Source organism: Oncorhynchus mykiss, chromosome 6 (assembly GCF_013265735.2).
Source record: "Oncorhynchus mykiss isolate Arlee chromosome 6, USDA_OmykA_1.1, whole genome shotgun sequence".
Classification (NCBI taxonomy): domain Eukaryota; kingdom Metazoa; phylum Chordata; class Actinopteri; order Salmoniformes; family Salmonidae; genus Oncorhynchus; species Oncorhynchus mykiss.
Genome location: NC_048570.1, coordinates 70,576,087 through 70,720,265, shown reverse-complemented (window position 1 = coordinate 70,720,265; position 144,179 = coordinate 70,576,087). Strand labels below are relative to the sequence as shown.

At 42.8% G+C, this 144,179-nt stretch overlaps 5 protein-coding genes across 10 annotated transcripts; 3 read left to right on the top strand and 2 right to left on the bottom strand.

Annotated features, from left to right (window-relative positions):
* The first annotated feature begins 54,052 nt into the window (after nucleotides 1–54,052).
* Nucleotides 54,053–96,438, top strand: LOC110526488 (chromodomain Y-like protein 2). Its single transcript, XM_021607497.2, has 7 exons — nucleotides 54,053–54,495; nucleotides 69,136–69,805; nucleotides 73,588–73,805; nucleotides 90,250–90,422; nucleotides 92,174–92,384; nucleotides 92,508–92,651; nucleotides 93,112–96,438. Exons 1-7 carry the CDS (start codon nucleotides 54,472–54,474, stop codon nucleotides 93,268–93,270), a joined length of 1,599 nt encoding a protein of 532 aa, XP_021463172.1. The 5' UTR covers nucleotides 54,053–54,471; the 3' UTR covers nucleotides 93,271–96,438.
* A 2,317-nt stretch (nucleotides 96,439–98,755) lies between these two features.
* On the bottom strand, nucleotides 98,756–104,790 carry cmc2 (C-x(9)-C motif containing 2). Of its 6 annotated transcripts, none has more exons than XM_021604952.2 (5): nucleotides 104,426–104,790; nucleotides 103,865–103,931; nucleotides 103,649–103,719; nucleotides 99,345–99,416; nucleotides 98,756–99,213 (listed from the first exon to the last, which is right to left on the bottom strand). In XM_021604952.2, the coding sequence occupies exons 2-5, from the start codon at nucleotides 103,899–103,901 to the stop codon at nucleotides 99,130–99,132; spliced, it is 264 nt and encodes an 87-aa protein (XP_021460627.1). In that variant the 5' UTR covers nucleotides 103,902–103,931; nucleotides 104,426–104,790; the 3' UTR covers nucleotides 98,756–99,129.
* A 2,087-nt stretch (nucleotides 104,791–106,877) lies between these two features.
* Nucleotides 106,878–120,265, top strand: LOC110526960 (ATM interactor). Its single transcript, XM_036980870.1, has 6 exons — nucleotides 106,878–106,916; nucleotides 107,060–107,388; nucleotides 108,411–109,186; nucleotides 113,751–113,876; nucleotides 115,844–116,043; nucleotides 117,309–120,265. The coding sequence occupies exons 3-6, from the start codon at nucleotides 108,956–108,958 to the stop codon at nucleotides 119,092–119,094; spliced, it is 2,343 nt and encodes a 780-aa protein (XP_036836765.1). The 5' UTR covers nucleotides 106,878–106,916; nucleotides 107,060–107,388; nucleotides 108,411–108,955; the 3' UTR covers nucleotides 119,095–120,265.
* An 812-nt stretch (nucleotides 120,266–121,077) lies between these two features.
* On the bottom strand, nucleotides 121,078–125,519 carry si:ch73-103b9.2 (uncharacterized protein LOC100150067 homolog). Its single transcript, XM_021607495.2, has 3 exons — nucleotides 125,176–125,519; nucleotides 124,564–124,794; nucleotides 121,078–124,287 (listed from the first exon to the last, which is right to left on the bottom strand). The coding sequence occupies exons 2-3, from the start codon at nucleotides 124,765–124,767 to the stop codon at nucleotides 123,400–123,402; spliced, it is 1,092 nt and encodes a 363-aa protein (XP_021463170.2). The 5' UTR covers nucleotides 124,768–124,794; nucleotides 125,176–125,519; the 3' UTR covers nucleotides 121,078–123,399.
* Nucleotides 125,520–126,784: 1,265 nt separating this feature from the next.
* On the top strand, nucleotides 126,785–127,708 carry LOC110526959 (protein phosphatase 1 regulatory subunit 3E-like). Its single transcript, XM_021608132.2, has one exon. It carries the CDS (start codon nucleotides 126,785–126,787, stop codon nucleotides 127,706–127,708), a length of 924 nt encoding a protein of 307 aa, XP_021463807.2.
* The last annotated feature ends 16,471 nt before the right edge of the window (nucleotides 127,709–144,179 follow it).

Genomic DNA, 144,179 nt, shown 5'->3' with positions numbered 1-144,179 from the left:
TTACAATACATTTGCAAAAATGTCTAAAAAAATTTTTTCACTTTGTTATTATTTAGTATTGTGTGTAGATGGTCAGTAAAACAATGGTCAGGAAAACATATATTTAATCAATTTTGAATTCTGGCTTTAACATAACAAAATGTGGAATAAGTCAAGGGGTATGAATACTTTCTGAACCTTATGTGTATATTATGACAAATAAACCGTCTTGAAATTGTTTCACTGGCCCATGAGGGCAATCAGTATACAATAGCACCTTTTCTATGGAATATAAGTCCAAAAAGCTGCAAGGTCTAATAACCACATTGTTCCTGATGAATAGCGAGCCAAAATGATTATGGACTAGACAAAAACTCTTAATTAGCAAAGCCCCCCCTTTTCAATCAATTATCTAAATTACATTTATACAGTTCAATGATTACTGACCAAAAGGAGGATTCTTGAGCTGGGAAGAATACGTTCTGCCATAAACGGAGCCATTTAATCGGTGACCAGTCGATGAGGGAATCATGTCGTGATAATTAAATTGTATGGCATATCGGGAGTGTTAACTTCACTGGGTGCACATTGGACTGCCCTGCATTTTCAATAGGCTTTTAAGGCAATTATGTGATGGGCTTGGACAATCATTCCTCTTTTCCCGGTCATTGATCTTTCTTCTTTTTGGCTCCCTCAGACCCATTCCTCTCCTCGGCTGGAGACTTGTGTTCGATGCTTCCTTCCCGATTACTATAAATCCATATTCAAGCCACAGAGTGGAGGGAGAGGTTTGGAGCTGTCAAAAGAGTTGCACTGATATTTCATCAACAGTGGACAACTTTTACCTCCCTCACTTCCCCTTCACTTCAAAGTCTTCAAAGTTATTACATTAATGGTGATTCATTAATGAGTTAAATTGAACAATTTTCGTTATTTAGTGCATAATCTACTGCAGTGGCAGCATTAAAATAATAATTTGTTTTAAGATTAGCTTGTTGCACTCATGGTCCACTTATTGTTATCGATAACGAGAATGATTATTCCATATGAGAGGTTATTTGCCATTATCAAGCCATGCCATGTTAAAATCAGAGACTGGCTAAATGAAGCCCCCATGTGTGGTAGGAGGGAGAACACTACCCTCTAGAGCACAAGCCTGAGCATTCCTCATCCAGACAAGGTGAGTGGCAATTCAGGGATAAGTACTATTTAACCAGGGCCCGATACACTCAAAACCAATGTCTGGGTTTCCAGGATAAGTCAAAAACTGCCTTTGTTTTAGGCTATGCTGCAAAAATGAATGTTTTCAATTATATATTCAACTCAACATACAAGACAACAATCATTTTTCACAGATCCCAGGTGTTACTGGTTTGGATTATCAGTGATAGGATAGGACCTTCAGACTGTTCCCTGTCTATGTTACTTTCCCTGTCATATACTGGGATGTGCTATGCAACAAATACAGATACAAATACAGATCATGTTTGGTCATTCCACATGTATCCAAATTGGTGGCATTCTGTTGTTTTCTGGAGTTGTACAGTATAATTGAACGATGAGGTTGGAATACAGCCACATCACATATTTTTTGCATGGATGGAGTCACTTTACCCCTTCAAAAGCTCCATGATGTGTTTGCTGTGTTTGTGAAAAAGCTTTAATTTGGGGCTGGTTAGTGTATCAATAGACATGGCAAGCATGGCATCCATTTTCTCTGTCCCCAGCTATTGCAGGCTTGTGTATTTTGCTTTAGAGTGATGGATTGTAAGTGGCTGTTACCTACCCCACTTTAAAGATCTTAAATGACTATAATTGCAGCAGAAATATACGAAAGTCTGGCTTATGCCTCCTTTCCAGAGGCAGGAAGCAGAAACAAGCAGCTGTCATGGGATCTGAAATCTCATTATTTCAAACAGCCCACTCCAGTCCTTGTAAAGCTCCTCGCAGTCACCAGAACATTTGTTAAACACACCAATATTGTCGCGAGGGCAAATTAGTCACGTCATGTAGGTTTTTTTCTTTGAATGCTTGTTTTTTCTCTCTTTGTTTGACTTTAGAGAGCTAACAATTTGCTGTAATCTATTAGCATCCGTCAATTAATCAAATGGTTCTCGTGGCGGCCAAGGGGAGTGTTGTGATTTAAGGGCCATAACAGCATCCTCTCTCTCCGCTCAAGCACCTGCATTCCATTTGTTTCTGTTTCCTCAAGCCGTAAATCTGGGCGACCTGTCAGCGTGCCATAATATTAGGCCAATAATCAAAGTCAATTATCGTCCTCACTCTCCCACCTCCCCCTCCTCCCTCCCTCCTTCCCTCCACCCCTCAAAACCACTCTCACTGCTATTGAAAACAACAGCTATTAAGGACCTCGCTCTGTCTTTTTCTTTTTCTTATTCCCTTTCTCTCTCGGTCGCTCTCCCTCTCTCACGCTCTGCCTCTCTCTCTCTCTCTCTCTCTCTCTCTCTCTCTCTCTCTCTCTCTGGGTCTCACAAACACCAGCTTTTATCCTTATTACCTTATTACTGATACAGTATTATTACTCTATAGTCAGAGTACCCCTCCCTCATATCCTCTCTCTCCGTCTTGTGCACGTCATCAAAAAAGTGCTTCCTGGTGTCAAACGGGTGTATGATAGACGAGCGTTTCTCCAGCACGAGGCCAGGTTGGGTATTGTGCCGTGAAGCCGGTTTTATAAGGTCCATGATAGATGTTGTTTAGAGTGATTTAAGCGCCCCTTATGTTGGTGTCAGCATCTGACCCACAGCAGTGATCAAGCTATCAGATATAGAGAACGGAAACAGACGTGAAATATGAAGGGAGGGATCGAAAGAGGGAGGGATAAATTCCTGCAGGCCTGGCACCCTGCCACGTTTAAGTGTGGGGAAGCCTATAGCCGTATCTGCCTGAGGGGCTCACTGAGGGTCCCCTGGGTACAAGGGCCTCTCTGCCAAGTCATGCATACTGTAGATATGTGGTTGGAATGCAGCACAGTACATCAGAGCTACTATACAGATGCATTGGTCATACCTAAATGACCCTGTTGATAAACTGATTTTAATCAGTCTCTAATATGAGCAGATTATTCTACTCTGAACTAGTTTGACCCAGACACACACTAGGGCTGTGAATGTTTCAACTTTAAAACGTTTAAAAGAGATTGGGATCCTTAACTTAAAGAAAAACCCCTAACCAAAAACACAAAATGAAAATCACAGTGCAGTTATCACAAAACATATTATTTTCCATTTTTTGGCCTAACTAAGCTATACAGGCCTGGGGAAAGTTGTGTAATTGAAATAAAATCAGAGAGGAAGAGGTGAACTTTGGGCTACTTTGGTGAATTTGCGAGGCACGCAAGACACTGCGAGATTCAGATTACCTAAACATATGCACATCACGGTTCTTTCTGTATGCTTCCTCCTCTCTCTCCCTCACGCTGGCTCAGCCTGGGGCATATTCATTATGCCGATTCTGTAGCAAAACGTTTCGGAACCGAAGCAAACGGAATGAAATGGGGAGGGACCTACCTGAGTTTGTCAAATAGAAACAGGTGCAAACTGTTTGGACTAATGATTACACCCCTGCTCTTTCTCTTCTCTAATGGTGAGACTTCCGTCTGTTGAGTGTACAATACAAGACTCCCCACCACTACATCATCATCAGAGAAAGGCAAGCGACATCAGTGAAGTCCTGTATGGCAATACTTTACGAAGATAAAGGAGAAGGAAATGCTAACATTGTGAGGTGGAATTGAGGTACAGTATTGGTAGTGCATGTGCAATGTTTAACCATATGAAAGGGGTGCTCTGTGAGACCCAAACCGTTGCTGACAGCAGCACAGCTTCATTGTGAATTCACATGGAATTTTATGAAGTATTTTTATCGTTTCAACGGAAAACCGATTCAAATCAATTCTGTTTAAACATTGAGAAAAATGATCCATTTGCCACATCCCCAACACACATACACCTGAGCACCGTGGCCTGGCTCTTGACGTGCTGTCCAAGTGTCCAAAGCTCCAGAGTGCAGCTGTGTAAACAGAGGTCTGACTCCCTCTCCTCTACTCGCCATGCCCTGGGCCTGTACTGAACTATACAGTACCTGTGGGCTACGGCCATGCCAGAAACACAGCCAGACCTGCCAAAACCTGTCAGTCTGCAGCCCAACCTCTCCTGTACCTCTCACTATACTGGCCAAGTAATCCAGAGCACTGGAGATGTAGGTGTGTGTGTGTGTGTGTGTGTGTGTGTGTGTGTGTGTGTGTGTGTGTGTGTGTGTGTGTGTGTGTGTGTGTGTGTGTGTGTGTGTGTGTGTGTGTGTGTGTGTGTGTGTGTGTGTGTATTCTTGGGAGGTTTTTGTGGTTCATGCAGTACTTCCTGATGCCCTGGGTACTCTCCCCTGAGCCCAGTGGTCGTTTCCTGAGGTATTCCAGCTGACAAACACCTGACCCTAAGCAACAGTCAAACACAGAGGTCCAGGTGGGGTATATCAAAGACTCTGCTGTCTTAACTAACCTCTAAAAGTTCTCTACATGTCCTCTCATCAGAGAGATGCTTTATTGAATGTGAACGTGATGAACACACTTCAGTGTATGTTTGTATTGTGTATTAATCTTAAACTACAGTGATACTACTGATGTATGATTTGGTATTTAAACTGATTCATATTTGTTTTAATATTTACTGAAATGTAAACACATTCTCTGAATGTTATTATGCAGCCATGCACCATTTTGCATTCTGTTTTACAGCTAACAAAGGATGAATGCACTTTTGACGTGCAAAATAGAGGATTGTACAGTACCACTTTCACAGCAAAATAGAGGATTGTACAGTACCACTTTCACAGCAAAATAGAGGATTGTACAGTACCACTTTCACAGCAAAATAGAGGATTGTACAGTACCACTTTCACAGCAAAATAGAGGATTGTACAGTACCACTTTCACAGCAAAATAGAGGATTGTACAGTACCACTTTCACAGCAAAATAGAGGATTGTACAGTACCACTTTCACAGCAAAATAGAGGATTGTACAGTACCACTTTCACAGCAAAATAGAGGATTGTACAGTACCACTTTCACAGCAAAATAGAGGATTGTACAGTACCACTTTCACAGCAAAATAGAGGATTGTACAGTTCCACTTTCACAGCAAAATAGAGGATTGTACAGTACCACTTTCACAGCAAAATAGCATACACATTTGAAACAGTTTTTGGAGTATGTTTGTTTTGTTGATTCAATTAACTTCTTGGCAATGTTCCCCCACCATGAATTCATCATCAAATAAATCTGATTTCCCATTTAGTTTTTCAAAGACCTTGTGGAAGAAAATAAAAAGGTCTTGCCAAGCAAAATTGAAAGTCAGCCATTTCATGAGACTGAAACATATATGATTAACTCATATTTGTTTTAGAAAAACTCAAGTCATATCCAAATAAAAACAGGCACAGTTAAATGATTTTGTTTGTCAAGGACTTAAGACAAGTTTCTCTACCAAAGCCGACAGTACCCCTCCCTATGCTATAGACCAGTGGTTCCCAAACTTTTTATAGTCCCGTACCCCTTCAAACATTCAGAGTCCAGCTGCGTACGCCCTCTAGCACCAGGGTCAGCACACTCTCAAATGTTGGTTTTTGCCATCATTGTAAGCCTGCCACACACACACTATTCGATACATTTATTAAACATAAGAATGAGTGTGAGTCTTTGTCACAACCCGGCTCATGGGAAACAGTTCTAATAGGACCAGGGCACAAATAATAATATAATAGTAATCAATAATTTTGCTCTTTCTTTAACCATCTTACATATAAAACCTTATTTATTCATCGAAAATTGTGAATAACTCACCACAGATTAATGAGAAGGGTGTGCTTGAAAGGATGCACATAACTCTGCAATGTTGGGTTGTATTGGAGTCTCAGTCTTAAATAACTTTACACACACAGTCTGTGTTGTCATGCGAGTGAGAGCCGAGAATCCACTCTCACATAGGTATGTGGTTGCAAAGGGCATCAGTGTCTTAACAGTGTGATTTGCCACGGAAGGATACTCCGAGCGCAGCCCAATCCAGAAATCTGGCAGTAGATTCTGATTCAATTACATTTTCACAGAACCGCTTGCTGCAATTTTGATGAGGCTCTCTTGTTCAGATATCGGTAAGTGGACTGGAGACAGGGCATGAAAGGGATAATGAATCCAGTTGTTTGTGTCATCCGTTTCAGGAAAATATCTGCGTAATTGCGCACCCAACTCACTCAGGTGCTTCACTATATCACATTTAACATTGTCCGTAAGCTTGGGTTCATTTGCACACAAATCATAAAAATCATACAATGATGGAAAGACCTGTGTGTTGTCCTTGTTAATGCAGACAGAGAAGAGCTCCAACTTCTTAATCATAGCCGGAATTTTGTCCCGCACATTGAATATAGCTGAGGAGAGTCCCTGTAATCCTAGATTCAGATCATTCAGGCGAGAAAAAACATCACCCAGATAGGCCAGTCGTGTGAGAAACCCGTCATCATGCAAGCGGTCAGACAAGTGAAAATTATGGTCAGTAAAGAAAACTTTAAGCTCGTCTCTCAATTCAAAAACAACTTGGCAACACTTTGCCCCTTGATAACCAGAGCACTTCTGTATGTTGTAAAAGCGTTATATTGTCACTGCCCATATCATTGCATAATGCAGAAAATACACGAGAGTTCAGGGTGCCTTGCTTTAACAAAGTTAACAATTTTCACTGTAGTGTCCAAAACGTCTTTCAAGCAGTCAGGCATTCCCTTGGCAGCAAGCTCCTCTCGGTGGATGCTGCAGTGTACCCAAGTGGCATCGGGAGCAACTGCTTGCACAAGCATTACCACTCCACTATGTCTCCCTGTCATGGCTTTTGCGCCATCAGTACAGATACCAACACATCTTGACCACCAAAGTCAATTTGATGTCACAAAGCTGTCCAGTACTTAAAAAATATCCTCTCCTGTTGTCCCGGTTTCCAGTGGTTTGCAGAAGAGGATGTCTTCCTTAATTGACCCCCCATGAACGTAACAGACATATACCAGGAGCTGTGCCAGGCCCGCCACATCTGTTGACTCCTCCAGCTGTAATGCATAGAATTCACTAGCTTGTATGCGAAGCAGTAATTGTTTCAAAACGGCTCCTGCCATGTCACTGGTAGGTCATGAAACAGTGTTGTTGTCTGTATAGTTGTTTTGGTCTTTTCCCCAAGCATTGTCCCAGCCATATCCGCGGCAGCAGGAAGAATTAAGTCCTCCACAATATTATGGGGCTTGCCTGTCCTAGCTACTCAGTAGCTCACCATATAAGACGCTTCTAGTCCCTTCTTATTAAAGGTATCTGTTGCTTTAATACATGTCTTACTACTCGAAAGTCATCTAAATTGTCGCTCAAAAAACTCCCATGGATTATTTTTCAAATTGGCATGTTTTGTTTCTAAATGTCAGTGCAAGAGTGTAGGTTTCTTTTGCACATATAACACACTGTGCCCGAGGAGAGGCACTACTCCCAATATAAGTGAACCACAAATCAATGTAGTTCTCATCATATTTACGCTTCTTCGATAGTCCAATGCTGCAGTGTCTGTTGTTCAGTATTTTCCTGGGTAAGGGGGCAGTAGATCTTCGGCTGCATCAGATTGCCACTGTCCATGCTAGCTGGGCTAACAACAAATGTAGAATTACTGATGCTAGAATTAGATGTGCTCGTAGAAGCAGAACAACTTGTGTTGTCGACAGGTGCAGGTGTAGTACTGCTGGTAGTAGCAGTACTACCAATAGAGCTGGTATATGTCCCTATGGACGCGGGCCTTATGTTTTTAACCATTTATCAATTTTCGAGCAAACGGAATGAGCAGCAGCTGCGTTTGGCTAAATACGGACCATTAGTGGAAATCCCGCAAGAGAGTAATGGTTAATGTGATTGGATGTTAATTATTTGACTAGGCTACCTGTATTTGACATTGTGTTGTGATTTCGCTGAACACTAGATGGTTTAGTTTTATTTTTGGCAGTGAAATGAGGCTACTCAGGCGAGAAAAAAACCTCATGCAAACGTATAGCCCGTTGGAAAATATAAATGGATTGTTTGAAAATGTGAGAAAAAAAAATATCTATTTTTTGTGAATCACATTTTTATTTGGTGTACCCAGTTTGGGAATACCTGCTATAAATTAATATTTGTAAATGTGTTGGGAACATTCTAGAATAACGACATTACTGTATACACACACAACCGGTCAAATGTTTTAGAACACCTACTCATTCAAGGGTTTTTATTTATTTTTAGAAAGAAAAACCCTACATATAGAAAATAATCTGACTGCATAAGGTCAAAGCCCTCCCTCCCTCCCTCCCTCCCTCCCTCCCTCCCTCCCTCCCTCCCTCCCCTCCCTCCCCTCCCTACCTACCTCCCTCCCTCCCTCCCTCCCTCCCTCTCTCCCTCCCTCCCTCCGACACCTTACAATTGTTTTAGGAAGCAGTGTATTTACTGTTACTCATGGCATCTATGGTTCACTGTAACACTAAGAGGGATCTTCTCTCCATGGGTTTTAAGACAGAAACGGCACCCCACAATGAGATAGAGAGATGATATCTTCTTCCTGTTCCTGTCTAAGACAGTCACACAACACACTGCACCAGCAGGTGACAAGGCTCAGGGATCTCACTGTCTCTTTCTGGAACACATTACATTAGATAACATCACACTCTCACCCTATACAGGTAGATAATGTCACAGACTAACTGTAACCAATCACATCATAGGCAGATATTGTCATAGTATCATTCTGTGATCAAGTCCATTTTGAAGGTTGATAATGGCACTGCCGTACTCCTATAACAAGGTAACTTGAGTAAACTACATTGTACAGGACAATTGTTCTAGTCAAGACTTTGCCTGAGAACTGCGGCACAAAATATTGCACAGCTGGGTAAACAAGGACCTGTGTCACAAACACACTGTATACCTACCTATGTTACAAACATCTCAACTCTCGACATGCTCTCGTACAAGCAATCGAAGCAACACGCTTCACAGTCCCACAGAACAGAAACTCCCGTTCAACATCTTCCTCCCCTCATTCATCCATTGAAATGACTGTTACAGCGGCCAATTTCATGGATGTCAAAGTATTCCTGAATCCCTCCACTTCCCTGGAGTGAGGAGAGACTTCCAGGCCTTCATAACTCATATTCTCTAGCCAACAGGCAACATTTCAACACCATCATTCACATTTGCTATTACAGGGATAGCGTGAGCTGTTCTCTATGTCTCCCTGTTGGGTGAAATATGAGCAAATATCTATTCGTCATGCTGGTTATGGATGGGTGTGTGCTCAAATGTACGCTAAGAACCGGTCATTTATAACCACACTGCTACAAACAATCATGCGTATATAAAACATGTATGACTAATGTACAGTGTATGCCTTTATTTCCCTGGTGGGTTATTGACAACAATCTCCTTTTCAAATAAGACCTGTAAGAGGTGTAGCCGACAGAGACAATGATTATTTCACTAATAAATAGTCCTCTTCTTCTCTAGACTCAACCTTTGACCCTTGAACTGGTTCTCTGTTTCTTTGAAACATTTCCCAATCTGGTGCAGAGATTGTGGCTAAGGGATCTGGGCATGTTTTGATTCCAGAGGAAACTGATTCAGTGTTGCTTTACCAGTGACCCTCTCTCTTTTCTCAGTCCTGACTGGCTGTGGTTGAAGGGGTCAAAGGTCAGCTGTTAAGCTGCTCATGACACATCCCTTGAGAATGATCCATCTGCGTGTATGCTCACAGGCATTGGCCAGAGTAGCCTGCAGTCATAAAACTTATTTGTATTAATAAAATAAACCTTACCTCAAAGAGATATATTGTGGTCACTTTAGTTATATTAGATACAGAATTATGGAATTGATTCCCATTTATAATCTTTTTATTTCTAATAGCTGTTAGGAAATATTGCACTTTGACATGTTATGGTAAGTCTGTCAGTGGCAATACTAACATAAAGTGAATTGGATCAGTATTTCAACAGAGGTCAAGAAAGGTCAAGATAATCTTACTCTGTTGTATAGAGTGCAAGGCCTATATTTACTTGTTGAACATCCTGAAAGGGAAAAACAGCTAGTTCTAGGTTTTTACTGACAATGTGAGTTGACCGTAAATAACTCTGGGCCTTAGTCATATGACCAGGACCAACTCCTGTCCCTACACACAGTACACTAACCCAGGCCTGAGTGCCATGGCTGCTGTTAACCTGCCTGTCTTTGTGTCTCCGTGTTAGTCATTCTATTTGAGCCACATTAACACTGCATGATGAGGTGTTAATGTTTGCGTGATCTCAGAGGGGGAGATATTAGGGCCTTCAGCTATGGCTGACATCTGGTTCCCATTAACTCTCCAGTCACACTGGCTGCCCCTCTCATCCACTGGATGATCCCCTCATTTACCTACTTGGAATGATGGATGGAATGGTCCTGGATAAAGGGCTACCACAGTCTGAGACTTCTGTGAGTAGTTGACAAGAGTGAGGCCTGTAATCTTCAACGATGAAATGACAAACAGCCATGCTCACTTTGCGGACTCAACATGTGACTATAAGCAAGATGAATTGACAGTCATGCCTAAGCATCAAATTGTATCCTGACTTTAACTGACACAACAGTGGTTTTCCACCATGCACATCTGCTTACTGTTAATGCCCACAGTGCCCACAATACACCCATGTGCTACTCTGTGGCGGTTCCCTTACATAAGCAAGACATGCCGAAGTCATGACGGGACGACCCTGGGCTGTCCCTCTTCTCCCATGTTCATCAGTACGGTCATTGAACCACACAGGATTTCCCCACCACTGGCATAGAAATCTGGCGCCTGGCGATTAGGGCTTACGCCTTGTGAAATGTGATTATATCATGCTCTGGATGTATCTCTGACTCTGACCATTAGGTATTAACACCAGACTGAAATGTTGTCCTCAGTACAGTTTAAAGAAAAGGTGTGGTCCTCAGAGCATCATGCTAACACACAGATGGGAAAGACATTAACCTTGTAGTGTTCTGTAAGACCATCCAGATAGCCGTAATGCCTGCAGTCTGCAGGTGATGACATCTAATCTCCTGCATGTTCTAATGATGAACATGGAACATGAAACAAACTAACACGGACACTTTCTGAGATGTAGAATGCCAATGCACATACATGAACTATACGACAATAATGCATTGAACACACACACACACACAAATAAAAGTCCTACCAGCTCATGGAACATGTAAGTATAGGGGAGCACAAGAGATTTCAGAATTACCACTGTAACCCAGCAAGAGGTTTTCCTAAATCTCCTCTTACAGAATGGGTGGCAAGACACAGGGCACATAGCCAGACTGTGTGTGTGTGTGTGTGTGTGTGTGTGTGTGTGTGTGTGTGTGTGTGTGTGTGTGTGTGTGTGTGTGTGTGTGTGTGTGTGTGCATGTGTAGAACTTAATCCAGTGTTCAAGACTATTCAAGCCCAGCATGCTGAGACTTCACACTCTCCACCCCAGAAACCGGTTCTGGTCTTTCTGAGGGGGGCTCTCACTCTCCCGTCACGCTATATACCACATCCTGGCAGCTGCCCCTCCCAGTGGGAAGAAGGAGAGAAGGAAAGATAGAGAGAGAGAGAGAGAGAGAGAGAGAGAGAGAGAGAGAGAGAGAGAGAGAGAGAGAGACTGTTGATGTTGGAAGCCACCAGCGGAGAAGGTGACAAGCCAAACTCCAGGAGCTGGGCTGAGGTGCGGGCCCTCCCCCATCCTACCCTTCTCTCTTCTCCTCTCCACTTCTGTACCACTCATATGTTCTACTCCTCCCTCTTCCCACTCATATCAGCTCTTCTCTTTCCTCCTTTCATCTGAACATGAACGTACACATCCTTTCTGCACAACATGTTTGGGTTTGGGTTTTCCTCGTGGAGCTTTTTCTGTCTGTTTCGGTCTCCTCCTATCCTCTTCTCTGCCCTCTGCTAATGCAGGCATGAACGAGCACCCTCTTCCCCTGTTGTTGCTCCTCTCTGTCTCTCAGTGGGAAAGGTGTCTGTCCATTGAGAGGAGAGCTGGGTTCTCTAGAACAGCACACATGGCCAAGCCTTTGATTGAAGTTGTTTTCCAAGGGTTACTTATCTGATTATGAACTTCCAGAAGAGGAGTGAGTGCAAAATATGGGGAGTGTGTACTAGGGGTGTAATGGTACAAGTATTCATACCGAACCGTTCGTACGGAGACCTCAGTTCGGTCCGCACTGTGAACCTGAATGAATACATAAAATAAATATAAAATAAATATAGAACAAATAAAAACAAGCTGCTTTCTATGCTTGGTATGCCTGTTGAGTAAAACATTTCAGGCTATTCCATTAAAACAACAAGATCCTATGCACATATTGTAATCAAAATTCAAATCAAATTTGGCGCATTTCATACTGTCCTTTTGTGAGGTGCAGCCGGGAACTAGTTCTGTATAGTTCTGTACAGTGGCGAGTGGTGGGGTCGATAAACCAGGAGCATTCTCCATCATCGTTAGATGAACGGCGATGGACAGAGAGGGTATATCGCTACAGTTTAACAAGAACAGCCTATGCAGCAACAACACCTCAAACATGTTGACACGTTTACGCAGACATCACCCCAGTATTCCTGGTACCGGGACAAGACAGAAACGCTAAAAAACAACTTTACTTCTTTTCCCTTCTGCAGTCAAGCAGTATTTTGCAGCTGATTCTGACTGGGCCAAATAAATTACAAGTGCGATAGGTATGTTTATAGCCGCGGATATGCACCCATTCTCAGTGGTTGAGAAGAATAGTGGGTGTCAGCACCTCGTGAAAATGCTCGAGCCACGTTACGAACGTCACCCTCGAACACCCATTACAGCTAATACGTAGTACCCGCTCTAAGCAAGCTAAAGCCGAAGATGTCAATGAATTGGCCATCACACCCTGAGTTGCGCTTACTGCAGATGGATGGACCAGCAGGGCTACAGAGAGCTACTTATCAGTGACAGTCCATCACATTACCCTGGAGGGGGAAACCAGAGGTACAGTACTACAGACATGCCCCCTTTATGAGAGTCACACAAGTGTGCATATTATTCTCTTTGTAAGAAAGCATGATAGAATAGGTCTATACAGGTCTGAGCCATGTTAAATATTGATTGCACAAGCATATTGCACTTTATCTTAGTGTTGTTGATGAGTAACTGTGTGTTTTCATTGAAGAAAATACAAAGTGTTGTTATTCCTAGTTGGACTCTCATCAGGGATTATATGACTCATGATCATATGGAATCAGGAATACCAAACAGATCCTATTTCATTTTCCCACTGTACTGAAACTGAACGATGACCCCAAAACTGCAATATGTGTCACGGCCGTCGAAAGAACTGGACCAAAGCGCAACAGGGTGAGCGTACATTTTTTCCTTAATTTAAAATGACACCAACAAAACAATAAACCATACAAAATGACGTAAAGTTTTTTCGGGCTATAGTGCCACAAACAAAGACAACCTCTCACACAGAAAGGAGGGAAAAGGGCTACCTAAGTATGGTTCCCAATCAGAGACAACGATAGACAGCTGTCCCTGATTGAGAACCATACCCGGCCAAAACAAAGAAATACAAAAACATAGAAAATACAACATAGAATGCCCACCCAAATCACACACTGACCTATGGTCGTGACAGTACTCCGGCCGCAAAACCTGAACCTATAGGGGAGCATCTGGGTGGGCATCTATACGCAGTGGCTGCTCTGGTGCAGGACGTAGACCCCGCTCCACCTCTGGCTCACCCCACTTTGGTGGCGCCTCTGGTGCGGGGACCCCCATCACCGGCCTCGGACTAGGGACCCTCGTAGCGGACCCCGGACTGGGCACCCTCGTTGCGGGCTCCGGACTGGGCACCCTCGTTGCGGGCCCCGGACTGGGGAGCATCGCTCTGGGCTCCGGACTGGAGACCGTCACTGGAGGCTCCGGACTGGGGACCGTCGCTAGAGACCGGCGCTAGAGACTCGCTGGAGGCTCCGGACTGGAGACCGTCGCTAGAGACTCCGGTGCGTGGGGCTGTATAGACAGCCTGGTGCGTGGGGCTGCCACAAGGCAGCATACAGGAGGCCTGGTCCTTAGGGAGACATACAGGAGGCCTGGTCCTTAGAGGCACAGGATGAACCGGGCTGTGGGGGAGCACTGGAGATCTGGTGCGTAGCCTTGGCACCACTCCTCCAGGCTGAATTCCCACTTTAGCCCGGCACCTCCCGAGCGCAGGCACAGGTCGAACTGGGCTGTGGGGGAGCACTGGAGATCTGGTGCTTACCACGTGCACCTCTCCTTTTGCCTACATGCCCACCTTAGCCCGGCACGTGCGGGAAGCTGGAACAGGCCACACTGGGTTCTCCTGGCGAATTGGGGATACCGTGCGTAGAGCTGGCGCAGGATAACCCGGGCCGAAGAGACGCACCGGAGACCAGGAGCACTGAGCCGGCACAATCCCTCCTGCCTGAATGCCAACTCTAGCACGGCAACTGCGGGGAGCTTGCAGAAAGCGCACCGGGCTATGAGAGCGCACTGGAGACGATGAGAGCCGCATAACCTGGTGCCTGACTAGTCACTCTCTCCCCACGGTAAGCACGGGAAGTTGGCTCAGATCTATAACCTGACTCCGCCAATCTCCCCGTGTGCCCACCCCCCAAAAATGTTTTGGGGCTGCCTCTCGTGCCTGCTTCGCTGACTTGCCTCCTCATATCGCCGCCACTCTGCTTTAGCTGCCTCCAGTTCCTCCCTTGGACGGCGATACTCCCCAGCCTGCCTCCACGGTCTCTTACCGTCCAGGATCTCCTCCCATGTCCAGAAGTGCCTTTCACCACGCTGCTTGGTCCTTTGGTGGTGGGAAGTTCTGTCACGACCGTCGAAAGAACTGGACCAAAGCTCAGCATGGTAGGCATACATTAATCAGAGTGGGTTAAATGAATAACAAAGGGGAAAAGGCTGCCTAAGTATGATTCCCAATCAGGGACAGATGTCTATTGTTGTCCCTGATTGGGAATCATACTTAGGCAGCCTTTTCCCCTTTGTTATTTGTGGGAAGTTGACTTGTGTTAGTGGCACTTAGCCCTCGTAAGTTTCACGGTTGTTTTTCGTTTGTTGTTTTGTTGGTGACATTAACTAAAATATAAAGGAAAAATGTACGCTCACCACGCTGCGATTACGACGCTGCACTTTGGACCAGTTCTATTGACGGTCGTGACAATACGTACCAAACCGTGGGTTTGGTGAACCATTACATCCCTAATGATTATGATTCCCGTTAGTTCACATTTAAAATGTGATAATGCGTTATGTCCACCTCAAACTCTCAATCTTTAAAACTATTTGTCTTGCATTCAATATGAAATAAAGAGCATTATAGAAGGTTACATGAGCCGGCTATGTTAAGGCCAAACCCTCTTCCATGAAGCCATATTGGACAAGTGGATCATGTTCTTATATAATATGTATTGAAAAAAGACATCCATCCAGTGCCAGGGTCTTGACACTCTTGGATCTCAGAGAGGAAATGGAACTTAAAAATAAAAAATACTGAATGGCCGCAGAGGAACAGGTCCAAAGCCAGACTCTCCACAACACAATGAGCTGAAACCCAACCTATCACACCACAGGATGGAGAGAAGGAGTGATGGAGAGTTGGAGAAGATGAAGAGAAGGAGCTATTGAGAGTTTCACTATGTGTAATGGTACGTTTTTATTCGGCCTCAACATTTTGTTCTCTACATTATATATTTTGAGGGAGACAACATTAACCCATGGGAGCTTTATATTCCATCCCATGACACTGAAGTTACCCCAGCTGAATTAAAGTTCATGGTTTTGTCATGAGAAATTGAGACATACAGTTTGTAATCAGTCTACAAAGGCCCTGTCCCCTTCAGAGGTGACCTCTAGTCCCACTCCTCCTCCTCCTGTTCTCTCCATCCTCCTCTCCTCCTTAGACTTCACAACCTCCACCCTTTATCCACCACGTCCTCTCTCTCTCTCCCTCACAAACACAAACACACACCTGCCATCCCATGTAGTTTTTCACCCCACTGCTCTGATTACTGGTAACACTGTCTAGCCTATTTCCACTCACAGCACCTTGTCTTCTCTCTCTTTATGATATTATTACATCTCTTTATCACCACCATCAATACTCCTCCACCACGTAGTGTGTGTGTGTGTGTGTGTGTGTGTGTGTGTGTGTGTGTGTGTGTGTGTGTGTGCGCGCATGCGTGCGTGCGTGGTGTGTGTGTGTGTGTGTGTGTGTGTGTGTGTGTGTGTGTTACACCGTAAGATGGTCCTAGTTGGCCAAAGCCCTAAAGCGTTACTTAGAATTGTGTAAATACAGCATATGTTACAATCCAGCTTGTAGTTTATGTATTCTCTATCCCACATCGTCACCACTTCAGTTATATGGAGAAGATAATCAGTATTGATCACTGGGCTTGGATGTAATTTTCTTGCATGTTAATACTGGTTGGCTGCTCGGTGTTGTCCTCTGAGGAACGCAGAGGTTCGATAATTTGACTAACCAAGCATGTGGAGGTTTTGTTACAGGCCTGATAAACAAATGAATCAAAAGGAGATTAAATAGACATCACCGAGAAATCCAACTCCATTTCTCAAACTGTTAACTTACCCAGATAAGACAGCGACAGGAATAATGACAGGGAATCACAAGAAGAAGAGATGAGAAAAGAAACCACAAATAAAGAAAGGGAAAATGTGTTCCATAATTTCCATACCGCTCCTCTCATACAGTGTGTGTGTAAATCACATGTTTCACACACATTTAAAGCGGACACTTTATAAACACACATCTCTCCTCTAGTCATTGAATAACTTCACCACAAATCCATCTGCCATTTCCTTCCTCTTAGTCCAGGGTTTGTCTTTCCAAGTCCAGCCCCGGAGTTTTCAACCAAATACAAAAACCCATATTGAATGCAGATCATGGTTTTGGAGTGTGGGACAATTCCAGGTGTCGGCCAAAGGGGAATGGGCCGATGAGGGATGGAGGAGGGGTAAGAGGGGGGGTGTCCTGAAAAAATTATAATTAAATCTTAAATAAATCAAACCAGCACACCACCCAGCAAATCACTCAGAGTAACAGAGATGTTCACAGACAATATTGTATACTGGGTCTCAGTGTTGAGTCTATGAACATTGTTCAAAATGGTTTACAAAGACATTCAATATCAATTTATATGGTAAATCTATATTGTCAAAATAAACCTTTTATTATTGATATTTTAATGCTTATCTATTTCAAACACTTCTAAAACATGTGACCGAAACGGGAAAAAAATGTTTTCACCATAATGTTGTTGATGGTTATCTGCCAGGAGCGTGGAGGCACCAGTATGTTGCCTGCTGAGGCATCAAACCACAGGAGATGAGGCTGTTGTCCATGACAGAGGGACAAAGTACAACAAATGAGCCCCTATTCTGGACTACCTTAACAGACAGAGATCGATTGAGGTGAGGAGATAAATAGAGCTGGTTTATAAATACACAGAGGCCTACCATGAAATGGAATAGAGACATGTAAATACGCAGAGGTCATCATACATCACACTGTTGGCACACAGAGGCACATTCAGTGGAAACTCAAACACAACTGAGCATGTGTCTGTCTAAAGTCTGTGTACAAAAGGCATAATTCAAGTACATAGTTCCATAGTCTTATAAAACCATTGTCTCTCAGTAGCAGACACTACGCCCATCCTTATCATTCAGAACATTCTGAGGAAAACCACAGAGCAGGCCCAGGCTTCCAGCTCAGTAAATAACAGTTAGGCCAATGGAAGGGAATTATGGACGAAGGGACGACAGAGGCAGGTAAGTAACAGTCACTTAGGCCAATGTAAAGGAATTAGGGGTGAGGAGAAGACACAGGATCACTAATGGGGATGAATGGTAGACATCAGCCAGAGAGAGGGAGAGAGAGCGAGAGAGGGGGGGGGGAGAGAGAGAGAGAGGGAGAGAGGGCTGGATCTGCCAGTAAACTGCAGAAGAAGTGGGTAGGGGTGGAACTGCCAGTAAATACCACAGAAGAAATAATGCAACAGGAAATGCTTCCTTGGATTATGTCCCTGTTAGATAATGTTAAATTTTTTCTATCTTTCATATAATTCTGTAGATCTGCTTGTTCTCTCATAAATGCAGTGTGGGCGGGCATGCGTTGTGTGTCTGTCTCTGTCTCTGTCTCTGTCTGTGTGTGTGTGTGTGTGTGTGTGTGTGTGTGTGTGTGTGTGTGTGTGTGTGTGCGTGCGTGCGTGCGTGCGTACGTGCGTGTGCGTACGTGCGTGTGTGTGTGTGTGTGTGTGTGTGTGTGTGCGTGCGTGTGCGTACGTGCGTGTGTGTGTGTGTGTGCGTGTGCGTACGTGCGTGTGTGTGTGTGTATGTGTGTGTGTGTGTGTGTGTGTGTGTGTGTGCGTGCGTGCGTGTGCGTACGTGCGTGTGTGTGTGTGTGTGTAAATCCCCAAAAGTCCCCTCAAGGATAGTAAAACAAAGAAAATTCTCCCTCGTGGGGACATTTCCCACATCCCAAGCTTAGGGGTTAGATTTAGGGTTCAAATCAATTTTAGGGTTAGAATTAGAGTTAGGGGTTAGGTTTAGAGGTTAAGGTAAGGGTAAGGGTTAGGCGTTATGGAAAATAGGATTTTGAATGGAAATCAATTGTAAGCCTCCACGAGGATAGAAAAACAAGTGTGTGTGAGCGCTTGTTTCTTTGTGTCTGTGTACACAGTAGCTTGCCTTGATTAAAACCGGGTGAGATTAGCATGTGCGATGCGTAAGCACGGTTTCACAATTATGCCGTTTGAATGTCAGAGGAGCAGTGTACTGCTGACAATTACTATTGACATCTTGCTAATTGTAGCTGAATAATTAATATTTAGTGTTGTGGAGAGGAGAGGAGGGGCCAGGAAAGGTGAGGTGACTACAGCAGCCCTGAACCCTGGTGCAACAGCAGTGACGCCAGTCACTAATTGGAAATAGAATCATAATATTGTTTTATTGTATTATTTTACTGTTCCCCATCTCAGTTCAGGTCGTAGTTCATGGTTAAGGAGGTGAGACATTATCTGAATTTAAATCAGGATACTGTTGCTGCTGAATACAGATGACCAACAAATACAGAATGTTTTCAAATGATTTAAATATTCCCGTGCTCTAAAGTGCTGGTAAACAAATTCACCAGTCACATTGTACTAAATTCCTTAGATGGAAACAGTGTGTGTACAGTATGTTAGCATGGATGTAGATATTGTGAATAATTTGGCTCCGTAAATTCTTTGTGAAGGACTTGTCTGCCCTCTGCAGGGTAAGAAGAGACACAGTCATGTCATTCACCAAACTCCTATGATGATGGGGCCACCAAACACCTCATATTTTACTACTTCATGAAATAGAAAATAATTAGTTATATTCTAATACTAGATGTCATTGCATTACAAGTTTAGCTACAAGTTTAATTACAAACGGAACAGGGAGTTTCATCTTCCTAACAGATTAGAGTGACTTGTGAGAGGAGTGACTGGAAAAACACACATCACTCTTTAGGTCTAATTTCTCCTAGCTACAAGCTAATTCACACAACTGCAAATAAGATGTCATGTGATTTCCAATTAGGACATGACACTGCCATTCATTCAGTCAGATGTTGTGGAGGGGATGCATCTGTCTCAAGTCCAATCAAATCAAATTGTATTTGTCAAATGTGCCGAATACAACAAGTGTAGACCTTACCGTGAAATGCTTACTTACAAGCCAACAATGCAGTTCTAGAAATAGACTTCAGAAAATATTTAATAAATAGACTAAAGTGGGGAAAAAAATAATAATGTAAAAGTAACACAAGAAAATGACTACACAATAACGAGGCTATATACAGGTGGTACCGGTATCGAGTCAATGTGCGGGGTACAGGTTAGTCTAAAGACCATTAGATGAGAAGCATGTGATGATGCTATCTGTTCTGATTAATAATGACGTCACCTGATTCAGCTGGACTAATGACGCTCTATTTATTCCTGCTGCTGCATTAACATGTGATTAAGAATGTTGAGCGTCCATCATAGAAATGCTGGTCTGTTAGAGAAATGATTGAAAGACTATCATAGTAGGATGGAGTTGTACTTCTTCACTGATCTAAGGTCAGATTTACATTTCTACCTCCTATAGTTATGGTTAAGATTGGGAGATGGTTAGCTGATCCTAAATCTGTGCATGAAGCCAGGGCAACGTCTACCAACAGTTTAATGTGGTGGTCTGTAGGAGAGGTAGCAGTGTAGCAACGTTTTTTCTATAATACAACAACGCCATCTAGTGAGTGATCAACTGAACCGTGTCGTGATGTCCCGTTTCAGTCAACCTGTCCTTAAATAAACAGACTGTGTAGAGTAGACTACATTATGACCAGGGACTGGTAAACAATTAGAGGTGATGCTGTTCTTTACCTTGATGTATTCAGGTGGGTTCTTGATGTCCTCCTCTCATTCACCTCTTGTACGTCCTCAGTTCTTCTTCTTCAATTCTTCATGTAGAGCCAAGCAATACAGCTCTGCTCTCTCTCTCTCTGAAAGTCCTGTTGTGGGATGGGTATGTTTGCACAGTGTTAGACTTTACAGCACAGAGGTCGAAAATACAGCCAAGAACAGTGGTGGAAAAATAACCCAATTGTCATACTTGAGTAAAAGTAAAGATGCACCATATGGCCAAAAGTATGTGGACAACTGCTCATCGAACGTTTCATTCCAACACCATGGGCATTACTATGGAGCTGGTCCCTCCTTTGATGCTATAACAGCCTCCATCCACTCTTTTGGGAAGGTTTTCCATTAGATGTTGGAACATTGCTGAAGGGGATTTCCTTCCATTCAGCCACAAGAACATTACTGCACTGATGTTGAGCGGTTAGGCCTGGTTCGTAGTTGGCATTCCAATTCATCCCAAAGGTGTTCAAAGGGTCTGAAGTCAGGGCTCTGTGCAGGCCAGTCAAGTTCTTCCTCACCGATCTCGGCAAACCATTTTTGAATGCTTCTTGCTTTGTGCACGGGGGCATTGTCATGCTGAAACAGGAAAGATACTTCCCAAAACTGTTGTCACAAAGTTGGAAGCACAGAATCACCTAGAATGTCATTGTATGCTGTAGCGTTAAGATTTCCCTTCATTGGAACTAAGGGACCGAAAATCATCCTCAGACCCTTATTCCTCTTCCACCAAACTTTACCGTTGGCACTGTGCATTGGTGCAGGTAGCGTATCCGCCAAACCCAGATTCGTGGGTCGGACTGGCAGATGGTAAACCGTGATTAATCACTCCAGAGAACGCATTTCCACTGCTCCAGTGTACAATAGCGGCAAGCTTTACGCCACTTTACACCAGCTTTACACCGCAAGCTTTACACCAAACACCAAGTGTTTGAGGTGATGTGTTGATGGGGGTTTGTTTTCTCAGCCGCAACACTGGAGATGAATAAGATATGGACCTGGCTGGCAGGACCTCCGCACTACAGAATATATGAAAAGCATTAATGCCCTTAAATTAATTGCCTCCCAACTTTTACTGACCTGCAGCTTTCGGCAGACGTCCGGAGACATTTACATCCAAAATGTATTTTGGCAGAAACGTGCTGCCTGGATCAGCTGGTGATTAAAGTTTGATTGGGAAATACTTTTCGGTTCTGATTGAAATAGACTCTCAATCCATTTGTTGCATTCTATTATTTGAGTGCTGGCTGATTTAGTACCTGAAGAATAACCCTGCAGGCCTATAGACACCACTCGGACCATCAGATTGCACGACCGGGATTACTGTTTTATAAGCTTTTTGGGCGAAACCTTTTTATATGAATAGTACAGACCATTAAACAGTTAATTCACTATTAGAATATGTATTATTATCATAATGATACAATCTTAATTAATTCATCAAGATATGTCCTTCACAGCACCGGGGTCTTGTAAGATCTCTCCTACAATGACAAGCTTGTGAAAAGTTAGGTGAGTGCTGGTACAGTGTGGCATATCTGTTTTATTTACTGGTCAATGGAGTCTGTAAAGTCCTTTTATTTGAAGCGCTAGATGAGGACTCAAGACAGTGAATTCATGCATTATGCACTGGCCATTAATTGCCTTCAAGATGAACTAGAGATGAAGACAAACAGCCGTAAAAGCCTGAATGTTTCATGACTTCTAAGGTTTCCTGCCCTCCTCTCCTCCTCTTCTGTGTCCTCTCTTCCTCCCTACTTCCCTATCCCCTCTCTCTTCGCTCAAACTGTCCTCCTCCTTAGTGTTGGCAGGCTTCTCTAGCCTCCATCCAACCTTTCAATCATATTGTCCATCTATGCTCTAGGATCCTCGCATCTCGTCTAGGTGTCCTCCCCTCTCCTCTCCATCTGTATGTCCATATCTATCCTCTCATCTCATCTATTGCCACAGGCCCTCTTTAAATACCTCCAATATAAGGAGGGTATTAGGTTTTTGAACAGGGCCCATGTATTTAAAGCCTCCATGAAGAGAACACCCAGTGAACTTTTCCAGGGAATAGATGTTGTTAGCTAAAGTGATATTTTGCATGGACATGAACAACAAAATTAGATTAGGAGTTTACTCAGCCATGCAAATGTTTACACAATTAAATGCAAATCAGGCACACATTTGAGCTGAAGGACATTGTCTGCCTAAAGTCACATTCAGCAAGTAGTATCCTTGTGGTAAAATGAGTGATGTGTCCTGCATTTGACCAGCACTGCAAGACAAGCCCTGTCTTACAATTGCCTCTGCTAACATTAGCCGTAACTATAGGCCTTCTCATGAGTCATTCCACATCCCTTTTGATTAGCTGAGGTGATTCGGTCAACTGTGAAACGCATATCTAGAAACAATTGTTATTTGATTGCGAATGAAAACCTTGAACACTTAATTATTATCTAAAAATAAATGTACAAATACAAAATATGCACTTATTTTTGGCAGTTTTTCCCACCGTTTTGTTTTGTAACAGTTTTGAGCCAAAATATTTTCTACAATGTAAAAAACCTCAGCGCACAATAAGTGCATCTTCTGTATTTCTAAAATGATTTGAAAGTTGAGTTTCTGAGGTTTCCAAAACAATATTGTGTGCAGTAATCAGGGCCAGTCCCAGTCACTGCCTGGTACGGCAACTGCTCGGCCTCCGACCGCAAGGCACTTCAGAGGGTAGTGCATACGGCCCAGTACATCAATGGGGCAAAGCTGCCTGCCATCCAGGACCAGGCTGTGTCAGAGGAAGGCCCTTTGTCAAAGACCCCAGCCACCCCAGTCATAGACTGTTTTCTCTACTACCGCATGGCAAGAGGTACCGGAGTGCCAATTCTAGGACAAAAATGCTTCTCAACAGTTTTTACCCCCAAGCCATAAGACTCCTGAACAGGTAACCAAATGGTTACCTGGACAATTTGCATTGTGTGCCTCCCCCCAACCCCTCTTGCACCCTTCTGCTACTCTCTGTTCATCATATATGCATAGTCACTTTAACGATACCTACATTTACATACTACCTCAATAAGCCTGACTAACCGGTGTCTGTATATAACCTTGCTACTCCTATTTTCAAATGTCTTTTTACTGTTGTTTTATTTCCTTACTTACCTACACACACACACACACACACACACACACACACACACACACACACACACACACACACACACACACACCATTGGTTAGAGCCTGTAAGGAAGCATTTCACTGTACAAATAAACTTTGATTTGATTTGATCTTTTGGGGGCCCTAAGCAACATTTTGTTGGGAATTTTGTTTTATCCCCGGTAGGATTCCTACCGCAAACTGAACATTTTCATCTGGATCTTCACAACTAACCGCAATCCCGGATGACTACTCCTGGCTAGCGTTTCCATCCCAGAGCAAGCACCAATTTAGCTTGAAGCTAGCCCGGCCAGGGCTCCTGTGCTACCACCGAAGCATACATCAGGGCTACAATATCGGCCTGCTAGCTACCTAGAGCTACTTGGAACCCTACTAATTCCACGAGTGGTCTATCGACGTCACCACACGAAGAGGCAAAAACAGACTTACCCCCATCGCGATGTCCCCCCCCTCTAGCCCCTGCTATCTGCATGCTTGCTAACCCGGTCTGCTAACTGCTAAACTGCCGGGCCCTGGTCTGCTAACTGCTAGCTTGCCTGCCCGGTGTTATATAAATATTCATACAAATAGCTCATATAAACAAAGACATTCCATCGCAAGAACACATACACCCAGCCATAAGACTGACCCCCTCTGTTCTCTTCTTTCACGACCCCCTCTGCTCTCCTGTATCAGATTTCCAGACACACAAATATCTCCTTGTATAAACACACATCTCATCCCCCTCTAGTGGTCGGGTGCCAAGAGCAAAGGACTTTTGCTGTGCACCAATGGGGCCCGCTCTGGCTAGAGCAAGGCCCGCCTCCAACCCTTTGTGACCAGTCAGAAGACTAAAACGACAAGACTCCACCTACTTTATTCTATGTATAAAAATGAATGTAACCGTTGTATAAGGCCTCTTTTTCACCTGACTCCTTGCCGAGTTATATGAACTAGATCTGTGCACGTAAAACTGCGGGACAAGATATCTTTGACTCATTAAAACTGTCTTTTGTTACAACTGAAATCCACTCTGTCCAGCGTCCGTGATTTGGTCTCAACTCTCCAGTATTTAAACACTAACAGAACTTGGTAGCAGAGGATGGTTATTCTTGAATTCGATCTATGATAAGTTAGTGTGAGTGGACGAGACTGATCACGGCTCAAAAATCAGACGGAAGCCATTCATCTTGCCTCAGGAAATCTGATCGGAGCGCTCTATATAAGGTGAGCAGAGCCTGTTAAATCGAAATCTGCATATTGTATTATAGCCTAAACCAAATTTTGATCAGAAAGTACTGGGCGTGAGTATGAATCGTTTTACATAAGAACCTAAGGCATTGAATAAAGATATCTTGTTTTGTATAAAGACAAAAAATATATATATATATTTTTTTTTATTTTTATTAATTGGCCTATACTCAGTTATTTTAATAGGAATGTGTGAATTGTGATTGACCAATGTGTTAAATTCCTTCGGGACGCTGTTTGTTCTGAAATCTGCATAGAAACTGTCCTAATTATATATATATTGGGTTGTGTATAGAGGTGAGGAAAAGCAGAGGCTGTGTTTTAACATGTAAAGGACACGATTATGGATGTTGGAATTTCAATGTGAAATTCGTATGAATGAATGTAGTATTGAGAAAACATATGAACCAGAGTTGACGTTCCATGATTTTGAGGCCGGGGAAATTAAATTGAAAGAAACGTTTGGCGCGGAGTAAACCGCTAGTTTGGGATACGTAACTGGGCTATTAGGCACACGTGCTGATAGACAAAGCTACCTTAGTAGTCGAATGGCCGTGCAACTTTGATTGACAGCAGCCGGGCTAAAACACTGATTTTCGCTTTTTTTCATTCCTGTTGATATTGTCTAAAGTTTAAAATTATTCTGACAATTGCTATAGAATCGCTGGAATTTACTGATATAAGTTCATAAAGGAACTTACTGAATTGTTTCTAGAAAGTATTTAAATAAGCCGCCGAGCTTAGTACAGACTTTGTTTGACAGATGCTAAAAGCTACACACTGATTTTTTTTATTTTTTATTCTATCCATATTTCCTAAAGAGATATAATTATTCTGACAATTGCTGTAGAATCGCTCAAATTTACTGATATAAGTTCATAAAGGAAGTTACTGAATTATTTACAGAAAGTATTTAAATAATTCGCAGAACATTTTTTAAAGTTCTTCTATCTATATTTCCTACAGAGCTAGAATTACTCTGATAATTGTTATAGAACCGCATATATTCACTGATATATTGTTCCAAAAGGAAATCGCTGAATCATTTCTAGAATATACCTAAATAAATCGCTGAACAAATTCAAATTACATGCCGCAGAGGCACACACGTAACATTACTGATCTGTGCGAGGGTGGGGGCGCATGCGAGGAGTCTGAGCTAACACCACAGTACGGGCTGGGTATACAAAGATAGAAATAAACACCACACAAAGGACTGACTAAAACTTAGATAAACGCATTATACACATTATCAGACGACTTAGATAAAATGTCTGCAGCCACCACGCCCAAACAAATGATTGCAGTAGAAACTCAAGACCAAGGGGAGCAGCCAGATAACACTCAGATCGTAGCACAGACTGTCTCTCAGATGATCCAACAGCAGGCAGCCCCACCACCCCATTACCCTCCCCCACAGCGGTATATCCTGCAACAGCAACGGGCTCAACGAGGCCCCTACACTGGACCATACAGAGGGGGAAACTACCAGTGGATTAACTGCGGAATTCCCGGTCACTATACCAGATATTGCACGAAACCACTCTCCCCGCAACAACAGCAATGGAGAGAAAGAGGATGTGGAGGGGCACCAGGAAGAGGAAGAGGAAGAGGAGGACCCTCTCCTAATCACATGCAGCAGGAGCAGCAAGATTACAACCAACCCTCCCACTTCAACACCTGATCGCCCAGTAAGAATGATGAGGATGCCACTCCTGCCGATGCCCACACTGTCTGAAACCCAAGAAGTGTACTGGCTAAAATGCCTACCCACAGGGCCTGCCACCCCTCACATCCAGTTTAAGTTCAACCAACTGAAAGCTCAAATCTACACTCTGCACCCATATAAAACTCCCCAAGCTGAGATCCATTGCACACTCAATGCAACAGAAACTGATGACTGCCTCTACACTGCAGACTGGGACGAAGACATGATGCACCTGACCCCACCTATCAGCTGTTGTACCATTGTGTGTGGCCCAGAGGGGGTGGCAGCACCGGTCATCCTACGATCAAGGAACCTCCATGCACTGGACGGCTGAAGCATCAACAGCCATAGCACTCCTGAAAACAGATCTATCAGCGGCAGCAGCTCTGACTGCACCTGACTACAAGAACAATTTCCATTTGGATGTTTCTGAAAGGGAAGGATTCACCTCATCCGTCCTATTCCAGAAACAAGAGGGGGAGAGAAGGGTCTTGATGTACTACTCTTCCAAACTTGACCACATTGAGGTAGGACAGACAACATGCTCCAGATACGTTGCTGCAGTAGCAAAAGCTATTGAAAAAACAGCTCACCTCGTGATGTCACCCTTCAATCAGCCATCATCCCTCAACCAGCATCGGCCCGATTGACGCAGGCCCTCATCAGAGGAAAAGGAAAGACTGTGAATATCTATACAGACTCAGCCCATGCCCATGAAGCAGTCCACACTGATGGACCCAGAACTTTTATGAGAAACACATGGCCCCACACACGAAGGCAAACTAAAGACCCTCCAAAAGGCCTCGCACATCTGGTGGCACCCTGACATAAAAAATATGACTGACTTATTTTATGACAATGATTTATTTTGTGACGAATGCAATGTTTGTGACAGACACAACCCAAAGAAACCATATCAAACACCAATGGGCTCATACTTAGTACCTAATGCATGTTTTCAGGACATTAGTATAGACTACACCGACATGGGCCCTGACAATTTATCTAAAGGCAAACACTATCTCCTAGTCATAGTAGATAGGTTCTCCAAATGGGTAGAGGCAATACCAACAAAAGGGGAGGATGCTAGGTCAGTCTTTAAGTGGCTACAAACCAAACTAATACCCAGGTATGGCATCCCAAGACAAATCAAATTTGACAAATGGCTCACATTTCAGTAACTAACACCTGAGACAGGTGGAAGAAAGATTTGGCATAACCCACAGATTTGGATCTGTGTACAGGCCCCAATCCCAAAATCTGGTGGAACGTCAAACCAAAAGCAAAAGCTAAGATAGCTAAAGTATGTGCCTCATGGGATAATGACTGGTAGAGTCATGCATGGTCCACCAAGGGAGGGAGGTCATATGCCCGCCCTTGATGTACAACAAATTGTAATGTCTATTATGTGAAAAAACTGACGGTTCTCTCTGCAGCACTCTCTACCCAGGTTCACAAGGTCCAGGAGGGGGAGCTGCCGGGGGACACGCCACTACTGAAGGTAAAGGTTGGTGACTGGGTGAGGGTTAAAGTCCACAAGAGAAAGTGGCTGGAACCCAGGTGGACTGGACCGTACGAAGTGAAGGAGGTTACTTCACACTCAGTCCAGGTCAAAGGTAAATCAGGCGCACCTTGGCACCACCTGACACATTGCACCCTAGCCCCAACTCCTTCCAGAACACTGACTGAAGTCAGAGCTGATTTGAGCAGCCTAAATTCGATTCCAAATGAAGACACTCCTTCCTCAAGTGATGCGGCATCAAACTCCGCCTCCCCTGAAAAAGGAGCCTCGCCCAGTTAGAGGGACATTTCTCCCTCCCTGGGTGAGGCTGGGGATATCTGGCCCTTTATTTGTGATATTCTTACTGATATCTGGGGTGTCCCTGGGCACTTTCACATGGTTAATTGAACAACTATTTCACCCTGCCACAACACGTACACCAACCCCTACACATGTCCCTAACTCCGTTCCTGATATCACTCCCTCCAATCACTCCCGTCCCAAACGTAGCACTACACCTACAGACCCACCATGCACACCAGACAAGGTTAGAAGCACCACCTTATGTATACCCACGAATGCAACCACCACCATTGCACTATAGTTTTCACGTCTAAAGAGGGGGATTTGTTATATAAATATTCATACACATAGCTCATATAAACAAAGACATTCCATCGCAAGAACACATACACCCAGCCATAAGACTGACCCCCTCTGTTCTCTTCTTTCACGATCCCCTCTGCTCTCCTGTATCAGATTTCCAGACACACAAATATCTCCTTGTATAAACACACATCTCATCCCCCTCTACTGGTCGGGTGCCAAGAGCAAAGGACATTTGCTGTGTACCAATGGGGCCCGCTCTGGCTAGAGCAAGGCGCGCCTCCAACCCTTTGTGACCAGTCAGAAGACTAAAACAACAAGACTCCACCTACTTTATTCTATGTATAAAAATGATTGTAACCGTTGTATAAGGCCTCTTTTTCACCTGACTCCTTGCCGAGTTATATGAACTAGATCTGTGCACGTAAAACTGCGGGACAAGATATCTTTGACTCATTAAAACTGTCTTTTGTTACAACTGAAATCCACTCTGTCCAGCGTCCGTGATTTGGTCTCAACTCTCCAGTATTTAAACACTAACACCGGTTTGCTAACTGCTAGCCCTTGCTAACTGCTTGCTTGCTAACCCGGTATGCTATCTGCTAGCTTGCACTGGTCTACTAACTGCTAGCCCATGCTAACTGCTTGCTTGCTAACCCGGCCTGCTAACTGCTAGCTTGCCCTAGTTTACTAGCTGCTAGCTTGTTTAGCTCCGGCCTACTAACTGTTAGCTTGTTAGCATGCTAACTGTCTGAATCGCCGTGTCCCCAGCCAGCCCACCCACTCACTGGACCCATATGCTCACTTGGCTACGCATGCCTCTCTCTAATATCAATATGCCTTGTCCAATACTGTCCTGGTTAGTGATTACTGTCTTATTTCACTGTAGAGCCTCTAGCCCTGCTCAATATGCCTTCACCAACCATGTTGTTCCACCTCCTAGATATGCGATGACATCACCTGGTTTAAACATCTCTAGAGACGATATCTCTCTTCATTACTCAATGCCTAGGTTTACCTCCAATGTACTCACATCCTACCTTACCATTGTCTGTACAATATGCCTTGAATCTATGCTATCGTTCCCTAGAAACCTGCTCCTTTTACTCTCTGTTCTGAACGTGCTAGACGGCCAGTTCGTATAGTCTTTAGCCGTACCCTTATCCTACTTTTCCTCTGTTCCTCTGGTGATGTGGAGGTTAATCCAGGTCCTGCAGTGCCTAGCTCCACTCCCACCCCCCAGGTTCTCTCATTTGTTGACTTCTGTAAACCTAAAAGCCTTGGTTTCATGCATGTTAACATTAGAAGCCTACTCCCTAAGTTTGTTTTACTCACTGCTTTAGCACACTCTGCCAACCCAGATGTCTTAGCCGTGTCTGAATCCTGGCTTAGGAAAACCACCAAAAACCCTGAAATCTCCATTGCTAACTACAACGTTTTCCACCAAGATAGAACTGCCAAAGGGGGCGGTGTTGCAATCTACTGCAAACAATTTGTACCCAAATAATTTGAGCTTCTACTTATAAAAATTCACCTTTCCAGAAACAAGTCTCTCACTGTTGCTGCTTGCTATAGACCTCCCTCTGCCCCCAGCTGTGCCCTCGATACTATATGTGAACTGATTGCCCCCATCTATCTTCTGAGCTTGTGCTACTAGGTGACCTAAACTGGGACATGCTTAACACCCCGGCCATCCTACAAACTAAGCTTGATGCCCTCAATCTCACACAAATTATCAATGAACCTACCAGGTACAACCCCAAATCAGTAAACACGGGCACCCTCCAAATACACCTCTGCTGTTTTCAATCAAGATCTCAGTGATCACTGCCTCATTGCCTGCATCCGTAATGGGTCTGCGACCAAATGACCACCCCTCATCACTGTCAAACGCTCCCTGAAACACTTCTGCGAGCAGGCCTTTCTAATCGACCTGGCTGGGGTATCCTGGAATGACATTGACCTCATCCCATCAGTAGATGATGCCTGGCTATTCTTTAAAAGTGCCTTCCTCACCATCTTAAATAAGCATGCCCCTCTCAAATGTTTTTTTAACTAGGAATAGATATAGTCCTTGATTCACGCCAGACCTGTCTGCCCTTGACCGGCACAAAAACATCCTGTGGCGTTCTGCATTAGCATCAAATAGCCCCCGTGATATGCAACTTTTCAGGGAAGTTAGGAACAAATATACACAGGCAGTTAGAAAAGCTAAGGCAAGCTTTTTCAAACAGAAATTTGCATCCTGTAGTACTAACTCAAAAAGTTCTGGGACACTGTAAAGTCCATGGAGAATAAGAGCACCTCCTCCCAGCTGCCCACTGCTCTGAGGCTAGGAAACACTGTTACAACCGATAAATCAACTATAATTGACAATTTCAATAAGCATTTCTCGACGGCTGGCCATGCTTTCCACATGGCTACCCCTACCCTGGTCAACTGCCCGGCATCCTCCACAGCAACCCGCCAAAGCCCCCACCATTTCTCCTTTACCCAAATCCAGACCAATCTGGAACCTCTCTTTTTAAAATTATCTGCCCAAATTGTTGCAACCCCTATTACTAGCCTGTTCAACCTCTCTTTCGTATCGTCTGAGATTCCCAAAGATTGGAAAGCTGCCGCGGTCATCCCCCTCTTCAAAGGGGGTGACACTCTAGACCCAAACTGCTACAGACCTATATCTATCCTACCCTGTCTTTCTAAGGTATTTGAAAGCCAAGTTAACAAACAGATCACTGACCATTTCGAATCCCACCATACCTTCTCCGCTATGCAATCTGGTTTCAGAGCTGGTCATGGGTGCACCTCAGCCGCGCTCAAGGTTCTAAACGACATCATAACCGCCATCGATAAGAGACATTACTGTGCAGCCGTATTCATCGACCTGGCCAAGGCTTCGACTCTGTCAATCACAACATTCTTATTGGCAGACTCGACAGCCTTGGTTTCTCAAATGGTTGTCTCGCCTGGTTTACCAACTACTTCTCTGATAGAGTTCAGTGTGTCAAATCAGAGGGCCTGTTGTCTGGACCTCTGACAATCTCTATGGGTATGCCACAGGGTTCAATTCTCGGGCTGACTCTCTTTTCTGTATACATCAATGATGTTGCTCTTGCTGCTGGTGATTCTCTGATCCACCTCTACGCAGACGACACCATTCTGTATACTTCTTGCCCCTCCTTGGACACTGTGTTAATTAACCTCCAGACGAGCTTCAATGCCGTACAACTCTCCTTCCGTGGCCTCCAAATGCTCTTAAATGCAAGTAAAACTAAATGCATGCTTTTCAATCGATCGCTGCCCGCACCTGCTCGCCCGTCCAGCATCACTACTCTGGATGGCTCTGACTTATAATATGTGGACAACTACAAATACCTGGGTGTCTGGTTAGACTGTAAACTCTCCTTCCAGACTCACATTAAGCATCTCCAATCCAAAATTAAATCTAGAATCGGCTTCCTATATCGCAACAAAGCATCCTTCACTCATGCTGCCAAACATACCCTCGTAAAACTGACCATCCTACCGATCCTCGACTTCGGTGATGTCATCTATAAAATAGCCTCCAACACTCTACTCAACAAACCGGATGCAGTCTATCACGGTGCCATCCGTTTTGTCACCAAAGCCCCATACACTACCCACCATTGCGACCTGTACGCTCTCGTTTGTTGGCCCTCGCTTCATACTCGTCGCCAAACCCACTGGCTACAAGTTATCTACAAGTCTCTGCTAGGTAAAACCCCGCCTTATCTCAGCTCACTGGTCAGTATAGCAGCACCCACTCGTAGCACGCGCTCCAGCAGGTATATCTCACTGGTCACCCCCAAAGCCAATTCCTCCTTTGGTCGTCTTTCCTTCCAGTTCTCTGCTGCCCATGACTGGAACAAATTGCAAAAATCTCTGAAGCTGAAGACTCACATCTCCCTCACTAGCTTTAAGCACCAGCTGTCAGAGCAGTTTACAGATCACTTCACCTGTTCTTAGCCTATCTGTAAACAGCCCATCTACCTATCTCATCCCATTAATTGGTATTTATTTATTTTGCTCCTTTGCACCCCAGTATCTCTACCTGCACATTCATCTTCTGCCGATCTACCATTCCAGTGTTTAATTGCTATATTGTAATTACTTCGCCACCATGGCCTATTTATTTCCTTAACTTACCTCATTTGCACCCACTGTATATAGACTTTTTGTTTTCTTTTGTTCTATTGTATTATTATGGGTAGCAAGTAGCAAGTTTTAAGTTCCTCGGCATACACATCACAGACAAACTGAATTGGTCCACTCACACAGACAGCATCGTGAAGAAGGCGCAGCAGCGCCTCTTCAACCTCAGGAGGCTGAAGAAATTCGGCTTGTCACCAAAAGCACTCACAAACTTCTACAGATGCACAATCGAGAGCATCCTGGCGGGCTGTATCACCGCCTGGTATGGTAACTGCACCGCCCTCAACCGTAAGGCTCTCCAGAGGGTAGTGAGGTCTGCACAACGCATCACCGGGGGCAAACTACCTGCCCTCCAGGACACCTACACCACCCGATGTCACAGGAAGGCCATAAAGATCATCAAGGACATCAACCACCCGAGCCACTGCCTGTTCACCCCGCTATCATCCAGAAGGCGAGGTCAGTACAGGTGCATCAAAGCTGGGACCGAGAGACTGAAAAACAGCTTCTATCTCAAGGCCATCAGACTGTTAAACAGCCACCACTAACACTGACACTGACTCAACTCCAGCCACTTTAATAATGGGAATTGATGGGAAATGACGTAAATATATCACTAGCCACTTTAAACAATGCTACCTTATATAAATGTTACTTACCCTACATTATTCATCTCATATGCATACGTATATACTGTACTCTATATCATCGACGGTATCCTTATGTAATACATGTATCACTAGCCACTTTATACTATACTATGCCACTTTGTTTACATACTCATCTCATTTGTACATACTGTACTCGATACCATCTACTGTATCTTGCCTATGCTGCTCTGTACCATCACTCATTCATATATCCTTATGTACATATTCTTTATCCCCTTACACTGTGTACAAGACAGTAGTTTTGGAATTGTTAGTTAGATTACTTGTTATTACTGCATTGTCGGAACTAGAAGCACAAGCATTTCGCTACACTCGCACTAACATCTGCTAACCATGTGTATGTGACAAATAAAATTTGATTTGATTTGATTTGATTATTGACTGTATGTTTTGTTTATTCCATGAGTAACTCTGTGTTGTTGTATGTGTCGAATTGCTATACTTTATCTTGGCCAGGTCGCAGTTGTAAATGAGAACTTGTTCTCAACTAGCCTACCTGGTTAAATAAAGGTGAAATAAAAAATAAAATAAATTAAAAAATGTGGCTTAGTTGCTAGCGGCTAGATAGAGGATTTAAAAGCCTGTTTTATCATGGGCAGTGCCATTGGGGACTTTCACAATTTTTAAGTAGTCAACTACGTGGGACTTCCTATGGGTCAAGGAAGGCTCAAATAATTAAATCTGGGTCATCAGGAGGGATCAACCAATGAATTATGCTCGTGAGCAAACATTTAATAACTGCAGGTGGCATTAAATCACCAACCGTGGCTTTATGCCTGTTCAGAAACACACTCCTGGTGGCAGTATGCCTCCTTTCAGTTTGTTTACCAATCATAGAAGTAGTAGAAGAAGAACATACATTTTTTTTAGATGGCTTCAATGACACTGTCTGTGCACTCACAGATGCCATAACGGGACATATACAAAGAAGAGTCCTTTATCATCCTCTATGCTAGCGACCCATATTGACTAGGGACGACATCATGTGATGAAATATTCATTTTCAATGGAGGGAAAGCGATGAGACGCTGAGTGGACGGGGCAGTGTTAGGTAATGCGAGCAGGGTCAAGAGAGCATGAACAGGGCGGGAGTGAAGTTGGGGAAAGCTGAACTTCATACAAATGCTCAGCAATATTTGTATGTATAACCAATCGAAGCTCACCATAGCATCCAGACACTACTGGATTGGCTGTTGATACCCAGCACTACGTGCAATGCTGTCGGCTTGCTAGCACCCACATCATGGGTGAAACTAGCAGGGCTAGGCAAAGTATCGCTGTGTAGTCAATCACGGCCGTGGGGCCGGCCTGGGCGATGATTATTTACGGTTAGACGGAGGGTCAGGACTGCTGTACACATTGACCCTGCTGTGGTCAATTGTTCAAATGAGAACATGTGATTATATGGCCTTGGGTTCTCCAGAGCTACCTTAACTACAGCAGAGCAACCATACAGACGTCATGAAGCCAGTCCGCTTACAAGTCAAGGTGCAGACACGAGCAATAAAATAAATCAATAAAGAGATGAGTTATTGATTTCATATTTATTCAGTTAAAGGGAGAATATAAGTTAGATTTTGTATTCAGTGTTTGTTCAAGGGCAGACATGTCAAGTCTCTATCTGTGTCTCATTGTGGCCAAACCATTGAACAGCCAGCTGCCGATGCCAGTATGTAGGACGATGTCAGAGAACTCTAAATACAAAGACAATATTTTCTAAGTTTGTACTCTGACACAATCGTTCAATTGGTTTAGGCGCCAAACATTTGTTTGTTGCTCCGCTAGGTTAATTTGTCTTACCATGCCTTTTGTTAATTTAAATGTTATCACTAACAAGTGCACGTGTTTTGGGGTAATAAGATCGCGAGAGATCGTGTTTAGAACTTCATTCTTTCTAGCTAATGAGGTGACATTTTGGGAATTTATTTCTGTCTTGCTTGCAGGTAGGTGACTCAAACAGCAGGTAGCCTAGTGGTTAGAGCACTGAGCCAGTAACAGAAAGGTTGCTAAATCAAATCCCCGAGCTGACAAGGTACAAATTTGTCATTCTGCCCATGAACAAGGCAGTTAACCCACTGTTCCTAGGCCGTCATTGTAAATAAGAATTTGTTCTTAACTTACTTGCCTAGTTAAATAAAGGTAAAAATGAGGTATAATAATTTTAAAACAAAGCGGTATTCAGAAGCGCCAATTATCATGCTGTTTGGGTGAAGCTATGGCTTGTTGCTAACCCTAGGGGAGAGTGTATTGTGTTGTGCAAAGATAGGGCTGTACCTGTGCAAAGCACATGCCCATTTGCCCTTCCAGTCTCCAAAGTGTCCTTTTGGGTGACGGTATAATTAGTATAAATTCTTTTAAATATTTTTTTTCCATTTTTGTTCGGAACCGACTGCCAGCATGTCATCGTCAAGTTCGCCATACCCACACCCCGTTCGTTGGTTCCACCTGTTGATCTGCCCTGTAGCCTACAGAGCTTGTGTGCGCCCAGTTGCGCCTGGTATCCAAACGAACATGGCTTAAGAGGTGCAGTTACCGATCGAGTGTGTGTAGCTAGTTTACTAAATATCAACAAAACTGCCACAGCAGCATTACACTTCATTAACACTTTATAACACTTGATTTAGCCTACACCATCATCAATATTCAGTCTGCTTGGCTGATACACAGCAGAGAGAGGCAGAAAGACATAGAGGTAGGCCTCAAACACAATCAGTAAAATAAATGGAGCTATCTAATATCAGATTTACATCAATTATCATCATCAATGATCAGCTGATAGCCCACCCTCTTTTCCTGATGTCAATCTTCTTTAGGTGGTACTCTTACTAGCTTGCTTACAATTTGTGATGATGAGTGAGTGTGCTGTTGCAGAAATAAATAGGCATATGCAACAACAAAAAATGTATTATGTTATTAATTTCGAGATATGATTTATGAAAGTATTTAATTTATATTTTGAGCACATGCCCCCTGAAAGGTGAAAGGTTATTGGGTTTTTGGTCACCTTCCTGACCAAGGCCCTTCTCCCCTGACAATTCCTTCAACCTCATGGCCTGGTTTTTGCTTATACAGGCACTAACTGTGGGACCTTATGTAGGCAAGTGTGTGTCTTTCCAAATCATGTCCAATCAATTGAATTTAACACAGGTGGACTCCAATCAAGTTGTAGAAACATCTCAAGGTTGATCAATGGAAACAGGATGCACCTGAGCTCAATTTCGAGTCTCATAGCAAAGGTTCTGAATACTTGTGTAAATAAGGTATTTCTGTTTTTATTTTTTTATACATTTGCAAAAATGTTTTAAAAAATCTGTTTTTGTTTTGTCATTATGGGGTATTGTGTGTAAATTGATGAGGGAAAAAACTGTTTAAACCATTTTAGAAGAAGGCTATAACGTAACAAAATGTGGAAAAAGACAAGGTGACTGAATACTTCCACTGTACGTTAGTCTGAGACTGATCATTGAAGTTGTTTGACGAGGGGCGTTGTACGAAACAAAGTAATCAACGATTGGATTGTCTCTAGCCCAATTGTCTCTAGCCCGATTGATTCTGGCTCTAGCCCAACCCACTGAATTCTGAACGTCCCGAATGTGTTTGCATTCAGTGAAGGGTCGGGGAGGTACACAGATCCAGACTCACTGTGGAGAAGAAACTAACGTCTGTAGGTGTGGCGTAGAGTTTTGCCAGAGAAAGGAGTCTGGGTAGCCAGGCAATATTTTCCTATCCTCACTGTAATAAAAGTCCTCATACTAGATATTGCAGCGTGACCATGCTATTTAAATATGCACCAAATACAACAACCTTACAGTGAAACGCTTACTTGCAAGCCCTTAACTAACAATGCAGTTTTAAGAAAAATACCTAATCAAATGAGAAATAAAAGTAACAAATAATTAAAGAGCAGCAGTAAAATAACAATAGCGAGGCTCTATACAGGGGGTACCGGTATAGAGTCAATTTGCGGGGGCACCGGTTTGTCGAGGTAATTAAGTAACTGGTTCCACAGCCTTTTTTTCCTTTACTCAACTCTTCAGTCAAAGTGTCACCTGAACTTGACATGTTTAGTTTGCCCAAACTTAGCTCCAACATGAGAAAAATGTAGGCAAAAATTCTGTCAACTTAAAATTATGTGTTTGCTCAATTTGCCTCATATGTTCATTCATGTTCATTCATTCATTCAGTCGTTTAGCTCAGTTACCTTAGCAACCTTAGCAACCTTAGTTACCAAGAAAGCTAAGGTAACTGAGCGAAACGACTACCGCCCCGTAGCACTCACTTCCGTCATCATGAAGTGCTTTGAGAGACTAGTCAAGGACCATATCACCTCCACCCTACCTGACACCCTAGACCCACTCCAATTTGTTTACCGCCCAAATAGGTCCACAGACGACTCAATCGCAACCACACTGCACACTGCCCTAACCCATCTGGACAAGAGGAATACCAATGTGAGAATACTGTTCATCGACTACAGCTCAGCATTTAACACCATAGTACCCTTCAAACTCGTCACCAAGCTCAAGACCCTGGATCTCGACCCCGCCCTGTGCAACTGGGTACTGGACTTCCGGACGGGCCGCCTCCAGGTGGTGAGGGTAGGTAACAACATCTCCACCCCGCTGATCCTCAACACTGGGGCCCCACAAGGGTGCGTTCTGAGCCCTCTCCTGTACTCCCTGTTCACCCACGACTGCGTGGCCATGCACGCCTCCAACTCAATCTTCAAGTTTGTGGACGACACTACAGTGGTAGGCTTGATTATTACCAACAACGACAAGACGGCCTACAGGGAGGAGGTGATGGCCCTCGGAGTGTGGTGTCAGGAAAATAACCTCACACTCAACGTCAACAAAACAAAGGAGATGATTGTGGACTTCAGGAAACAGCAGAGGGAGCAGCCCCCTATCCGCATCGACGGGACAGTAGTGGAGAGGGTAGTAAGTTTTAAGTACCTCGGCGTACTTAAAAGACAAACTGAAATAGTCCACCCACACAGACAGCGTTGTGAAGAAGGCGCAGCAGCGCCTCTTCAACCTCAGGAGGCTGAAGAAATTTGTCTTGTCACCAAAAGCACTCACAAACCTCACAAACTTCTACAGATAATCGAGAGCATCCTGTCGGGCTGTATCACCGCCTGGTACGGCAACTGCTCCGCCCACAACCGTAAGGATCTCCAGAGGGTAGTGAGGTCTGCACAACGCATCACCGGGGGCAAACTACCTGCCCTCCAGGACACCTACACCACCTCGATGTCACAAGAAGGCCATAAAGATCATCAAGGCCTGTTCACCCTGCTATCCTCCAGAAGGCGAGGTCAGTACAGGTACATCAAAGCAGTGACCGAGAGACTGAAAAACAGCTTCTATCTCAAGGCCATCAGACTGTTGAACAGCCACCACTAACATTGAGGGCCTGCTGCCAACACACTGACTCAACTCCAGCCACTTTAACAATGGAAATTGATGGAAATTGATGGAAAAATATATCACTAGCCACTTTAAACAATGCTACTTAATATAATGTTTACATACCCTACATTACTCATCTCATATGTATATGTATATACTGTACTCTATATCATCTACTGCATCTTTAAACTATGCCACTTTGTTTACACACCCTACATTACTCATCTCATATGTATATACTGTACTCGATACCATCTACTGCATCTTGCCTATGCCGTTCTGTACCATCACTCATTCATATATCTTTATGTACATATTTTTTATCCCTTTCCACTTGTGTGTTTAAGGTAGTAGTTTTGGAATTGTTAGGTTAGATTACTTGTTGGTTATTACTGCATTGTCTGAACCCGCCATCACACAATTACCAGTTGAGGACACAACAGTTCACCTGACACAAGACCGACTCCAAACATTACATTACTCCAAACAAGCATTTCGCTACAATCGCATTAACATCTGCTAACCATGTGTATGTGACAAATACATTTGATTTGATCTAGAATTTATTTTTATTTTTATTATCTTACCTAAAAACTAGTTACACACACACAATGCTTTTAAAATACGTTTTAAATGTACATATTTGACACGCATTGACATACATGATCACATTGTGCATGTTCCTTCATACAGTAATTAGTATTCAACATCTCTTCACCTGGGATTTGAACTCACATAGTAAAATGAATATAGTAAAATATGTACATACAGTGCCTTGCGAAAGTATTCGGCCCCCTTGAACTTTGCGACCTTTTGCCACAATTCAGGCTTCAAACATAAAGATATAAAACTGTATTTTTTTGTGAAGAATCAACAACAAGTGGGTCACAATCATGAAGTGGAATGACATTTATTGGATATTTCAAACTTTTTTAATTTAACAAATCAAAAACTGAAAAATTGGGCGTGCAAAATTATTCAGCCCCCTTAAGTTAATACTTTGTAGTGCCACCTTTTGCTGCGATTACAGCTGTAAGTCGCTTGGGGTATGTCTCTATCAGTTTTGCACATCGAGAGACTGACATTTTTTCCCATTCCTCCTTGCAAAACAGCTCGAGCTCAGTGAGGTTGGATGGAGAGCATTTGTGAACAGCAGTTTTCAGTTCTTTCCACAGATTCTCGATTGGATTCAGGTCTGGACTTTGACTTGGCCATTCTAACACCTGGATATGTTTATTTTTGAACCATTCCATTGTAGATTTTGCTTTATGTTTTGGATCATTGTCTTGTTGGAAGACAAATCTCCGTCCCAGTCTCAGGTCTTTTGCAGACTCCATCAGGTTTTCTTCCAGAATGGTCCTGTATTTGGCTCCATCCATCTTCCCATCAATTTTAACCATCTTCCCTGTCCCTACTGAAGAAAAGCAGGCCCAAACCATGATGCTGCCACCACCATGTTTGACAGTGGGGATAGGGTGTGTTCAGGGTGATGAGCTGTATTGCTTTTACGCCAAACATAACGTTTTGCATTGTTGCCAAAAAGTTCAATTTTGGTTTCATCTGACCAGAGCACCTTCTTCCACATGTTTGGTGTGTCTCCCAGGTGGCTTGTGGCAAACTTTAAACGACAATTTTTATGGATATCTTTAAGAAATGGCTTTCTTCTTGCCACTCTTCCATAAAGGCCAGATTTGTGCAATATACGACTGATTGTTGTCCTATGGACAGAGTCTCCCAACTCAGCTGTAGATCTCTGCAGTTCATCCAGAGTGATCATGGGCCTCTTGGCTGCATCTCTGATCAGTCTTCTCCTTGTATGAGCTGAAAGTTTAGAGGGACGGCCAGGTCTTGGTAGATTTGCAGTGGTCTGATACTCCTTCCATTTCAATATTATCGCTTGCACAGTGCTACTTGGGATGTTTAAAGCTTGGGAAATCTTTTTGTATCCAAATCCGGCTTTAAACTTCTTCACAACAGTATCTCGGACCTGCCTGGTGTGTTCCTTGTTCTTCATGATGCTCTCTGCGCTTTTAACGGACCTCTGAGACTATCACAGTGCAGGTGCATTTATACGGAGACTTGATTACACACAGGTGGATTGTATTTATCATCATTAGTCATTTAAGTCAACATTGGATCATTCAGAGATCCTCACTGAACTTCTGGAGAGAGTTTGCTGCACTGAAAGTAAAGGGGCTGAATAATTTTGCACGTCCAATTTTTCAGTTTTTGATTTGTTAAAAATGTTTGAAATATCCAATAAATGTCGTTCCACTTCATGATTGTGTCCCGTGTTGTTGATTCTTCACAAAAAAATACAGTTTTATATCTTCATGTTTGAAGCCTGAAATGTGTCAAAAGGTCGCAAAGTTCAAGGGGGCCGAATACTTTCGCAAGGCACTGTATGTACATTCCTGTATTATGTCCAGTCCCTGTGTTTTCAGAACCCTGCATGAACATGTAAGTATCCAGTGTACAATTAGGTTTCCTACCAAACATCTGTACAAACTTCAAATAGACTCTGGAGTTCCACTGAACGCCTTAGAACTGAACTTTTTTCCTAATTGTCCATTTTCTTCTGATCCAGCTAGATGCTCTTGTGGTCTCTTTCTGTTCCTGCACATTATCCTCCCCTGGCTAAAGATCACAACATCAGCTCCAGTGTGCAGTGCTGACTGTGATGTGCTCTGGGCTGTGACAAAGATTGTATTTCTGCACCAAGGGGACCAAAGGGGTTGTATTTCTGTGTTGCACAATAGGATCAATACGCTAGCCATCTAACTTTTATAAACTTTGAATAGAGACTCTCCACAAAGACGGTTTATTTTTGTCCAGGAGTTTCATCAGGGTCCATGAACCTGGATTTGAATTCCCAGATTAATATTGAATAAAAGGTTGGATAAAAATATATGAATATGGGACATTTAGAGAATCTAGATAATCAGATATATAGAGTTGTTAAAGCTGGCTAATTCATTGATGCTGCTTTGTGACATACCCCCTATACTGTTCAGAGACTGTGTGTACACAGCACACACTCCTGCACTCAATGAGGAAGTGGGCATTTCCTGGTAGTGTTTACATAACTCCAGCTAGATGTTGCCCTTAGGAGCTGATGTAGGATCTTGGTCAGCTTACACTCTTTGAATTGTAACCTTTGAGGAAAGGGGAAAATACAAACACTGACCTAAGATCAGTGTTAGGTGCTAGTTTATCCAACTGTGTTTACATGGTGCTGAAGGGCTGCTGTCAAACACACAGAGCATATTTGGCGATGTTAACAAAAATGTATGTGAACAGTCAGGTTTGAAACCATGTTGTATATTTGCCATATGACGGTGTTAGCATGCTAGCTAAAGTCTGGGCATTTGCTAATGCAAGTCTGCTGGTCTCAAACGAGGGTGATCATTATGCGAGCTTGGCTCACCCAATCCAGTTTCATTTTTCTCCTAATGCATAGATATGGGACAGCTCTATGTTTGTATTTTGCCCCCGCCCAATGCATTGCTTTAGACAGAAACCTAATTCTGCTCTTCTGCAATGAGAACATTGCCCCCAGACATTGGCAATGATGAATAAAAGTAATTCCCCAGCAAGTGGCTGCTCCAAAACGAACAGCCACTTGAGGAGCAAAATAAATGGGGAGTCAAAGTTCTGGGGAGTCTCACACGGCGATAAAGCCTGAAGTTGTGTATTACTTTTGTCTGATGCCTCATGACTGTTTTTGACTGAATCCTTTGCGGGCCACCAGGAAAGAAATGAATAAGCTATGTAGAGCATGGGGCTGCTGCGAGGAGGAATGGCTGCTGTGATAGACTGGAATGGTTCCTCTTTCCCTGGTTAAGGATTCACAAACTGTTACTGTGTAACCACACTGCCTGTTCTGTGGTGCAGAAGGAAATATTCAGCTCTCTAAAAAGCATTTGGTGTGGTGCATGTTCCATTTCTCACACAATTGATGATATCGACTCAGCATCAGGATGTTGTTTAACCCAAATTCTGGAACACTGCTCGTGGCAGCCATTTTTTATTTGTCCTCTAATCATTTGTCTCACTCGCACTTTCTGTCTTTCTCCGTCTATTTCTTTCTATTTCTCCCTATCTATCATTGTCTCTTTTGCTTACTCTCTCTGTCTTTCTCTCTCTTTCTCTTCTCCTCACTAACTCACACTCTTCCTCTCTCTCTCTAGAAGGCTTTATTTATTCATGTGCAGTGCTCCCTGCTCCTCTCTCCTGGCTACCTGCCACATGACTATGGTTTGACCCTGTTAGAGCTGAAACCCATTACCCGTGTCAGGGCCGGCCCTAGACATTAGCAACCCCCGACCGCAAGAAATACATCATTTTTTAGGAACTAAGTCTGGGTCTCAACTTACTATTGAGAATTAGAATAGCAATTTCAAAATTTCAAAAGATTGTGCTTCAGCAGTTTTTCTCTTGTTATGTCAGTCACTGACTGTCACCCAATTATCCCTTGACAGCTATTTATTTTGGTATTGGTAAGTTAGTCTACCCAGCTGTCTAAACTTGTAGTAATCATGGTCAAATAACCGACTGGGCACGCAGGGCATGTGCCCAGGTGCTCTGACCTCCAGGGGGCCCCCATTGATTTTGTTAGTCACTCTCACTCAGATATCATATTAACATGGCATAAGTCTTGGAAAAATCTATAGAATTGCATGAAATCTGCTTTCAAACTGCAAAATCTTCTCTCCGCCCCATCAAGAAATGTGTAGAATTGCAGCAAACCTTCTTTTAACTCGCTTTTAATGCATAAGCATGGTAGCAATTGAAACGGAAGAGTTTGGAGATTATGGGAATATTATTAGACCAGTTGAGGACACAACAGTTCACCAGACTGACTCCAAACATTACCTTGTTGATTACACTGTTGATTACATTGTACATTTACTGTACACATTTAGCACATTTGTATGATAACAAAATGTGAAAATACTCTGGATACGTTCAGTATAATGATAAGAATATTCTTTAAAATCTGGGGTAGGGACAAGGGTTTGAGTAAGAGGAAACTGGTGTCTCCAAGTAGCCACACACCTCTCCAAAGTGTTGACAGTTCCTAAGTAATTCCCCCATGCACTTCTATAACTCAAAGAAGTCTTCAACTATAAGGTGCTTTTTTGAGCTCTCCAGGCTGTGCCGTTGAGGAAGCCACGGTTGTCTGTTTTCTTAACAATAGACAAATATAGGCTCATTCTGTTCCGAACAACCCAGGGTATGACGCTATGTCATCTTGTAATCGTACATCAAACATAGCGATAATAAACGTTGACACTGTACATGACATTAGTTGTATGTTAACGAAATGTGAAGTGAACATTTGGCTTGTTTGTATGACATCAAAGCAGTATTTACAGTTGAAGTCGTAAGTTTACATACACTAACGTTGGAGTCAATAAAACTTGTTTTTCAACCACTCCAAAAATGTATTGTTAACAAACTATAGTTTTGGTAAGTCAGTTAGGACATCTACTTTGTGCATGACACAAGTAATTTTTCCAACAATTGTTTACAGACAGATTATTTCACTTATCATTCACTGTATCACAATTCCAGTGGGTCAGAAGTTTACATGCACTAACTTGACTGTGCCTTTAAACAGCTTGGAAAATTCCAGAAAATGATGTCATGGCTTTAGAGGCTTCTGATCGGATAATTGACATCATTTGAGTCAATTGGAGGTGTACCTGTGGATGTATTTCAAGGCTCAGTGCCTTTTTGCTTGACATAATGGGAAAATCAAAAGAAATCAGCCAAGACCTCAGAAGAAAATTGTAGTCTGGTTCATCCTTGGGAGCAGTTTCCAAATGCCTGAAGGTACCACGCTTATCTGTACAAACAATAGTACACAAGTATAAACACCATGGGACAACGCAGCCGTCATACCGCTCAGGAAGGAGATGCGTTCTGTCTCCTAGAGATGAACGTACTTCGGTGCGAAAGTGCAAATCAATCTCAGAACAACAGCAAAGGACCTTGTGAAGATGTTGGAGGAAAAAGGTAGAAAAGTATCTATATCCACAGTAAAATGAGTCCTATATCGACATAACCCGAAAGGCCGCTCAGCAAGGAAGAAGCCACTGCTCCAAAACCGCCATAAAAAAGACAGACTACGGTTTGCAACTGCACATGGGGACAAAGATCTTACTTTTTGGAGAAATGTCCTCTGGTCTGCTGAAACAAAAATAGAACTGTTTGGCCATAATGACCATCGTTATGTTGGGAGGAAGGGGGGAGGCTTGCAAGCCGAAGAACACCATTCCAACTGTGAAGCACGGGGTGGCAGCAATATGTTGTGGGGGTGCTTTGCTGCAGGAGGGACTGGTGCACTTCACAAAATAGATGGCATAATGAGGGAGGGAAATTAGGTAGATATATTGAAGCAACATCTCAAGACATCAGTCAGGAAGTTCAAGCTTGGTCATAAATTATTTAATTTTTTTCACCTTTATTTAACCAGGTAGGCTAGTTGAGAACAAGTTCTCACATACAACATCACAGAGTTACACATGGAATAAACAAACATCCAATATAATAATACAGTAGAAAAATGTATATACAGCATGTGCAAATGAGGTAGGATGAGTGAGGTAAGGCAATAAATAGGCCATGGTGGCGAAGTAATTACAATATACCAATTAAACATTGGAGTGATAGATGTGCAGAAGATGAATGTGCAAGTAGAGATACTGGGTTTCAAAGGAGCAAGATAAATAAATAAATATAGTATGGGGATGAGGTAGATTGGATGGGCTATTTACAAATGGGCTATGTACAGGTGCAGTGATCTGTGAGCTGCTCTGACAGCTGGTGCTTAAAGCTAGTGAGGGAGGTAAGAGTCTCCAGCTTCAGAGATTTTTGCAGTTCATTCCAGTCATTGGCAGAAGAGAACTGGAAGGAGAGGCGGCCAAAGGAAGAATTGGCTTTGGGGGTGACCAGTGTTTAACGATTTTCATTGGTGGAAGGAGAAGAGGACCAAAGTGCAGTGTGGTACGTATCCATAATACTTTTAATCCAGAATGAATACACGAACAAAAACAACAAAACAATAAACAAACAGTTCTGACAGATGCAACAAACACCAGAAAAGAATCACCCACAACTCAAAATGGGAAAACAGGCTACCTAAATATGGCTCTCAATCAGAGACAAAGATAGACAGCTGCCTCTGATTGAGAACCATACCAGGCCAAACACATAGAAAAAGAAAACCTAGACCTACAACATAGAATATCCACCCACATCACACCCTGACCAAACTAAAAATAGAAACATACAAAGCAATGTACGGTCAGGGCGTGACAGTACCCCCCCCCCCCCCCCCCCCCCCCCGCCAAAGGTGCGGACTCCGGCCGCAAAACCTAAACCCATAGGGGAGGGTCTGGGTGGGCATCTGTCCGTGGTGGCGGCTCTGGCGCGGGACGTGGACCCCACTCCACCATAGTCTTGGCCCACTTAAGTGGCGCCTTTGGCGAGGTGACCCTTGCCGCCGACCTCGGACTGGGGACCCTTACAGTGGGACCAGAATAGACGGGAGACTCCAGCAGTGCCGGACAGGCAGGAGACTCCGGTAGCACCGGAGTGAAGGGCGACTCCGGAAGCGCCGGAGTGAAGGGCGACTCCGGCAGCTCCTGACTGACGGGCGGCTCTGGCAGCTCCTGACTAACGGGCAGCTCTGGCAGCTCCTGACAGACGGGCGGATCTGGCAGCTCCTGACAGATGGGAGAACGGAGGAGACGGAGAGACAGCCTGGTCCTCGGAGGAGGCACAGGATAGACCGGGCCGTGGAGGTGCACTGGAGGTCTCGAACTAAGGGCCTGCACAACCCGTCCTGGCTGGATGGTGATTTTACCCCGGCACGTGCGGGGCGCAGACACAGGGACGCACTGGGCTGTGCAGACACACGGGAGACACAGTGCGCAGAGCCGACGCAGGATATCCTGGCCAGAGGAGACGCACTGGCTGTCTGGGGAGCAGGGCTGGCACCATCCGCCCTGGCTGGATCCTCACCCTAGCCCGGCAGATGCGGGGAGCTGGGATGTAGCGCACCGGGCTAAAAACGCACACTGGGGACACCGTGCGCTCCACCGCATAACACGGTGCCTGACCAGTATGACGCCCGCCACGGTAAGCACGGGGAGTTGGCTCAGGTCTCCAACCTGACTCCGCCACACTCCCCGTGTGCCCTCCCCCCAAAAATGGTGCTGCCTTTCGGGCTTCCTTGCCAGCCGTGTTCCCTCGTATCGCCGGTTCCCTTTTCCTGCTGCCTCCGCTCTCCTGGCTGCCTCCACCTGTTCCCATGGGAGGCGATCCCTTCCAGCCAGGATCTCCTCCCATGTGTAGGATCCCTTACCGTCTAGAATGTCCTCCCAAGTCCAGGAGTCCAGAACCCTCTGCTCCGGGTTACCATGCTGCTTGGTCCTTTTTTGGTGGGTGATTCTGTAACGATTGTCGTCGGGAGAAGGAGAAGATTACCAAAGTGCAGTGTGGTAAGTATCCATAATATTTTTAATCAAGAATGAATACACAAACAAAAACAACAAAATTATAAACGAACAGTTCTGACAGGTGCAACAAACATTAACCAGAAAAGAATCACCCACAACTCAAAATGGGAAAACAGGCTACCTAAGTATGGCTCTCAATCAGAGACAAGGATAGACAGCTGCCTCTGATTGAGGACCATACCAAGCCAAACACATAGAAAAAGAAAACCTAGACCTGCAACATAGAATACCCACCCACATCACACCCTGACCAAACTAAAAATAGAACATACAAAGCAATCTACGGTCAGGGCGTGACACAGTGAGAAATACCTGCTGGAGCGTGTGCTATGGGTGGTTGTTGCTATGGTGACCAGTGAGCTGAGATAGGGTGTGGCTTTACCTAGCAGAGACTTGTAGATGACCTGGAGCCAGTGGTTTTGGCAATGAGTATGAAGCGAGGGCCAGCCAATGAGAGCCTACAGGTTGCAGTGGTAGGTAGTATATGGGGCTTTGATGACAGAATGGATGGCACTGTGATAGACTGCATCCAATTTGTTGAGTAGAGTGTTGGAGGCTATTTTGTAGATGACATCGCCGAAGTCGAGGATCGGTAGGATGGTCATGTTTGGCAGCATGAGGGTATGTTTGGCAGCATGAGTGAAGGATGCTTTGTTGCAAAATAGCTAACCAATTCTAGATTTAACTTTGGATTGGAGATGTTTAATGTGAGTCTGGAAGGAGAGTTTACAGTCTAACCAGACACCTAGGCATTTGTAGTTGTCCACATATTCTAGGTCAGAACCGTCCAGAGTAGTGATGCTGGACGGGCGAGCAGGTGCGGGCAGCGAAAGGTTGAAGAAATAGGTCTTCCAAATGGACAACGACCCCAAGCATACTTCCAAAGTTGTGGCAAAATGGCTTGAGAACAACAAAGTCAAGGTATTGCAGTGGCCATCACAAAGCCCTGACACAAAGCCCTCAATCCTATCAAAAAAATGTGGTCAGAACTGAATAGGCATGTGCGTGCAAGGAGGCCTACAAACCTGACTCAGTTACACCAGCTCTGTCAGGAGGAATGGGCCAAAATTCACCCAACTTATTGTGGGAAGCTTGTGAAAGGCTACCTGAAACATTTGACCCAAGATAAACAATTTAAAGACAATGCTACCAAATACTAATTGAGTGTATGTAAACTTCTGACCCACTGGGAATGTGATGAAAGAAATAAAAGCTGAAATAAATCAATCTCTCTACTATTATTCTGACATTTCACACTCTTAAAATAAAGTGGTGGTCCTAACTGACCTAAGACAGGGAGTTTAAATGTATTTGGCTAAGGTGTCTGTAAACTTCTGACTTCAACTGTACTTTAATCGTCAATGTCTCATATTTCAAAATACATTGAGTCCTCTTAATTTACAGCATTTCTCTCACTCAGACAATTACCGGGAAGGATGTTGGCATCTTCTTGTTGCAAATGTGTGCATGTTCAGAACAACTGTCAGTCAAAACCCTGACTTAATTTATAGCATGTTACTGTGCAGTCAATGCGTTCCATTTTAGGCACTTATCAGTGCCCAAATCTGCCATTTTCAACCTGTCTATGGGTGTGAGTGCTTAGGACCCCAAAATGCTAGGGCCAGCCCTGTCCCCTGCTTCAGAACTGAGGTATCAGGGATGGAATGGTGCATACCCCATTCCTCTATACCTTGGTTGAAGAGCCTGGAAGAGGATGTAATAAAAGTAAAGGGGACATTCTCCTCGTCCGTGTGATTGGAGGTCAATGTTGGGATTCTGCCCAATCATCTTTTGGCCTATAGGGTTGAAAGGATATCATACACGGTTCATTGTTGATGCCTTCTCACACACACACACACACACACACACACACAAACACACACACACACAGAGACAGACAGACAGACAGACAGACAGAGACACACACACACACACACAGACAGACAGACAGACAGACAGACACACACACACACACCTCCAAACCCTCTCAAAGGTTCTATGCAGTGCATCTTTCTCAAACACCTCAGGTACTGAGGATAACAGGTGTGCCATTAAACAGTTGAGTCTCTGAGTGACTTCAGATTATTCTGAGAAATGTATCATGTGCCATATGTTTACTGCTCTGGGCAAGTGTTCTGCACACATCAGTTGTTTATGAAAGGCATCCACAAGAATATATGATAGTGCTGATAAATGTGTTGCGTAGAGGTGACACCATCTTTCTGATGCAATGGAACAACAGTGGACTTAAGAAACTGCCTGACATTGTTGATAAAAGACACAAATCAAACAATTACCTGAATGAAGTCTGTTGGGAGGACAGATCGTTTGAGAAAGACAATGTCTTAAGTATTGCCAAATAATGAGTAATCACTCCCAACTGATACAAGCTCAAATATGTCTGTGAGGACTGTGGCTCATACACAAAATACTATTGGTTTATAATGGCTTCAAGGGCTGGAAAAGACAGGCTGAACCTTGATGTGTAAACTACAGGGGGATTCATTGAGATAGATAGTATTTTTTAGCAGATTTGTTTGATAGTATGAACACAGAGGCGAAAGGCATAGTTAAAACCTCTGTCTAAGAAGCACGCCACATAAGCACCCTGACTTTAAAGGTTTGATGGCAAAACATACAAGTACAGATTTTCTAGAATAGATGAAGTGTAAAATGGGGTTTTAAAATTTAAACAGGCTACGGAAAATGACCATTGCTGTGGGATTCACACTGGTTGTTTTTTTATTAGACAAACACTGGCATGTATGGCATTTAGAAGTGATCACAAACCACACACCCACCACTTTACTGCTGGGTTTGTCTGGTGACATATACAGTGGGGAGAACAAGTATTTGATAACCTGCAAACCCGGCAGTGTTTCCTACTTACAAAGCATTTAGAGGTCTGTAAAAATCCAGAAAATCACATTGTATGATTTTTAAGTAATTCATTTGCATTTTATTGCATGACATAAGTATTTGATACATAAGCAAAGCAGAACCTAATATTTGGTACAGAAACCTTTGTTTGCAATTACGAGATCATACGTTTCCTGTAGTTCTTGACCAGGTTTGCACACACTGCAGCATGGTTTTTGGCCCACTCCTCCATACAGAGCTTCTCCAGATCCTTCAGGTTTTGGGGCTGTCGCTGGGCAATACAGACTTTCAGCACCCTCCAAAGATTTTCTATTGGGTTCAGGTCTGGAGACTGGCTAGGCCACTCAAGGACCTTGAGATGCTTCTTACGGAGCCACTCCTTAGTTGCCCTGGCTGTGTGTTTCGGGTCGTTGTCATGCTGGAAGACGCAGCCACGACCCATCTTCAATGCTCTTACTGAGGGAAGGAGGTTGTTGGACAAGATCTCGCAATACATGGCCCCATCCATCCTCCCCTCAATATGGTGCAGTCGTTCTGTCCCCTTTGCAGAAAAGCATCCCCAAAGAATGATGTTTCCACCTCCATGCTTCATGGTTAGGATGGTGTTATTGGGGTTGTACTCATCCTTCTTCTTCCTCCAAACACGGCGAGTGGAGTTTAGACCAAAAAGCTCTATTTTTGTCTCATCAGACCACATGACCTACTCCCATTCCTCCTCTGGATCATCCAGATGGTCATTGGAAAACTTCAGACGGGCCTGGACATGCGCTGGCTTGAGCAGGGGGACCTTGCGTGCGCTGCAGGATTTTAATCCATGATGGCGTAGTGTGTTACTAATGGTTCTCTTTGAGACTGTGGTCCCAGCTCTCTTCAGGTTATTGACCAGGTCCTGCCGTGTAGTTCTGGGCTGATCCCTCACCTTCCTCATGATCATTGATGCCCCGCGAGGTGAGATCTTGCATGGAGCACCAGACCGAGGGTGATTGACCGTCATCTTGAACTTCTTCCATTTTCTAATAATTGCGCCAACAGTTGTTGCCTTCTCACCAAGCTGCTTGCCTATTGTCCTGTAGCCCATCCCAGCCTTGTGCAGGTCTACAATTTATCCCTGATGTCCTTACACAGCTCTCTGGTCTTGGCCATTGTGGAGAGGTTGGAGTCTGTTTGATTGAGTGTGTGGACAGGTGTCTTTTATACAGGTAACAAGTTCAAACAGGTGCAGTTAATACAGGTAATGAGTGGAGAACAGGAGGGCTTCTTAAAGAAAAACTAACAGGTCTGTGAAAGCCGGAATTCTTACTGGTTGGTAGGTGATCAAATACTTATGTCATGCAATAAAATGCAAATGAATTACTTAAAAATCATACAATGTGATTTTATGTTTTTTTGTTTTAGATTCCGTCTCTCACAGTTGAAGTGTACCTATGATAAAAATTACAGACCTCTACATGCTTTGTAAGTAGGAAAACCTGCAAAATTGGCAGTGTATCAAATACTTGTTCTCCCCACTGTAGAAGGTAGGACACCGAGGCTTACATTCACTGCTGTATATCCAAAGTAGAGTAGAGTCCTTGCAGTTCTGTCCCTTCCTCCTTCTTGCTCTCTGTGACAAATGATTTGAGAGTAAGGTATGAGGTGAAAGTGCAAACAGAGAGCTGACATCATGTGTTCAAAAGGGCACACCTCCCGGTGTGCCTGATAATTGTGTTATCATTCTAACAGTGAAGGGCATAAACCCTTTGTCATGGTCTGTAAATAGCCATGGCTAAACATGGGCGTTTTCCAAAGCAGCAGGAACATGTTACTTCAGGTCAACAGGTACAATGGGTTATTATGCAGTCATATGGCATTGTAGCACTTACCAGGAGCACTTATAATTTATAACCACATCATATCTTAGTAGTTCTGTACATGATAGGCCTACAGCGCTTTTGTAGACGGGAGACGTTTGTGTCCATCATACCAATACCGTATAGTGGTTTCAAAGCTAGAAATACAGAGAATTCAACTTTTTCAGGGATGTAATTTCTTATTCTTCTCTCTCCTTCTCTCCTTGCTTTACACCTAACACTTTGCCTAGTCATGCCAAATACAATGAAATGCAGAGCCGCTGGAAGCATATGATACTTGGTGTTGGTGCACCTCCGGCTAAACAGTCCAAACAGTTTCCAGCAAATGGAAAAGGTGACTTATCCTCAGAGGAATCTCATACAGCAAACTGGAATCTATTCAGACTTCCTCCTCTGTCATTTCCTCATTCCCTTACTGCCAGAGATGTCCCTGATTTTAAAGGCAAAATGTGTCTGAGGTCAATGTTTTAACATACCAGGAACATCCCTACAAATCATTCTCACAAATGTTCAGCACTTGTTTCATACTCCAAGAGAGGGTTTGTTATACAGATAGAAATGGGGTCAACCTCTGACAACATTGAGGAAACTCCAGGGTTTATTTTACCTGTCATTAAATGGCCAGGGAAAACCCATGATTCTAAATAAGGCTGTATGAACTGCAGTAGGAGAGAGAGATGCAGACAGGGGACAGTAAATGGGGTCACAGGAAGATCCACAAGCCCTAATTTCCCATCAACCGTGCTGCTGTGTTGGCTTAGAGGCTGTTGTTGGGGGTGGGGTTGAAGGGTGTGGTTTGTTGTCAGCCACACACACACACACACACACACACGCACACACACACACACACACACACACACACACACACACACACACACACACACACACACACATAGTCTTACTGGAACACAAATAACCCCTACTGTATGTCTCTGTAGAGAGAAACCAAGTGTCTCTAAATATCTGGTGAGTAGGGGCTAAATGTGTGTTGAGCATTTAAGAGATTATTATGAAAGCAAACCACAGCCAATTAAAGCAGTATCACAGGACTATAATCAATATAGATAGAGCAATACAATCTAAAGTATCTATCTATTTCCCTCATACACTTTCCACTAAACTGTAAACTGTCAATAATTGCCGATGTGACATACACAACTGTTGAAAGTACCATACTGTTGCTTATCACTGTCTTCAGTCTTATTTGCATTGCATTGTGGCTATTGTCCATTTGTCAAGTCAAGGCTGGGCAACCCTGGATGTGGAATGCAACAGGTTCTGAAGGATTATGTTTTAAAATAAAATAAATCAAATGTGAGTCCACACTATGTCAGTATTGAAAAAGCAGTGATAATCTTATTCTTAATTAAATTAATAACCAGTTGAGTTTAGCCACCAACTAAAACACGAAGGTATTCAGAGGAGCAGGACTATTTTATTAAGCATTTAATTTACACCTAATGAGTAAATGTAACCCATTCATTATTGGAAAAGTAGGTCTATCTCATTTAGGGTAAATAAATGTTAACAAGTATGTTATTACATGGAGAACAGTCATTACAGTGAGTGTCAGGGTCATCGTGTCATTTTAACATTTAATGTGAAAAATTGCAGTAAAATGGAAGAGGACAATATGTTTACTACAATGTGCAATGACAGTTCTCTAATCAAATGTACTACATCGCATAAATCACAATAACACATGTGCTAGGTGAAATTGATTATAAAACCAATTAGTTCTGCAAATGATCGTCTCAATTCAACTGGACAGACAGGAAAGGAAAGCAAATTGGACTCATCATTTGGTGTCCCTCAACAGTAGACGTCTATGCATCAGCCATTTGGTTCATGGAGATCGGGCTACATCTACAGCGCAGACAGCGCAGGGGACTGGAGCGCATTTCGCACATGATTACGTTCATACGTTGACTAATTTCAGTCATCCACTCCGCACTGAATAAACAGCACCGCCCCAATCTCCCCTTGGTTGTTTGTTTTAAGTGAAGAGCGATCCATCGCAGAGCGCCGGGCTCGATTGACACTGTCTGATGATCTGCTACTGCGGCTGGCTCAGAATAACAAGGCTGCTTGCTAATATCCGTCTATCGGGGCTTTCGCCAAAACACCGAGCGAATAGGATCCAAAAAAGCCAACAAGGCAAGCAAGAACGCCGCGCCGCCGAAGTCCGCACCACAGGATGGCTTCGGGAGACCTTTACGAGGTACTGTGAAACCATGTCTAAGCGACATACTCTGTAGTATTGACGAATACTGGAATTAGGAAGTAAGGGGAGGTCCTCGTTTATGGTGAAAAAACGAAGTCCTAAACCCTTTAACAGGCGTAACTAACCAACCCTCTCGAGAAGATGAGGCTCGTCTTTTTTCGATGTGCCTCGGCGACTTTTGTATGGGGTGAATTGTATAGAGTTGTGAGTGTTCGAGTTCGCGATAAGATCATAAAATATAAACTCCCTATCGGTCGCGCTAGTTGAAAGTCATGATAAAGTGACAAGAGCACTAAACGTACACGGCGAATTGCTCCAGACTGGTGATGGTTAGGAAGGTGCGCATGCCAGAGGATAGGCAATGTATTATTAGCCTAGCAAACATTTAGTGGAGGTGACAACAATGTAGTGGAGAAGCTTCGATGGAGTTATTGTGTTTTAACTAGATGATGCACGTGTCGTGCCAGAATGTGCGCCTCAACAATTCCGGGGTGAAAAGTTTGCTAAATGTTGGGTGATGGATGGATGGAATAGCCTAGAAGGTCTCGATGATTACGCGCACATCCCACTGGCCACCTACGTCAGTCAGTTCAACGTCTAGTTTTGATTTAGGCCTAGATTTGGTTGAGTTTTCAACTAACGTGAATTCAACGTAAAATCAATGACATTGTGCATTTTTTTTGTTGGATTTATGTTAAAAGTTGGGCAAAAAAAGATGCCCTTATGTTGATTACTTTTTGCAAATCTAGTTTTCCACGTTGATTCCAACGTCATCACATTGCTGAAATTATGTGGAAATATCGTTGATTCAACCAGTTTTGGCCCAATGGTGGTGGCATGATTTATGGTGATAGATTGACCAAGATGTTGGCAGCAATAAATAGTCTTCCATGCTTGTATTGTGCTTATTGTAGGCCTATTGTTGACAATGTAGCTGACTCCAACTCTTCTTTATTGGAGGAGTGATGTCATGCGACCATGTTTCACTTTCTTTTCACGGTGGCCTATACCAGTTGCACTACAAGGTCATAAACTAGTTGGATTGCCTGGTCATCACCAGATAGGTAAATAAGTTTGCCTTGACCTATTGTGTGGCATGTCACCATCAACTGTTGACCAGGTTGACATTAGTGCTTGTTCTCAGCGGTGAGCTATTTCCTGCGGTTTGTTGCCATAACTAAAATGTGTGCTCTCCTCTGATTTATTGGCTAGGAATTCTCTGTTACATTGTTTCACTATTGGTTTGAGAAATGGTTTGGTCAGTTAAATGTCTTCTTAAATGATCCCCGTCTGACTGTGTTTGTTAGGCTGTAGTGATTGATTGTAATTCTTATTCATTACATTTGAGTCATTTAGCAGACGCTCTTATCCAGAGGGACTTACAGGAGTGAGTGAATACATTTTCATACTGACCCCCCTTGGGAATTGAACCCACAACCCTGGTGTAGCAACCGCCATGCTCTACCAGTTGAGCCACTAGTAATAACAAGTAATTTTTAGTCATTAGGAATAACATTGTCATAAGGCCTACATTTCCTGTGTTTGCTGACATAGTTGGAAAATGTGCATGTCCTCTTTCCACCAAATACTCCTCTTCAGGTGTTTGAATCCATATTCATTTTAATTGTTGCACCGTAAACAGTTGACCTTAAAAAAAACAATGCAGTAATGAGAAATGCACTTATATGATGGGAGGTCTGTTGCTCTATATAACCTAACAAGCCCTGGTCACATTAATGGCATATTAATTGGCTACAACGTAAATGTGCAATTTCTGACGGTCAAAACTGTGGCAATCACTTACTGAAATTGACAGTTAGCACATGTTCCTTCTGGAAGTGCCTTTTTTACACATAGATCTGTGTTTTCCAGTAAGCGAGGTGAACTGGTTCAATCAACATGTGGTAATACAAGTATGAGAGGAAGACGTCACTATCAATAGTGTCCCTCTGTATGACTCATGAATTGGATTCAGGAAATGTAGGCCTGTACGTGTGTTACACATGAAGGTGTGTTTAGGCTACCTAACACACTGTAGGACTATGATACACTTAGTTTAGAAGCATTAAGAAGCTATGATGTGCTGAAGAGGAATTTGAACTGGAGTTTTTACTTTCCAATTAGGAACTGCAACATCTAGGCCTATACACCCAGTTAAATGCCATGCAAGTTGAATCGAATCTGAAACATTGAAGAGCTCAGATTTATTGATATTTCAAGATCATGTCTCAACTTAATTTCACAAAGTTTTCAGAGGAATATCTTTGAAATATGATAGGCCTATGATTGTACAATTATGCTACTTTCTTATGCACCATCACTCAAACATTAATCTATCAGTTTCTCTCAGTTTACTGCTTCTCTTTCTGCTTCTCTCTGTCCACCCCCCCCCCCCCCCCCCCACACACACACACACACACTCTCTCTCACTCGCTCTCTCTCTCGCTCTCACACACGAACACTCATTTTATGTTCTCCCTCTCCTTATCTCATATTGATTGAGATGGTCTGGTCTATTCAAGTGGCCATCTACACTAGATGCTCCAATGTCTCAGAACACCTGCAGTTCTGCTAAATCCTCTGTTGTGTGACTGAGCAGCAGTAATCCTATGGATTAGCAATAGATAGGCTATATTTAGGAGTTTGTGTTATGTTATCAAGAAATGCATGATATGATGTAGGGAAATATGAATATTCTGTTATAGAAATAAATCACAAATGTCATGAAAGTGGTCATGGAGTGAGCTAAATTAGAACCTTTTGATTAGTCAACAAGTGATATACATATTGTTCAACATGATGAGCTGTCAAGATGCAGCTGAAATAATCATCAGTTCATTATTCTCTTCATTCAAAATTCATAAAGTAATCAAGTTGTTAACCATCGACATGCAGCCTTTATCAGCACAACACACAACCACAAGTTCTCGCTCAAAACAAAAGTAGTTGCAACTGGCCATTGGGAGCGGTGGAGAGAGACTGGAGGAAACGGGTTGACCTCGCAGGGGGAAACGTGGGCCATGAGGGCAATAAACTATGCATTGCATGGGAGATACACAGCACTTAATGGGTCGCCAAATACACTGAAGCTGTCTCAGAGACAGTATACTCACAATGTGTTCTTTGAGTCTTCAAGCCCATTGCTTAATTTGAGATTTGGCTTCTTTAATGAATTTGGTGTTCACAAACAAACATAAATGTCAATTTAATTGTAGAAGGAATAAATGAACCCCTATGACACGCGATAAACTGCAGTACTCAGCCCTGGAATAACTCAATGTGTTCCTGCTATACCAAGGCTCTAGGTACTGTGAACAGGATGCTTAGGATAGGTATCTCCCCCTCCACTGATTCCCTGCCAGCTCATAGTTATGTATTGTGTGTGTTGTTCAACCCCTCTCCAACCCACTCCCCTTGTCTGTTTTACTAACCTGAGGAAGGAGAGTGTTTTCTCTCTCTGAAGTCGGCTTTGATCTGGTTAGTGTGACAGTGCGCGGGACGGTAAGCATCATAATCGTCTCTTCATGACAGCCCTGCTGCTCGCCCATCTTAGGTTGTTTAGTCATACTAATGTGCACAGCACCTCGGGTGGCAGGAGCATTCGTCACTGCTGGAGCTCAACAGCTCCACATCCACACCTAAAGCCTTTAACATTCTCCTGATAGCCTAGTTGGAATGCAGAGGGAATAGAGGAGGTGTGTGTGTATTTCTTTTTTGTTTCTCGTGTTTATGTCCACTTGTGTCACGATCGTTTAGAGATGGATTGGACCAAGGTGCAGCGTGGTAGGCGTACATTTTACTTTCATTTAAAATGACACCGAAAAAACAACAAAATACAAAAACAAACGTAAAGCTACATGCAGTGCAGAAAGCAACTACACACAAGCAAGACCCCACAACTAAAGGTGGGAAGAAGGCTGCCTAAGTATGATCCCCAATCAGAGACGATAGACAGCTGCCTCTGATTGGGAACCATCCCCCGGCCAACAAAGAAATAGAAAAACTAGAATGCCCGCCCAAATCACACCCCGACCTAACCAAATAAAGAAATAAAAAGGCTCTCTAAGGTCAGGGCGTGACAACTTGTCTGCAAATGTGCACGTAATCAGTGTTTCTTGGCTTGTGACTCCTATTGAATAGTTGGTGAACAGGCATACAGAAATAATCAATTTGGAAGTAAGAACCCAGCAGGGTGACATGTCAGGTCCGGCCACTAACAATGGCCCTTATGTCAGAGTGAGAAAGAGGATGTTACGGTCTCATCACACCAGCCCAACTGTGTGTCTGTGTATGCATGCACGGGTGTGTGTGTGTGCGCTACTGAGATTGAATGTCTGCCCCCTGCTGATTGTCCCCCTTGGGGGTGGTCATTGTCAGAAGGAGCAGACTGGCCAGGGCCAACATGGCGCTGTAAGAAGCAGCTGGCTCCAGGGAAAGAGGTGAAGACTCTCCACAGCACAAGTCTCTTTAATATATCTCCTCTCTCTGGTAATGAGCAAGCTGGACACAGACCACCATTCAGGCTCAATATGATACACTGTGTGCAGTGCATTTGGAAAGTATTCAGACCCCTTCACTATTTCCACATTTTGGTACGTTACAGCCTTATTCTAAAATGTATTAAATAAATAAAAATCCTCATCAATCGACACACAATTTCCCAGAATGACAAAGCGAAAACAGGTTTAGACATTTTTGCAAATTTATAAAAAATAAAAAAAACAATACCTTATTTACATAAGTTTTCTTTTCTTTATTTTTTATTTCACCTTTATTTAACCAGGTAGGCTAGTTGAGAACAAGTTCTCATTTACAACTGCGACCTGGCCAAGATAAAGCAAAGCAGTGTGACACAGACAACAACACAGAGTTACAAATGGAGTAAACAACAAACAAGCCAATAACACAAACAAATCAATGACACAGTAGAAAAAAGAAAGTCTATATACAGTGTGTGCAAAAGGAATGAGAAGGTAGGCAATAAATAGGCAATGGGAGCGAATAATTACAATTTAACAGATTAACACTGGAGTGATACATGAGCAGATGATGATGTGCAAGTAGAGATAATGGTGTGCAAAAGAGCAGAAATGTAAATAAATAAAAACAGTATGGGGATGAGGTAGATAGATTGGGTGGGATATTTATAGATGGTCTATGTACAGCTGCAGCGATCAGCTGATCAGATAGTTGGTGAGGGAAATAAAAGTCTCCAACTTCAGCGATTTTTGCAATTCGTTCCAGTCACTGGCAGCAGAGAACTGGAAGGAAAGGCAGCCAAATGAGGTGTTGGCTTTGGGGAGGATCAGTGAGATATACCTGAAGGAACGTGTGCTACGGGTGGGTGTTGTTATCGTGACCAGTGAACTGAGATAAGGCAGAGCTTAACCTAGCATAGACTTATAGATGACCTGGAGCCAGTGGGTCTGGTGACGAATATGTAGCGAGGGCCAGCCGACTAGAGCATACAGGTCGCAGTGGTGGGTGGTATAAGGTGATTTGGTAACAAAACGGATGGCACTGTGATAGACTGCATCCAGTTTGCTGAGTAGAGTGTTGGAAGCTTTTTTGTAGATGACATCGCTGAAGTCAAGGATCGGTAGGATAATCAGTTTTACTAGGGTAAGTTTGGCGGCGTGAGTGAAGGAGGCTTTGTTGCAAAATAGAAAGCCAATTTTAGATTTGATTTTGGATTGGAGATGTTTTAATATGAGTCTGGAAGGAGAGTTTACAGTCTAGCCAGACACCTAGGTATTTATAGTTGTCCACATATTCTAGGTCGGAACCGTCCAGGGTGGTGATGCTGGTCGGGTGGGCGGGTGCGGGCAGCGAACAGTTGAAAAGCATGCATTTGGTTTTACTTGTATTTCAGAGCAGTTGGAGGCCACGGAAGGAGTGTTGTATGGCATTGAAGCTTGTTTGGAGGTTAGTTAGCCCAGTGTCCAAGGAAGGGCCAGAAGTATACAGCATGGTGTCGTCTGTGTAGAGGTGGATCAGGGAATCGCCCTCAGCAAGAGTGACATCATTGATATATACAGAGAAAAGAGTCGGCCTGAGAATTGAACCCTGTGGTACCCCCATAGACTGCCAGAGGTCTGGACAACATGCCCTCCGATTTGACACACTGAACTCTGCAAAGTAGTTGGTGAACCAGGCGGGGCAGTCATTAGAAAAACCAAGGCTATTGAGTCTGCCGATAAGAATACGGTGATTGACAGAAGACGGCTGCACAGTACTGTCTTTTATCGATGGCGATTATGATATCGTTTAGTACCTTGAGCGTGGCTGAGGTGCACCCGCGACTTTAGATAGGCAGGGCAGGATGGATATAGGTCTGTAACAGTTTGGGTCTAGGGTGTCACCCCCTTTGAAGAGGGGGATGACCGCGGCAGCTTTCCAATCTTTAGGGATCACGGCTGATACGAAAGAGAGGTTGGACAGGATGGTAATAAGGGTTGCAACAATGGCGGCGGATAGTTTTAGAAAGAGAGTCCAGATTGTCTAGCCCAGCTGATTTGTACTGGTCCAGGTTTTGCAGCTCTTTCAGAACATCTGCTGTCTGGATTTGGGTGAAGGAGAAGCTGGGGAGGCTTGGGCGAGTAGCTGGCCGGGGTTGGAGTAGCCAGGAGGAAGGCATGGCCAGCCGTTGAGAAGTGCTTATTGAAATTTTTGATTATCATGGATTTATCAGAGGTGACCGTGTTACCTAGCCTCAGTGCAGTGGGCAGCTGGGAGGAGGTGCTCTTGTTCTCCATGGACTTTACAGTGTCCCAAAACTTTTTGGAGTTAGAGCTACAGGATGCAAATTCCTTCTTGAAAAAGCTAGCCTTTGCTTTCCTGACTGACTGCGTGTATTGGTTCCTGACTTCCTGAACAGTTGCATATCGTGGGGACTATTCGATGCTATTGCAGTCCGCCACAGGATGTTTTTGTGCTGGTCAAGGGCAGTCAGGTCTGGAGTGAACCAATGGCTATATCTGTTCTTAGTTCTGCATTTTTTTAACGGGGCATTCTTATCTAAGATGGTGAGGAAATTACTTTTAAAGAATGACCAGGCATCCTCAACTGACAGGATGAGGTCAATATCCTTCCAGGATACCCGGGCCAGGTCGATTAGAAAGGCCTGCTCGCAGAAGTGTTTTAGGGAGTGTTTGACAGTGATGAGGGGTGGTCGTTTGACCGCGGATACAGGCAATGAGGCAGTGATCACTGAGATCCTGATTTGAAAACAGAGGAGGTGTATTTGGAGGGCAAGTTGGTCAGGATAATGTCTGAGGGTGCCCATGTTTACGGATTTAGGGTTGTACCTGGTGGTTTCCTTGATGATTTGTGTGAGATTGAGGGCATCTAGCTTAGATTGTTGGTGGCCTTCCTAAGCCAGGATTCAGACAAACGTAGGGAGGAGGCTTCTGATGTTGACATAAATGAAACCAAGGCTTTTTCGCTCACAGAAGTCAACAAATGAGGGTGCCTGGGGACATGCAGGGCCTGGGTTTACCTCCACATCACCTGAGGAACAGAGGAGGAGTAGGATGAGGGTACGGCTAAAGGCTGTCAAAACTGGTCGCCTAGAGCGTTGTGGACAAAGAATAAAAGGAGCAGATTTCTGGGCGTGGTAGAATAGATTCAGGGCATAATGTGCAGACGGGTATGGTGGGGTGCGGGTACAGCGGAGGTAAGCCCAGGCACTGAGTGATGATAAGAGAGGTTGTATCTCTGGATAAGCTGGTTATAATGGGTGAGGTCACCGCATGTATGGGAGGTGGGACAAAGGAGGTATCAGAGGTATAATGAGTAGAACTAGGGGCTCCGCAGTAAACTAAAACAATGATAACTAACCTGAACAACAGTATATAAGGCATATTGACATATGAGACATACAGCGAGGCATAAAGTAATCAGAGGTGTTGATTTGGAGAGCTAACTAAGACCACAATGGGTGAGACAATCAGCTAAAAACAACAACAGGTAAAATGGCGACGACTGGGCAGAGAGGGTTGGTTAACTACACACAGGGCCTGAGTTCGAGGCTGGGGCCGACAGACAAAATGTTTGTTTATTTATTTGTATAAAAAAAACACACAAAAAACAGAATGGAGTACCGTGATTAATGGACAGTCCAGCGGCTATCAGCTATGTTGCCAAGGGATCATGGGGTCCAGGGGGCAGCAATAGAAGGAACAGGGGAGCCACGGAGTAGTCGCTATCACGCGGGTGACGCAGCGTTTAAAGCGTCTGCTCCGACTGAGTCCACTTGAAGGCACAGCGGATGGAGTATTCGTCGGCAGACCTGTTGTGGTGGTGCGGCTGGCCGCCGTGTCGACTAAGTAGGCCGGGAGGTGGGCCTCAGGGATAGCGTCGATACTGGGTAACTCGGTTGGTGCTAGCTAGCTGTGAAGATCAGGAGAATGGTCCAGGGATTACGGCAGGAATCTGGCGTTGTAGTGGAGAGACAGTCCGTTACTGGTAGGCTCGCGAGTATTATCCAAGCTAAAAAAAGGGCTGGTACCTGTGCAGAAGGTAAAGGCCACTAGCAGTGGCTAAATAGCTTGTAGCTAATTAGCTGGTTAGCTTCTGATGGCTAGGTGGTTCTTGCTATAAGGTTTAAATATGAAAAATAATGGCGGTTCCGTATCACATTGGGTGAGGCAGGTTACCAGAAGGTATAATTGAACTAAAATGGAGAAGAGATTGAAAATAAAATTGAAATATATACAGAAAAAGACGAAAAAATACAAAAGTACACGAGAGGAAGAACAAAACACGTCTGCACTGCTACGCCATCTTGGAGAATGAGTATAAGTATTCAGACTCTTTGTTATGAGACTAAAAATTGAGCTCAGGTGCATCCTGTTTCCATTGATCATCCTTCAGATGTTTCGACAACTTGATTGGAGTCCACCTGTGGTAAATTAAATTGATTGGACATGATTTGGAAAGGCACACATCTGTCTATATAAGGTCCTACAGTTGACAGTGCATGGCAGAGCAAAAATAACAAGCCATGAGGTCGAAGAAATTGTCCGTACAACTCTGAGACAGAATTGTGTCGAGCCACAGATCTGGGAAAGGGTACTAAAAAAAATTCTGCGGCATTGAAGGTACTCAAGAACACAGTTGCCTCCATCATTCTTAAATGGAAAAAGTTTGGAACCACCAAGACTATTTCTAGAGCTGGCTGCCTGGACAAACTGAGCAATTGGGGGAGAAGGGCCTTGGTCAGGGAGGTGACCAAGAACACGATGGCCACTCTGACAAAGCTCATCTGTGGAGATGGTTGTCCTTCTGGAAGGTTCTCCCATCTGTGCAGCACTCCACCAATTAGGCATTTATGGTATATTGGCCAGGCAGAAGACGCTCCTCAATAACACATAACAGTCCACTTGGAGTTTGCCAAATGGCACCTAAATGACTCTCCGACGTTGAGAAACAAGATTCTCTGGTCTGATGAAACCAAGATTGAATTCTTTGGCCTGAATGCCAAGTGTCACATCTGGAGGAAACCAGGCACAGCTCATCACCTGGCCAATACCATCCCTACGGTGAAGCATGGTGATGGCAGCATCATGCTGTGGGGATGTTTTTCAGCGGCAGGGACTGGGAGACTAGTCAGGACCGAGGGAAAGATCCTTGATGAAAACCTGCTCCAGAGCACTCAGGACCTCCGACTGGGGTGAAGGTTCACCTTCCAACAGGACAACGACCCAAAGCACACAGCCAAGACAATGTAGGAGTGGTTTCGGGACAAGTCTCTGAATGTCCTTGAGTGGCCCAGCCTGCGCCCGGACTTGAACCTGATTGAATATCTCTGGAGATACCTGAAAATAGCTCTGCAGAGCTTGAAATTATCTGCAGAGAAGAATGGGAGAAACTCCCCAAATACAGGTGTGCCAAGGCTGTAGCATCATACCCAAGAATCAAGGCTGTAATCGCTGCCATAGGTGCTTCAACAAAGTACTGAGTAAAGAGTCTGAATGCTTATGTAAATGTCATATTTCAGTTTTTTTATTGTAAATTTGCCAACATTTCAAAAAACTGTTTTTGCTTTGTCATTATGGGGTATGGTGTGTAGATGGGGGGTATAATCCATTTTAAAGTGCTGTAATGTAACAAATTGTGGAAAAAGTGGGGTCTGAATACTTTCTGAATGCAGTGTAACTGTTATACACAGGCCAGCATAGTATCAATGTGGAGCGGCTCTATTTCTGTACCTGTTTCTCATCCCATCACTGTCTGGTAATGGGCAGATGGCCATTTGGGCTCAGTGTCTTCCTATGTGTTAATTGTCTTGCTGGGAGGCAGACGACCATTCCGGCTTTCTGTGTGTGTGTGTGTGTGTGTGTGTGTTACACAGAGGTGTATGTCGTGTGGAGCTCTGCGCTGCTCGCTCTCTCCTGTGGGTGCAAATCACAACTTTTTGTTACTCCTTTTTTTTTAAGGCATTTCATTAAACTCTCCTCTGTACACCTACACTGCCCCTCCCACCTTCGATGTCATGTGGGTGGGAGGATGTTTTCTAAAGGAAAGGAGAGAAGCATTTGAACTGGAGGCAGGCCGCTACATAACTAGTGGGGAGGATAAAGTATAGTAGCCAGACTGATGTCTGCATGCTCCTTAGTGTGGGAGTCTGCTTGTCTTCCCACAGCATGTCATCCGCAGCATTGTGTATGAGACAACTAAACACCAAGGAAAGGCTGGGGCTAAATGTCAGGGCACTTCCATCTGGTACAAGGTCAACTGCTGAAGAAAAACAACTCTTGGCCAGATGTGAGGTTGTGTGATGAATGGAGGACTGGATCAAGAAATGGATTGCAGTATAAAACAGACTCTGTTCTCTATAAAACCGCCCCCTTTCCAATACTAATTTGGTTTCTATCTTTGTTGTACTGTCAGAGAACAACCTAGGTCAACAGTTCAAGTTAGTAGTTGACAATCAGTGTACTGTATATTAATTTGCACACTAAGAGCCCATCACAGATTATTGAAAGAGGACATCATAGATATCGAGTTGTCTAATAACACACTTGAATTCTACAGTGTGTGTCTTCCTAAATGTAATAGTAAAGATTGCTTTTCTGCAGCATGTAATGATGGTTATTGGAATAAAGCATTAATGGCTACAGAGAACCTCAGTGAGGTCCCTGAAGCATCAAGGTCTGCTGCTAGTTTCTCCAGTGCCATTGTCAACTGCCTCCATGAGAACAGGAGATCTAGAGGGAAGGTCCCTCCTGAGATGATGTGGTGGAGGGCGTGAGAGAGCTGCTCCCAACCAATTAGGCTTGTTTCTGTCTGCTTGGTCTCTGGGGGTGGACATGCAACAGGCAAACAGGAGAACACCTGTACCACACGCACATCTATACACACATGAACATACTCCGAAAACAGAATGTTATACAGAATAATATCGACCACTGAAAGGGTCATGACCCATGATCCAGAGAACATAACCTTTATTATGCATCCGGGTGTCTGTGTGTAGAATGGAGAAAGCTCCCCCTTGACTATTTGTATTCTGTGGTCATTCATAATGGCTCTGTCAAATGTCATGCTCAACGTGTGTGTGTATGTGTGTGTGTGTGTGTGTGTGTGTGTGTGACCATGAATATCCACAGTCATGTTTAAGGGTTCTCCATGATAACAGCTTACATGTCAGCCTATGGGTTCTTATCTCCTTCCCACAGTGGGTCCTAATCTCCTTCCCACAGTGGGTCCTACTGTATCTGCCACCAGCAGCACGTTACAAATGTACTTTTAGGAATCAACTATCCCGGAGGCTGAGAGACATACACTACATGACCAAAAGTATGTGGACACCTTGTTGGACATCTCATTCCAGAATCATGGGCATTAACATGGAGTTGGTCCCTCCTTTGCTGCTATATCAGCCTCCACTCTTCTGGGACGGATTTCCACTAGATGTTGGAACATTGCTGCAGGGACTTGCTTCCATTCAGCCACAAGCATTAGTGAGGCCGGGCACAGATGTTGGGCGATTAGGCCTGGCTTACAGTCGGTGTTACAATTCATCCAAAAGGTGTTCAATGGGGTTGAGGCCAGGGCTCTGTGCAGGCCAGTCAAGTTCTTCCACACTGATCTCGAGAAATAATTTCTGTATGGACCTCGCTATGTACACGTGGGCATTGTCATGCTGAAACAGGAAAGGGCCTTCCCCAAATTGTTGCCACAAAGTTGGAGGCAAAGAATTGTCTAGAATTTCATTGTATGCTGTAGCGTTAAGATTTCCCTTCACTGGAACTAAGGGGCCTAGCCCGAACCATGAAAAACAGCCCTAGTCCCCATTATTCCTCCTCCACCAAACTTTATAGTTGCCACTATGCATTGGGGCAGGTAGCGTTCTCCTGGCATCAGCCAAACCCAGATTCGTCCATCAAACTGCCAGATGGTGAAGTGTGATTTTTATCACTCCAGAGAACGTGTTTCCACTGCCCCAGAGACCAATAGCGGCAATCTTTACACTACTCCAGCCGACACTTGGCATTGCGCATGGTGATCTTAGGCTTGTGTGCGGCTGCTCGGCCATGGAAACCCATTTCATGAAGCTCCTGACGAACAGTTATTGTGCTGACGTTGGTTCCAGAGGCAGTTTGGAACTCTGTAGTGAGTGTTGCAACTGAGGACAGACAATTTTTGCGAGATGTGCGCTCCTGCACTCGCCAGTCCTGCTCTGTGAGCTTGTGTTGCCTACCACTTCACGGCTGAGCCGTTGTTGCTCTTAAACATTTTCCCTTCACAATAACAGCACTTACAGTTGCCCGGGGCAGCTCTAGCAGGGCAGAAATCTGACAAACTGACTTGTTGGGAAAGGTGGCATACTATGACGGTGCCACATTGAAAGTCACTGAGCTCTTCAGCAAGGCCTTTCTTCTTCCAATGTTTGTCTATGCAGATTGCATGGCTGTGTGCTAGATTTTATACACCTGTCAACAACCGGTGTGGCTGAAATAGCCAAATCCACTAATTTGAAGAGGTGTCCGCACACATTTGCAGAAGTCTAAGAACTTCATAAAGTTATCTGTGCTAGAATATTCTGAGATGTTAAGTTTTACTCTATTTTTGAATGGATATGGGATATGCTGCCCTGACGTTCCCAGCTCTCTGGAGTTGGTACTATTGGCCGGCTTGAGTAGTGTTAATATAGAGTTTAGGAAGAAGTGCTTTGTGCTTCTGTCTGTAGCTTATACTGTAAGTGTCTATATGGCAAAATCAAATTATTTGGTCATCTTTGAAACAGATTCTTCCACTTCAGAGATCCTTCAGTTTAGTCAGGGGTGTGTGTCTGTCAGTCTGTATTTATGTGTGTACTATTCCACTGACATCTACTCTTTATCAGTACATTTGTGTTCCTCTGCCAGTCCTTCTGTGTTGGAGCCAGGATGGAATTGCTTCTATTGTTGTTCTTTCTGTTTGTGTGTGTGTGTGTGTGCGTGCTGTTCTTATTGAGTCTGTCTGTGTCAGTCTACACTTTAAGGTGTGGGATTTGTATTATTTGTGTATTCCAGATATAGTCCCTGAACATTGAATGCTACCTCATTGGTAATGGACTTGTTCAGTGCTGCCAAACATTGTCTCCATCATTACCAGCTCTCCTGAGTCTAATTAATAGTGCTTTTGACAATATGTCAAAAACACCCTGCCTGTCTGTTACACAATGGACAAACGAGACTGTAGTGGAGGCACTATAATCACCAATTTAATTTCATGTTTCTAAAACAATGAAATTGCTCAAGTGAATGAGAAAGTGGCCATTGCTTTCAGACAGCAGTTTGGAGTCACGCTTCTCACTTGTTTGTAGGCACGACATGGCTTTCACCTCTCTACGTGATTATTAAAGAGTTTGACAACCCTGTTTGTAAGCTTTCAAATGATATCAAACCCAGCTGTGTATCTTTTTTCAGTGATGAAAACATGGATGTCTCATGGTAGGGTGGGTATGCAAAAGGGGTCAACTTTGAGCACTGAATGTTTTGGCAATTATGTCAAGCAAGTCATTTTCTGACCACTTCTACCATGGGCAAACATGCATGGAATGTTTCATGCAAATCAAGTGGGGCAGTCAGAAGTGATTGAAATCATATAGAACTACCCTTATGCCAAAATACTCAGTCTGTCAGCTCCACATTTTACATGATTGAAGTTAGTGGTACATTTCAAGTTTTCTGACTTGCTGATCAATCCTCTCTCATCATCCACAGAACAGATATCTGGTTCATCTGTAATGGTGTGATCACAGTGCTGCTCCCATTGTTCCTCTCCTACATCTCCCATAACCGCTCTCTCTAACGCATGATGAGAGCTTGCCTATCAGCGCAGCAATTCCAGAACAGAATCACTGATAGACTGGTTATGCTAACATTAAAGAGGATAGATTCAAAGTGGAGCTCTAACCTGGCCAGACTTTATTTACATCCCTATTACACATACTTACTAGAGAATGTCATGGTGACAGGTGGTACTTTTTGAATCTGATTTGAAATCATTACAAATGGTGTCATGTGCAAATTTATGAATGAATCGCCAAGAAACTGATAGGTATTTGTTAGGTAAGGATAATGTCATTGAATTGTGATCATTTCATTTCAATGATCATGTCAATCTTTCTTGATTTTCTCCCTCTAGGTGGAGCGGATCATGGACAAGCGACGCAACAAGAAGGGCAAGTGGGAGTACCTGATCCGGTGGAAGGGTTACGGCAGCAAGGAGGACACCTGGGAGCCCGAGCACCACCTGCTGCACTGTGAGGAGTTCATCAACGGCCTGCATCTGCACACCCAATACAAACAACCCAAACCCCCCAAGCTGCCCGCAGGGACGGCAGGGGGACCATGGAGGCCGGGAGGGCCCCCAGGGGGGGTTGGACCACACCTCCTATCCGCCCGTCCTCCTGCCCCAGACACCCCGAGAGCACGAGCAGAGGCACGTAAGAAGAAAAGGACTAGTGTTAGTCCAGGGGCCGGGGTTAATCCTGGGGCAGGAGTAAGGGAGGGCATGGGTTTGGGGGTTGGTACTGGAGCTTCTCAGAAGCAGAAGAAGGTGAGCGGAGGAGGAGGAGGAGGAGGAGGGAAGCATGTCTCTCCACACAGGATGACCAAAGCTATTCCGTACAAGGCTCCTCCGGGGGGACTGCAGTTTGTGCCCCCGGTAAGGGCCCCTCATAACGGCCTACAGAACGGAGAGATGGACCATGTCCTGTACAGGTCAGCAGCCAGGACACACAGACTGACCCATGACACGGAGAGGGTGATGGGGGGCGTGGAGACCCCCGGGACACCACTGGTCAATGAACTAGGTAAGTGACGCACTCTGGATGGTGTGTGTATATATATATATACTATATATACAACTACAACTATATATATATATATACACAGACCAGACCAGACCAGACCAGACCCGCGAGTTTGTCCTGGCCAGGTGACCTGGCTAGAAAACGTTCAGGCCCCTAGCTATTGATTGAATGAACATGTGCAGTAAACTGTAAGATTGATAGATGGAGGGATAGACAGAACATTTACATCACAGCTTGAGGTGACGCTGGTTTGTTCAGTCAGCTTGCTATCTTGCCAATATGCCAGCCAACGTTAGCTTACATAGTATCCCAGTGGAAATGACATTGTTATATTGTTGTTGTCATTTTCGTTTTCACTCAATTCCAATTCAACGTAGTTTTGTTCTCTATTGAATTACAGTGATTCCAGCGGGATGGGAATATTCATTTGAAATAGAAACACGCTGTATCCTGGACAGTTAGCTACATGCCATAGTGGATTTGGTAAACCAGGTTGTGTCTCTGCATTGGACCAGATGTAGATGAGACAGCCAGAGGATGCCTCCGTAACCTATAGTTGAATGCATGCTCTGGGGTCCTTATGGTTCAGTATTGTACTACTGACAGTGGTGATAAGGACAGTGAATTTCACTCCCGGGTCACAGTCCAAGACTAGTCTCATTGAGTTAATGATTATATTTATAAAGTCCTTTCCACCTCTGCCAGGGTCAAATCACAATGTGTGGGGGCTGTTTGTCATCACATTGATAGTTTGATTCTTCTACATTTGTCTCGGTAGACTGGGTGTTTGTCAGTGGTAGTATTTTTCACTCTTATTATGATTTTGTTTTAGTCCAATCTCATACCCAAGCAAATCAGTGCCATGTGGCACATTTAACACATTGCAGCATACTGATGATATACTGAAGGCACTTAATGGCCACATTACCACAATGTGTGACACTTTATAACTTGAAACACAGTACTATTGTACACCTCATATTTATGTTAGGTGTGAATCATGTTCTGTAAAGCATTTTATTGATGCTGTTAGTTGTCTATTATCACTCAGGATAAGCTGGAGCCCTCGGCCACGGTAGAGCTGTGAAGAAGTTGAATAATGTTCGCTTATCTGACTAGAACAAGACATGGAAAGTCACTGCATTTATTTGCGCCAAACTACGAAGAAAAGCCAAAAGCAGGTATGCTTGTATTACCCTTGTAAAAAGCATAAACAATCTGTGCTTTTCCACAGACACCCTTTGTGTGTTTCCACAGACAATTATTGTTTTCCTATCCAGAATCAGTAGACCCCAGCTGAAAGGCACAGCAATGGGCTCATCAATGTGACCCGTTTCAGGAAGCTAGGCTTATGTCGTACGTCACTACTTCACAGGAGAGGCATTTGAACGTAATCGTTTTATTTTTATAAAAATGTGTTTTTGGGCAGAAATGCCTTCTGGAATATGTGAACGTTCATCTGTCTTAATAACAAACTTGTATGCCATGTGTAAATAGAAATACAATTGTTAAATTACGAGCCTAGTTGGTTTAGCCCCGGAAAAAGACAAGAACCTTCCTGCTAGCCATGATTGGCTGAGATAATTGTTGGGCTGGACTTGCCGAGAGATGAGTTTGGATTGGTCTGCCTTGTAGCATGCTTCTGTCAATAACAGAAGCCTTCCTACCGCATATTTTTTTTAAAAGATTTACCGTTAGCCATGGAGAACTGCAAAAGTGTTGCTACTGCTCGAAACAACATTGCTTCCCTGAATTTAGCAGGTGCTATTGACAAAGTGGGAAAAAGTTGTGGACTACTTTCTGTACACGGTCCGTGTGAACTGGAGTGACTTGACACAACGCAGGCCAAACAAGTTGTACAAGCAAACTGTACCATTTACACCTTTTGTATCCTGTGCATGTGACAAACAAACTTTGATTTTGTTTGGTATAGTGTGTGTTTACCAGAGACGGTAATGTGAACAACAACGTTACCTGCACCAAAGGCAGATTAGTATATAGGTAAAGGACTACATAGTGTATTGTTACCTGGAGTTTTTCCTTATTGTAAGCTACTACATTCACCACTTTTAGTCTTGAAATCTTTGGTTATTTACTACCCCTCCTTACTCACTCTGTTTAGCACATGGCCTCGCATGTGAATCCCTAAAGAGATGGGTGGGGCTAAAGCTTAAGAGGGTGTGAACGATGATGAAGATGTGTAGACAAAGAAGAGCTCTGCAGTAGGTGTACCAAAACTTTCAAGGGCCATTTCCTCAAAAGTGGGGTTACAAGTTTATCAACTTTCAAAGCAGAATTACTTTTTCATTGTTCCTCAACTGTAGTGTATGACATACCATTTTGTAGCTCTGAATCACTACTTTTGTCCAATGTAAAAAAAACACCATTTCTAATTTTGCAACATAAGACCGAATCGAGGTGGTCTGTCACAAATGAGCTACAGTCCCTTATGCTTTGCATTATCGTCTCTACCTCTGTCTATCATGAAAGCAGGACAGGGTTGAGGTTTTTATGTCATCCATCTATATACATCCACTATACGGATTCATTAGTGTCACTTTGCCTTCATAGAAACATTTGCCTCAATATGGTCCCATCGCAACAAATGTAATAGTTTATTGGTTGGGTGATAACATTGACCTACGATGTCTAATGTCACGAGATGACAGAGGAGAAATGTCTGTCACACTTACAGCCTTGGATTCGAACATCTGGCTGGGGTCTGGGGACTCTTGACAGGCCTACCTACCCCTGAGGGATCAAACCAAGGTTTGGACATGGTTTTCAAGCATTTACGATCTAGCTCTTTTTCCCATGTTCAAATCAGGTCATAGAATACTTGTTCTGAAACATTTGTTGTGATAAAATATATTTGTAGAAACAGAATAAATGATCATTGTAGTTGGTAATGTCTCAATGGGTCAAGTTAGGTTTTCCTTGGTCAGTAACTGAGTGTTGGTCCCTGTTTGGTCTTCTGTGCTCAGCAGTGCTCAGTAACTGTTCTGTGTTGACCTGTAAACAAAATGAATCACTTTGTTTCTCTCTGAGGATCCTAGTCTTGCATTTAAATGTTGTCACAGCCATAGTTTACCCCAGACTGGGGAATTGGTGTGAATCCATTCTCTCTGCTCATTTGCAGTCATGCTTCTTTCATTGTCTTAGAAACGAATAGAATCAAGATGGGGTCTGATTCAATAGTTATGATACGTTGACAGGAGCAGCATGCAAAATGAGGATGATGTTTCCTGATGATAAAAATTGATATAGCCTTCTCACTCTTTCAAGGGAGTATTTTAAGAAAGTGTGAATAGACAACTATTGACATGCAAACAGAGCAATGTAGTTGACCAAGTTTTTTTTTCTTCGATATCAGTAATGCACATACCATCTCTACAGAAGTTAAAATATGATTTACATGTCTATTGTGTCACTAGCTGAGCTATCACTTGCAGTACTACTGTGGGCACAACAAATGTATCTGAATAAGTCTTCCAGTGAAGAGGCTCAAGTACACCCCTTGAGATGCACCAGGTCGTTTTCCAGGAAAGTCTCTCTAAAGTAGGGTACACTGCTCTGACTCCTGATGGATCCTCAGCCCATCACGCACTCTGCTCCATCACGCACTCTGCTCCATCACGCACTCTGCTCCATCACGCACTCTGCTCCATCACGCACTCTGCTCCATCACGCACTCTGCTCCATCACGCATTCTGCTCCATCACGCACTCTGCTCCATCACGCACTCTGCCCCATCACGCACTCTGCTCCATATGTTCCAACAGGCTCCACACTCTCCAACGGTGAGGTGAATCTGCACAGCTCTGTGAAAAGGAAGCTTGGAGAGGACAAAGGCTACGTGTTCCACAAGCGACTGAGGTACAACGTGCGGCAGAATGAGACCAACTGTCGATTCCGTGACATTGTCGTCAGGAAGGAGGAGGGCTTCACGCACGTGCTGCTCTCCAGCCAGACGTCTGACAACAACGCACTAACACCAGAGGTAGGGGATACGTTACACACACACTCATGAATGCATGCACACACACAACAACAATGCAATGACACCATAGGTAAAAGCTTTGACATAGAAATTGGACTCAAGCTGTGCATGACCTTTTTGAATAATTCAGTACCTAGTGTTTTTTCCCATGTATGTACTGGAGCACTACATAATGTACATGTCACTATGCATTGCCTCACATTTTAAATGAGTAACAATGTGACTCGACTGAATTACGGCCCATCGCAGACTATTGTTTGATGGGATTTCTATGGATATCTCAATAGGAAGATTATGACCGAGAAATTAATACCTCTCTGATAGTGTTACATTTTGATGCCAAAAACCTTTTATTGTCTTGACATAACTCAGCATAGAAGTGTTTTTTCCTATTTTTCTTATGCACTGAAAATGGGAATGGATTGTCTTTGTGTAAAATATGACTATTGTCAAAGTATGCCTTCACAGTGGTTCTCAGCAGTACTTTCTTCACTTCAAACAACTGTACTGAGCGATTTGCAAGCCTGTCCATTACGTCGCATTAGCGACGGTGAATTGTTTTTGGGAGTCTCGATACGGGAGAAAACCCACTGCCTCTCAAATGACACTGGTGCCCAGTTATCAGCGGGTCCTTAACTGATCATTACCACTGCTGAAAAGCTGGTATTAATTGGCCAATTAGTTCCTCTGCTGCTCTGACTGTCCACGGTACTGGAGGCTTTGTCCTGGCTAACTCACAACATGGCTGTAACAACTAGGGCCAATGTTTGTTCAATTTACTTTTTTGCACCCTCAAAAGAGCTTATCTCATTGGCGACTGTTACTGTAGAAAACTGCCATGAGCTACCGGAGCAGCTCTAGTGATATGCAAGATTCCCTTGCACAAAATCCTTCTGCTTAAGTGTGGAATAAGTCTTACTCATCCACTCTCAAGTGCTGTTTTTCCATACTGCTCTTCTATGATATATTCCATAGATTTCCGAGGTGAGTGGTCCCCCTTTAGAAAATCTTCTCTTGGGAGATGTGTATCTGTCTATGTGTGTGTTTGACTGACAGCTGATTGCTTATTTCCCCAGGCATCAAGCTTTTAATGGGGTGGCAGGTAGCCTAGTGGTTGGAGCGTTGTACTAGTAACCAATAGGTTGCAAGATCAAATCCCTGAGCTGACAAGGTTCAAAATCTGTCGTTCTGTTCCTAGGCCGTCATTGAAAATAAGAATTTGTTCTTAACTGACTTGCCTAGTTAAATAAGATAATAAACAGTTGTATGAGTCTATGACACTTCCCCGTGCATCCCAGTAGGCCATAACATAATGTTTGTATAAATCAAATGTTATTGTTGGACACATGCAGATGTTATTGCGAGCAGATGTTACTTAGCGACAGCGTCTTCTCCATGTTAATGTGCTCGCTCCCTCAATCCCTCTCTTACCCTCTTTTCACCTCTGGACACTTTCTTTCCTTTTATCAAGCCTGTAGATGATCATTACTCTGTATATGGAAATGCATATTTAACTGGCTCTGGAGTGTGCTTGATGTAATCTTATACAAGGTCATATGCAACCCAGTATTTTTCATGGAACATTTGCCCTCTGCCGTATGTTCCTCCAGTTGTGCCAGATAAATTAGGGATCATTGGGGGTGAAAACCTTCAGTCTGGGGAATCACTCATGCTTTGTCTTTGTTTCTTCATACTATGTCTATTTCTGATTAGCTACCCAGGAAAGGGCAAATAATAGCCCATATTAATATATTTAGCCTGAGAAATAAGGTTTATGAAATCAATAAATTGCTAAAATCAGTTAACATTCAAACAGTGCCTTCAGAAAGTAAACACACCCCTTGATATTTTCCACATTTTGTTGTTACAGCCTGAATTTAAAATGGATTATATTGATATTTTCCACATTTTGTTGTTCCAGCCTGAATTTAAAATGGATTATATTGATATTTTCCACATTTTGTTGTTCCAGCCTGAATTTAAAATGGATTATATTGATATTTTCCACATTTTGTTGTTACAGCCTGAATTTAAAATGGATTATATTGATATTTTCCACATTTTGTTGTTACAGTCTGAATTTAAAATGGATTATATTGATATTTTCCACATTTTGTTGTTACAGCCTGAATTTAAAATGGATTATATTGATATTTTCCACATTTTGTTGTTACAGCCTGAATTTAAAATGGATTATATTGCTATTTTCCACATTTTGTTGTTACAGCCTGAATTTAAAATGGATTATATTGAGATTTTTTTGGTCACTGGCCTACACACAATATCCCATAATGTCAATTTGGAATTATGTTGAATAAGTCTGGCTGCACATCTGATTTGGCAAACTTACTGTACATTGAGAAATTACAGTGCCTTGCGAAAGTATTCGGCCCCCTTGAACTTTGCGACCTTTTGACACATTTCAGGCTTCAAACATAAAGATATAAAACTGTATTTTTTTGTGAAGAATCAACAACAAGTGGGACACAATCATGAAGTGGAACAACATTTATTGGATATTTCAAACTTTTGTAACAAATCAAAAACTGAAAAATTGGGCGTGCAAAATTATTCAGCCCCTCTACTTTCAGTGCAGCAAACTCTCTCCAGAAGTTCAGTGAGGATCTCTGAATGATCCAATGTTGACCTAAATGACTAATGATGATAAATACAATCCACCTGTGTGTAATCAAGTCTCCGTATAAATGCACCTGCACTGTGATAGTCTCAGAGGTCCGTTAAAAGCGCAGAGAGCATCATGAAGAACAAGGAACACACCAGGCAGGTCCGAGATACTGTTGTGAAGAAGTTTAAAGCCGGATTTGGATACAAAAAGATTTCCCAAGCTTTAAACATCCAAAGGAGCACTGTGCAAGCGATAATATTGAAATGGAAGGAGTATCAGACCACTGCAAATCTACCAAGACCTGGCCGTCCCTCTAAACTTTCAGCTCATACAAGAAGAAGACTGATCAGGGATGCAGCCAAGAGGCCCATGATCACTCTGGATGAACTGCAGAGATCTACAGCTGAGGTGGGAGACTCTGTCCATAGGACAACAATCAGTCGTTTATTGCACAAATCTGGCCTTTATGGAAGAGTGGCAAGAAGAAAGCCATTTCTTAAAGATATCCATAAAAAGTGTTGTTTTAAAGTTTGCCACAAGCCACCTGGGAGATACACCAAACATGTGGAAGAAGGTGCTCTGGTCAGATGAAACCAAAATTGAACTTTTTGGCAACAATGCAAAACGTTATGTTTGCCGTAAAAGCAACACAGCTGAACACACCATCCCCACTGTCAAACATGGTGGTGGCAGCATCATGGTTTGGGCCTGCTTTTCTTCAGCAGGGACAGGGAAGATGGTTAAAATTGATGGGAAGATGGATGGAGCCAAATACAGGACCATTCTGGAAGAAAACCTGATGGAGTCTGCAAAAGACCTGAGACTGGGACGGAGATTTGTCTTCCAACAAGACAATGATCCAAAACATGAAGCAAAATCTACAATGGAATGGTTCAAAAATAAACATATCCAGGTGTTAGAATGGCCAAGTCAAAGTCCAGACCTGAATCCAATCAAGAATCTGTGGAAAGAACTGCTGTTCACAAATGCTCTCCATCCAACCTCACTGAGCTAGAGCTGTTTTGCAAGGAGGAATGGGGAAAAATGTCAGTCTCACGATGTGCAAAACTTATAGAGACATACCCCAAGCGACTTATATCTTTATGTTTGAAGCCTGAAATGTGTCAAAAGGTCGCAAAGTTCAAGGGGGCCGAATACTTTCGCAAGGCACTGTATGTTACTAAACTGAACACAAATAAGAATAAATTGTATTATGAAACCAAGATAAATGACAAAGTATGATGGATACAAGTTTTGAATACTTTAAATGAAATTATGGGCAGAAAGACTAATTAAACTCAATCTTTCATTGAATCAAATGCCTCGTTTGTCACAAAACCTTTTGATGTTGTCAATTACTTTAAGGTAGACGGAAGCCACTCCTCAGTAAAAGGCACGACAGCCTGCTTGGAGTTTGCCAAGAGGCACCAAAATGACTCTGACCATGAGAAACAAAATTCTCTGGTCTGATTTTTACCAAGATTTAACTCTTTAAATCATCACATCGGTAGGAAACCTGGCACCATCCCTACGGGGAAGCATGAGTGGCAGCATCATGCTGTGGGGATGTTTTTCCGTGGCAGGGACTGGAAGACTAGTCAGGATCGAGGGAAAGATGAACAGAGCAAAGACCAGAGAGATCCTTGATGGAAACCTGCTCCAGAGCACTTAGGACCTCCGACTCGGGCAAAGGTCCACCTTCCAACAGGACAACGATCCTGAGAACACAGCCAAGACAACATAGGAGTTGCTTTGGGGCAAGTCTCTGAATGTCCTTGAGTGGCCCAGCCAAAGCCCAGGCTTGAACCCGATCGAACATCTCTGGAGAGATCTGAAAATAGCTGTGCAGCGATGCTACGCATCCTACCTGACAGAGCTTTAAAGGAGCTGCATACTAGAATGAGAGAAACTCCCCAAATATGCACTACCATTCAGAAGTTTGGGGTCACTTAGAAATGTCCTTATTTTTTAAAGAGTAGCACATTTTTTTGTCCATTGAAATAACATTAAATTGATCAGAAATACAGTGTAGATGTTGTTAAGGTTGTAAATGACTATTGTAGCTGGAAACGGCAGATTTGTATTTATTTTATGGAATATCTACATAGGTGTACAGAAGCCCATTATCAGCAACCATCACTCCTGTGTTCCAATGGCATGTTGTGTTAGCTAACCCAAGTTGATCATTAGAAAACTCTTTTGCAATCACGTTAGCACAGCTGAAAAATGTTGTCCTGATTTTAAAGAAGCAATAAAACTGGCCTTCTTTAGACTAGTTGAGTATATGGAGCATCAGCATTTGTGGGTTCGATTACAGGCTCAAAATAGTCAGAAACAAATAACTTTCTTCTGAAATTCGTCAGTCTATTCTTGTTCTTAGAAATGAAAGCTATTCCCTCTGAGAAATTGTCAAGAAACTGAAGATATCGTACAACACTGTGTACTACTCTCTTCACAAAACAGCGCAAACTGTCTCCAACCAGAATATAAAGAGGAGTGGGAGGCCCCGGTGCACAACTGAGCAAGAGGACAAGTACATTAGTGTCTAGTTTGAGAAACAGATGCCTCACAAGTCCTCAACTGGCAGCTGCATTAAATAGTACCTGCAAAACACCAGTCGCAACATAAACAATGAGGAGGCGACTACGGGATGCTGGCCTTCTAGGCAGAGTTGCAAAGAAAAACCCATATCTCAGACTGGCCAATAAAGAGAAAAGATTCAGATGGGCAAAAAGAACACAGACACTGGACAGAGGAATTCTGCCTAGAAGGCCAGCATAGCGGAGTCGCCTCCGCACTGTTGATGTTGAGACTGGTGTTTTGCGGGTACTATTTAATGAAGCTGCCAGTGTTGGCGGCTATTTTGTAAATGACATCGCTGAAGTCAAGGATCGGTAGGATAGTCAGTTTTACGAGGCTATGTTTAGCAGCATAAGTGAAGGAGGCTTTGTTGCGAAATAGGAAGCCGATTCTCGATTTAATTTTGGATTGAATTTTGGATTGAAGATGCTTAATGTGAGTCTGGAAGGAGACACCTAGATATTTGTAGTTGTCCACATATTCTAAGTCAGAACCGACCAGAGTAGTGATGCTGGGCGGGCGGGTGCAGGCAGAAATCGGTTGAAGAGCATGCATTTATTTTTACTTGCATTTAAGAGTAGTTGGAGGCCACGGAAGGAGTGTTGCATGGCATTGAAACTCGTCTGGAGGTTTGTTAACACAGTGTCCAAAGAAGGGCCAGAAGTATACAGAATGGTGTCGTCTGCGTAGAGGTGGATCAGAGAATCGCCAGCAGCAAGAGCGATATCATTGATATATACAGAGAAAAGAGACTGCCAGAGGTCTGAACAACAGGCCCTCTGATTTGACACACTGAACTCTGTCTCGCCTGGTTCACCAACTACTTCTCAGATAATCAGGCTGTTGAGTCTGCCGATAAGAATGCGGTGATTGACAGAGTTGCACCCCCCACAGCTCTTTCAGAATATCATCTATCTGGATTTGGGTGAAGGAGAAGCGGGGGGGGCTTGGGCAAGTTGCTGTGGGGGGTGCAGAGCTGTTTGCCGGGGTAGGGGTAGCCAGGTGGAAAGCATGGCCAGCCATAGAAAAATGCTTATTGACATTCTCGATCATCGTAGATTTATCGGTGGTGACAGTGTTTCCTAGCCTCAGTGCAGTGGGCAGCTGGGAGGAGGTGCTCTTATTCTCCATGGACTTTACAGTGTTCCGAAATGTTTTGGAGTTTGTGCAACAGAATGCAAATTTCTGTTTGAAAAAGCTAGCCTTTACTTTCCTAACTGACTTGGTTCCTAACTTCCCTGAGAAGTTGCATATCGCGGGGGCTATTCGATGCTAATGCAGTACTCCACAGGATGTTTTTGTGCTGGTCAAGGGCAGTCAAGTCTGAATTGAACCAAGGGCTATATCTGTTCTTAGTTCTACATTTTTGAATGGGGCATGCTTATTTAAGATGTGAGGAAAGCACTTTTAAAGAATAAACAGGCATCCTCTACTGACGGGATGAGGTCAATGTCCTTCCAGGATACCCGGGCCAGGTCAATTAGAAAGGCCTGCTTGCTGAAGTGATTCAGGGAGAGTTTGACAGTGATGAGGGGTGGTCATTTGACCGCGGACCCATTACGGACGCAGACAATGAGGCAGTGGTCGCTGAGATCCTGGTTGAAGACAGCAGAGGTGTGTTTAAAGGGCATGTTGGTCAGGATGACATCTATGAGGGTGCCTGTGCTTACGGATTTAGGGTTGTACCTGGTAGGTTCCATGATAATTTGTGAGATTGAGGGCATCTAGCTTAGATGCCCTCTTGCTCAGTTGTGCACCAGGGCCTCCCACTCCTTCTATTCTGGTTAGAATGAGTTTGTGCTGTTCTGTGAAGGGAGTAGTACACAGCGTTATACAAGATCTTCAGTTTTTTGGCAATTTCTCACATGGAATAGCCTTCATTTCTTAGAACAAGAATAGACTGATGAGTTTCAGAAGAACGTTATTTGTTTCTAGCCATTTTGCGCCTGTAATCAAACCCACAAATGCTGATGCGCCAGATACTCAACTAGTCTAAAGAAGGCCAATTTTATTGCTTCTTTAAAATAAGGACAACAGTTTTCAGCTGTGCTAACATAATTGCAAAAAATGTTTTCTAATGATCAATTAGCCTTTTAAAATTATAAACTTGGGTTAGCTAACACAACATGCCACTGGAACACAGTAGTGATGGTTGCTGATAATGGGCCTATGTATATATTACATCAAAAATCAGCCGTTTCCAGCTACAATAGTAATTTACAACATTAACAATGTCTGCAGTGTATTTCTTATCAATTTGATGTTATTTAAATGGTCAAAAAATTTGATTTTCTTTAAAAAACAAGGACATTTCTAAGTGTCCCCAAATTTTGAAACAGTAGTGTAGGTATGCCAAGGTTGTAGTGTCATACCAAAGAAGACTCAAGGCTGTAAACATTGCCAAAGGAGCTTCAACAATGTTCTGAGTAAAGGGTCTGAATATTTATGTAAATGTGATATTTCATTTTATTTGTAATTCATTTGTAAAAAATTTCTAAAAACCTTCTTTAAAAAAAAATCATTATGGGGTATTGTGTTTAGATTGATTAGGAACAAAAAAAGTGTCAATTTTAGAATAAGGTCTCCATCTATGCAGTATTTATGTGGAACCACCACTGGGGGAGACCATTATTCCATGAACCCTGAGGTCGTCTGGAGCCTCCATAACCCTGCCATCACCCCACTCACTGACCTTAACCCATGTCATCTGATTACTAGGGCAGGGACAATACCGGGGTATCAATATTTTTCCCATGGCAAAAATTAAAGCACGAAGCAAGTCTCGGGTCCTTTTTAAAAACCTGCTGTATGTTAAATAGTGTGGAAAATAAATACATGTGGCTCTGGATGACAACACAATAATGTTTGTTTCCAATATTAGGGCTGTTTTTCTTGCCACGACACTAACAAGTATTGCGATACTGATATCGTCCAATCCTACTGATTACCCCCTGACCCAAATGGTCTCCCAGTCAACTCAATTCAACATCTCCTACACACTGCATAATCCCTCCTGAACTTCAGCCGGATGTGGTGTGTGTGTTTGTGTGTGCATGCCTGCTCATGTGTTTGTGTCAATGTCAGATTAATTTATCCGGCTCAATTAAACCTGGGGACAAACAGGGCAGGAGAGTGATACTGACACAACTGGAAGGGGGTGGGGCTGGCATGGTAGGCTGTCTGTAGCGGTGGTGAAGACACTTCAGCCAAACAGTGTCATTCAGAGGACAGCCCTGTACACAGGCCCTGCCTGGGAGCCATTTCCAGGAAGCAGCAGGGGGCATCCACAACAAATTGGACTAGAACCATGTTACATGTCAGCTCCCTGAGAAGGAAAACTACACCACATCAGGGACAGACAGCCAAAAGCTGTGTGTGCGATGTAGAATGAATAGTGTAAAGGTGAACCATGCATATATATTGTAAAAGCAAAATGCATGTGTATGCAATACGTGTGTGTTAATTTGTCAGCGTGTGCTTGTGCGCCCTTTGCGTGTGGTTGTGCATGTATGTGGGTGTGCATGTGTGTTCGCACTGGGCTTGTCTTTGTGTTCGGGCCACACGCACTGTGTGTGTCTTTGCACTCTGTGTGTGTGTGTGTGTGTGTGTGTGTGTGTGTGTGTGTGCGTGCGTGCTGCCCCAGACTTGGCTTCTGGGTCGTGTGTCTTTCCCCTCCATGCAGCGTCTGTGTGGATTGAGGTCAGAGGGCTAAGCACCCCTCCACAGAGAGCTATCCACCAGCTATCCACACGGCGTTAGCACGCTAAAGGCAGGTAACCCTCCTGCTAGTACAACTTAACTCCCTCAGAGGGATATAGGAGTTATGAAAGAAATAATACTGGAAATGGGAACTCACTATAGCTGTTACAAAGGAAACCCCTTTGACATCTAATGAAGCAGTGTTTTTCATGATTTCTGTTTGTGACAACTCCCTTTCAGCCCTTCCTCAATCAAGTCTTCATACAAGCTAACCACTTCTTTGGGATTTGAATTGGTATTTTATTAGGATCCCCATTAGCTGTTGCGAAAGCAGCAGGGGTCAAACAAAACGTGCCATAATAAAGACATTAATAGACAGAACAGCTCAAGGACAGAACTACATACATTTAAAACATCACACACAGCCTACATATCAGTACATACACACACAATATCTAGGTCAAACAGGTGAGAGGCGCTGTGTCGTGAAATGTTGCTTTATCTGTTTTTTTAAACCAGGTTTGCTGTTCACTTGAGCAACCTGAGATGGAAGGGAGTTCCATGCAATCATGATTCTATATAATACTGTGTGTTTTCTTGCATTTGTTCTGGATTTGGGGACTGTGAAAAGACCCCGAGTGGCATGTCTGGTGGGGTAAGTGTGTGTCAGAGCAGTGTGTAGGTTGACTATGCAAACAATTAGGAATATTTCAATTGTGTTTCTTATAAAAAGAAGTGTTGCAGTCAGTCTCCTCTACTTTTAGCCAAGAGAGACTGGCATGCATAGTATTGATATTAGCCCTCTGATTACAGTCAATAACAAGATGTGCCGCTCTGTTCTGGCAGCTGCAGTTTTTCTAGGTCATTCTTTGCAGCACCTGGCCATATGGCTGAGCAATAATGAAGATGAGATAAAACTAGAGCCGGCAGGGCGAGTTTTGTGGAGTGGGGTGTCAAAAAAAAGCAGAGCATTGCATTATCACTGACAGACCTCTCCCCATCTTTACAACCATTGAACCAAAATGTTTTGACCATGACAGTGTACAATCCAAGGTAAAAAACAAGTAATTTAGTCTTGCTCAACAGCCCCGTTTATTCTTTATCAGATTCAGCTGAGGTCTAGAACTTAGGGAATGATTTGTACCACATAAAATGCTCTTAGTTTTAGAGATGTTCAGGAATAGTTTATTACTGGCCACCCATTCTAAAGCTGACTGCAACTCTTTATTTAGGGTTGTGCAGTGATTTGCGTAGAGGGTTGAATCATCAGGATACATACAGTGCATTCACAAATATTCAGACCGCTTGACTTATTCCATATTTTGTTACTTTACAGCCTTATTTGAAAATGGATTAAATAGTTTTTTCCCCCCGTCAATCTACACACAATAACCCATAATGACAAAGCAAAAACAGGTTTTTAGACATTTCCGCAAAATGTATAAATAAATTGAAATATGACTTTTACATAAGTATTCAGACCCTTTACTCAGTACTTTGTTGAAGCACCTTTGGCAGCGATTACAGCCTAGAGTCTTTTTGGGTATGACGCAACAAGATTGGCACACCTGTATTTGGGGAGTTTCTCACATTGTTCTCTGCAGATCCTCTCTAGCTCTGGCAGGTTAAATGCCTTGCTGCACAGCTATTTTCCGGTCTCTCCAGAGATGTTCGATCGAGTTCAAGTCCGGGCTCTGGCTGGGCCACTCACGGACATTCTGAGACTTGTCCAGAAGCCACTCATGCATGGTCGTTGTCCTGTTGGAAGGTGAACCTTCGCCCCAGTCTGAGGTCCTGAGCGCACTGGAGCAGGTTTTCATCAAGGATCTCTCCATTCAGCTTTCCCTCGATCCTGACTGGTCTCCCAGTCCATGCCGCTAAAAAACATCCCCACAGCATGATGCTGCCACCACACTTCACCTTAAAGCTGGTGCCAGGTTTTCTCCAGAAATGACCCTTGGCATTCAGGCCAAAGAGTTCAATCTTAGGTTTCATCAGACCAGAGAATCTTGTTTCTCATGGTCTGAGAATCCTTTAAGTGCCTTTTTAGCAAACTCCAAGCGAACTGTCATGTGCCTTTTACTGAGGTGTGGCTTTCGTCTGGCCACTCTCCATAAAGGCATGATTGGTGGAGTGCTGCAGAGATGGTTGTCTTTCTGGAAGGTTCTCCAGTCTCCACAGAGGAACTCTGGAGCTCTGTCAGTGACCATCGGGTTCTTGGTCACCTCCCTGACCAAGGCCCTTCTCCCTCGATTGCTCAGTTGGGCCAGGCAGCCAGCTCTAGGAAGAGTCTTGGTCGTTCCAAACTTCTTCCATTTAAGAATGATGTAAGCCACTAACCCTAACCCTAACCCCAGACATTTTCGGTACCCTTTCCCAGACCTGTGCTTCAACACAATCCTGTCTCGGAGCTCTACGGACAATTCCTTCGACCTCATGGCTTGGTTTTTGCTCTGACATGCTCTGTCAACTGTGGGATCTTATGTAGACAGGTGTGTGCCTTTCCGAATCATGTCCAATCAATTGAATTTACCCCAGGTGGACTCCAATCAAGTTGTAGAAACATCTCAATGTTGATGAATGGAAACAGGATGCATCTGAACTAAATTTCGAGTCTCATAGCAAAGTTTCTGAATACTTATGTAAATAAGGTATTTTTTTTATTTTGTCATTATGGCGTATTGTGTGTAGATTGAGGGGAAACAAATATTTTATCAATTTTAGAATAAGGCTGTAACTTAACAAAATGTGGAAATAGTGAAGTGGTCTGAATACTTTCCGAAGGCACTGTATAGAGGAGGTTTGATTGCTGCTATGTCATTAAGGGGAATATTTATGCTGGGATCTAGAGCCATGTGCACTGATGGCTCTGTCTGTAGCCTCCGTTTCATTGGGCAGGTGTGAAGAATTACACTGAACAAAAATATAACTCAAGGTGTAAAGTGTTGGTGCCATGTTTCATGATCTGATTAAAAGATCCCTGAAATGTTCCATACGCACAAAATGCTTATTTCTCTCAAATGTTGTGCACACGTTTGTTTACATTCCTGTTAGTGAGTATTTCTCCTTTGCCAAGATAATTAATCCACTTGATAGGTGTTGCATATCAAGAATCTGGTTAAATGGAATAATTATTACACAGGTGCGGCTTGTGCTGGGGACAATAAAAGGCCACTCTAAAATGTGCAGTTTTGTCACACATGCCACAGACGTCAAGTTTTGAGGGAGCGTGCAATTGGCATGCTGACTGCAGGAATGTCCACCAAAGCTGTTGCTAGAGAATGTAATGTTCAATTATGTACCATAAGCCACCTCCAACATAATTTTAGATAAACCGGCCTCACAACTGCAGGCCACGGCGACTTGTGGGCGAGTGGGTTGCTGATGTGATATTGTGAACAGAGTGTTTCATTGTGACGGTGGGGTTATGGTATAAGCAGGCATAAGCTACGGCCAAACAAACACCATTGCATTTTATCGATGGCAATTTGAATGCACTGAGTTAGCGTGACAAGAACCTGAGGCCCATTTGTCGTGCCAGTCATCCGCCACCATCACCTCATGTTTCAGCATGATAATTTTCACCTCTGGATGAAAAGCGTGCCCAAAGTAAACTGCCTGTTACTCAGGCCCAGAAGCTAGGATATGCATATAATTGGTAGATTTGGATAGAAAACACTCTAAAGTTTCCAAAACTGTTAAAAATGTCTGTGAGTATAACAGAACTGATATGGCAGGCGAAAACCTGCAAAAAATCCATCCAGGAAGTGGAATTATTTTCATCTGGCTGTTTTTCAACTCAATGCCTATAGAGAATCCAATGGGTTAGGAATCAGATTGCAGTTCCTATGGCTTCCACTAGATGTCAAGTCTTTAGACATGGTTTCAGGATTTTATTTTGAAAAACGAGTAAACAGCCATTTTGGTCAGAGGACAGAATAACTTTGCAGACCTGATTCAGCGCACTCCCGTGAGCGTGCCGTTTGTTTCTTTTTCCTTTCTATTGAAAACGGTATTGTTCGGTTTAAATAGTATTGATTATATAGACCATAAACAACCTGAGGATTAATTATAAACATTGTTTGACATGTTTCAACAAACTTTACCGGTGCTTTTAGTATGTATTCGCCTGCATGTTGTGACCGCCTTGGAGCCATTGGATTACTGAACAAAATGGGTTTTTGGGACATAGAGGGACTTTATCGAACAAAACAAACATTTGCTGTGTAAATGGGAGTTTTGTGAGTGCAACCATATGAAGATCATCCAAGGTAAGTCATTCATGTTATCGCTATTTCTGACTTTATTGACTCCTCTAATTGGCTGGTAAATGTTTGTTTGCTTTTTTACAAGGGGCGCTGTCCTCAGATAATCGCATGGTATGTTTTCACCGTAAAGCCCTTTTGAAATCTGATACAGCGGCTGGATTGGTGACAGGGGTGCAGTATTGAGTAGCTTGGATGAATAAGGTGCCCAGAGTAAGCGAATGAGAGTTGATTGAGCCAGGTGTCTGGCAGAGTGCCACAGGCTCTGAGGCGCAGTCACGAGAGAGTTAGCTCTCGTTCCATTGCTTTTCTACAGACATAGGAATTCTCCGGTTGGAACGTTACTTAAGATTTATGATAAAAACATCCTAAAGATTGATACTATACTTAGTTTGACAAGTTTCTACGGGCTGTAATATAACTTTTTGAACTTTTCATCCGACGTTCGGCTGGACCTGAACGCGCGTTTGGATTTGTTTACCAAACGCGCTAACAAAATAACCTATTTGGACATAAATGATTAACTTTATCGATGAAATCAACATTTTATAGTGGAACTGGGATTCCTGGGAGTGCATTCTGATGAAGATCATCAAAGGTAAGTGAATATTGATAATGCTATTTCTGACTAATGTTGACTACACAATATGGCGGATATCTTTTTGGCTGCTTTGTTGTCTGAACGCTGTACTCAGATTATTGCATGGTTTGCTTTTTCCGTAAAGTTTTTTTGAAATCTGACACAGCGGTTGCATTAAGGAGAGGGATATCTCTAGTTCCATGGATAACACTTGTATTTTCATCTAAATTTATGATGAGTATTTCTGTGAATTGATGTGGCTCTGCACAATCACTGCATGTTTTAGAACTACTGAAAGTAACGCGCCAATGTAAAATGAGATCTTTTGATATAAATATGTAACATGAAGTCCTATGAGTGTCATCTGATGAAGATCATCAAAGGTTAGTGATTTAATTGTATCTCTTTGCTTTTTGTGACTCCTCTCTTTGGCTGGAAAAATGGCTGTTTTTCTGTGAGTTGGTGGTGACCTAACATAATCATTAGTGGTGCTTTCGCGCTAAAGCATTTTTGAAATCAGACACTGTGGCGGGATTATGAGAATTGTATATTTTAAAATTGTGTAAAATACTTGTATGCTTGAGGAATATTAGATTTTAGTTTTGTTTTGGCGCCCTGCACTTTCACCGGCTGTTGGCGAGGTGGGACGCTACCGTCCCACATATCCCAGAGAGGTTAAGCCGATGTATAACACTTGTATATTTTATGAATGCTTATTATGTGTATTCCTGTATTTTGAATTTGACGCTCTGCAATTTTACCGGATGTTGGCCAGGTGGGAGCGTCCCACATACCCTAGAGAGGTTTTAAAGTGTCTGTGACCAACCAATGCATATCTGTATTCCCAGTCATGTGAAATCCATAGATTAGGGCCTAATTAATTTATTTCAATTGACTGATTTTCCATATATGAACTGTAACTCAGTAAAATCTTTGAAATTGTTGCATGTTGCGTTTTTATTTTTGTTCATTACATATTGATCTGATTGCTCAGTTAGATACAGTTAAGTTGGAAGTTTACATACACCTTAGCCAAATACATTTCAACTCAGTTTTTCACAATTCCTGACATTTAATCCTGGTAAACATTCCCTGTCTTAGGTCAGTTAGGATCACCACTTTATTTTAAGAATGTGAAATGTCATAATAATAAGATAATTATTTATTTATTTCAGCTTTTATTTCTTTCATCAAATTCCCAGTGGGTCAGAAGTTTACATACACAAATAGTATTTGGTAGCATTGCCTTTTAAATTGTTTAACTTGAATTTTGGCCCATTCCTCCTGACATAGCTAGTGTAGCTGAATTAGGTTTGTCGGCCTCCTTGCTCGTACACGCTTTTTCAGTTTTGCCCAAAAATATTCTATAGGATTGAGGTCAGGGCTTTGTGATACCTTGACTTTGTTGTCCCTAAGCCATTTTGCCACAACTTTGGAAGTATGCTTGGGGTCATTGTCCATTTGGAAGACCCATTTGCAACCAAGCTTTAACTTCCTGATTGACGTCTTGAGATGTTGCTTCAATATATCCACAACTTTTTCCTCCTCATGATGCCATCTATTTTGTGAAGTGCACCAGTCCCACTTGCTGCAAAGCACCCCCACAACACGATGCTGCCACCCCTGTGCTTCACGGTTGGGATGGTGTTCTTCGACTTGCAAACCTTCCCCTTTTCACTCCAAACATAACGATGGTCATTATGGCCCAACAATTCTATTTTTGTTTCATCAGTCCAGAGGACATTTCTCCAAAAAGTATGATCTTTCTCCCCATGTGCAGTTGGAAACCGTGGTCTGGCTTTTTTATGGCAGTTTTGGAGCAGTGGCTTCTTCCTTGCTGAGCGGCCTTTCAGGTTATGTTGATATAGGACTCGTTTTACTGTGGGTATAGATACTTTTGTACCGGTTTCCTCCAGCATCTTCACAAGGTCCTTTGCTGTTGTTCTGGGATTGATTTGCACTTTTCACACCAAAGTACGTTCATCTCTAGGAGACAGACCGCGTCTCCTTCCTGAACGGTATGACGGCTGCGTGGTCCCATGGTGTTTATACTTGCGTACTATTGTTTGTACAGATGAACGTGGTACCTCCAGGCATTTGTAAATTGCTCCCAAGAATGAACCAGACTTGTGGACGTCTACAAAAAAAAATGCTGAGGTCTTGGCTGACTTCTTTTGATTTTCCCATGATGTCAAGCAAAGAGGCACTGAGTTTGAAGGTAGGCCTTGAAATACATCCTCAGGTACACCTCCAATTGACTCAAATTATGTCAATTAGAAGTCAATCAGAAGCTTCTAAAGCCATGCCATTTTCTGGAATTTTCCAAGCTGTATGCACATTTCTGGCCCACTGGAATTGTGATTCAGTGAAATAATCTGTCTGTAAACAATTGTTGGAAAAATGACTTGTGTCATGCACAAAGTAGATGTCCTAACCAACTTGCCAAAACTGTAGTTTGTTGATGAGAGTGGTTGAAAAACAAGTTTTAATGGCTCAAAGTATGTTAACTTCCGACATCAACTGTATAACCTGTTTTACCTGTCTCTAGCTTTTGATAAAGGTATCCCACAGCTACGCTTGCATTGCCTGTAGTGCGTACACTCTTATCTTGTCTGTAGATCATGGGGGTAATGTACAGCAGGGCTCTGATCTGATAGTTCAATCTTCTCTCTCTGTCTCTCTGTGTGTGTGTAGATAATGAAGGAGGTGTGTCGGGCTCTGGGGAACGCAGCAGCTGATGACAGTAAGCTGTTGCTGCTCAGTGCTGTGGGGAGTATCTTCTGCAGTGGCCTGGACCCGTCCTACCTGATAGGACGCCTCTCCACAGACCGCAGGAAAGAGAGCAGCCGCATTGCTGACGCTGTACGGTAAGAGAGGAACATAAGCTATAGCCACACACACGCGCGGAAGTAACACACGATTGCAATTATCCACCTAAAGAAGGCTACAGCAGGAACAGAGAACACAGCACACATGCACACTTACCTAGACATCTCTTACCGTTAGTGCATTTACTTGACGTCTTACCAAGGTCTATCTTTTTAACCTAAAAAAGGCTTGATACAAGTGGGTAAGATAAATTATCTTATTTAAAGATATTTGATCTTAATGAGATGTCTTACCAAGACCAATTATTTTTCATACTTTAACTTCTTCGGGGTAGGGGGCAGTATTTTCACGTCCGGATGAAAAGCTTGCTCAGAGTAAACTGCCTGCTACTCAGGCCCAGATGCTAGGATATGCATATTATTAGTAGATTTGGATAGAAAAAATCCAACCAGGAAGTGAGAAGTCTGAGGTTTGTAGGTTTTCAAGTCTTAGCCTATCCAATATACAGTGTCTGTGGGGTCATATTGCACTTCCTAAGGCTTCCACTAGATGTCAACAGTCTTTAGAACCTTGTTGCAGGCTTCTACTGTGAAGTGGGAGAGAATGAGAGTTGATTGAGTCATGGGTCTGCCAGAAGGCCATTGGCTCAGTCAGGTGTGCGGCCATGAGTTAGCTCCATTCCCTTTCATTTCTAAAGACAAAGGAATTCTCTGGTTGAAACATTATTGAAGATTTCTGATGAAAACATCCTAAAGATTGATTATATACATCGTTTGACATGTTTCTACGAACTGTAATATAACCTTTTTGACTTTGTCTGGACCTAGTGCTTGCACATTTGGATTACTGTACTAAATGCGCAAACAAAAAGGAGGTATTTGGACATAAATGATGGACTTTATCAAACAAAACTAACATTTATTGTGGAACTGGGATTCCTGGGAGTGCATTCTGATGAAGATCATCAAAGGTAAGTGAATATTTATAATGCTATTTCTGACTTTTGTTGACTCCATAACATGGCGGGTATCTGTGTTGCTTGTTTTGGTCTCTGAGCGCTGTACTCAGATTATTCCATGGTGTGCTTTTTCCCGTAAAGCTTTTTTGAAATCTGACACAGCAGTTTCATTAAGGAGAAGTATATATTTAGTTCCATGCATAAGTTGTATTTTCATCAACATTTATGATGAGTATTTCTGTAAATTGACGTGGCTCTCTGCACTTTCACCGGATGTTTTGGAGTCAAAACATAACAACGCGCCAATGTAAAATGAGATTTTTGGATATAAATATGAACTTTATCGAACAAAACATACATGTATTGTGTAACATGAAGTCCTATGAGTGCCATCTGATGAAGATCATCAAAGGTTAGTGATACATTTTATCTCTTTCTGCTTTTTGTGTCTCCTCTCTTTGGCTGGAAAAATGGCTGTGTTTTATTGTGACTAGGTACTGACCTAACATAATCGCATGGTGTGCTTTTGTCGTAAAGCCTTTTTGAAATTGGACACTGTGGTGGGATTAACAACAAGTGTATCTTTAAAATGGTGTATAACACATGTTTGAGGAATTTTAATTATGAAATTTCTGTTATTTGAATTTGGCGCCCTGCACTTTCACTGGATGTTGGTCAGGTGGGACGTTAGCATCCCATGTACCCTTGAGAGGTTAAACTAAGTCTGCTTGCCCTGATTCGCCTAAAGCAGGATATGCACGAATAAGCACAAAGACACAGTCATATTGTACTGTATAGTTTATAATCACTGTTTTGTGTCTCCTCTCCCAGAGACTTTGTGCTGGCGTTTATCCACTTTAAGAAGCCCATCGTGGTGGCCATCAACGGGCCTGCCCTGGGCCTGGGGGCCGCTATCCTGCCTCTATGTGACGTGGTGTGGGCCAGTGAACGGGCCTGGTTCCAAACGCCCTGTGCCGCCCTCCGCCTCACCCCCTCTGGCTGCTCCTCCTACACCTTCCCCCAGATCCTGGGAGTGGCTCTGGTGAGTCTGGTTGCCTGGTCCCCTGTGCAGATTTTTCTTCAAACCCTGCAGTAAAACACGATTCAACTAATTATTCAAAGTTTTACATCTATATTACCTTGTCCCCGCCTCTCACCCTGACAGACCAATGAGATGCTGTTCTGCGGGAGGAAGCTCACGGCACAGGAAGCCTGCAGCCGGGGCCTGGTGTCACAGGTATTCTGGCCAACCACGTTCAACCAGGAAGTGATGCTGCGCGTGAAGGAGATGTCCACCTGCAGTGCTATGGTAGGCTTTTCTGACATAGAGATAGTCATGTTGAGCTGAAATGCTATATCCCAGGCCTTGAGCTAGGAGCCTGCCAGGAGCATTGGTCTATAAATTAAATATAACTCTTAGATCATTTTATTTTTATTTTATTTTACCTTTATTTAACTAGGCAAGTCAGTTAAGAACAAATTCTTATTTTCAATGACGGCCTAGGAACAGTGGGTTAACTGCCTGTTCAAGGGCAGAACGACAGATTTGTACCTTGTCAGCTCGGGGGTTTGAACTTGCAACCTTCCGGTTACTAGTCCAACGCTCTAACCACTAGACTACCCTGCCGCCCCACCACAAACAGAAACCACAAATAAGTGAAAAGGGAAATATATATATATATGCTGCCAGATCAAGTGTGTAAAAATGAAGGGCCTCAATCTATGAAGCAGGCTGCCTCTTACTCTCTGTTTGACCCTGTGTGTGGAAGGTTCTGGAAGAGTCTAAATGCCTGGTGCGGAGCATCCTGAAGTCGGTTCTGGAGGAAGTGAATGAGAAAGAGTGTCAGATGCTCAAACAGCTGTGGTGCTCCACCAAGGGACTGGAGGCGCTCTTCAGCTACCTGCAGAACAAGGTGTATGATAACTGACCTCTCACCTCCACACAGCTGCAGAACTATCTATGGGCCACGAGATCTGGTCTTCAGTTACATACTGAGCAACATCCCTGAAGATATATGGCTTTGATCTTCAATTACCAACAGTCTTCTTTAACAACCAGCAGAGCGTAGTTTGCCAGTCTCCGAGGCCTTATCTCCTCTCGTCAACATCTGGGCCTGCAGAGCACCACAATCAATGTTTGTTTTACTTTGGTCATCCCTCAACGTCCCTGCCTGTAAGATGAACAAAGCATCAACTTCTGGAGAGGATTCATTCTGCATTCATAATGGCCTACTGGGAGTCCAGTGACCGTGAACAAGGCTCTTCAGGAAACGGATACACAGCAGCAGAATGTTGTGGGAGTGTGTGGAGGCAAAAGAGCTCATCTGATGGCTGTCATTGTTCAATTATTTATTTGAAAATGTATTTAGGTTTGATCCTAAATACAAAAAAAGCATACCATGTGTATATATTTTCTATTAGTCTGCTGTGTTTTTTTTTTTTTGTATCTTGCTTTAGTCTTTCTGTTTTGAGGTGAAGTGTCCTCCTGGGCTCTGAGGTGTAGTGAAAATCAAAGCTATGCTTGAGGTCAAAGTGGAACATATATCTTCTCACCTTACAATGCAGTAACCCTGGCCAAAGAAGTAAATAATAATTGAAGTGAAACCTGTCCATTGAATTAGGTGTGGTGTAATAGGAGGGCCACTGGGGAAGAGTTAGAGGTAGGTCATGCCCAATGATACACACCCATAAGTGGGAAGTCACTGTGAATGGGCAGTGAACTCTTTCTGGATTTATATAGACCATTTTGCGATGCTCTTTTGGAAGTGTTTATTCAATTGCTTGTATTTGGTTTGTCAGTAAGGGTGTGTTTGACCTCTGATTGAATGTGAATATATATAGAAGGGCCCTCTTTGACCACGACCAGCACTCCCATAGAGAACCAGAGCTGTCTGATTCCATCTTTTCATTAGAATGTGGAGACTGTCGATAGATCAAAAGGAGACCTCTCCCTGGGAAAGGGAGGAAAGAGAGAATGAGGGTGAGACATATGTCATCGTTATTATATCAGCAGCAACAAGTGCAGCGTCATCATTATCATCAAGGTACATATATGACGTGTATTACAGTGTAAAGGTGTAGCGGGAGGGGTTTGCTTAACTACTCTTCTGTGTTGACTAACCTTGCCTGAGACCTGAAGACTTCTTTTAGCTCCCAGAGCTAATGCCCGGCCTTTAGCTCAGTGGGCTACTGCAGTCTTGAATCGTGAAGACGACCAGGGTTTGATACCCCGTTGATTATATAGGCATGTATATTACATTGTGAAGAGTTTAGCTATGATATTTGGACAGATAATTATTTTGATATTACCTTGCAATCGGTTATTAGTGAGACATTGTGTATTTTTGTAACCACAGAAAGATGTTTTGTCCCAGAGTAATCACTGCACTTTTTGTCTGTTGGCTGTCTGTGTTGTGAAGATGCAGTAGTAGTGCAGCTGAAGCAGATAATACCTGCATGTGATAATGGCTTCAGGAAATGGGAAATGTATATCTACATATATTGTATGTATGGATATCTATTTTTGGTTTACCCAATAATGAAATGTAGTTTTGTGGAAATTGTTTTGTATCATTCAGGAAGTGGTGGGTTTTTGCAGTTGTATACATATATGCACCATGTAGGTGTTATATGGTGTAACTATATGCATGTACAATATTGTAGATACGTGTGTTGCCTGTCAAAATACTTTACATTTCAGGGTATGTTTTCTATTGCCATAGTAAGCAATGTTAGAAATCTTGCACAATTATTATTTGTATTTATTTTAAGTTAGTGCTCAAGTTCCCCTTGGGGCTGCAGTGCCATAATGTTTCCCTTTCCCCAGAGGCATCTCTTTCGCTCTTATCTTCTGTTCCAGATCCAAATTGCTTTTTTCCCTAGATCTGCCCTGTGTGATAGTGGTGACACAACAAACACACACCAAAAACATGGTTACATGTAGCATAATTATTTTTAAAGGCTGTTGATAACCACTTTATGCCAAACTTTGAAACATTTAAAGTAATATTGCTATTAACAGCTCTGACAAATCAAAGCTCTATCAATTTCTAATCAACCATTCCCAATTATATTTGAATAACACTTTCCCTGAATTTCCCTAATTGATGTATTATTTGTGTGTTGATCAGTATATTGCTAAAGTATAGTGTAAGATTAAATGTATATTAATATATTCAAGATTAGAGTTTTGCCTGTACCTCTCCCCAACCTGGTCTCAAGAGTATTTTGTCTTATTATGTACGTAAACCCATACACTCCATTTAGTATGCTATGTTACTTCTGTATGGTATGTATTCATTTGTGGATGTCCATCAACCGTTCGTATGATATGTTACGAATTTGCAAAATGTACAAAATAGTACGATTTGCTAAACGTATATGTTCCGAATTCTAGCTAGGTGGTTAACATTAGCTAGCTGGCTAACATTAGCTGAGGTTAGGGGTTAGTATTAAAGTTTGGGAAGGGTTAGCTAACATGCCAAGTAGTTGCAAACTAGCTAAAAAGTAGCAAGTAGAGGAAAAGTTACTAATTAGCTAAAATGCTAAACTTGGTCGTGATGAGATTTGAACTCACAACCTTTAGGTTGCTAGACGTTCATGTTATACACCAACCCATCCACCCCACACCAACTCATTTTTGCCTGAAGTAAACATCTGTCTTATCTAACCATACCAAACGTAACATATCATACAAATTTGTATCTCAGTTTACATTTACTTTGTTATGTATAGTCTGAGACCAGGCTGCTCTCCCAGGACCCAAATAGAGTAACATTGTGTTTGAATGAATCATTTGAAGTAAAACCGTTATAATTCATTTGTTGAGGACTTATCCTTGAAAATGATGACCGGCCCTGTAAGCCATGTGTTTAGGTTTAGTTTGTAAACTCCTATCATCACCATATGATGTTTCTATGCATCTTCCAAGCATTTACAAACCTATTACATGTTGAGTTTCTACTCCTTTCTCTCGTCTAAAATCACACCTCGGGGTGCCTTAGAAGCTGTATCTTTTGTCAGTAGGATGCTGTATCCATACGTTGTGAGAGTTTGGGGGTCGAGCTGCTTTGAATAAACTATGACATTAATTTAAACATGGTGTTTTTGTTGTGTGTTTTAAAAACTTTTGTTCCTACTTAGTCATCACTCCTACAAACTTTATTTTTGTTCGCTGCATTTGTATAGTATCAATGTCCGTGTTTGGATAAAAGCACACATCATTTGGATCAGATAAATACAAACTAAAAGAGCATCCATCTGTCCTTAGGCTCCTCTCCATTGAAACACACCACATAAAATAAACATGAATGGGTTGCTCCTCTATGGCACTCTCACTATAACCCTCTTCAGCATTCTTTTCACCGTCACTCTGCTTTCCAGAAATGACTGGAGGCCTAATGCTAAACTGCTGTGAGTCATCCAGACAGGAAAAGGAGGGGGGATGTTTGCTCTGAATAAAATATTACAATGTTCCACACAATTACCTAGTGGAATGCATTCAGGATTTAGGCAATACCAACCATGGCTGTGTCTCTGTAGCGTTTCATTCTGCATAACTAAGATGATGATCACTTAACATTTACAAAGTGCATGTTATTCCTAGTGCTAACTGCTGTATAGATGGTCATTGTATTATGTTTCTCTGGAAGATCCACTGACCTTATGGATGTCCAGATGCTTCCCCTCTGTGTTCTGACACACACACACACACACTGGGTGGGAGCCAGACTATTCGTTTGACTGAAGTGCCAGACCAATAACAATCGACCACAGCTGAGAATAGGCCTCAGGTGAGTCAAAACAGCCTGCTTTGAAAAGGGCCTTATTTACTTACTGTGGTAACAAATACAGTGGATTGTTCAGGATGAATGGAAGCTGGATATGAACAATCATCCGATGAGGACTTGAGTGAATCAATCAATCGATCAAATGTATTTATAAAGCCATTTTTACATCAGCTGATGTCACAAAGTGCCTGTACAAAAACCCAGCCTAAAACCCCAAACAGCAAGCAATGCAGGTGTAGAAGCACGGTGGCTAGGAAAAACTCCCTAGAAAGGCCAGAACCTAGGAAGAATCCTAGAGAGGAACCAGGCTCTGAGGGGTGGCCAAGTCCTCTTCTGGCTGTGCCGGGTGGAGATTATAACAGAACATGGCCAAGATGTTAAAATGTTCATAGATGACCAGCAGTGTCAAATAATAATAATCACAGTGGTTGTAGAGGGTGCAACAGGTCAGCACCTCAGGAGTAAATGTCAGTTGGATTTCATACCCGATCATTCAGAGTTAGAGACAGCAGGTGCGGTAGAGAGAGTCCAAAACAGAAGGTCTGGGACAAGGTAGCACGTCCGGTGAACAGGTCAGTAGCATGGAGCAGCAGCATGACCTGATGGACTGGGGACAGCAAGGAGTCATCAGGCCAGGTAGTTCTGAGGCATGGTCCTAGGGCTGAGGTCTTCCGAGAGAAGAGAGAGTATTAGAGGGAGCATACTTAAATTCACACAGGACACTGGATAAGACAGGAGAAATACTCCAGATATAACAGACTGACCCTAGCCCCCCGACACAAACTATTGCAGCATAAATACTGGAAGCTGAGACAGGAGGAGTCGGAAGGCACTGTGACCGTGTCTGACGATACCTCCGGACAGGGCCAAACAGGCAGGATATAACCCCACCCACTTTGCCAAAGCACAGCCCCCACACCACTATGGGAAATCTTCAACCACCAACCTACTACCCTGAGACAAGGCCAAGGGGGCGCCAACCCGGACAGAAAGATCACGTCAGTGACTTAAGCCACTCAAGTGACGCACCCCTCCTAGGGATGGCATGGAAGAGCACCGGTAAGCCAGTGACTCAGCCTCCGTAATAGGGTTAGATGCAGAGAATCCCAGTGGAGAGAGGGGAACCGGCCAGGTTGAGACAGCAAGGGCGGTTCGTCTCTCCAGTGCCTTTCCGTTCACCTTCCCACCCCTGGGCCAGACTACACTCAATCATAGGACCTACTGAAGAGATGAGTCTTCAATAAAGACTTAAAGGTTGAGACCGAGTCTGCGTCTCTCACATGGATACAGACCATTCCATAGAAATGGAGCTCTATAGGAGAAAGCCCTGCTTCCAGCTGCTTGCTTAGAAATTCTAGGGACAGTAAGGAGGCCTGCGTCTTGTGACCGTAGCGTACGTGTAGGTATGTACGGCAGGACCAAATTGGAAAGATATGTAGGAACAAGACCATGTAATGCTTTGTAGGTTAGCAGTAAAACCTTGAAATCAAACCTAGCCTTAACAGAATAAGGCTGTGAATATGGCACTGACACATTTGTAAATGAATGAAATGTCCTGTGAGCTTGGAGCTTTCACATATAAGTAAAGCATCTGCTGACGACCCATATGAAAATAACAAGGCAATTCTGTGTTTTGATACACTTTATTCAATAGAAATCCAGTGTTCAATCATCATTGCCATTCCCCAGTCAGAAACGCAGACAATTTAAAACAATTATTTTGTTAAGTACTTTAAATATGCAATCAACCATGATTGCAGGGGGTTGGGTAGCAGTCCTCGAAAACAGACCCCCCCCATATGAGCTCTGATCCCTGAGTAGCGAACTGATCATCCACCAAACACTATTTAACACACATACTGAAACCGACATTATGAGAGACCTCTTGTGGCCAGATGTCCAGGCAGTAAGGTAGGCATCTCATGGTAGGCCCCAGTAAGTCCTCCAATACCCAGTTCCTGTGGCCCTTCCTAGAGCATCGGCTCAGTCTACTGCCATTCAGAAGTCTTCCTTAGGGCCGTCTTTCAGCCTCTGTCTCATCTCTTTAGCATGCTGTTTGCTTTTCTCCCTCTTTGCAATTCGCTGTTGGTCAGAAAGAGAAACACACACATTGTTGAAAATACCGAAGTGCTCCCATCAATGAAATATGACAATAGTAGTCATCTGGTGAGGCATCCCTTTTGAATTAAAACCAAATTGCTGGTAGTCCTCACCTCGTCCTTCAAACAAGCTCTCATGGCACGGTCCATATCATTGCAATGGCCAAAGAACTTCTTGACATTGTGCTGAGGATGAGACATTACAACATGTTTTTGACGGGTAAGAGTGTAGCTATACTTGACTGCTCCTACACATTAGTTTAGAACAGCTACAGTGTAGAGCAATACAGTAGATCTTTCAGGTGGAGGTCTATGTGGGACATGTTCTTAGACGCTGTTGAGTCGTTCCACCTAGGATTTTTACACCCACCATCTCAGATTGTTCTGAAATTGTTTCTGTAGTTAAACATATTAGATTAACACTCCTGAAACATTACTTTGTTGAAATATAATTTGATCGCTGAGAAATTAAGGTAATTGATTGCACCCTAATTGGCCATTTTAATTTCTAGGATTCATATAATCTTTAATAAGACAAAAATATAAACGCAAGGTGTAAAGTGGTGGTCCCATGTTTCATGAGGTGAAATAAAAGATCACTGAAATCTCCATATGCATAAAAAGCATATTTTTGCACAAATTTGTTTACATCCTGTTAGTGAGAATTTCTCCTTAGGCATGATAATCCATCCACCTGACAGGTGTTGCATATCAAGAAGCTGATTAAACAGCATGATCATTACACAGGTGTGCCTTGTGCTGGGGACAATAAATGGCCACTAAAATGTGCAGTTTTGTCACACAACACAATGCCACAGATGTCAAGTTTTGAGGCTATGTGCAATTGACATGCAGGTTGCAGGAATGTCCACCAAAGCTGTTGCCAGAGAATTCAATCTTCATTTCTCTACCATAAGCTGCCTCCAATGTCATTTTAGAGAATTTGGTAGTATGTCAAACCAGCCTCACAAACGCAGACCACGTGTAACCACACCATCCCAGGCTTCTTCGCCAGCGGCATCGTCTGAAACCAGCCATCTGGAGAGCTGATGAAACTGAGGAGTATTTCTGTCTGTAATAAAGCCCTTTTGTGGTGAAAAATTCATTCTGAATGGCTGGGCCTGGCTCCCCAGTAGGTGTGGCACCCATGGCTGTGGCCCTGCCAAGTCAGGTGAAATACATAGATCGGGGCCCAATTAATTTATTTCAATTGAATGATTTCCTTATATGAACTTTAACTGTAAAATCGTTTAAATTGTTACGTTTTTATATTTTGTTCAGTATAATACCTAACTTCTGATTTGGACCATAATTCTTCCTAGCATGAGAAATACAACAAAATTATCAAAAGCCACCCAGACCTCCACACCAATCCCACCCCAACAACTAGGATACAGTACTCTATGTAGGTAGCCTAGAGGTTAGAGTGTTGGACTAGTAACCGAAAGGTTGCAAGATTGAATCCCTGAGCTGACAAGGTAAAAATCTGTCGTTCTGCCGCTGAACAAGGCAGTTTACCCACTGTTCCTAGGCAGTCATTCAAAATAACAATTTGTTCTTAACTGACTTGCCAAGTTAAATAAAGGTCAAATAAAAATAAAATGTCTGACAAGTAGTATGGAGCTGCTGCTTGGGAGTTTTGCTTCTTCATCCTTTGTAATGTATTCCCTGTGATGTTATTTACCATAAATGAGTGTGAAAGTACCAGTATTGCCTACTAGATGCTGCTGTTTCTGCTACTGCCACCACTTTTTATCCATTTTGCTGGTCTCTTGTGTTTATTAAATATCACAACGTTTTCTTTGCAACTTTGGGTAGAAAACCAATATCTTTTGCTCATGATGGAAATAAATTGTATGGTCATCCTCACAATTAAAGCCAGTCCTCCATGAAAGCAATTCCGTTTGTCCTTCTCTTAGGCTTAATTTGTGTCCAGGAAATGGCACCTCTGTGTGTGTGATTTATTCCCTTCAAAAAAGGTCTGGGCTAGTTAGGCCATTCCTGGCGAACAAGCAAACCATTAGGCTATAGCAGTTCTAACTGTTTCAATGGTAAAAGTCCCAAACACACACTGTATAGTGTTTTTGCATTGGCAATGGTATTGGGTTGGGTTTAATGGTACATGTCACTAATCACACTACATACAGAGATGTTTTCTAATAATTTTATTGAAAAACATGGAATACCATGCAATGGTTTATAATTGTATTATTTTATTAGGGTTGTCATAACATTTTAGTTACTAGCCCAAGTTTTGGACTTGTAGGAAAAGTGTTCATTTGGTAATTGCTACATACGGATAGCCCTCTCAGAAAGCTGCCATTTGTTGGACTATTCATGGAGAGTCTCCTGACCCCTCCTGTCTTAGCCTCCAGTATTTATGCTGCAGTAGTTTATGTGTCGGGGGGCTAGTGTCAGTCTGTTATATCTGGAGTACTTCTCCTGTCTTATCCGGTGTCCTGTGTGAATTTAAGTATGCTCTCTCTAATTCTCTCTTTCTTTCTCTCTCTCTCTCAGAGGACCTGAGCCCTAGGACTATGCCTCAGGACTACCTGGCATGATGACTCCTTGCTGTCCCCAGTGCACCTGGCCGTGCTGCTGCTCCAGTTTCAACTGTTCTGCCTGCGAGTATGGAACCCTGACCTGTTCACCGGACGTGCTACCTGTCCCAGACCTGCTGTTTTCAACTCTCTAGAGACAGCAGGAGGGGTAGAGATACTCTTAATGATCGGCTATGAAAAGCCAACTGACATTTACTCCTGAGGTGCGGACTTGTTGCACCCTCGACAACTACTGTGATTATTATTATTTCACCATGCTGGTCATCTATGAACATTTGAAAATCTTGGCCATGTTCTGTTATAATCTCCACCCGGCACAGCCAGAAGAGGACTGGCCAACCCTCATAGCCTGGTTCCTCTCTAGGTTTCTTCCTAGGTTTTGGCCTTTCTAGGGAGTTTTCCTAGCCACTGTGCTTCTACACCTGCATTGCTTGCTGTTTGAGGTTTTAGGCTGGCTTTCTGTACAGCACTTTGAGATATCAGCTGATGTAAGAAGGGCTATATAAATACATTTGATTTGAGTTGGGTTGAAACAATAGGTTGTTAAAAGAACGAACTGAATTGCTTTCATGGAGGACTGGCTTGACCACACTATTTATTTTCAACATGAGCAAAAGTTATTGTTTTTCAACCCTAAGTTTCAAAGAAAACGTTGTGATCCATTTTTATATTTTTTTATATTTCACCTTTATTTAACCAGGTAGGCCAGTTGAGAATAAGTTCTCATTTACAACTGCAACCTGGTCAAGATAAAGCAAAGCAGTGCGACAAAAACAACAACATAGAGTTACACATGGGATAAACAAACGTTAATAACTTAAAGGTCCCAATACAGCCGTTTTTACATCAATATCAAATAACTTCTGGGTACCAATTAAGCAACTTACTGTGTTTGTTTTCCATTAAAATTGTCAAAATGAAACAAAAATAGCTTCTTAGCAAAAAGCAACTTCTCAAGGAAGAATTTAGCTAGGACTGTCTGGAAGTGGTCTAAGTGGGAGGGAGACACTTAGACCCCCCCGCCACACACACACCTGAAAACTAGCTGTTACTGGCAGAGAGTTTTGGAACTCTTTCTTAAAACTCCATACCACCAAAACAAGCTGAAATATTAGGCAGTCTTTTCAAAAAGCTCTTACACTAAAAGGGCATGATCATTATTTCATTATTTTCATTATTATTTAATTGGAAATATAAATAAAACACAGGAAAAGCACATATTTGACTGCACTGGGCCTTTGATAAGAACCACAAGAGACCAGCAAAATGGATAAGTGTGTGGTGGCAGTAGCAGGAACAGCGGCATCTAGTGGGGGAAACCTGGTACTTTCACACTAATGTATGGTAAATAATTATTCACTGGATAACTTCTCTAAACGGGGCAAAAACCATCACCTGATTCCCAGAGAATACAATACAAAGGGTGAAGAAGCAATACTCCAAGCCTCACAGGTCCATACTACCACTGAGACACAGAAAACTGATACTGTATACTGGTTGTTGGGGTGGGATTGGCCTGGGGTGTGGTGGGTCCGTGAGTGGCTTTTGACCATTTTCTTGGATTCCTTATGCCTTATGCAATGGTAGGAAGAAGTTTGATTCAAATCGGATGTTGGGTACTATATTTGTTGAATATTATGTAAATCTTATAAATTAAAAGTGCCAATTCAGGACCAATCAATGAGCTTAATTTCTCAGAAATCAAAATACATTTCAACAAAATAATGTTTCAGGAATGCTAATCTTATCTGGTTAGAAACTATTTCTGAACAATCTGAGATGGTGGGTGTAAAGGCTTGCTGAAATGACATGTAACGACCCAGTCTATGGTTCTCAGGCAAGTATACAATATCTTACCTCCGTGTGGCACTGCTTCAGCAGGTTTATCAGTATGTTGCACTCATCCGTGTGCAGGTGAGGCGACAGATCAGAGTGCATTCTGAGTTAAGGGCTTACCACTCCAACAATACTGGAAGACAAACAATACCAACCATGTTTGTGACTACAATGTATGCTGAAAATTACTATTTGACTATTTGGGTTTCTGTTATGTGTGTCTACTCTAAAGGATACTCCATCCACCCAGTCCCTCTCCATCCTGCAAACTCATGGGGATGATCCGTTTTCTGTTTACACTTACCTGCAATGAAAGAGAAAACAGGTGTAAAACACAGGTGGGCAGGTTAAAACTAATAGAAGTCTAGGTAAAGACATGGATAGCATTGCCTGTGTGGGTTAATGAAGGACAGAGTACCAGACACAATGAGGAGTGGCAATTGTCATACAAGCCCATCCTTTCATCCTGATTAATCTCAAAGCTGTGATTGCCGAAAAGTGATTTCAGCCTCTACTGTAACAAGTAGGCTAGCAGTTGGCAGCGTTGTTATAAACAGTCATAAAGTTGTGGTTGTATGGAGATGGACTTTGTTACATATTCAGAGACCGGTTGAAATAGACTCATGTGTATGCAGCAAAGGGGCCAAGTTGTGAAATTAAATGATGCTAGTTAGTTACAGACTGTTCTAGCTACAGTGCAACTCAGACTGGTAGCTAGTACGGTAGCTACCAAAATAGACTGGAATTACCTTAAAAGCTGTGAATCGAATAAGGTAGCTAGTCGAATAAAGATATTACCAGTTCAGTTGGGATATCATTGAGATGTCTATCTTCCAGGAATAGAATATATCGTAGATAGCAAGTTGACAAAATGTAGCTAGCTGCCAATGCCTATTAGCGAGACATACCACTTAAGGGCAAATGCAACGTTCTTTCAACCCCTTGTTTTAACTCCTATTACTGCCAGGTTACTGTCGATGTATTTACATCTAACTAGCTACTGTACACAGCTTGAAAAATGTGTTTAACAATTTTGACATAACATTAAATTGTAAACCTAGTAATGTATTTGATCAAAGGAGGACATGCTGGTAACATGCTAGCTAGCTACACGTCTCTCACTCTTTCGTAACAGCAAAGACAGTAAACTCTGTGGAAAATGATAATCTGATTGACATTACAGTAGCAAATCAACACCTGCTACCGTTGGATGATGGACCAATCACATTAATTGTTGATCACATGTGGGCGGGCACTCCCTCAACGGGCACACAGCAAATAACTCCAGTCATTGCACGACTGGAACATAAAACACATTTTATTACATATTTATGTACGATTGTAGTATGTATGCATTATAGATAGCTATATCATCAAACGTAATTAATCCTAAACGCTGTGCATCTATGCCTCTCCAGCAGACGGCGCCTTCGCATGTGGCAGTGGAAAGAAGAATACATTTTTACGAAACAAAATCCCAGATCTCAGTTTTCTATTTATTTTGTTTTTACACATTTGTTGTATAATTTAGGACAATATTAAACCCCATTTAACCCCATATAACCTCTAAACATCTCTAAAGCGTGTGAATATGTGGTAAACGTTATTTGCGGGGGAAATTACGAAACAGGAAGTGCGACCCACCAAATAATTCCGATTGGTTGACTCTCGTTTGGCGGTTTGTTTTGTATTTGCGTGTCTGCTGTTAGCTTACTATCTAATGCGTTTTAAGAGTTTACTTGGTTAAAACAAACATTTTAAGCATGGGTGGCTCTACAAAGCTTTTATTACAACGTCTGATACGACGAATCCCTTATCAAATGCTCCAGACAATGCTTGGCAAGTGGGCTCATCTATCAAATGCGGACCTGCATTCGCTGAACTTCACACAACCAAAATGGGTGTTGACGGAACATCTACTGGCTCTCTGTGAGGTAGATGTAGCTGCTTGACTATATAGTTAACGTTGCCTATCTAAGTAGCTTTCTAGTGATGGATGTGATGTTCTCTTTAGCTAACTTGTTCACTTAATCTAGTGTAACAGTTTAACTGTAGTCCTTTTTTTGTTATACTTTCAACCTTTCTGATACACTCTACTTGTATCTTTCCCAGGAGAAGGGCTTGACAGTGAAACACATCACAGAACTCGAAATGATCTGTAAGTGTTATCTGACAGTGTGAATGAACTAATTCCCCCCTCAGTAGCTAATGGTCTACTTAGTTGTCAGTAATAGATAATACATTTCACCAATGCTTTCCAGATATCATTGAGAATCCAAACCAGGGAATGTGGCATGGCTTCCAGCTCCTTGATGCAGAGGGTAAATTAAAGTCTCTAATACCATGCTCAACATTTAGTATCTGGTGCTTTCACTGACACTCACAAAGTTCCTTTTGAAAGTGGACCTTAATCAATATTAGAGTTCCAAGGTATTAAAGGTATCCTAATCAGCATTACTGTTAATTTCAAGTATATTTTTCTTCACAGAGGATGCACCATCCATTGAACTGACACAGTTCAAGGAACAGTTCAAGGCCAACCTCACAGAGCTCATCAGCCATGTATGTATGATTTCCAGCTTTTATATGCTTGGTAGAAAAGACAGAACTAACATTCATTAAAATGGACATTGGCTTGTAATGTCCCTCAATTGCTGTGTTTGCGTGTGCCATCTCTGTCAATGCCTGTGTTTGTCTTTCCTTCCAAGGTGTCTATTAAAATAAAGAAACACACAGATGAGGCCATATGGATACGTGTTGCCTGGGGGGACAACTTCACAAAGCCTAACCACCTTAAACCCACATATGTTGTCCATCATCTTCAGACCCCTTATGTCTTTGTGACCGGCATGACTTCAAAGGATAAGCCTCTTTTAAACCAGGCAAGGATGCTTTCTAAATTGCCCTGGGGGGGATTCATAATGTCATATTGCAGTGCTTTGAATTCAGTTTCTATGGTCTCTATTGCCTGTTTAACAGACTGGGTTCTGTCATACAGGCCTTGGTTCTGGCCACCAGATATGGCTCTATGAAGGACGCTCACCTCAGTGGACGGAACCTCATCGCCATCAGAGACCTACTGACGAGGCAGTACCAACAGGTAGGCCTTGGCCCTGTCCCCTACGGGCCATATAAAAGCCTTTGTCATGACCATCCCACTGCTTACTGATAACAAGGAAAGCCTATTGAACTAACTAGATATTCTGTGTTCTGCACCTTTTCATTCATTCATAGGTGTTCCCCACCAAACATCCAAAACCTCTTCAGGAAAAGAATCCTGTCCCTAGAAGTATGTTTTGTTGTCTGTTTATAAAATACAATTGTACGTAATGTATACATGAACATAATCATGGTGACAACCACAACTAATTAGATATCAATAGAATATTTACTTAGTTTATGTTTCACTGACATTCTATTTTCTAATTTTAGACCCCAATATAGAGAACGAACAGCCTGAGAATACAGAGAACCGTCTTCAGATGGCCTGTGAGGCCTTCGGCGATGGGACACTACCTCAACTGCAAAAAGCTGTCTACAAGGTGCAAGAAGTTGAACTATGGATTGTTTACAAAAAAGCTTTCTCCTCATGTGCCTGCTATGCTGTGTGTGACAATGTATTCTGCTCTATTCTCAGCTGGAGACCAAGTTCCGAGATAACTCTAACAAAACGTTGACAGGCAGAAAAGAGCCCTTCAGAGGAGTGGTGGAGTTTTCCAGCACCAACCTCCTAGAGTCACTCAGGCACTGTGTGTCCTCAGGTACAGTATCTATATGTCTGGGGCTGGGCTTTGTTTAATATCCCCTTTAATCTCTGTCAATGGGAAGAGCCACATCTTACAGTTTTTTAAATATCTATTTAACTTGGCAAGTCAATTAAGAATTTGTTATTTATTTACAATGACGGCCTACCCCAGCCAAAAACCCTAACAACTCTGGGCCAATTGTGGGAGTCCCATAGGGCGGCGCAATCACGGACGGTTGTGATACAGCCTGGAATCGAACCACGCCTCTAGCACTGAGATGCAGTGCCTGCAGCGCCACTCGGGTGCCCCATTAGAGCTGCAGAGACAACAAATTATGAACAATAGCTCTCTCTCTGCACTTTGTTCCATACAGGTTTAGAAGTCATGTCTTCCAGGTGATGCTCAGCATTATAACGTTTTATTTGATGTGGTTATAGTTAGTTAACTGCTCATATATGGCTTCACTTCTTTATTCAATTCTGTCCATGGCCACAAGGGGGCAGAGGAACAATGACAGACTTTCACTGTGTCCATCTCATTCTCCAGACAGATGTGCTGAGTTTGATGCTTTTCAGAGGGTCTGCTAATAAATGAGTGGATTAGACTGAACTGGGGTGAATCAGGCAATGGCCAGTCACATGACTGGCTAAAACCGGTGAGGGCGGAGTACCCTGCTCAAATTGAACAGTAATATGCTCAACCTGGTCATATTGTCAACATGGCAGCATGATGGATCATTCAGAACAAAATGTATTTTCCATAAAAATGTATGTTCACATTTTCAAACTAGCTTTCTTTTGGACAGTAGATGGTGATATATCAATAGCAAACAGTTGTGCAGGTGAACATGAAATTCTAACTCATTACTCCATGTGTTATATCACTTTTGTTTCGTGCGGGGCACCCAGCTCATGCCAGGGAAGACTCACAGATTTAAAAAACGAATGCAATCACTTTTAACCATGTGCAAAATCAGCCTACCCTGTGAACAGAGTGGGTAAAAATGAATCCCCTCAGTAATTGCTTGTGTTTTACAGGCATGGCGTCAACTCCAGTCACCCCTCTGCTCTCATCCATCACACAGAAAGGGAGAAACTATTTTGTTATCACAGACAAAGGAGTTTAAATCAAATTTAACTATAAGAACTACCAGAACAAGTCGTGTATATTTTGTATTGAATGTGTTAACATTTTATGGAGTTTAACATACATTTTTTAGAACACCTTGTTTACCCATTCACTCTGTCCTTCACCCAGGTGTTAAGAATAAGAATCATCTTGTATTGTTTCTCAATTAATATACTACAATCTGTACTCTAATAAATGTTATTGTATGGATGTTTTACTTTGTGTTACATTTTTGCACATGTAATATGTCATTAGACTTTAGCTACAATATTGTCACTTGCCAGCCCTCTGATGTTGCCAGGACGCTTGTGTGGGAGTGGCTGTCTGTTGCTAAGAAAGGTCTCCCGGAAGTGGCCGCGTCCTCGTATTTTCCAGACCATATTTTCCTGGCTTGTTTGCAGCAGCGCGTCTGCTGCTTGACGAGCAGTTGGTTTGGTGACTTGTCAACAGAAACATGGCTGCCTCTGCGTCCGGGAAAGCATACCGAAACGATAACGCTTCCACGGGCAGTCAAAAATGCACGGAAGAGCCCCCTGCACCGACGCGGGAGATAATCAAACCGTCTATCATGGAGCTCACCAAAGAAGTGCGGACCAATATCCTATGCACCGTAGAAGGATGTGGCAAGATTCTACCGAACACGCCAGCCCTGAACATGCATCTCGTGAAGTCCCACAGAGTAAAGGTAGCTAGCTTGTTAGCCTATTTGCAAGTTAACCAAAGGGGCTTCTGACATATTCCAACACGTTGTCTTTCTATTTTTCAATTAATGATCCTTGTATCACTAACTAGTTACGCTAGGTAGTTAGAGGCATGCTTATTGGGAAAACGGCAAGTCATTGTGCACTGTTTGAGGCCAGTTCTTTGAAGTTGGCTAGCAACAACTGTATATTGCTGATAACGTTACTTAATTACTATTGTGTTACATTGCTTTAAGCAGTGTTTCAATCATCCTAGGCTAGGATCATAGCTGCATGAGACTGATTATCCGCGCTAATGTTAAGTTAACTAGCTTTCTTGTACTGCCTTTACATGTCAGCCATACAAATATATTATCTGTTAAAATCCACACGTTTAGATGCGCACAATAATACGAATATTGTGGATATTCAGATTAATATAATAGTAAGTTTAAAACGTTTACATGCTTTGCAAGAACAACGATTTCACTAATAATCCTGTTTTTATGGACACATCTGAAATTAGGCTACTGATGGGACTTTTGATTAAATGCAGAAAATCGCCAATGAAAATAAACGTTCTACCACATTGACCATGTTATATTTGAAAAGACGATCTGATTCTGCGTTAGGACATAATGTGTGTAAGTGATAAGATGCATACTTTCAGTTTTCCGAACTCACGCAGGGAGGCTTGCGCTACGGGTGCTGGCACATGCGCAGATCAAATACACAGCTGGAACGACGATTAAACTGTTTACATGCCATAATTCGAAGGTTGCTCCGAAAACCTGGTGTTTTAATCGGTTTATGTTTACTTCGATTATGACCTTACGCCGATTAAGATAAGCAGAGTAAGGTGTTTACATGACTAATGCCAAACTCAGTTTAATATCGAATTATTTGTGTGCATGTAAACATGCATGTCTCCATGCCCACATAGCCTAACTGTGTGTCATATTATTGAGTCATTTGGTTCTCAAGACGTTTCTGGAAATTCAAGCAATTAAAATAGCCCTCAGTGAATTAATGTTTAAATGGCTGAAGAAGATGGGCTAAACCTGAGATGTGCAATGAAATCAGTCTGGTCATACAACCAACTGTCGCACTGTCTTTAGGCTAAATATGAATACTAGTTATAGTAAGGGAAAGTCTTGGAGACAATGGTCCTCCTCTTTAACTGAAATGTATGCAATGTCCTGGCCTAGTCTTGCTGCCCCGTAGGAGTCCTAGTGATTCCAGTTTCCCCCAAATGAATGCTGGGATCTAGCAATCTTTTGGCTTTCTACAGACTGAGCTCGTTGAAAAAAAGAAAAGGTGAATGTTTGAATTAGGTCAGAAAAGCACTTCATGCTCCTCATTCCCCCACATAAATGCTAACTGTTCTCAATATTGAACTAATTCAACTGGGTCTAATGCAGGAGAATGAGAGATGGAGGAGAAAATGCATGGTGCAGCAGTTCATTAAGGAAACTGTCAATCAGAACAAAATGGTGTCAATTGAGCATAGTCGTAGATGTCTATGACTGTGAAAGGGCTGACAGTAGAGGCAACGCTACCCTTGCTTTCGAGAACCCAGGGCATTATTCCTTATCACACAGGTTCTCCGCTATAGGCACCGTTTACCACTGGGACCATGTGACTACAATCCCAACGCTCTGTTTTAACGTTTAGAAACGCCAATTATCGCTTGCGATGCGGTCTTCGAAACATATGGAACTTAAATTTCATTTCAAGGTGAAATAATCTTTCAATAAAATATATTTACTGTAGCAGGTTTGCACAGATCCATACGGCTGTGTGCGTCCAGCCACACACAACACATCCTCGCCAGTTACGCTTACACACAGATGTTCGAGCAGGCTAGATGGCTAGTTAGTACAGGTGGTCGCCTCTGTCTTCCGTATAAAACCGCTGTAACATGGAGCTATGGCCACGTGGAAACACTTAACTATTTAAAGGTGTGTAGTAATTTAACCTTTTGTTAAAAAAAATATTTATATATATATATCACTGATATTAAAGATGTTACTTATTACATTTCCAAAATCGTATCGCAAGCAATGCGTGTTAACATTCAGAATTAGCGGCGGGGCTCATAACAGAACTGCCCCGGCCAGAAGATACCTTCATAAATAGACACTAAAGGTAGTTAATGGGCTAACGCTACTCAACTGGAGTCATCAGGCCAGGAAAGCACAGGCTGCTGTTCCTCCGCTGTTACGTACTGGCCAGGCTTGTTCTGTTTTATTAATTGATGCAGAAAGAGATGCAATTTGGGTTATAACACGGTTGTCGCTGGACACTCACTGTGCCTTAGCTCGACTGAACTGCCATATCACGTTTTAGAATCAATTTAGTTTCACACACTTCTGAACATTACAACAGGTACGCCCGACTAGCATCACCACCCTGGATGGTTCCGACCTAGAATATGTGGACATCTGTAAGTACCTAGGTGTCTGGCTAGACTGTAAACTCTCCTTCCAGACTCATATCAAACATCTCCAATCTAAATTCAAATCTAGAGTCGGTTTTCTATTCCGCAACAAAGCCTCCTTCACTCACGCCGCCAAACCTACCCTAGTAAAACTGACTATCCTACCGATCCTCGACTTCGGCGATGTCATCTACAAAATAGCTTCCAATACTCTACTCAGCAAACTGGATGCAGTTTATCACAGTGCCATCACTTTTGTTACTAAAGCACCTTATACCACCCACCACTGCGACCTGTATGCTCTAGTCGGCTGGTCGTCGCTACATATTCGTCGCCAGACCCACTGGCTCCAGGTCATCTACAAGGTGGAGCTTTACCTAGCATGGACTTAATTCAGTTCACTGGTCACGATGGCAACACCCACCCGTAGCACGCGCTCCAGCAGGTGTATCTCACTGATCATCCCCAAAGCCAACAGTTCTCTGCTGCCTGTGACTGGAACGAATTGCAAAAATCGCTGAAGTTGGAGACTTATCTCCCTCACCAACTTTAAACATCTGCTATCTGAGCAGCTAACCGATCGCTGCAGCTGTACATAGTCCATCGGTAAATAGCCCACCCATTTTACCTACCTCATCCCCATACTGTTTTTATTTATTTACTTTTCTGCTCTTTTGCAAACCAGTATCTCTACCTGCACATGACCATCTGATCATTTATCACTCCAGTGTTAATCTGCTAAATTGTAATTATTCGCCTACCTCCTCATGCCTTTTGCACACAATGTATATAGACTCTTTTTTTCTTTTTTCTACTGTGTTATTGACTTGTTTATTGTTTACTCCATGTGTAACTCTGTGTTGTCTGTTCACACTGCTATGCTTTATCTTGGCCAGGTCGCAGTTGTAAATGAGAACTTGTTCTCAACTAGCCTACCTGGTTAAATAAAGGTGAAATATTTGTTTATATATATATTAGCCTACTGTACTAAGCAGGCTGTAGTGTAGACTAGTCACACTTCCTGTCAAACTTTGCATGTTAAACACTTTTGATGACCTGACTTCTTGAAGCAGCCTACTGACAGATTTTCAGTTTGTATTTCCTAGCTGCGATGCTGCTCAGCAGACCCTACCCAGGCTGTCTTGTAGCAGACATAAACAAAGCTATCTCTGCCCTGCCTGCCTGTATCAAAGTCTGGCAATGCACTGTGCTTGGATAATGTTTTGCACTATGCAGGATGTTTATGTATATTAGCCTGACTTCCATCAAAACGTCTCTTTTACTAGTACTGTACAAATTTTGGACTCCCGAGTGGCGTAACGGTCTAAGACACTGCATCTCAGTGCAAGAGGCATCACTGCAGTCCCTGGTTCGAACCCAGGCTGCATCACATCCGGCTGTGATTGGGCGGCGCACAGTTGGCCCAGCGTCGCCCAGCGTCGTCTGGGTTTGGCCGGGGTAGGCCGTCCTTGTCAATAAGAATTTGTTCTTATTTGACTTGCCTAGTTAAATGAAGGTTAAATAAAAAAAACAATGACACAGTAAATGTAGCCTGCTAGGTGACCTTGACCAGTGAAATAGTGCAATGCTAATAAGGATGGTTAGGATGTACACACGGGTCAATGCCCGTAGCCTGTGCTGTACTCTTACATAAGCATCATGCTGCTGTTCATTGAGTTAATGTAATGTGCTGCTGACAGCTGCTTCGGCACGGCTATCTGGAGACTGCCAGGAGTGTGGAGTGATGTAGCACACTGGAAAGCACAAACTCGATATGCTGTTAAACTAATAACTTTAATCTGAACCTCCTTTAAAGTCATAGATGTGGACCCTCCATCTGGACCACCTTCGTCTGTGTATTTGACATTCATATGGTTTTCTACAAAGGATAAATGGCGTGTCCATCCACTCGATGTTTTCATTGTAATGGTACTCCAAGGCTAAAACCATCACTAACTAAGGTATAACTAATACCTAGGCCTAGCCTTTAGCTCAGCGATCTTGAGAGTTGTGCTGATGGCCTACCTTTCTACTTGTTGTTGGTTAGCCTACATTATTTCAGTGCTGATAGATGACACTAAATCTTAAGCCTATAATATCACAATCTAATTCATCCTCTCTCTCCATAGGACGGCCTTGTCAACCCCACCATCAGGAAGGACATGAAGGGCTCCCAGAAGCTCTACTGTTGTCCCATAGAGGGCTGTCCACGAGGCCCCAACAGACCCTTCTCCCAGTTTTCCCTGGTTAAACAGGTACCACATCCCTACAGTCAGTCTAAGATCTGTATAATGACAGAGATAGCCTGGCTGAAATCACCTGAGTCAGACTCATGCGGATTGTCTAATGAATGGAATGACTGAGACAGACATTTCCTCCTAATCACTTTCCACTCCTGCTTTGGATCTCCCCTGAGATGCTGATGGTGGATGGGAATTGTAAATGATTGGAAAGCGTGTCTAATAATTACGTCTCAATAGAGAGTCTTTTGCAGTATAACTAGGAAATTGGAATTAGTGAACAAGAAGGGAATAATACATTCTTTTATTGCTTTTTTTCCAGTTCGTGTAACGAGTAACCTCCTCTCATAGCCCTATGTAGTGTTGAAGTTGGAAGTTTACATACACTTAGGTTGGAGTCATTAAAACTCGTTTTTCAACCACTCCGCAAATTTCTTGCTAACAAACTATAGTTTTGACAAGTCTGTTATGACATCTACTTTGTGCATGACACAAGTCATTTTTACAACAATTGTTTAAAGACAGATTATTTCACTTTTAATTTACTGTATCACAATTCCAATGGGTCAGAAGTGTACATACACTAAGTTGACTCTGCCTTTAAACAGCTTGGGAAATTCCAGAAAATGATGGCTTTAGAAGCTTCTGATTTAGCTAATTGACATCATTTGAGTCAATTGGAAGTGTACCTGTGGATGTATTTTTAAGGCCTACCTTCAAGCTCAGTGCCTCTCATGTGAAAATCAAAATAAATCAGTCAAGACCTCAGAAAAAAAAATTGTACACCTCCACAAGTCTGGTTCATCCTTGGGAGCAACTATGTTCATCTGTACAAACAATAGTACGCAAGTATAAACACCATGGGGCTACGCAGCCGCCATACCGCTCAGGAAGGAGACATATTCTGTCTCCTAGAGATTAACGTACTTTGGTGCGAAAAGTGCAAATCAATCCCAGAACAACAACAAAGGACCTTGTGAAGATGCTGGCGGAAACCGGTACAAAAGTATCTATATCCACAGGAAAAAGAGTCCTATATCGACATAACCTGAAAGGCCGCTCGGCAAGGAAGAAGCCACTGCTCCAAAACCGCCATTAAAAAGCCAGACTACGGTTTGCACCTGCACATGGGGACAAAGATCGTACTTTTTGGAGAAATGTCCTCTGGTCTGATGAAACAAAAATAGAACTGTTTGGCCGTAATGACCATCATTATGTTTGGAGGAAAAAGGGGGATGCTTGCAAGCCGAAGAACACCATCCCAACCGGTAAGCACGGGGGTGGCAGCATCATGTTGTGGGGGTGCTTTCCTGCAGGAGGGACTGGTGCACTTCACAAAATAGATGGCATCATGAGGCAGACATTTTTTGTGGATATATTGAAGCAACATCTCAAGACGTCAATCAGGAAGTTAAAGCTTGGTCGCAAATGAGTCTTCCAAATGGACAATGACTCCAAACATACTTCCAAAGTTGTGGCAAAATGGCTTAAGGACAACAAAGTCAGGGTATTGAAGTGGCCATCACAAAGCCATGACCTTAATCCCATAGAAAATTTGTGGGCAGAACTGAAAAAGCGTGTGCGAGCAAGGAGGCCTACTAACCTGACTCAATTACACCAGCTCTGTCAGGAGGAATGGGCCAAAATTCACCCAACTTGTTGTGGGAAGCTTGTGGAAGGCTACCTGAAATGTTTGACCCAAGTTAAACAATTTTAAGGCAATGCTACCAAATACTAATGGAGTGTATGTAAACTTCTGACACACTGGGAATGTGATGAAAGAAATAAAAGCTGAAATACATTTTTCTCTCTACTATTATTCTGACATTTCACATTCTTAAAATAAAGTGGTGATCCTAACTGACCTAAAACAGGGAATTTTTACTCGGATTAAATGTCAGGATTTGTGAAACTGAGTTTAAATGTATTTGGCTAAGGTGTATGTAAACTTCAGACTTAACTGTATAATCTGCTCTATCCAGCACTTTATGAAAATGCATGCAGAGAAGAAGCACAAGTGTTCCAAGTGCAACAACGGCTACAGCACAGAGTGGGACCTGAGGCGCCACATAGAGGACTGTGGGAGGACCTACTGCTGCACGTGTGGCTGCCCCTACGCCAGCAGAGCAGCGCTACTGTCACATATCTACAGGACCGGCCACGAGGTCCCCACAGAACACCGGTAGAGTGTACAAAACATTAGAAACACCTGCTCTTTCCATGACATAGCTTTCACCTGGTCAGTCTATGATCCCTTATTGATGTCACTTGTTAAATCCACTTCAATCAATGTAGATGAAGGGGAAGAGACAGGTTAATTAAATATTTTTAAGCCTTGAGACAATTGAGACGTGTATGTGTGCCATTCAGAGGGGCGGGGGGGGGGGGGTTATACAAATCAATATTACTAAGGTTTTGTTCACTTGGTGTATACTGGATATCATCCTGGAGGGCAGTGTTTCCATTAGCCGGTTATTGGGGGGTTTTGGCCGATTTAAAAAAATACACAAAAGGCATAAAATATAAGCATTGCCAGAGACATTGTCCAGCAAAAAACATCCTCCATAAATCATATTAGCTACGCATGGAGGTTGGTTCACGTCGTCTTTCAATGATCTCTCTACTTTGCCTGTTTAACTGCCTGCCTGTCTGTCTTGAGCTCATGCTCTCACTAGCAAATTAGCATTGTATCAACTGGAACAGGCCCACAAAATGTTCACATGCCAGTCTGACACACAGCTGCATGCACGTGCCTCAGGGGAGAATGATGATTTTATGCTACATGAATCTCCCTAAAATAGAATTTACAGTAATATCCACCCAGGAGGAATATAGGATATTAAATAATCGTGCTTCCCTACTTGAATCTACTGCCTGTTTGTGTAGTTAACTCAAAAATGCTTGTCTAGCTACTGAACCAAGGTTGAAGGTACAGACAAGTCGACAAATAGACACTGAAACAAAGGATTTTTACAAGCCAGATGGACAGATTGAGACATGCATTGTGCAAGGAGCCAATGTTCACTTGGTAGGCTATCCTTCCTCCTGCATATTGCAGTCACTTCCATGTGGTGTCATTGAATCGGCAGTGGATGCTCCTAAAAGCATTAGTCTACACATGACATTCAAATGGTTTTCTATTAAAAAAGACTTTGGTTGGACATGCTGTTGGAGGGGACTTAAAGATGGTGTGGACACGTGGTGGCAGAGGCTCAACGTCTTCAAGTGTCATGCAGTTTATCCAGTAAACCATGTCATTACTCAATAACAGATCATGTTGGGACAAACGCCTGCATGCACAACGTGGCTTGAGAACAGACCTTGAATTTGACTGCACATCGATGCTGCCACTGCACCTTGCTTTTATTAGTGTTTGTCAAAGCTTTAGAACTACCTACTGCTGTTTTGTCTGCTTGACATATTCTCTCCTCCGCCCGGTGTTTGCAGGTATCCACCAGTGAAAAAGCGGAAGATGGAGAGACAGATAAGTGGAGAGGAAAAAGTCAAGCCCAGTGAATTCATGTGTCAGATCATAAAAACAGACAGAGAACTTTCAGAGGACTCCCTCCCTTCAGACAGGGTCTGCCACAACAACCCCCCTAAACACCTCCAGAAACTCCTCCTACCCAAGCCCAAAGTGGCTCTGGTGAATTTCCCTGTGATGCAGTTGGCCCATCTCCCTGTCCTCCTCCCCTCCACAGAGAGCGGGGTTCTGAGGTCTGTGGTGCTGGCTGTGGACAGCCAGGGCTCCTTCAGCACCCTCCACCTCATGCCCCAGTCCATGGGGGCCATGGTGCCTCACCTGGACCCTAAGACCCTGGGCTTCAGGGGCAGCACGCCTGCCTCCCGCTCCAGTCTGGGGCCTGTCAGCATGGGGGTGCAGGTAAGTCTGGAGTCATTGGGCTCTGGCGATGACCTAGGAGGGACCAGGGGGAGCAATACCTCCACCAACATCCAGACAGACATCTCATACTTGTCCAGGATGCCTATGGGGGTCGGGGTGGGGACGGAGATGTGCCCCGTTGGTGAGTCGTCGGTCTCCTCGTGTTCTCAGACAGATATTAGTGTGAGTGCTCAGGTCCTGCTGCCGGTCAGTGTAGAGACCCAGACGTTCCCCTCGAAGGCCAAAGCCACCACCACCATCGGGGCGCAGACAGATACCCACACCCTCAACCAGCTGCCCTGCCCCTATTCCTCCCCATCCCAGTCCCCCTACATTACCAAGCAGACCCAGACCAGACTCGCCCTGGCTGGGTCAGAAGAGAGGGCTCAGATGGACCAGGCCATCATGTGCTCAGACCTCTTCGACAGTTACTCCCTCAGTGTCTCAACACAGACGGCACTGACAGACGGAAGCTTCAGAACCCACGGTGTAGACGACCCCCTCTCCGGTGTCGGTAACGGTCTCTATGACAACGACAAGTCAGCAGGAGGCATGTGTTTTGGCGTGCAGACAGACGATCTCCAGTCGGGCAGCGTGGCGGACAACCAAACCCAGACCACCTTGGCTCTGTTCAACGACTTGGAGAATATCTTTTCAGGTCACTCTCTGTCCGGTCACCAGACGCAGATGGATTCTTCAACAGGCTGTGGGTCAGGTCTGGGCTCTGTTCAGGAACAGCACACGGGCATCGACTTTGACTTTGAGGAATTCCTGAACGCGGCCCACATCCAGACCCAGACGGAGGAGAGCGAGCTGAGCGGTCTGGGGGCCGACACACCCCTGGAGGTCCTGGATATCCAAACCCAGACAGACTTCCTCCTCCTGGAGGGCCTGGGAAACAGTGAGGGGCCGGGCCGGAGCCAGGCCAGCGACCTGGAACTGGAGATGTTTGACACCCAGACCCAGACGGACCTCAACTTCCTGCTGAAAGCCGGAGGCCACATGCCACTGGGCGACATTCTGCGACAGTCCAGCTTCTCCATGAGCACAGACTCCTCTGACACTGAGACACAGACCGACCTCCACCGACCGCTGACACCAACACCAAACTCCAACACCCTTCCCTCTGTGTCCCAGGGTGACCAGGCCAGGCTCTTGAGCAGCACGGAGACTCAGACGGTGACCGACGCATCTTCTGAGGGCCTCGGAAACCTCTTCCTGACCAGCAACGAGACCCAGACAGTCATGGACGACTTCCTGTCAGCTGACATGGCCTGGAACATGGAGTCCCACTTCAGCTCGGTGGAAACGCAAACGTGTGAGGAGTTGTTTGCTCTTTCAGCACTCTGAGAAGCCCATCAGCTGACCCCCCCCCCCCCCCACACACACACACACACACACAGGGCTACCACCTCAGCCCACACAATATGTTTCTGGTTTCCGTCAAGGAGGTCCTGGGATCCAACTCATCATCCTCTACAGTCTATGTCCCTCTACTACTGGAGGTTTAGGTGTAGAAGTGAGCCGCCTTAAGAAGTCTTAGGACATTCTACAGGGGGGTAGCATGTCTAGGATAACATGTCCAGACATCTCCCTCATGCTAGCTCTAAAGCACTTTATTATCAGTTCATGGATATGATTTCTCATCCTTGTTTACATGTTTATTTGCACGTCTTACTACTTAAATATATATTTTGTCTGAAAAGCCAGTTTAGTCCGTTTTCAAAGTTTGAACACTGTTTGCTGTAAGAGAGTATGTAATGCCTGTTGAGCCTTTCCTTAATCATACTGCTGTTGAATGACTTCCGGCAGTTTTGATGTGGCACAAACGTATTAGTGAAATTCTAAAATAGTTGCCACACTCCCATTGTTGACATGTGTTTGTGAAGTACAGTCTTGTAGAATTGCCCCATTGTTACAGGGCCACCCACCTATAAGCTGGGTCATCGCGTTAGGAGACTAGCCTGTCATCATCTTTGACTTATTCATTAGCTGGCTGTAAGTGTATAGCAGCACAGTGTGCTAAAGTGATACAACACTGTAGAGAAACACTATGAGGATCTAGCTACTCACTAGTCACTGTGATTACATTGTGATTGTGTATGTCCACCACCACCATATACAGTGCCTTAAAGTATTCACACCCCTTGATTTTTTTCCACATGTTGTTGTGACAAAGTGGGATTAAGTGGAACAAAAAATTGAAAATAAAACGAATATGTCTTCATTAAATAAGTATTCAACCCCCTGAGTGAATGCATGTTAGAATCACCTTTCAATTACAACTGTGAGTCTTTCTGGGTAAGTCTTTAAGAGCTTTCCACACCTGGATTGTGCAACATTTGCCCATTTATTTTCAGAATTATTCAAACTCTGAATTGGTTGTTGATCATTGCTAGACAACCTTTTTTGGGTCTTGCCATAGATTTTCAAGTAGATTTAAGTCAAAACTGTAACTTGGACATTCGGGAACATTCACTGTCTTCTTGGTAAGCAACTCCAGTGTAGATTTGGCCTTGTGTTTAAGGTTATTGTCCTGTTGAAAAGTGAATTAATCTCCCAGTGTCTGGTGGAAAGCAGACTGGACCAGGTTTTCCTCTAGGATTTTGCCTGTGCTTAGCTCCATTACGTTTCTTTTTTTATCCTGAAAAACTCCCCAGTCCTTAATGATTACAAGCATACCCATAACATGATGCAGCCACCACTATGCTTGAAAATATGAGTGGTACCCCAAACATAATACATTGTATTCAGGGCAAAAGGTGTATTGCTTTGCTACATTTTTTTGTATTGTGGAGTAAATACAATTGATCCATCCTCCATTTTCTCCTATCACAGCCATTAAACTATTAACTGGTTTAAAAGTCACCATCGACCTCATGGTCAATGGTGTGCGGTTTCCTTCCTCTCCTGCAACTGAGTTAGGAATACACCATCCAAAGTGTAATTAATAACCTCACCATGCACAAAGGGATATTCAATGTCTGATTTCTTTATTTTTATCTGTCTACCAATAGGTGCCCTTCTTTGCGAGGCATTGGAAAACCTCCCTGTTTTTTTTTGGTTGAATCTGTGTTTGAAATTTACTGCTTGGCTGAGGGACCTTTCTGATAATTGTGTGTGTGAAGGGTACAGAGATTAGATTTTTTTTTTATTACTATGTTAAACACTTATTGTACACAGTTTGAGTCCATGCAACTTGTTATGCACATTTTTACTCCTGAATTTATTTAGGCTTACCATAACAAAGGTGTTGAATACTTACTGACACCAGACATTTAATCTTTTCATTTAGTTTGTACAATTTCCTAAAACATAATTCCACTTTGACATTATGGGGTATTGTGATAAGGCCAGTGACAAAACAAATCTTAATTTAATCAAGTTTAAATTCAGGCTGTAACACAATTTTTGGTGTGGAAAAGGCAATGGGTGTGAATACTTTCTGAAGGTTCTGTATAACAACCCCACTAAACGTTACTGAACATAAACTGATGAAATATTACAATTTCTATCAACATTTTCTTGAACTACACTCTAAAGTCTATCGTATTAGTCAAAGCTAGCTGTTGGTATCATTACAATATTTTACCTCATTTGCACATGCATCCCATTCAAATTTCAAGAAACAGACATTTGTTGAGAGTTTTATTGAATGTGAACTTCAGAAAAGAGCTCCAAGTTTAGAGTATTTGTCCATGTTGGATTTTGATCTGTTGGTGCCTTAAGACAAGTATTTTTCATGGTGTATTTTATGTTTCCGTTGGTCAGTGATGCTCTAAGCAGCTTTACGAGGTAGGAAGAAGTTCAGGATCAAAATGTATTTAACATTTACATTATATTTATTTGTGGAGGGTGTATTGGAAGAATACTTCATATACTTGAGTGTCTTTAATTTGCATGTTGAATATGTTTGAATGCCTACTATGAGTTGTATTTGGAAAAAGCTGTGTTGTGTTACACATCCAGGTTCTAAGAATGTAATGCAGTATTTTTTTCCAAGGCAGCATTTGCCCTACTGTGGTACACTATCAATATGTGAAGAAGTGTACCCAGAAACGGCAGAATGTAGCCTACATGACACTGTCCCCATACTACACAACATGGCTTCGTTTTTGCACTGCATCTTAAAGTGATCGAAACAGGACTGTTTCATTCCAGTTTAGAACAGACTTTCATACTCAACCACTTTTCATAACAATGTATTGTGCTGTACTGAAAACACTACTTCTGTTTAATTTATCGTTCTTCAACTTATAATAGCGCTTAGGGGAGAAACTGCCTTGCTTAAAAACATGTACATTAGACTACATGGCAGGGTTGAAGTCAATTCTATTTGTATTCCAGGCAATTGAGAAAGTAAAGTAAACCAAATTCCAATTCTGAATTTTCCTCATTTTGAAGAGAACTGGAATATCAATGTACTTCCTGAATGAAATGGAATTGATCCTAACCGTGCTACGTGGGGATGTCAACTTCAGCGCTTTGGTTTTTCTCAGTAGGGAGTGCATGCAGTCTTTGGTGCCAATATCATTTATTTCAGTTGCATTTCTGTTTGCAGCCTTATCTGTTGTATTTCAGTTGCCTGAATGTGTAGATGGGTCGATCAAGGTTGCCTCTTGTGTTGATGCTATTCGGCAGACGCTCATAATAAACTCTTCATAAAGGGTTGATTGTTTGAGTTGATGTAGTAGCTGGTTGTTTGTACTAGCTTAGTTCCAGTACACTTCAAATCAAAGGACAGTAATGCAGTGCTGTATAAAGCCAAGTCAAATATTTTGTTACTGGTTAAAGCACACACTACTTTTGATTTACAACACCATACTCAATATTGTACAACCTCAATGTGCTCTTTTTCGGTAAATGTCAGTCACATTTTTCACCTGGGTTGTGTGGCAGTACAAGTTAGTTTGCTATGTACATGTATTATGCTCAGTCTGTTTGAATACAGGATTGTAATTGTGTAAGTCATTTGGAATATGATACTAATCCCTCTGCCCACACACCTATGCTGTCACAGCCCCTCAGAGTCACAGTGTGGTTCACTTCTAGCATGTAATTCAATAGGCTACCAATGACATCTTCACATGGGTTGGAACACTACAATCACTGACTGCTCATTCCATTAGAGTGCACTAGCATGCTTTGGCAATGGCTCATATGTTTTGTCTTGATGAGGAGTTCTGACATAAGAATGTCTGCAGTTTAACATTCAGGAAACCAAGAAACCGACCCAGACCTCAGCATTGTAGAGTAGGTAGCATAGTTGCTGAGTAACTAAAAGCTCAAGTGTGAGCACTACAATAAAAGCACATGCAAAATGTAGGACTGAAATCACACATGCATACATACATTTATCACTCCATTTAAAATGATTCACTCATGTCCAGGTGCGTGGAGGGTTTATAATTAAGGAAGGCTGAGGTGGTATAGCCTATAAATCACATAGAACTAACAAATCTGTAAACTCATGTAAATTCCATGTAGTTTAATACGACCAAGTTGAATTAGTCACAGCTTTTTTTTTATATACAGTCATCAGTGTCATACAAAAAATATGAAGAAATTTCACTAAGTTTATTTTTAATCACAAACCCACAGAGGCTGAGCTTTTGGTTTGGGAGAGAGTATGGAGTGCGAAGTAACAGTCTCTGTTCAGAGTAGTCTCTGTGCAGAGGCTGGGATGGGCACCCTGGTTCCAAACAGAATGGGCAGTTGTGGCTCTGCACGCTTCAGAATCTTAGTCTTCAGTCCAAAGTAGAGTCTATGAGCACTGCTGGTCCGGGGATCCTGTCTGAGGTGTCTGTCCAGGGGGTAGGTGGCACGGGGTAGAGGATCTGACAGTGTGCTGAGGGGCATGTCACATCTCTTGGGGACAGGGATGCTGAATGCAGACAACAGGTGGCGGCTCTGCTGGCTCTCCACACCTCCTCCGCTCTCCCAGGCAGGCGTGACACCGTCTGACCCAGCCTCTGCGGTCTCCCCGTCTGAGGCGCTGCGTCCCGGTCCAGCCTCCCCCCTCCGGAGCTGGCTGGTGACCTTAGGGTGTCTGGGCTGGGAGGCCTTCACGGGCGGTAGGACGGCGAAGCTGTTGATGATCAGCGTCATGGGACACTCTGAGGCTGAGTGGTGGTGACCCTGCGAGGGGGCCAAGCCCAGCAGTGAGTCACTGATCTCACACACCTCACCCTTGTCCTCCATCATCTTGTCTCGGAGTGTCAGTTGCTGTGTGGCTTTCTGAAGGTCCCTGAAGGACTCTGGTGGGGACTCCTCTGAAGAGATGCTAGAGGTGTGACTGTAGGGTCTGTTCAGGAAGTCTCCCAGGCTTGTGGGGGAGGTTTTCGCCCATGGGTCCAGGGTGGAGTCCCAGAAGGACTCAGGGGAGTGGGTTAAACTGGATTCAGAGTCAGGGGGGTCCGAGAGCTTCACGAGGTCCACACACAGGTGGCAGTGGTGGTCTGTGTCTCCAGTCTTGACCCTCTTTCCTCTCCTCTGGGTCTGAACCAGGCAGCCAAGTGGAGTAGTTCTACCCCAGCCCCGGATCTGTCTCAACAACAAACACAACAGCATTAAGGGAAACGTAATTACATTTTAATCAGTGTTTCGCAATTTAGACAAAATTAGGTTTCACCTTTTAAGATGATTTCTGAGATTGAATGTAGTTATAAACAATGAATAAACATACTAACACTGTTTCACTTTGTCTTAACTCGCATGAAATTGAAGTGTGTATCTGGAATAACGCAATAACATGACACTGGCTGAATATCATTCACAATCTAGCCAAAAATAAAAGAGTAACCGCAGTGTATTACTCACAGCTTCCTCCCATCCGGAGAGACAGAGAAACTCAAATGGCTCCTGCTCTTTGGATGAGGTATCATCGCTGATATCCAAAAGGGCATCGACATGGCCCCTGTTGGGTAGTTGGCAGCTCTGGTCCCATCCTGTGTACTCGACTGCCACACTTCTGTCTTCAGCCACTTCTACAGGCGCCTGATCCCATTCCTTGAATTTGTCCATTCTAAGATGAGCCTTTCAGGGTGAAATCTGTTGAGAGTGAAAAAACATCCCTAATTCGGCACTCATCTTGTAGGCTCGTTGGTAAGAGTGGATATATATGTACACAAACAGCAAGCAACCTATAATGAATTGAAAGCGTTGCAAAACTATTTGTAAGATATCTGAAGACGTGTAACCTTTGACGTCAACTTTATGACGTGTTAACTCAGTGTTAACAAACTTATTAACCCTGTTTACAAAACCTGTCCATTAAATGGATACATAAACATTATCGCTAGCTAGCAAGAGAACCTCACATTTCTCCCTATCTACTAACATTAACGTTAGGTAAACACTGGCAACTTAAGTAGGAAGCTTGTTCTAATGTTAGCTGAAGCCAGAAGAAAGGCTGTTAAAGAGACAACTTACCATTAAAGTGGGTCGAGTTCGACATTTTCCTCAGCAATACCATACAAGCATTTGCTCCCTGGGGGTTTGACATTCAACTTAATAGGCAGTAACATAGAATAGTCATCAAATATTTATTACAGTTTGGCAGGTATCGGGAGACGAACCCAAACAAAGTCAAAGATGTGCTTGGCCCACGAAGTGTTTGGAGCGGAGATAGAACGTCGTTGCCATGACAACTCCGCTACAACAGGGCGCTCAGAAGTGACGTAGGGGGAAACGAAGAGAGAAATAGGAGGGGGCGTGAGAAAACAAACTGCAGTTGACAGGTTGTTGCTAATCTCCATGTTATCTAAGAAAATGTAACCGTTTCTAGACCTGGATTTGCTGCTTGTCACTATTCGTGATTTACAGCATGGTGTCCACTATGTTGCTGACTTTCATTCAATATCTATAATTAAGACTAACCCTAACATTTCTGTAATCTATAGTAAAATGTCATATACAATATAATCTAAAATAGCCCATTATAACAGTATTATAATATGCATAATATAACGTAAGGCTATAAATAGAGGGCATGGGCCTATGTTAATTTGATTCAGATGTAAATTATTTACAGGTATCTAGAATATACTCTCAAAGCTAGAGTCCTTGTTGAAACAATAACGAAGTGGCCACACAACTCTGTTTCGGTATAAAACAAAACTGAGAAAGGAAGTTGTGTGTTTTATCTCATGGCCGAAATTAGATTGCCTAGCTGCCCATCTACATCGCTCCGGGCAAACGCAACGCCCACTAACGTTTCTTCTCCGGGAAGCATTCGATATAGCAGCGGAATTAAATTCCGGATGAGTCGTCAGGCAAGAAATGAGACGTGCTATTCGGCACGTCGTGGTTCAGCCAGGCACAAACCTTATGACTGTAATGTCATGCCTCTCACTGGGTCCTCCTAGCTCTGTGCAGTTTTATGTGCACCTTGACTGTTTTGTGTTCTGTATTGTTGTCTCTACCTTCTTGACATTTGTGCTGTTGACTGTGCCAAATAATGTTTGTGCCATGTTTTGTGCTGCTACTATGTTATGTTGCTATCATGTTGTGTTGCTACCATGGTGTGTTGTCATGTGTTTCTGCCTTGCTATGTTGGTGTCTATATTGTATTTATTTTATTTTTTTAATCCCGGGCCCCGTCCCCGCAGGAGGCCTTTTGCCTTTTGGTAGGCCTTCATTGTAAATAAGAATTTGTTCTTAACTGACTTGCCTAGTTAATTAAAGGGTAAATAAATAAAAAGCTCAGCCACACACACACCTTGACTGGGGCATGCTGCTGGAAACGTGCACAAATATAAGAGAATACCCAATTTCATATTATTTCATAATGAACGAATTTGTATGCCTGTGAATTAAATCTAAAATTACGTTAGGTATGCATGTTTGGTATTTGTGGTGCGTTGTTCTAGCTGCACTTGCAGAAGCTTGGCTTATTGGTTCAGAAATGCGCAGTGTCATAGTCTGACGTGGTACTACGGCGCCTATCCGTGTGTTGATCTATGACACCTGACGGCGTGTTCCTTTCTCCGTTCCCCTGATCACGACCACTGCGAGTGCAGACCAGCGACTCTCCCGCTTTATGGAAACCGAGGCTGTGCGCTCTGTCGTGGTCATGCTACCTCCCAAGAACTGCCTCCCGAGGAACTACAGCTGCATAGCTGGGTTGTTCGGGAGCTTGACAGCAGACCCGAGATTAGAAGACGAAGAGGGGATGGAGCTGAACGGAGCAAGCGAGCCCATCGAGATGCACCATGTGGTGGATGAGAGACCAAGAGGACGGGAATCCTTCCTCAAACCCCCGCAGAGTCCGAACCTGCGCCGCAGGTGCAAGTCTCTGCCGAGCCCCATAGAGAGAGCGAAGCTTGAGATCTCCCGCAGCCGGAGTCCCTGCAGCCAGAAAAAGGTCCGTTTCGCCGACTCTCTGGGTCTGGAGCTCACCTCTGTGAAGCACTTTAATGACACAGACATGCCCGATGTGCCGGAGCGCATAATGGCGAGATTCGACAGGGGTCCCCTCCATCTGAACCCATTTGACAAGTTCCCCAGGGCACCGACCACCCAGTCTAGTTTTATGGAGCTGCAATTCAAGAACCCCGGGACTGTACCAGGCTTTACTGAGAAAGTGAAAGAAGTTAAAGTGTTGTTGGAGTGTGCTGAAGCCGACGAGTTCAGTCTGTCGGGCGTCGTGCGGGTTTTGAACATGGCTTTCGAGAAAAGTGTCTATTTGAGGTTCTCAATCAACAACTGGATAACCTTCATGGACAGTCTGACATCATATGTCCCCGAATCAAGCGACGGTGTGACAGACAAATTCTCCTTTAAGATAATCACCCCAACAACGTTTCTGGAGAGCGGAGGCACATTCCAGTTTGCTATAAGATACTGCGTTGGTGGAGATGAGTATTGGGACAATAATAACGGGTTCAACTACAAAGTGCGACGCCACAGGTTTAAGATTTCCCCACCCCGTGAGTGGGAGGATGGCTGGATTCACTTCATCTAACCTGCGTGCGCCCTTTGCGTTCTCACCGTGTGTGTAAAGCACGCAATCTCTCCACGGGCACCGCTTTACCATAATGAAGAATAGGGCTACCATAGGCTATAGCCTCTACACATTGTGTTAATGATCCAACCGCCGTGTCCAGCTGTACACTCAGTCATTTTTTACATTGTTTGGGTTATGATTTTTTCACCACCGTCACATTGGTTTTGTTTCATGTCATTATGTTTGACAGATTTGACAGGATTGAAAGACAAGCCCTTCATTAGGTGTCCGCCGTGGGAGGTAAATCTGCTGTATGATAATTCGCCTTGGTGTTGGGGACTTTGTAGTCTTGTGCCCTTTGGTGTGGCCCGACTATACTCTTATGTAATGCAGGGACATGTGCCATTGAAAACGTGCCAGGAATAGACCCCATTTAAGCGTCAGTGTCCCTCTCTAAAACGCAGCGTTGCTCGCTTCAAGCCCCACTTTTGACTATTTCATTAAACATCTTGTGCGATGTCTTAACTGTCAACGACCGCTTATACAAAACTGAGGAAAATGGTTATGAAAAACACTAAGACGGCTTCTCGCCTTCTCTCTGTTTATTTCCGATAGCATGGGACTGCTCTCACGTGCATCCCCCTGTGTACCTGTCATGCCGGATTTCAATCCGATTCTCTCATCTGAAAACTCCAGCGGATGGAGCAGGCCGAAGCTCAGTCACAACAATATTCGCACTGGATCAACAAAGGAAATATCAAATTGTCATTTGTTTTACCAATTCCTCATCTTTTCATTTTATTGGATATGCCTTATAATACCCCTTATAACTAAAGGGGAACGCTGCTGTGCTTTTATCTTGATCAATATTGGGTGTATTCAGTTTTATAACTATTTGAACATTAATATTTCAATGTTGGGGTAATGATTAAACCCTCTCTATAGCACTGCTCAACGAGATGATGTTAGAAAAAAGAAATCATCCCACGAGCTTTGTTCGCTGGTTATAAATGCACCATAATTTTTTTTTCTCCAGAGGATGGTAACCAATAGTAGGAGAGTAGACTGTGGGTCAGAGTGGAGCCCTACTGTCTAGCAGTAGGTTAGCCTATTAGGATGCTCTGGTATAACCCTCAAACATCTTACATAATAATATGTGGATATTTACCACTCTAAAATGCCAAATAATGCATATGCTATATGCATTATTTTAAACTAGAGGACATGTATATTTGACAAAAAAAACTGTTGTACAGAATTTTTTGTACGGGATCTTATGCTAGATTTTTCTCTGCAGTGCAGTCTGCATGTATCTGACAGGTGATATTTTACAACATTCCTGTTGTGACACTCTTGATCTCAACCAGTCACAATAATTCACCAGGTGTCTTGTAAACAATAGTTGAGAATAGCTCTAACCCTAAGGTCCACTGCAGAGTCAGTCACCACTGCCTCACCCATACAGTATCTCTACCTTCTTCAAGGTTGAGCTTTAATGACAAAATCCACACGCATATCACTCCATTTTATAAGTGTTATTACACGATGATAAATTACAGAGACAGATACTGTTGGACTTTTGTTTCTGTTCCTTGTTGGACCTGAAATACAACTGTTGTTGTGGAAAATGATACATTTACCTCAGATCGTTTCTAGAGTGCGGACCTGACGATCTTCCAAAAATTCCAGGTTTCTCTCCTTTTATTCAGGTTGAACAAAACAAAACATTATTTTTTTATGAAGTACAGTAGAACCAAAATATTCAAACTCATGCCATTTTTAAAACACATCAAGTCCAGTAAAACAGTAGCATTTCATTGTCAGTATTTTGTAAATAACTTCCACTGTGCAATGTTGTATTTTACAGTAGAACTGTGGTGATGACAGCATCTGAACTACTTTTACTGATTTCAAAGTCGTAATGCAAGACTTGGCTGATGATATAGAAAAGAGCAGTGTTTGGTAGGAGCACATATCGTACAGTTGATGCTATTGCACTGGTGCTTCATGCTGAACTCATTTGTTGGCACAATGGCATCACATAATGCATGTGTCAAACTCATTCCACTGAGGGCCGAGTGTCGGCGGGTTTTTGCTCCACCCTTGTGCTTGATTGATGAATTAAGGTAAACAATTAGTAAGGAACTCCTCTCACCTGGTTGTCTTTGACACCCCTGACATGAGGTGAGGGAGCTCATTATGGATGGATGTCAAACTAAACTTAGGTTATGTAGCGCAACAGCCACAAACGGTTTGTCTACATGTGTACTGGATGTACAGCATGTTTAAATTAGAGTTTCTATTTATTTGGGTTGTTATAACTTGTGGGAGTTTTCTATGCCATGAATGCTTGGAATGTATCAATATTTTGTTTTGAATAGGACACCTCTGAGAGATCAGCAGCTTGGAGATGTATCTGTTTAGAAAATGGAATGCATCTATGAGACTAACAGATGTAGTTATGTAATATAGTTAGTTACTGTTGTCTGGCTATGGTGGTCAGTAAGAAAAGCCTGTGTTTACATGAACCAGGACTTGGCAGGAGCTTGGTCAGATAATTCAACCCTTGAGATTGAAAATGGAAAATAGACTACTCATGTGACCACTGAGCATGTCCAAATGACTCAAACAATTTAGAAGAGTTGTTTGGCTTATAGCAGAGCTGTTTGGTTTCCAGAGTCCAGCAGTTGGCTCTTTCTAATATCTCCATGGGAAATCTGTAGAGCCTGGTTGAACCAAAATAACCTCAATCACGGTCTAACGTCCACCATGACATTAACCAACCTCTAGGGCTGCACGATATGGGCAAACAAATGTAATAGCGATTTTTATTTTTAACAAATATGGTTATTGCGATTTGACGTGTGATAAATATCAAAATATTTGGGTGAACTGTTGGAATCATAGAAATATATTGAATTAAATTAAGAAGCTAAGTGGAAAGCAGCATCGTTCTTGTTTGGAACAATTTGTTGACTGCGTTGACCTGACGGAACAACATGCAAATGTATAGTCAATCATCTAACAGCGAGGGGGAGGAACTGCGCTGCTTGAGTGACAGGGGCGAGGCTTAGTGTGTGTGGGAAGCAGCCACAAGATGAAAAAAACGGAGTTAAAACCGAAAGTTACTCACGGCTGAGATGCATTTCAAAATATTGCATATGATATGGATCTCTTGCGATATGGATATGATTTTGATGTGAATTCGATTAATTGTGCAGCCCTCTCTTGAGACATGACCATTGGTTGACAACTGGTTGGCCTCACTGTGTTCAGAAGCATGCTAGTCTGTGCAGTCAGTGAGTTCCACACACGGCAACTGTATCTCCACAAAGACTACTGTGGTTAACAAGATATCACGCCTTGTCAGAGATTGTTTTATGTTCTTAAGTCTGATGAAATATAATGGTTATTTTTCCTCCTGTACCTTTTGCTTATGATTTCTGTTAACTGTAAATATTCTCTCAATAAGTGAACATGTAGTACAGTATGATTTCAATCATGAATTGTTTCAATCAAAACATTTCACTTTGTGAATATGTCATGGAGGTAAAGATGTTTTATAGGGGAAGGATGAAAGGCTTCCAGAAACAGACCGTATAGGGTTTGTCAACACAACATGAGCTATATGAATCACTTCAATATATTGGTATCACTCTGCGCCGGAGGGATACATCCGAGGTGAGGATTTACAGATTTACTCCCATGTACACCTGTGTCATGGCTGGGGTCCGCCCCTATATATAGACTCCATGGCGGTGTCACACATTCTCTACATCATTTTTGAGGCGCCTCTAGCACCGTAGAGGATTGGAGTGATCCATATAGCTCACATAACCGTGGTTACATACGTAACCTTCGTTATGTTTCACTATATTGGATCACTCCAATATATTGCTATACGCATACCAGATTAGTCTGTGCTAGAGGGACCTGGCCAGTCAGCGGCAAAGTCCCAGCGCAGGACCGGGGACCTCAGTCCACCCTGATGGTTGATGTAAGCCACCAATGCGGTGTTGTCTGTTCTCACCAGGACATGTCTTCCTTTCAGATGTGGAAGGAAAGACCGCAGGGCCATGGAGTCGTAGTGTAAAGCTAACAAAACACAAGCATGACAAACCATGGGCAGAAGATACAGATCAACCGTGCGCAGCAAGTGGAGTACTCAAGAGGAGGGGCTGCTCCAGGCTGCAAAACAGCCAGTGAGTATACTTCCACGCAAGATATTACACTTACCAGTGACTTACCAAGCGAACTTCAGAAAGTTTGTACCTCAAACCATACGGACGTCCACCGAGAAAATGAAAGAGAACTTGTCACGGCCATGGGGTCTATATATAGGGGCGGACCCGAGCCGTGACACAGGTGATCACAGGAGTAAATCTGTAAATCCTCACCTCGGATGTATCCCTCCGCCGCAGAGTGATACCAATAAATTAGAGTGATCCAATATAGGGAAATATAATCACATTTTATGAGCACTCGCTGATGTTTATCTGTTTTTATGTGTCGCATATTGAATGTCTTTCTGATATCATATTATGTCGATTAATAGCATTTCAAAAACTCAGAACTAGAAAGTCCTACTCAGAACTAGAAAGTCATCTAAAAACAATCTGAGCAAAATAGAATTTCAGGAAATTTCCTTTAAAACTGTGGTACGTCACTGAACCTTAAGCCAAAATTTGGGCGGGGTACCAGGAATGATAGGGTTATTGTATAAGGTGTAACTAAAGATGGTTCCATTGCCTTATGTTTAGAGTTCATACTGAAATGAACACATAAGAGGTCTAAGCTGTGAAGGGATGTTATGGTAGGTTGATCAACATGTGCTAATAGTCTCGAGCAGTCAAATCATACTGGATAGTATGTACTGGGACTAAGCTGAGGGGATCTTTAGGCTAAAGAGTTGCATGCATGCCACTAAAGACAACATACACTTTGGAGTATCTGAAACATCTGAAAGGAGTGACTAATGATTATAATATTGAGCTACTCAAAGTGCATAGTGCACTTTGAGTAGAAAAGTAGGAAAGCTAGGAAAAGAGGCATGGTTTGGTTTGGTATGCCTCTTCCGACTTGACATGTATTCCTGTGAATTGCTACTAACCAAGATGTTCTCCATCCCCAGTCATGTTTCATACACAGCTTTCTCTCTCACTGTGAAATGTTAAACATCTGAAATAGGTTAAATCAAGTTCGTTTTACTCATATGTGGAGTGGAGGAAGTGAATTCCCCTTGGTTTGACCTATAAGGTTATCAGTATTCGTCTTTTGAACCTATGCAAACCTTAGTACTGCAATCCATCATCTGTCTGTGTTGATGTGTCTTAGTGTCTGACGTATTGTTTGGCGCTAACGTTTATCACTGTATTCTGGCTGTTTGCATGCACGGCGGAAGTACCCCTGTTATTTTTATGGTGAGTTTGTAATCTAGCCTATATTTGATTAAAACAACGACAATAAAGGTCTTTGTGATGGGAAATTGAAATGTGTTTTAGTTTTGTCCATTTCCTTTATCATGCTACAGTCAGCAGCATGGTATATTTAAGCAATAAGGCATGAGGGGGTGTGGTATATGGCCAATATACCACGAATAAGGGCTGTTTTTATCCACAACGCATCGTGGAGTGCCTGGACACAGCCCTTAGCCATCATATATTGGCCATATACCACAAACCCCCAAGGTGCCTTATTGCTATTCTAAACTGGTTACCAATGTAATTAGATCAGTGAAAATAAATGTTTTGTCATACCCCTGGTATATGGTCTGATACACCACGGCTGTCAGCCAATCAGCATTCAGTCCTCGAACCACCCAATTTATAATAACCTTTACCTTAACCTTTCATTACAATAGCTTTATTAACTCAATTAGAATCAATGTCACAGTATCCTCTGAGATGACACAGGTTTAATACAAAGGTCTACAGATTAATTTCCCTGCAGGGTGTGATTTTGATTGTATTATGAGAGATCTCATTTTCTCCTCTGAATGATCCACTGCTGTCTGTCTGCTCTGAGCTGACTGGCTCATTTATCAGACAACCGTCTAATCCACACAGGGTCCTAGTCCTGTAGGCCATAACATGTCTTGCTGCGCTGCGGACGCCAGCCACCCAGCCCCTCGCCGCAATCATGACGAGACACATGTCCTTGAATTGATCATCTTTGTCGGCACGCCCCTCAGTGTTGCATGGGTGTGGTTGCATGGGTGGTTTTGGAGGGCAGGAGGACAGGCTGAGGGATATCTTGTGATCAAGAGGGTTGGCTTCAGGCACAATTTAGTCTCTGACATGTAGGCTGTATAACAGAGAACAGGTACTCTTGGTGTCCTTGACTTTTTCCATTCTGATGGATGGGCATATTTTTATAATGTCTTCATGGTATAGGGTATCTATTTTATATGCAAGGGCACACAGAGTTCCAGTTACAGCCGTATGATATTACCATGACATTTCATTAGCTAGTCATTGATCTGTTCAATAGATTGCATTTAGCTCTCCATTGACTAGTTTCCTCTCAAAATATTGATTGCTCTGGAGCATCATTCTATAGGACAGAATCTTAATAGTGAAAGACTCTATAGGATGGAATCTTAATGGTGAAAGACTCTATAGGACTGAGTCTGTATAGTGAAAGACTCTATAGGACGGAATCTTAATAGTGAAAGACTCTATAGGATGGAATCTTAATGGTGAAAGACTCTATAGGACTGAATCTGTATAGTGAAAGACTCTATAGGATGGAATCTGTATAGTGAAAGACTCTATAGGATGGAATCTGTATAGTGAAAGACTCTATAGGATTGAATCTTAATAGTGAAAGACTCTATAGGACGGAATCTGTATAGTGAAAGACTCTATAGGATGGAATCTGTATAGTGAAAGACTCTATAGGATGGAATCTTAATAGTTAAAGACTCTATAGGATGGAATCTGTATAGTGAAAGACTATAGGATGGAATCTTAATAGTGAAAGACTCTATAGGACGGAATCTTAATAGTGAAAGACTCTATAGGACGGAATCTTAATAGTGAAAGACTCTATAGGATGGAATCTGTATAGTGAAAGACTCTATAGGATGGAATCTGTATAGTGAAAGACTCTATAGGATGGAATCTGTATAGTGAAAGACTCTATAGGATGGAATCTTAATGGTGAAAGACTCTATAGGACGGAATCTTAATAGTGAAAGACTCTATAGGATGGAATCTGTATAGTGAAAGACTCTATAGGATGGAATCTGTATAGTGAAAGACTCTATAGGATGGAATCTGTATAGTGAAAGACTCTATAGGATGGAATCTGTATAGTGAAAGACTCTATAGGATGGAATCTGTATAGTGAAAGACTCTATAGGATGGAATCTTAATGGTGAAAGACTCAATAGGACTGAGTCTGTATAGTGAAAGACTCTATAGGACGGAATCTTAATAGTGAAAGACTCTATAGGATGGAATCTGTATAGTGAAAGACTCTATAGGATGGAATCTGTATAGTGAAAGACTCTATAGGATGGAATCTGTATAGTGAAAGACTCTATAGGATGGAATCTTAATGGTGAAAGACTCTATAGGACGGAATCTTAATAGTGAAAGACTCTATAGGATGGAATCTGTATAGTGAAAGACTCTATAGGATGGAATCTGTATAGTGAAAGACTCTATAGGATGGAATCTGTATAGTGAAAGACTCTATAGGATGGAATCTGTATAGTGAAAGACTCTATAGGATGGAATCTGTATAGTGAAAGACTCTATAGGATGGAATCTTAATGGTGAAAGACTCAATAGGACTGAGTCTGTATAGTGAAAGACTCTAGGACTGAATCTTTATAGTGAAAGACTCTATAGGACTGAATCTTTATAGTGAAAGACTCTATAGGACTGAATCTTTATAGTGAAAGACTCTATAGGATGGAATCTTAATGGTGAAAGACTCTATAGGACTGAATCTTTATAGTGAAAGACTCTATAGGACGGAATCTTAATAGTGAAAGACTCTATAGGATGGAATCTTTATAGTGAAAGACTCTATAGGATGGAATCTTAATAGTGAAAGACTCTATAGGATGGAATCTTAATGGTGAAAGACTCAATAGGATGGAATCTTAATGGTGAAAGACTCAATAGGACTGAATCTTTATAGTGAAAGACTCTTATAGGACTGAATCTTTATAGTGAAACACTTTATAGGACTGAATCTTTATAGTGAAAGACTCAATAGGACTGAATCTTTATAGTGAAAGACTCTATAGGACTGAATCTTTATAGTGAAATACTTTATAGGACTGAATCTTTATGGTGAAATACTTTATAGGACTGAATCTTTATAGTGAAAGACTCAATAGGACTGAATCTTTATAGTGAAAGACTCTATAGGACTGAATCTTTATAGTGAAAGACTCTATAGGACTGAATCTTTATAGTGAAATACTTTATAGGACTGAATCTTTATAGCCAAACACTTTATAGGACTGAATCTTAATAGTGAAAGAATATGTCAAATCTTGACTGTATTTAATACAGCAGTAATTATGCCATGAAATCCGGCACCATATCCATCATTGATTCCCTTGACTCTGACCCAGTTAGATATGAATGAGGACATTTTGAACTGAGGCCTCAGCCCCTGTTATTTTTGCTATTCACAAACCAATGATGAGGCCTTAGGGAGGATAAGAGAGAAGGGAGGGAGAAGGGTGGTAGAAGGGGTATACCCTGAGGAAACAGTCAAGCTGTTTTGCTTCTTGCCAGATGACAACTCTATCTGTGTGTGTGTGTGTGTGTGTGTGTGTGTGTGTGTGTGTGTGTGTGTGTGTGTGTGTGTGTGTGTGTGTGTGTGTGTGTGTGTGTGTGTGTGTGTGTGTGTGTGTGTGTGTGTGTGTGTGTGCGTACAGTTGCCTCTCCTAAATGTAAAGGGGCAGTTAGACAATCTCAGTTCTGATTCTAGATGTCATCCCAAGAGTCTGTGTGGAATGGGTGTAGGGGTCGTTTTGGGTACATAGTCCCTTTTTTAAATACCTCCTGGGTATAAAAACACAACAACATTAGTTTAATTTGTCACAGGTAACCTCCAGCTCACCCCTTTTAGTTGATGTGAATAAATTGAGTTTAGACCGTTGTTTTATAACAATCGTCCACCAAGTCAAACATTCATCACTAGTGAATATGATTGATAATATTATTATACTCCAGCCTAGCCTGCTCTGACTCAGTGTGTATCAGTCAGCAGTGTCTGGGGGACCACATCAGAACACAAGTAGTCAGAGAACCAGACAAACAGAGAAGCCAAACAATTGGGGCTACATTGACAACCTAGATTAAAGCGATGGTAGCAGACTACTGTATATTGCCACTTCTATTTGCCACATCTTTAATCTGTAGATTAAAGTCTGTAGAGTGTTTTTCCACAGACCTGGAGGGAAGCAAAAGTCATTCTGCTACCAAAAAATGGTAAAGCTCCCTTTGCTGGTTCTAACAGCCGACCAATCAGCTTGCTGCCATTTCTTAGCAAATTTATGGAAAAGATTGTGTTTGACCAGATACAATGCTATTTCTCTGTGAACAATTAAACAGCTGACTTTCAGCACACTTATAGGGAAGGACACAAAACATGTTCTGAACTGACACAAAGTACTAATGATTGGCTGAAAGAAATTGATAATAACAAGATTGTGGGAGCTGTACTGTTAGATTTCAGTGCAGCCTTTGATATTATTGACCATCATTTGTTATTGAAAACATTTTAGAATCTGCCGTATCATGGATAGACAGAGTTACCTTTAATGGAAGCTTCTCTGACGTTAAACAGTGGTGTATTCCACAGTGGAGCTGGTTCAGAGTGGAGGACAGACTGACTGCATCAGTGCTGCTCTTTGTAACAAGTATTGATATGCTGAAAGTAATGAAATTGTCTGTTCAGCCAGTTAACACACAGCTCAAAAACCCATATATACCCCGCAAGACAAGCAATCAGGTGTCTCTTCACAGTCCCCAAGTCCAGAACAGAGGCTGGGAGACACACAATACTGTAGAGAGCAATGACGATATGAGTTACCTCAGGTAACCCAGGCAAGAAGTACAATCTATTAAAAAAAATACAATAAAACAACACGTCAAGGAACAACGAGGACTGTGAAGAGACGCACGCACGCACGCGCACACACACACACACACACACACCCTAAAAGTGCGTGTGTGTGTGTGTGTGTGCGACAACCTAAAAGTGTCGACATGGCAAAGCACTTGAATGTTTAAGATGAGTATTATTAATGTATTTATTTTATCCTTCTTCTTCTTCTTAAAAACAAAGAGTTACACTCGTTAGTCGTAGTGTTCTTAGTTTAAATGTGTGTTGCTGTTCTTGCCCATTAGTGTTCTGTATTTTGTCATGGTCTATGTTTTGTGTGGACCTCAGGAAGAATAGCTGCTGCTTCTTCGACATCTAATGGGGATCCGAATAGAAATCACAAAAAAATCACATTGAGTCAGCAGCAGGGAGCCTGCCATCCAAAATCACCCATTGACTTTATGGGCACTATGTCATTACAGATTCAAGTTCTTCTTTTGAACATCTTGGCAACAAGATTTTTAGAGAGCGGATGTAGAACCAGAGCATGAAGTACAGTAAGGTGTCTTTCCACTATATGGATATGACAGAATGGGTTGATTCTAACCCTACCTCTAACCCTGGCAGTGTTACAGTCATAGTTCTATGTGGTTAATCACATCAGAAGGAGATGGGATCAATAATTAGTATTTTTTACTTAAACTTAATTTAACTCGACAAGTCAGTTAAGAACAAATTCTTATTTACAATGACGGTCTACCCTGGCCAAACCCTGACGACGCTGCGCCAATTGTGTGCCGCACTATGGGACTCACAATCACGGCCGGTTGTGATATAGCCTGGAATTGGTTGTGATACAGACTGGAATCGGTTGTGATACAGCCTGGAATCGGTTGTGTTTGTGATACAGCCTGGAATCGGTTGTGATACAGCCTGGAATCGGTTGTGATACAGCCTGGAATCGGTTGTGATACAGCCTGGAATCGGTTGTGATACAGTCTGGAATCGGTTGTGATACAGCCTGGAATCGGTTGTGATGCAGCCTGGGGTCTGTAGTGACACCTGTAGCACTGACAGGCAGTGCCTTGGACCGTTGCACCACTCGGGAGCCCAAGGATTTAATTAAAACAATTGAACCATTGATTGACAATATTGGTTCAATCCAATACCTCAAAATGTCAACATATATCATTCTTAATTAAACATAACTAATTGAATGTGTGAATGTGCACTATTGGATTGTGTTGGTATATACTGTACAGTGACTGTTGTTATTGAACCTTCAGGGTGTCCGTAGAACAAGGTTATCCTGAGTAATCCTACAGTATGACACATGATCTAGGCCTGGCCTGTAACGTTACTGTATGTTAGAGTATCATGTATGTGTCACATTCGTGTCACGTTCCCTTGTGCTCCCCCCCATGCTTAGTTAGGCTGTGCTTCTCCCCAGAGTGGTGAGTGACCTGTGCTGGCTCACAGTTAGATGGGAAGGGGAGTGTGGAGTGGTGCTTAGGTAGGGTCATGTTGATGGTCATATCATGTTTATAGCTGCACAACATGCCCAGCAGGTCTCTTTGTACACCTTATTCTAGTTGTCTCCAATCCTGGTTCTGGTGTGTGACATGAATTTACGTGACATTTATTTGTCATACATTTTAAAAGGCTCTGGAAATGATATACAGTAGCTTCATTTATAAAACATTACACATCGCCCTAACCATGCGTGTGCGCCCATTTATCAGTCTCTCATCATGGGGTGGTAATCAGCCGTAAAGTCATGTGTTGTTTGACATAACCACTGTGTTAATGTGCCCATCTGATGATTGTGCCTCCCTGCACTGGGATGTTATCACACCACCACAGCCTCAGTGTTATATTTAGATGCTAGACAGCTTGTTCCTAATGTTTGGTATACTCAGTGTTTATCTTGAAAGATGGTTATGTGTCGTGTCTTTAATATCATTAACTGAAGACTGATAGTTTTTATCAAAGATTTTCTGTAATTAATTATTACGCGATCAACTGATTAATCACGTAACTAATTACAGTGCCTTGCGAAAGTATTCGGCCCCCTTGAACTTTGCGACCTTTTGCCACATTTCAGGCTTCAAACATAAAGATATAAAACTGTATTTTTTTGTGAAGAATCAACAACAAGTGGGACACAATCATGAAGTGGAACGACATTTATTGGATATTTCAAACTTTTTTAACAAATCAAAAACTGAAAAATTGGGCATGCAAAATTATTCAGCCCCCTTAAGTTAATACTTTGTAGCGCCACCTTTTGCTGTGATTACAGCTGTAAGTCGCTTGGGGTATGTCTCTATCAGTTTTGCACATCGAGAGACTGACATTTTTTCCCATTCCTCCTTGCAAAACAGCTCGAGCTCAGTGAGGTTGGATGGAGAGCATTTGTGAACAGCAGTTTTCAGTTCTTTCCACAGATTGTCGATTGGATTCAGGTCTGGACTTTGACTTGGCCATTCTAACACCTGGATATGTTTATTTTTGAACCATTCCATTGTAGCTTTTGCTTTATGTTTTGGATCATTGTCTTGTTGGAAGACAAATCTCCGTCCCAGTCTCAGGTCTTTTGCAGACTCCATCAGGTTTTCTTCCAGAATGGTCCTGTATTTGGCTCCATCCATCTTCCCATCAATTTTAACCATCTTCCCTGTCCCTACTGAAGAAAAGCAGGCCCAAACCATGATGCTGCCACCACCATGTTTGACAGTGGGGATAGGGTGTGTTCAGGGTGATGAGCTGTGTTGCTTTTACGCCAAACATAACGTTTTGCATTGTTGCCAAAAAGTTCAATTTTGGTTTCATCTGACCAGAGCACCTTCTTCCACATGTTTGGTGTGTCTCCCAGGTGGCTTGTGGCAAACCTTAAAACAACACTTTTTATGGATATCTTTAAGAAATGGCTTTCTTCTTGCCACTCTTCCATAAAGGCCAGATTTGTGCAATATACGACTGATTGTTGTCCTATGGACAGAGTCTCCCACCTCAGCTGTAGATCTCTGCAGTTCATCCAGAGTGATCATGGGCCTCTTGGCTGCATCTCTGATCAGTCTTCTCCTTGTATGAGCTGAACGTTTAGAGGGACGGCCAGGTCTTGGTAGATTTGCAGTGGTCTGATTCTCCTTCCATTTCAATATTATCGCTTGCACAGTGCTCCTTGGGATGTTTAAAGCTTGGGAAATCTTTTTGTATCCAAATCCGGCTTTAAACTTCTTCACAACAGTATCTCAGACCTGCCTGGTGTGTTCCTTGTTCTTCATGATGCTCTCTGCGCTTTTAACGGACCTCTGAGACTATCACAGTGCAGGTGCATTTATATGGAGACTTGATTACACACAGGTGGATTGTATTTATCATCATTAGTCATTTAGGTAAACATTGGATCATTCAGAGATCCTCACTGAACTTCTGGAGAGAGTTTGCTGCACTGAAAGTAAAGGGGCTGAATAATTTTGCACGCCCAATTTTTCAGTTTTTGATTTGTTAAAAAAGTTTGAAATATCCAATAAATGTTGTTCCACTTCATGATTGTGTCCCACTTGTTGTTGATTCTTCACAAAAAAATACAGTTTTATATCTTTATGTTTGAAGCCTGAAATGTGACAAAAGGTCGCAAAGTTCAAGGGGGCCGAATACTTTCGCAAGGCACTGTATAAACAGCGTTATGGTAATGTGGCCACACCATCTCCCATGAGCTTCCCCAAGTTGTGACAAAAGGACCAGTTCCTAGCTGGATTCTTCACCGTTCTTTTATACTTTCTCCGGAACATGACATTTGTTCGTACCTCAAGTTCTGTGAGGTGGAAGGATTTCCTTTGTTCTCCATGAAAATGTACTCTCTCTATACTGTGTGTCCATGAGAAGATTCTTAGGAATTTACGACGTCTCTCTGACCACAGCATCCTAGTTGAAGGAGGAAAGGGGGAGGCAGGGAGAGGGGGATGGGCTTGCTATACCCAATGAGGCCAACGTCATGACATATGCAAATCTTAATCGCAGGCCTGTTCTGCTAAAACATGCAGAACACAGATGCATATACAGTGGAGTCTGAAATGATTGACACACTTGATAAAGATATTACAAAAAACTGTATAAATTATTGAAATACTGAGCTGATGTCTGTTGTATGAAAAAATAATAATAATAATATGAAAAAATAATGAATTTATACTAATACAATTACTAATACAAATGTTTTTCTCAAAAAAGGTAGGGGTCAAAATGATTGACACCCCATTGACAGCCCATACAATTAACCATTTCTTTGTGGATTTTGATGTGTGCTTGGGGTTGTTGTCTTGCTGGAAGATCCACTTGCGGCTAAGTTTCAGCATCCTGGCAGAGGCAAACAGGTTTTTGGCTAAAATGTCCTGGTACTGGGTAAAGTTCATGATGCCATTGAGCTTAACAAGGGCCCCAGGACCAGTTGAAGCAAAATAGCCCCATTTCATCAAAGGCATATTTTACAGTAGGAATTGGGTTATGTTCTGCTCATGCATTCTCATTTCAACACCAAACACACCACTGGTGTGCGTGGCCAAAGAGCTCTATTTTCATGTCATCCAACAAATGTAAACGCCTGGAGTTAGCTAATCGACATTGACACTTGGATTGGATGCGGTTCTTAGGTCAGACTTGAAAATAGAGCTCTTTGGCCACGCACACCAGTGCTGGGAAATTGTATTAGTATAAAATTATATAAAATTCCCCCATTTTTTTTTCATACAATATAGCTCAATATTTATATTATGTATTTTATACAGTCATTCTTGCTCATCTTTAACCAGGGTGTCAATACACTGTAATATCACTTGTTAGTGAGTGTTGCAACCGAGGACAGACACTTTTTAGGCACTACGCGCTTCAGCACTCGGCGGTCCCATTCTTTGAGCTTATGTGGCCTACCACTTGATGGCTGAACCGTTGTTGCTCTTAGACATTTCCGCTTCACAATAAAAGCACTTACAGTTGACCAGGGCAGCTCTAGAAGTGCAGAAACTTGTTGGAAAGGTGGCATCCTATGACGGGGCCACGTTGAAAATCACTGAGCTCTTCAGTAAGGCCATTCTACAGCCAATGCTTGTCTATGGAGATTGCATGGCAGTGTGCACAATTTTATACACCTGTCAGCAAAGGAAGTGGCTGAAATAGCCGTTTCCACTCATTTGAAGGGGTGTCCACATACATTTTTTATATATAGTGTATGTTGGCAGTCTGCTGTTCAAGACATTTGGCTTGTCACCTAAAACCCTCACAAACTTGCACAATTGAGAGCATCCTGTCATGCTGTATCATGCCTGGTATGGAAACAGCCCACAACCGCAGGGCTCTTCAAAGAGTGGTGCGATCTGCACAATGCATCACCGGGGGCAAACTACCTGCCCTCCAGGACACCTGATGTCACAGGAAGGCCAAAAATATTATCAAGGACAACAACCACCCGAGCCACTGCCTGTTCACCCCGCTATCATTCAGAAGGCGAAGTCAGTACAGGTGCATCAAAGCTGGGACAGAGAGACTGAAAAACAGCTTCTATCTCAAGGCCATCAGGCTGTTAAATAGCCATCACAAGCACAGAGAGTGTCACGTGTGCTCCCTCTCCGGCCTCTAGGTCACCAGGCTGCTCATTATGGCGCACACTTGTCACCATCATTACGCGCACCTGCACTCACCTGGACTCCAACACTTCCCTGATTATCTTCCCTGTATATGTCCCTCCCTTTGGTTCCTTCCCCAGGCATCATTGTTTCTGTTTCTGTGTCATGTCTGTGTGCTGTTAGTGTTCTTTACTTTGTATTATGTTCCATTTATTTTATTTAAACACTCACTCCCTTCTCTCAGCGCATATCGTTACAGACAGGCTGCTGCCTATATACCCAGACTTGAAATCATTAGCCACTTTAATAAATGGATCACTAGTCACTTTAATAATGTCACTTTAATAATGTTTACATATCTTGCATTACTCATCTCATATGTGTATACTGTATTCTATACTATCTACTGTATCTTACTCTATGCCGCTCTGATATTGCTCATCCATGTATTTATATATTCTTAATTACATTCCTTTATTTAGATTTGTGTGTATTGGATATATGTTGTGAAATGGTTAGATATTACTTGTTAGGTATTGCTGCACTGTCGGAACTAGAAACGCAAGCATTTCACTTCACCCGCAATATACCTCAGCTGTTCTCTTACCATTCCTAATGAGGCCCCCTCTCTGTCTCGAAATCTCGCCACACACACACACACACACACACACACACACACACACACACACACACACACACACACACACACACAGATGGATATAAGCAGTGACGGCAGTCAAACTGAATCATTCTCACAACCTCTCTCCGTCTGGTCTCGTCATCCCTCCTCC

Excerpts from the sequence above, each read along its gene's own strand:
- LOC110526488 (XM_021607497.2), top strand. The coding sequence starts at position 54,472 with ATGGCTTCGGGAGACCTTTACGAG. Across the intron at positions 73,806-90,249 it reads ACAACGCACTAACACCAGAG|ATAATGAAGGAGGTGTGTCG; the intron begins GTAGGGGATACG and ends GTGTGTGTGTAG. Across the intron at positions 90,423-92,173 it reads CGCATTGCTGACGCTGTACG|AGACTTTGTGCTGGCGTTTA; the intron begins GTAAGAGAGGAA and ends CTCCTCTCCCAG.
- cmc2 (XM_021604952.2), bottom strand. The coding sequence starts at position 103,901 with ATGAGTTTGCAGGATGGAGAGGGACTGGGTGGATGGA. Across the intron at positions 99,417-103,648 it reads TGAAGCAGTGCCACACGGAG|CACAATGTCAAGAAGTTCTT; the intron begins GTAAGATATTGT and ends TCTCATCCTCAG. Across the intron at positions 99,214-99,344 it reads GAGCTTGTTTGAAGGACGAG|CGAATTGCAAAGAGGGAGAA; the intron begins GTGAGGACTACC and ends TCTGACCAACAG.
- LOC110526960 (XM_036980870.1), top strand. The coding sequence starts at position 108,956 with ATGGCTGCCTCTGCGTCCGGGAAAGCATACCGAAACGATAACGCTTCC. Across the intron at positions 113,877-115,843 it reads AGTTTTCCCTGGTTAAACAG|CACTTTATGAAAATGCATGC; the intron begins GTACCACATCCC and ends TGCTCTATCCAG. Across the intron at positions 116,044-117,308 it reads GAGGTCCCCACAGAACACCG|GTATCCACCAGTGAAAAAGC; the intron begins GTAGAGTGTACA and ends CGGTGTTTGCAG.
- si:ch73-103b9.2 (XM_021607495.2), bottom strand. The coding sequence starts at position 124,767 with ATGGACAAATTCAAGGAATGGGATCAGGCGCCTGTAGAAGTGGCTGAA. Across the intron at positions 124,288-124,563 it reads TCTCCGGATGGGAGGAAGCT|ATCCGGGGCTGGGGTAGAAC; the intron begins GTGAGTAATACA and ends TTGTTGAGACAG.
- LOC110526959 (XM_021608132.2), top strand. The coding sequence starts at position 126,785 with ATGGAAACCGAGGCTGTGCGCTCTGTCGTGGTCATGCTACCTCCCAAG.